Raw genomic sequence first — 137,683 nt, 5'->3', positions numbered from 1 at the left:
TTGTCCTGACTGTGGGCCAGGCAGGAAAACTCTAACTACAATGACTACTACAAGATGTCCTCCAATTTCCAGCTGTGTGCCAGCATATACGCCTCCCTCCCAAACACACATATATATAAATAAATAAATAAAAACATAATTAAAAATGAAGAAATCGAGTGGAGAGGAATGGAGAAGGTACCCAATATTGACCTCTAACATCCAGTGTGCTCTTGTGTGCACACACATGCATACACCACCTAGAAACGCATCTGTGCATACATGGAGGAAAAGAAAGACATCCTCAGATAAAGTAGGGCTGAAGGAATCTATTACCATTGTAGGCCAGCCCTGAAAGAAATATTAAAAGAAGTTCTACCAGATGAAAGGAAAAGACACCAGGTGGTCACCTGAAGTCATACAAGTTAAAAGAATATAAACAACAGTATGGTAAATACACAGGCAATTATAAAGAGCAGAACAACAATATTTGATGATTCCTTTGCTGATGTTTTCCACATGGTTTGAGATTAGTACATTAAAAAATTATTAGTCTAAGTTCTATTTAAACTTACGTTTTTATTTTCTTTCTAATTTGAGGAATATATTTTTCAAGTATTAGCTTTAGATTTGTAGTACAGTATGCAAATAAACAATTTTATCAGAGTAACAAGTGTTAGCTTAAGATTTGTAATACAGCATGCAAATATATAATTTTATCATGGTAACAACTGAAAGATGTGGGCACTAAGACACAAAGAAGCAGAATTTTTTTATAATGTTGGTGTCACGCTGGAATAAGTTCAAATTTGACAGCTATACTCTTAGGATGTTAAGTTCCAATTATAGTTTTTGCCAAAATAATAAAAACAATCTTAAAATTGGTTTGGACCCAAAACAGACCCTGAGTATCCTAGGCAACTTGAATAAAAGTTAATAACCAGATGAGGCTGCCACTCAGGGCAGAACACTTGTCTGGCATTCAGGAGGCCAATCCCCAACACAAAAGACAGACAGACAGACAGACAGACAGACAGACAGACAAAGAAATGAGGGAAGGAGAGAGAGAAAAAAAACCCTAGAAATTTACTATCTAATTTCAAAATATACTACAAGCTAGTAATTAAAACAGCATGGTGTTAGCTAAACAAACCAACCCCAGACATGCACAAGAATAGAGAACACAAAAATAAATCTGTGCATTTATAGTCAGAGAATCATTGATCAAAGTGCCAAGAATAAACAATTAGAAAAAGGACAGTTTATTAGTCAGGGTTCTCTAGAGGAACAGAATAGATAGAATGAAATATATATATAACATTATATATTATACATACCATATATTATACATCTTTTATATATTATACATACAACACACACACACACACACACACACACACACACACACACACACACACACTATTTACTATACCAGCTTACTACTAAAATAGTCACAAGTTGATTCACACCTAAGAGGCTGAGAACCTGGTAGTTGCTGGTCCCACAGTGGCTGTCTCACACTATGAGACTGACAATCAGGTAGTTTCTGGGTCCACAAGGCTAAGTACGTCAGCAGTTCCAGTCTGGCCCCAGAAACCTGGAAAGTTCCTGGAAAGCCACTGATCCTGGGTCAGTAGTGGAAGCCTGGAAATGCTGGTCTGATGTCAGTGGAGGGCTCAGCAGTAACTACAGGAGAAATCAACTCAAGAGGCCAAAACAAGCCTGGACAAGCAAGAGGGAAGGTCAACAGAGTGAATGGTCTTCCTTCTACTGTGCCCTTTTTAAAAGACTGTTCTTTTTCTGTGCATGGGTGCTTTGCCTACATGTATTTCTATGCACTAAGTATGTGCATGGCCCACAGAGGCCAGATCCCCTGGAACTGGAGTTACAGACAATTGTGAGAAGCCATATGGGTGCTGGAAACTGAACCTGGGTTCTCTGGGTGAATATTCAATGTTTTTTAACTGCTGAACCATCTCTCCAACCCCACCAGTCCTTTTCCATCTGGGCTGCTACAAGAAAGCGCCACTCACATTTGGAGTGGGTCTCAGGTGAGGCTTCCTACTCCAGTGACATATTTGTGGTAAGTTGGCACTGAAACCAACCATCCCAGACAGGATCTTCAACAGTGATACGAGGGAAAAAAACAGGGTATCTGTGTGCAGAATGAAATGATCTTACACCAGGTACGAAAATCAGTTGAAAATGCATTAAAGCCTCAAATGTAAAATGTGAAACAGAAAAGCTATTTGAAAAAAAAAAATGTGAAATTGCTTATGCTTTTCAAATAGGAGCTTTCTATTAGCATATATTAATTATACAAAACAGCAGATTTCATCATATTTCCATACGTGTATATAATATACTTTTATCAAGTTTATGGGGCCATTATTCCCCCTCTCTTGGCCCCCACTCCTCTCTATCCTTAGTCTTAACAATCTTCCCAAATAGCCCTCTCCTTTCATACCTTTTCTTTCTAGAGGCCACGTATGAAAGCATGGCATTTTTCTTCCTGAATGGGCTTATTTCATTTAATACAATGATCTCCAGCTGCACCTATTTTCCTGAAAATAACATAATTTCATTCTTCTGTGTGGCCTAATAAAACTCCATTGTGTATATGCACCACATTTCTTTATTCAGCCCTTAATGGGCACCTAGGCAGAATCCATCGTTCTTCAACTAAGAACAGTACCACCGTAAGTGTGTATGCAGGTGTCCTCACTTCCGTTCTGACGCTGTGGTAAAACACGGACCAGAAGCAACTTAGAGGAGGGAAAGGATTTATTTGGCTCCCATTTCCAAGTCACAGTCGTCACTGAGGGGAGTCACCGAGGGAACTTAAGTAAGAACTCAAAGCAGAAACCTTGGAGGAATGTTACTTGCTGACTCACTCCCAGGCCCCTGCCTAACTTGCTTCCTTATACTGTTCTGGACCACCTGCTGAGGATGGGCCAGCTCACAGTGGGCTGGGCCCTCCTGCATCAATTAATGATCAAGACAACCCACCCAGTCACACCCACCGGCCCATGGAACCTCGGGGATGCCTCAGTGGAGGCTTTTATCTCAGATGACTCCAGGCTGTGACAAGTTGACAAGGAAAGCTAAGTAGGTCAGCAGGGCCCTACCTTACATCCTGACTTGAGTTCTCCAGGTATACACCCAAGAGTAGTGTAATAGCTTAACCATATATATGGTAACTCTATTTTTAATTCCTTAAGAAACTGCCATCCTGATTTCCACAGTTGCTGGGCTAGTTTACATTCCTACCAACATCATGTAAGGGTTCCTGGGGAAGGATTTCTGATCTTGGTCTACACAATGATTTTGTTTAGGTATGACCCTAGAATGACATGCAACAAAATTAAAAAAAAAAAAAAAAAGACAAATACAATTACATTTTCATTTAAAAGCTCCTGCATAGTACATGATACAATCAATGAAATATAGAGACAACATATAGAATGTGAGAAAAATCTTTACAAACCATGTACCTGATAAGGTAGGTATTAATATCCAAAATATGCAAGGAATTCAACTCCACACCAAGAAAACAAATACCCCTATTTGAAAATGGGCAAGAGACATATCAAAAGAAGACACACAAATTGCCAGCAGGTATATGAAAAATAGTATTCAGCACCATAAATCATTGGGGAAACTGTATTAAACCACAGATATCATCTCGTACCTGTGAAAGTGGCTGTTATAAAAATGACAACATAAATAGTGGTGATGAGGATGTGGAGAGAATAGAACCCTTGTCTGCAGTTGATAAAAAGGTAAATTAGTACAGGCTTATGGAAAACAGTATGATGACTCCACGGAAAAATGCAATACAAGTAGCATGCGCTCTAGCAATCCCGTTCCTGGGTATCAATCCAAAGGAAATGAAAGCCACACCTCAGAAGTTATCTGCACTGCTATGTTCAAGGCAGTATTCATCATTCACAATAACCAAGATATGGAAACAGCTCCGGTGTCGCTTGACAGATAAACGGATAAAGAAAATGCGCTTGTGTGTGTGTGAATATCCTGCTGCACACCGTAAGTATATACAATCTTCATTTGTTGATCACAACATAATAAAGTCGAGGCGGTGACAGGATGGAAGGGGGAGATAGCTGGACAGTGTCAGTGGGAGACCGCAGGAGTCTACGCTCAGTAATGAACAGACTAGCCAGACAGAAGATAAGTGAGGAAACAGAGGAGGAGATGAACAACACATTCATTAACTAGATCTAACAGACATCTGGAGCTAAAACAGAATCATAATATGAGGTATTACCCAAGGTAGTCCATATATGAGGACACAAATTCTCAACAGATTTTAAAAGACAAAAATCATACTTAGTATCATCTCCTACCACATTGAGATAAAGTTAGCAATCAGGAACCCAAAGAAATGGAAAATTCATCAATTTGTAGAAATGAAAAGAAAACTTATCTTATGCATCCAAGGAGAAATAACAAGAGGATTTAAAAAAAAATACTTAGAAGTGAGTAAAAATATATAATATACCAAAACTTACTAGACACAATAAAAAAAATATGTAAAGGGGGAAATTTGTAACAGGACCACTACACTGGAAGCCTGATGTGGACTCTAACTCCATAAAAAGAATCACTTGACTCCAAGGATGATGATCAGGCAGGATGGTGTAGATTCAAGCTACTGCCCGCCCTCCCAGGCCCCAGCACTTTGTAGTAGAGGACCATCTTTCTGGCTGAGTTTGGGGGAGGTACATGTGAGAAACAGGGAGTATGTCTGTCTCCTCTCAAAAAGCCATTCAGTACCATCATGCAAAGCAGCAGTTATAAATGATCTAAGCTCAATCACCACCCGAGGGTCCTACCTCCAAATACCATACACGTGAACTTAGAGACCAAGTTCCCAACACATGAAATTTCTGGAAACATCTTTCACCCACAGCACATTGACTTCTTGTCCGCTGATCTCTTTAACACATGCCTTCTGTTAGTCTAGAAGCTGCAAGAGCTGGGGAGCTTCTGCCTATTCACCATTATGCCACCCTCTAGCCAAGGTCTCAGTGGGAGATTCTCAACATACAGTCACTGAATGGGTGAAGAAGCTACAAGAGTTTGATGGATAAATCAAGGGTCTCTGTGATCAAAAGGCTTTTGTTACTCTGTGTTGAGCATCTGAGATGCCATCTTTCCCTGGTGGGCAGCCCAGCAACCTCTAGAGACAAAGTCCACTGAAAGCCAACAAAGCCATGAGCATGCTTTGAGACAAGTGGCCCAGAGAAGAGTCCATTAGAATTGAAAGCCTAATGGAGATTCAAAGAGAAAGTACTGGTCAAGGGCCCAGATACTTCAGGGGTACACTTCTTAGATCAGAGCCAAGTGGGAAGTGAATCTTTCATCAAGAAGTTTCCACAGGATTGGGCTCGAGCTCAATCACACAAGAAAAGTCCCAGGTCTGACTAAGCCAGAGAAAAGGAACACACATCACAGCAGGCAGGAGCCTTGAAGGCCTTCAGGCCTAACATAAATCAGGTGATCACTGAGATCTCTAAGGATCCAGAAGACACTGTGAGCTCAAGGATGCTGATTCTCTCAGAGCTGTAAGGGTCTACAGATAAACGCCTTGAGATCTCATCTTGAAATTGAACAAGAAGAGGCATGAGATCCAAAACACCAAAGATCAGGCCAGGTAGTGGTGGCACACGCCTTTAATCCCAGCACTCCAGAGACAGAGGCAGGTGATTCTCTGTGAGTTTGAGGCCAGCCTGGGCTACAGAGTGAGTTTCAGGAGAACCAATGCTATTTAGTAAGGCCATGTCTCAAAAACAAATAAACAAATAAATAAACCAAAGACCAAAACAACTATATTTAAAAATCACTGAATTGTGCTAAACTAGTTTTTTTCTTTCTTCTGCTTTATAGAACTAAGACTACTTCAGCTCTAGAGAAAGAATAAATTTCCATTTTCTGAACAGGTTCAAGTGGCAGTATAATACCAGCAAAAGATTTCACAGCAAGTGAATGAAAGAGCCCTGCTGGATGATGGTTTGGGAAATCAAACCACAAACCAAGGCCCTATAGGGCTCATTCAAATATTATGTATCACATCCTTACTCTCCAGCCTTACGTAATTGATGCAAAGACAACTTGAGAGCAGAGATGGCTCAGCTGGGAAACGGCTTATCACAAAAGTACAAGAACCTCAAGTTCAAACCCCAGAACCCATATTTAAAAAACCAAATGTGGTGCTTTGTGCCTATAATGCCAGCCTTGGAGTAGTAGAGACAAGGAGGGTTCCTGGGGCCTAATGGCCAGCAAGCCTACCCAACTTGGTCAAGCACAGATTAATAAGAAACCCTACATCAAAACAAGGTGGATGGAGTCCCTGAGGAATAACACCAGAGGTTGTTGACCTCTGTCCTCTACACAGATGCACAGAATGTGCATTTGGACACACATGAACACACAAACACACAATTTTTTTAAGACATCTAGAACTTGGCAATACTTGAGCAATGAGGCACCACGTCCTTCCTTCCTTTACAAATGAGGTTGTGGGTAGTACAGATGTTCATTCATCACAGCTGGTTCCCTTTAAGAAGCTCTCCAGACCTCATCAAGACAATGCCACACAAGAATTCATGTAAAGGGCTCCTCTACCGGGTCACATCATCCCCACCTGGACCTACCCTGTACCTCATCATGGCTCCAGGCTCTGGGACTCTCGATTCCTCATGCAGACCCTCAATTCTTTACATGGACTCTCCATCTGATGCCTATCCATGCGCTGTTGTCCTTGACGGTGTTCTGACACAGAGCCTGCTCCATGTCTGACCATCTGCTCTTGTTTGGACTCTCTGGTGATGCGTAAGAGCATCGTTCTAAGTAATCTCCCTCCAGCTTCCACCTAGCCCTCGGAGCCTCACATAAGATGCTGACAGGTAGGCAATATTCTCAGGTCTATCCTGATGGCAGCAAATGAGACTATCTTTTCATTTATCATGCCTTAATTTCTTCAATTCCATTATAGATTCCTTGAAACAAAGATTATGAATCTTCATAGTCTTTCCCACTCTGCCTAATATAGTTCCTGGTGACAAAATTATTAGTTAATTGATTTAAATTACTCCCTTATCACCAATACAACTCCCACATCATACCCTGAGCAAGCGGGGTGGACAGCTGCTGCCTTGGTGTAAATTTAGTGTTTAGGAAATCTCTCCCTGCCCAAGGCCTATCTCTCTCTCTGCCAGGAAGCCTAAAATAGCCACCATTACTCACTCCTTTGAGTCAAGGCCTTGAGAACTCTTGTTAAAATTCGAATGTCATCTTGGAGGGATAACGTGAGGCTATCAATGCCTATTAATAACACCAAATATAATTAGCTTAGCAGCGAATCAGAAGGATCCAGAATATGGAACGACAGACTTAAGTCAGCCCAACAATGTAGGGCCAAACCATAAACAACATTTTAGCAATAGGTGGAGGTCTACTGAAAAGACAAGGGTCCCGAAAAATTCAGGTGAGATAAAAATTTTATTTTATTTTATTTTATTTTTATTTTTTGGTTTTTTGAGACAGGGTTTCTCTGTGTAGCTTTGCGCCTTTCCTGGAACTCACTTGGTAGCCCAGGCTGGCCTCGAACTCACAGAGATCCGCCTGACTCTGCCTCCCGAGTGCTGGGATTAAAGGCGTGCGCCACAAAAGCAAAGATTAAAACTGTGTTTCAGCCAGTCTTTGCTAGTAACATTCTATGTCCTTTCTGTGGACTGGCTCTTCTCTGGAACTAAGGGTTATCTCCTGCTTTTTTTAATAAGTAAGCATGACTGTCTGGTCTCTGGTGTCTATTGAAGCTCTATGCCCCGCGGTCACCGTGTTGGATTATTGCTTTCATTACTGCGGCCCTGGGTTGACAAAAAGACACTGTATCGCAGGAAACTCAAGGAGCTGTCTGCCCTAGTTATTTTTCTTGTTGCCATGAAAAACACCCTGCAAAAACAACTTGATGGAGAAAGGGCTTCTTTGGGTTCACAATTTGAGGGTACAGTCCATTAGGGTAGAGATCACGGCAGCAGGAGCTTCAAGGGGCTGCTGCCATTGCATCTGAAGTCAGGAAACAGAGAGAGATAGAACTGTTGGGGATCAGCTCTGTGGCTCCTTTTTATACAGTCCAGGGCCTCTGCCCATTGAATGGTATTGTTCACAATTAAGGTAGATCCTCTTACTTCAATTAACCTTATCTAGACAACTCATCCTAGGCAGGCCTACAAGCCTGTCTCCTAGGTGATCTAGATAATATCACATTGACAATGCTAACCACCATACTGCCCCTCTTCCTCCAAATCATTTGTAAAGATTACTCCTGGGTTTGGAGCTCACAAAGACTGATTCCAGAACCCTTATACTTCCCAAGAGACTCAACCACCCAGCTTTCTTAAAAAGCTTCTTAACTTTTCTAGCTCTTTCCCTGCATTGCCCCCCACTTTACCACCAGCTGAGCCCACTGTCTTCTATCTCCAAATCTCTCATGCAAGACTGACTGATGTCACATACACTCTGCACTGTTGCAAGCATCTGTACCTGAAGAAAAGCCGCCAATATATCTGAGTAATTACAAAAAGAAAACGTTAAGCATTTTTATAAAAGATTATAAGACACAGAAATACAACAAGTAAACAGTAACCTGGGGAAAATACTCACAGCATGTATGAGCAAAGGCTGATTTTCCTAATTTATATGAAGTTCTTAGAGATATTCCCACCCACCCCCCCAAATAGAATTTGACATATGAAATGTGTGTGCATGTGTGCGTGTGTGCATGTGTGCGCGTGTGTGCAGGAAAATCAGAAGTCCAAATCCATTTAACTATGACTTAATCATAATTAAAGAAATACTGTTAGAAATTTCAGTATGATATTATTTCACACTTATTAGATTGGACAAACTTTTTAAGATTGATGCCTCATCTTAGAGAGACTAGGAAATGGATCTATAATGAACTATCATTTAGAAGGTAAGTACAAGTTAGAAAAGATATTCTCAAAATTACACCTTTGTCAGGGATGTAGCAGACTGAATTCTGGGTCTTTTTACACACACACACACACACACACAGACAGAGAGAGAGAGAGAGAGAGAGAGAGAGAGAGAGAGAGAGAGAGACTTATATTCTGTATTTGGAGAGACTTGTATTCTGTATTTGGAAAGATGCATCTGTCTTCTATCCAGGTCTAGCTAGATGGGGGTCACGGTGGTCCAAGTGCCAACTAGGTCCTGCTGAAAACTGGAGGCGGATGCTGGCTGGCCACCCAACCACCAGGAAAGAAGCAATGCCAATAAGGGCCTTTAAAATCACAGTGAACAAATGGCAAAGCCAAAGGGAATCTTTTAGGACTGTCCCTCCACATCTTAATTAAAAGGCAACACACAACTTGCACTATGTTTGCCTGGGGGTTGCTATAGCAACGGAGGGCCCAAGAAGCCGATTTTCTGCTTATTTCTTGCTGCACAATGCAGAAGTATCAGACACATGGATGTTCATGTAAGAGGAAATCTTGGAATGCCCAGAAGATTTTTATATCTCAGCTTTCATTCTGTAAAGTAAAACATTTCCCTTACTTCATTTCCGATCGCAAAAACAGGCCAGACTTGCTTTTCTACGGCTAATTGTCATGCTGATTTGCCTGCATTCTGGAGAGCTCTGATGCCTTTTCGATAGTTCGTATAGCTTTAGAATAAATTTCCCTCAAGACCATTTTCCAGCCTAAAAATAGTAGCTGCTGCACTAGAACTCCCTCTCATTTGAGTTAAGAAAGGTAATTTCTAGACATCGTTTTTAAATTGTTCGTTCATTACTAACTAGAACGTGAATATCTACTTTAAAGTCATTAAGGACTGCCTTTGAAATCCAAATACACAAAGTATATTGACTTAAATGCTGATGGTTGGCTATATTAACTCTAATTATCTGCCCTAGCAACAATTTACTCAGCCAAGGAGGGTACTAATCATAGAGGAGGAGGAAACTGAGGAGAAGAGGCAGTTTATTTCATGTAGTTTTGCCTAATTTGGCTTACCCTTCATATTTGTGGAAACTTGCCAAGAGCTACAAATATTGAGGCTGTTGGGGGGGGAGGCAGCAATGAGAACACATTGGGATAAATAGTAGCACACAACCCGTGTACCTCACTTGTCTGTCGGAACTGGTTTCCTCGGGTGAGGCTCTCGGGAATCTTGGAAATGGTTATTTTCACAACTAGCTCCCTTATCTTTACTTTGCTTTGGCTGCTACAGAATCTGCCCTGCATGTCTAAGACTCTCGGTCTCATGTAGAGCTACCAAGTGTGGAACACCTTCCACAATAATTTCACCAGCGGGGCAGTGGTGGCACACACCTTTAATCCCAGCACTCAGGAGGCAGAGCCAGGTGGATCTCTGTGAGTTCGAGGCCAGCCTGGTTCACAGAGTGAGATTCAGGACAGGCACCAAAACTACATGGAGAAACCCTGTCTTGAAAAAACCAATACAATAATAATAATAATAATAATAATAATAATAATAATAATAATAATTTCACCACCTGAATTCTCTAACCTATGGCCATCCTTCTTCAGTTTTCGCTGCTTCGAAGCTTGGTTTCCTTGCTTGCCCGCTGGCTTGTTTTTTGAGAGGTAGATGTGAAACCTAGAGCCTTGGATATACTAGGCGAGTAATTTACCCCTGAGCTACATTACCAGCCTTGGGTAATACGTAGTTCAGGCTAGCCTTGAACTCAAGATGCTCCTGCCCCAGCCGTGGGAGTGCTAGAAGTAAGGGGTCTTGCCCATCCTTTCTCTGTGCTGAGTTCCAGGGAGGTCTCTTGCTGCTGGCAGGGGTCTGTTATCCCTGTTTCCGACTTCTTCTGTCACCCTTTGTCCTGCAACCATGGAGCTTTCTCAGCGTCTGCATTCAGGCACAAGGGGATTCAAGGATTCACATTAAAAGACCAAAACCTCCTGTCCTTACACTCACAAGGAAGTAAGAAACTGCTTAAGCCGGGCGGCGGTGGTGGCGCACACCTTTAATCCTGGCACTCAGGAGGCAGAGCCAGGCGGATCTCTGTGAGTTCGAGGCCAGTCTGGTCTACAGAGCGAGATCTAGGACAGGCACCAAAGCTACACAGAGAAACCCTGTCTTGAAAAAAGAAAGAAAGAAAGAAAGGAAGGAAGGAAGGAAGAAAGAAAGAAAGAAAGAAATTGCTTAAGAAGTATATACTACCAACACCATATGCCTGGGTTCTTCCAAACCAGGCATCCCAGGAGCACACTGCAGCAGTGAAGCCAGGCTTAGGAACTGACTTCCCTAGTGTTGTGCCTGGGGGGACAGATCTGAACCCAGGGGAGGTCAGTGATCCCCAGAGAGGGAGGTGCCTGCTTCTTGGGAGCCACTCAGCCAGTCTACTGCTCACAATGAAGGCTGAGGAGGACAAGCATATGAAACACCTTAGCAATGTGGGACTTCACTGGGTTTGGGATATACATACCCTCTAATAATGCATTTGGTAGTCTAAGACCTTGTAGCTGGAAGTTTTCCTGTGTCCCACTTGGCCCTGAGGTCCTGCAGCCACTTATAAAATAATCACTCAGAGGCCTATGACAGGCTTATTGCTAGCTAGCTCTTTCACCTAAAATTAACCCATTCCTATTAATCTATGTTTCACCATGTGGCTATGGCATTACCAGTCTGCTGGCACTTTGTTGCTCCTTGGGTGGCAGGCTGGCATCTCCTTGACTCCACCCTTCTTCTCTCATTATCTCTTTTGGATTTTCCCACCTGGCTCCATCCTGCCCTGCCATAGGCCAATGCAGCATCATTGATTATCCAATGGGAACCACACATATTCACAGCATACAGAAAGACATCCCACAGTACTTCCCCTTTTCTATCTAATCAAAAGGGAAGGTTTTAACTTTAACATAGTAAAATTACATATAATAAAATAGTTATCAAGCAAGAATTACACTTACAATATCTAGTCTATTTGTATTTGGCAAAATTAAAGAAAATATTCTATCATCTATTCTATTTTTGTGAGTCTAAAGTTTCATATCTAATTTAACTGTTATCATGACTAAGGAAATCTATAATTATAATATCTAGTCTTCAGCTCCACCAAAGACCTGAGAAGGAACATAATAATACCTGAGAAAAGGGAAAATGCAAGCGAGCAATTTCTGAAAATCGTGAGAGAATAGCAGAGGCAGCTGGCAGCCTAGAGAGTCACCTAAAGTTTCTCAACATCATTAGGGCATCCAAATTGGCTACAGGCCTAGAATATCTAACAGAAGATTTTTAAAGAGCTGGGCATTGGTGGTACACGCCTTTAATCCCAGCACTCGGGAGGCAGAGGCAGGCAGATCTCTGTGAGTTCAAGACCAGCCTGGTCTACAAGGCTAGTTCCAGGAAAGGAGCAAAGCTACACAGAGAAACCCTGTCTCCAAAAACAAAAAAAAAAAAAAAAAAAAAAAAAAAAAAATTTTAAAAGAACATCTTACCTTGTCTTGGCAAGGTTCAGTAGTCACTTTTCCTTTTCCTTGTGTCCTGCTTGTCTGGAAAGGACAGTGTTCATACTGTCAGCAGTGGAGGCAAGGGCAGTTCTTTTTCTAGCAGGCTATTTTGTGTCAAGAAGACAAACTTCCACATGGAAATGTCTTAGAAGCCCAACATTCTCTCCAGATCATATCAGTGCTACTAGGAGCAATCATGTCTCATGCCAACAGAATTCTAAGTTATCAAAACATTTAAATACTATATTCTCTAGGACTATGAAGTGTTTGAAGATTACCTGTCCATCTGACATATGTTTCTGTAAATCTGGAGAACCTAACATAACTATAGAAATGACAAGCATGGGTGACTATAATTCTGTAAGTCTTATCTACCTAGATAACCTAAGGATTAAGGCTTCACAATAACAAGATAAACAGTGTATAAGAAGATGTACTGTATAAGGACAATGACCTAAAAATTGTGACAATACATAAAATATCTTAAACAGAGGTAGAAATGTATAATTCAATATAACAACAATATCCTTAACATGTATCACTATGCAAAATATCCTAAACAGAGGTAGAACATACATACAGTATGATAAATATAATATTACATTTGTATCCATATACAAAATATTTCAAACAGGAATAGGAATATATGTTTAATACAACAAATATGGTTTTGTATTTGTATCAATATACAAATTATCTTAAATAGTTTACATTTGTATCAATATACAAGAATCCATATCAGTGTAAATTATCCAAGACTGATAGTTTGCTAAATCAGTTTACTAGTAGGTAAAATAGTCTACCTTAATATACTATACCTATCCATTCCCCTTTTTCCTTTCTGAAGGAGAATACTGAATCTAAATTTTATTGTTTTACTCTCAACCCTATAATTATCCATCCATAGCCCTGAGAAAAGTAAAACCTTTGGGAGAGGGGGCATTGTTTTCTTAGAATTGCTTCCTGCTATTTAAGGGGCAATGGTATCCTGTGGGGTCCTATAAGAAAGCTTAGTTAGGTCTCAATAGGACTAGCTGTAGAGTCTGCAGCCAGTCTCAGAGTAGTGGATAAGATTTCTGAGATTCTGGCTAGAGGTGTAGTATGGTGAACCATCTAAGAACTGTCCTGAAGAATTTTCAGTCAAAAGCTTATCATTGAGTAATGTTCTTAGGTACAATGTATCTTTCTGCATCAAATGGAGTCATTGTTGTGGGCGCCCCATCTTCCTTCTAGAGACTCCAGAGATTGCTATTGGAAAGACTTATTTTTCACTGTGGAAAAGTTGAACATTATTAATATCAAAATGGAAAGTTTGGATTTACACTGGATCAAGAAGAGAGTCTCAGAAAGCAAGGACAAGTATGGAAAAAATTGATTTTCTTCTGTCTCACACCAATTGGCTCTTCTAATAATGAGACAGAATCTCCTAATTTTTCTTTTAGCAATATGCTTGGGTTTAGAGAAGGAGAGAGCCATATTCCAACTCCAAAGACAGCTTCATTTATAATTGAATCAGGACCACAACTTTACCAGGGTTAAAGAGATATTGATATTAGGCAGTGAGATATTATCCTGTGGAGTATATTGGTACCAATAGGTTCTTCCCTTTTGCTGTAGATGTCTAGATGATTTCTTGAAGATGGGTACTACTATGATCCTGTAAAGACAAAAAACAGAACCCTTCCCTAACCTTTGTTTCTTGAGTTTTTCTTACAACTTGTAGAGTTGTCACATTGGTGGATGAGCTACCACTTTTCCTCATCAAGAGGTTTCTCCTGTTCAAAGTGAGTTTTTATTAATTTTGTTGGTATCCATACTTTTTCCTCTCCTGTAGAAACAAAAGCAAAACCCTTTCCCCAATGTAAGATGTTTCTGGTTTCCATTCTGAGGTCAACACATCTTGGAAGTAAACCGGTTGGTTTAGCTCAGGAGTTTTTTCTCTTGTCCAGTGTCTCTTGTTCTTCTCTCATCAGCATTAAGAAAAATTCAAGGTTAATAAAGCATTATGTAATCTATTTCTAGGAGTCACTGTTACCTGTTTCTGTTTATTTATCAAATCCTTTAAAGTTTGATTGGATCTTTCTGTGACTGCATGGCCTGTGGGATTGTGTGGTATACCTGTAACATGGTTTATATTGTAATAAGCAAAAGAACTGTTTCATTTTATTTGAGAGATATGCTGGAGCATTGTCAGTCTTAATTTATACAAGTATTATCATGATGGCCATAACTTCTAATAGGTGTGTAATCACAGAGTCAGCCTTTCCAGAACTCATAGCAGTTGCCCATTGAAATCCTGAGTAAGTGTCAATGGTATGGTGTATATTTTTTTTCTTTTTCTTTTTCTTTCTTAGGTGTACATATTTTAATCTTCCAAATTTTGCAAAATGAAACACATCCATCTGTCAAATTTCATTTCTTTGTATACCTTTAGGATCACTTCCTGCAGGAAATGGGGTTTGGTTATAGAAGGAGCAAGTAGGATTTTTTTTTTTTACAATTTCCTTGGCAACAACAAGTGATGAAAAAGTCCTTTTTCAAATTTTTGCTACTTACATGGTGTTTCTTATGAAATTCTGAGGCTTCTAGCATATTACCTGTTAGTAACTGGTCAGTTTTATCATTACCTTGTGCTAGAGGACCTGGCAGACCTATATGGGATCTGATGTATGTTTTATATATAGGATGCTCCCTATTTCTGATGATTTCCTGTAATTGTATAAATAGTGAAATTAATTCTGTATTATCAGGAATAAATTCAGCAGTTTCAATATGTAAAACAATTCTCTGCATATCGAGAGTCAGTAACTATATTAAGAGGACCCTTCTCCCTCTTTTTTTAAGAGATCATATACAATGGCAAGAAGCACCGCCTCGGGTCCTATATCCCAAGGTTATAGGCAGAGCAAATACCACTACAAGAGCTTAACCTGCACATATTATGCACACACACATACCCCTCTCTGAACAATGCACTTAGCAGCCTGTTAGTAACCTAGAATCCCTACCTGCATCTAGCTGCATCCCTCTCTGGACAATGGAATAAGTTTCTCCTCCCATTAATGACCATCAAACTTGGACGCTTTCCATTTAAACATATTCCTAATACATTTTAATACGTCATAAAACTACGACAATGATCTTGTCTAGCCTACACTAGTTTTGTGTGCACTTGCAGTTAGGCAAACTGTGTCTTCAACATGAACTTTTAGAGGGAATCCCCTATTTACCATCTTATGCCTATGCATAGAATTAAAATGAGTTACATTATGGAAAGGAACATGAGCAGAACAGAAATCATTAGATAACTTAATCTGCCAATCAAAATAGGGAACCACCAATACTACACCCCTTGGTAACCAAATCCCTCCTTCTCTTAAGCTGCATAAAAGGAAGCCCCAGACAGTTATGTGGACCCTTAAGCATCTTCCTATAGCCTGCTTTCATTCTTGACAATGTATTTCTGACCTGTACTATCACTTTCTTTTGGATAAAGTTACCTTACTACTTGCATAAATTTGTGAGAACCTTATTGCAATCTTTTAAGAGGCTAAGAACCTAGAGGCTCCCAGACCAGACTCTTCACCATTAATCACAAGGCCTCTGGGATCCAATAGGAACTTGTTAGATAACATCTAAAGAGATGAAAATCAAATTTAAGCCATCTTGTAATGTGGGGATTTAACAAGGTGACTCCACATACTTAAAAGGAGGTTTATTTTAGGGTAACTTATAGCCAGTAAAGGGGTTAGTTACAGGATCTGGGAGAGGTGAGGTGCAGTTCAGTGGGGTTCTCTGGAGAACTCTGACTGGGTCCACCATCCAGTATCCAGGATCATGAGAAACCAAGAGGTCTGGAATGTCCAAATCTCGGGTCTTAAGGGCTCCTCTCCCAGCCACACCCCATGGGCAGGTCCTAGGTAAGGTATGAGAGTTATCGACTGCCTTATTGGGGCAGTGCTTCAAGGTCAATAATCTTGAAATGCAAACCATTTTAAAACAGCTTTCTTTAAAAAAGAAAAATCTGTAGGGCAAGAGGGGCCTAGGGGTTCCCATGTTCAGGACCCCAGGGAGAAGCTGTGATAAGAACGCACTCCACTTCCCCTGTGAGATGTTGCTTTCCTCTTTGGGACCAGATACAGAAATTAAGACCCAAAGCTTCAGGTGGCTATATGCCTAAAACAAGAAAGAACAAAAGGGTATAACAACAGTGGGCTTCGGAACTTCGGATTTCAAATACAGAACAAACACCTGGCTTCGTCCACAGTGCTACCTCATCATTCCTGGGCATCTATATCAATGTTGCTGCTATATTATTAATGAATAATGAATGAATGAATGAATCTTATTAATGAATGGAGTCCCATTGTTTGGGGAGAAATTACTCTCACTGCATAATTCTTGAAGAGAGCTCTAAATGTCTCAATGGGGAGTTGAAAGCGAAAAATTGCTCAGCATGACACTCAAAGAAGTCAGTTTACAATTACAAGCTTTCGGTGAGAACAATTCTATCCCAAGAATGTGTGTGTGTGTGTGTGTGTGTGTGTGTGTGTGTGTGTGTGTGTGTGCATATAGAGGTCAAAGGACAACTCGGGTGTCGGTCCGCAACATCTGCCTTGTTAGAGACAAAGTCTTTTGTTGTTTGCAGCAGCATATGACAGGCTAGCTTTCCCACAAACTTCCCAGGATTCTCCTTTCTCTACCTCCCATCTCCCAGAGATGAACTGGTATTGTAGATGTACACTACCGTGTCTGCTCTAACATAAGCTCCGGGGATACAAACTCAGGCCTTCACGCTTGCATCGTGAGTGTTGTACCCTCTGAGGCATCTCTCCAGCATCTCCCTCAGATTTTTATCTACTGTTAATGCACAGAGATGTTCCCATAGTCCTAAGACTTAAGTATAATGTTTCTGTTTTACTCTTTTGCATTTTATCTGATAAATCCGATTTCCTGAGAAATGTCCCCCTGGGCTTCCCCCAGTCTCCAGTGTGTTGTCATCTGTCACAATGCATCACTTCCTTCCTATTCAAATTCAATAGAACTGTTAGATTCCATTCCCCATCATCTTTCCCACTTCAATTGTAAGCAAGCTATAAATGTAGCCAGGGTATTCCCAAGGATAAAGTAGAGAAGTCTAATTCACACAATGATGGAAGAAATAGCATCCCATAAAATGCTCCTGGCACTTTTCTGTTTCCAGGAAGAGTCATGTGTTTGGGTATTGATAGTGAGTGTGGCCTCTCTTGCTCTCTCTCTCTCTCTCTCTCTCTCTCTCTCTCTCTCTCTCTCTCTTTCACACACACACACACACACACACACACACACACACACACACACACCTCACATTTCTAGTTCTTTGAGAATAAAAGTTATAAAAGTTATATAGACCACTGGGAGATGTAGCTCAATGGTAGAGCACTTGACCAGAATGCATGAGGTGTTACATACAAACAAACACACAGAAATCCCAAATCTATTCAGAAACGCAGGCAGAAAGATTGTAAGAGCCAGAGGTTATGCCTGACTCCAGGGCAAAAGCGTCTTCCAGATGCAACAGGACTGATGCCCATCTGAACTCACAGAGACTGTGGCAGGTGCTTAAGACCTGTGCAGGCTCAACCCAAACGAAATCCGAGCACAAAGACGGGCAAGTGGACACAAAGGCCCACCTCTAACCAAGAAGCTGTTTGCAACTGGTACCTATGGAGAAAAACATCAGGGTTTTTATCCCAATGGAATGTCACTGGGTATACCAACCACACTCCAGGGTAGGCCCAGGGCCAAGGAGTAAATGGCCAACACAAAGCAGGCTCCGTGGTTTTGTGTGAATGCTTCTTGTTTTGTTACTTCTTTTTTTTCTTACTGATTGTTTGTTTTGACCTTTGTTTTTAATGGTTTTTTTTCTGAGAGAGAGAGAGAGAGAGAGAGAGAGAGAGAACATGAAGGTGGGTAGAGAGGTGGGGAAGATCTGGGAGGAGTTGGGAAAGGGGAAAGAATATGATCAAAATATATTGTATGCAGATTTTCTTTTTAAAAAAATCTATTTTTAAATCTTGTAACCATCCAGTTGAGGATACATTGAAAATAGAAAGTGTAAAAGAACTCCAGTCGACCATGTGGAAGGCTCAGGATGCTGGTGATGAGTCACGCTTTGCCATCTCAACAGAAATGGCAAACAAGGACGATTCTCAGATCAGTGCATTCCAGTGACAGCCATGGCAGAGGCTGCACTGTGGACTCACTGTGGCAGAGCTGATTGCAAGGGATTCTGGTGCTGGAGAAGCGGCAAGAGAGCAGCAGAGGTCTCTCGTGCAAACACACAGCCGCCTGACACTTTGCCTTGCCACCGGGCAGCATCAGGGACACCTAGGGGCCCTGTGCATCTACTTGACACAAATGACAATTTGAGGTCTCTTCCTTTGGCATTTCCTGAATGTTTCCAATTGCTGAGAAGGAACAAGATTTATCAATTAGAAGACCAATAGTAATAGTCCTGTTATTGAAAGTAGCTAATACACTATGGTATGTGCCAGGCTCTGCTAAGGACTTACCTCACATATTTAGATATAGACAGATATAGATATGATACTTACACACACACTCACACACATACACATACATGTAGTGATATTTTATTTGTACGCTAACAAATAAAGCTTGACTGGGGATCAGAGGACAAAGCCAGCCACTATATTAAACATAGAGGTCAGGTATGGTGGCAAACGCCTTTAATATCAGCACTAGGAAGGAAGGACAATGGCAGGGCACAGAAAGGTATATAAGACATGAGGAAACAGGAAGTCTCTCTCTTGAGGCTGAGGATTTCATAGAGGTAAGAACTTATGGCTGGCTTGCTCTGCTTCTCTGATCTTTCAGCTTTCATGCCAATATCTGGCTCTGGGTTGTTGTTGTTGTTTTTTAATTAATAAGACCTTTTAAGATATGTGTTGCACATACATATATACATACATACATACATACATACATACATAGACACAGAGAGATTTATCCTTATGACCCTGCTCCCCTGGGGTCTCCCAAAACTGACATTAGTCATTGTCAGCCTCAGAAAGCAATAAAGAGTAGGGGTCAGCAGAGACCAACCACAGAAAGCAGTGACAGATTCGGTCTCTTCCCTTGAATCTTGCCCTTCTGCTGAATTTCAAAAATTGGTATGAAAACTGTTTTTCTTCAGTTCCCTATTTTAAAGAGTCAAGTTCCCTTTGGGGATGGCATTAATGAGTCCCAGTGAGGAACAAAGTGAGTGCTAGGCAGTCCCAGCTTCTGGGGCACACACTTTATGGATCTGTGGCTTTCCAGAAGATGAGGTCTACAAAAGGACTCAGGAAAATTATGCTTTTAAGATGGTAGCTAGACTTTTCCATGGCTGACTGACCACTTCTGCATTTAGTTGTTGATTGAAAGCTGATGGAGAGTCTGGAGATGGCTGCGCTCCATACGGGAGCCGATACTATGAGTACCTCCCATTGCTTATCTACATAGAGTACCTGTGCAGAGATCCGCTAAATCCTGCTTCTAGGCTTGTCAATAATGCCTACAGAGCCAGCCACCTCGTGTTATGTGTAAGGAAGCATGGATGGTGAGATGACAGTAGCTTTGAGAGTAAACCATTGATTGGGCAGATAAACACAGTGGGTACCTGGACGAAGCACTAATTAAATGTCCTTGTCCTTTCTAGAGAAGGACGTTCTGGGGTAGTTGTCATGATGACAATTTCAGCTCCTGTGCCAACCTGGAACAGCAAAAGCTGAGTGACAGATGGACCTTGCTGGATCTCTTGAGTCATGCTGTATACACCAATGGTTGATATATAAAGGATATTGATAAGAAAAACTCTTTCACATCAGTTCTATATTTATTTGATTTTTTTAATTTATTTTTATTTTATGTGTATGGGATGGGCATTTTGCCTTACATGCATGTCTGTGCACTACATTTAAGTAACATCCAAGGAGGTCAGAAGAGGGTGTCAGATCCTCACAGTTGTGAGCTGCCATGTAGGTGATAGGAATTGAACCCGGCTCCTCTGGAAGAGCAGCCAGTGCTCTTAACCACTGAGCCATCTCTCCAGGCCCCAGTTCTATATTCAATAAAGACTTGCTAGGTATTTGAAGTTGAACAAGACTGGGGAGATGGCTCAGTGGGCAAAGAGCCTACAGCTCAAGCCTGAGGACCTGAGTTCAAATCCCCAGAACCCACACAAGGCTGGATGCTATAGCATGCATCTATAACCCTGGTGTTCCTACAGTAAGAAGAAAGGGAGATACAGGAGAACCCATGGAAGCTTGCAGTCCAGGTAGCCTTGCCCACCCAAGGATATTCTTCCTCTAAACAATATGGAAGGAAAAAACACCCAATGTTGTCCTCTCACCTCCACACATGAACCCACATGTATACACACACACACACACACACACACACACACACACACACACACACACACACACACACACAAATGATTAAAAATACAAATACTACTGAGCACATCACTGTTGTAGAATATTACTTTAAGATGTGTTACATTTGTTTATGCTGTGGAACATTTGTTTAATGATGCAAAGATGTGTTGCATCCTTTTATGTTGCATTTGTTTAACTCTGTGAAGCTGTGATACTTTGCCTGTCTAAAACACCTGATGGTCTAATAAAGAGCTGAATGGCCAGTAGCAAGGCAGGAGAAAGAAGGTAGAAAGGAGGTAGGGCTGGTAGCCAGAGAGAAGAAACAGCAGAAGAAAAAGAGGGATCAGGAAGCAAGAGAGATCAAGGAGCAAGAAAAGAAGGGGCCAGCCACACAGCCACACAGCCAACCACAGAGTAAGAGTGAAAGTAAGATACACAGAAGAAAAGGAAAAGCCCAGAGTTAAAGATAGATGGGATAATTTAAATTAAAAAAAAAAAAAAGCTGGCTAGATACAAGCCAAGCTAAGTCCAGGCATTTATAAGTAGTAATAAGCTTCTACGTGACTTATTTGGGAGCTGGGTGGTGGGCTCCCCAAAGAGAAAAGAGTTAAAAAATATATATCATATTATATTTCTAGGATGTTACCAAAGGACTGTGCTCTGAGACAGTTCAATGCCTAGGCTGTTATCACACGTGGCTCCTCTGAGAACCTATGGGCCAGTCATGATCTGAACAGCACGTGAGTCTACATGATGATTATAATTGCCTCATTTACTGTAAAACAGGCCCATCCTGCCAAAGCTTACTCTAATTCTGAATCCTATCTCACCATTCTATATCTCTTCAAAAACAGAGGAAACAGTCCAACTCCATTCAGCTCAGCAAAGAAGATCGTGAATTAAACCAGAATTGTGAACAATCTCAAAAAGACAGCTTCAAGGAGCTCTCATTTAAAATGTAAATGAGATGTTAAGCTGAGAGGGAGGAGAAGTACTTCAAAAAGACACATTTTCGTTATGATAGCTTCAACCTGGTGCCATAATGACAGATTCTAACCCACGATTAATTCAACCAGTCACATGAGTCTGTTATGTCAAAATGACTTGGCCCGAACAATGAATTCTGAAAATAGTTCCAACAGATGTGGAAGGAAGTGGATAAAAAGAGGATGAAGAAAAGGGTGGAAGTGGGGAAAGCTGAGAGGCGAGAAAGGGAGACCTGAATGTGATGCGCTCCATTCCAATGCCAATTGGTTGGCTGACCTCAGCGTCATAAACTACAACACAAGCAACCCACTAGATGAGTTCTGTAAAGCAAGAAGAACTCCTGACTCCCACTGAGACAATGCTTGGTCATGTTTGGAACCAGTTGTTCAGAAATGCAAATTTAATAGTCATCTCTCTATATGGTGTGATTTAAAAGACACCAGATGATCCATTCGGTGCCTCCTCCCCCAATTTTTGCACTTTCAACAGGTCATACATTTGAAATCCTCACTATTGCAGTCCTTTCATTAGACTGTATTACTACTATTTGGAAAATGTGTAGGTTCTGATGCTTCTGCCTGGTATGCACTGTCTGGTCACTTTGCTGTCTGTCTACTTAGACATCCTTCTCCTGGGCACAGCTGTGACTGAACTTATAACACTTAGTTTCTGCCTGCTCTGTAAATCTCCAGACTATGTTGATATGCATGGTGCTAAATATGTATATCTTTAAAAATAGAAAGATTTAAAGTGCCAGGTACAATGGTGGGTGCCTGAAATCCAACTTACTTGTGAGGCTGAGGCAGGAGAACCAAAGTTTGATGTCAGTCACAGATATATAAGGAGGCTCTGTATCTAAAATAAATAAATAATAGATAAATAAATGAATAGAGATTGGGGCCAGGGATAGAGAAAGAAACAGAATAATGGGAAAGAGAGAAGAGAGAGAGAGAGGAAGAAAAAAGAGAAAGGAAGGGAGGGAAGAAAGAGAGAAGGAAGGGAGAGAGGGAGGGAGGGACGAAGGGAGGGAGAAAAAGAGAGACTGATTTATCAAAAAATTATTTCAAAGTGAGGCTGGGCATGGTGGTGCACACTTTTAATCCCAGCACTTGGGATTCAGAAGCAGGTGGATCTCTGTGAGTTCAAGGCCAGCCTGGTCTACATGGCAAGTTCCAGGACTCTGAAGACTACATAGAGAGACCTTGTCTCAAAAAAATATATAGATAGATGAATAAATGATAGATAGATAGGTTGATAGATAAATGAATAAATGATAGATAGGTAGACAGATGATGGATAGATAGATAGATAGATAGATAGATAGATAGATAGATAGATGATAGATAGGTTGATAGATGAATAAATGATAGATGATAGATAGATAGATAGATAGATAGATAGATAGATAGATAGGTAGATGATTTCAAAGTAAATGACAGACCTAAATGTAAGAGTTGAAACAGTAGAAATCTTAGAAGTAAGATTCTGATTCAAATTCTGAAGTCACTTCTTGGGTATGACTTGAAAAATGTAAGCAACAAAAGAGGAATATTGAGATGAACTTAAAACATTTGCATCTCATAGGACAATACTAATAGAGTGGAAAGGCAACTAATGGCATGGTGTGGGGGAGACAGAAATTATACCTCTGAAAAGAGATTGCTATTCAGCACATAGAGAATTCCTATGGCTCCAAAAAGGAAACAAACAACAGAATTTCTTAAATGGTGTGGTACTTTGAATGAAAATGGCCCCCTATAGGCTCAAATATTTGAATACTTGGTCCCAGGTGGGTGGAACTGTTTGGGAAGGATTAGGAGGTGTGTCCTTGTTGGAAGAGGTGTGTCACTGGAGATAGGTTTTGAAGTTTCAAAAGCCCATGCTATTCCCAGTGTCTCCCTCTCTGCCTCATGCTTGTGGTTCAAGATGTGAGCTCTCAGCTGTTCCTTTGCTCTGCTGTCATGGACTCTACCCCTCTAAAACTATAAGCCCAAATAAACCCTTTCTTCTGTAAGTTACCTTGGTCATGGTGTCTTCTCATAGTAACAGTAACAAAGGTAATGGACAAAGTGCTTAAACATATAAACTCACACAGATAAACAAATGGTCAAAAGCATACACAAAGGTGCTCAGTGTCTCTAGTCATTTGGAAAATGCCAACCAGAACATTCTGGTTTACCATTTCATGCATATTAGGATGAGTATAAAAAGAAAATGCCAGGTCAGCATGCAAGAAGCTGAGACAATAGGTTCACAAGTTTGAGTCCAGCCTGAGCCATACAGTGAGTTTATGTCAAAATAGATATGGGAAGAAGGAAGAAGAGGGAGGGAGAGAGGGGAAGCACTGGTGAGGATACGGAGAAGTCAAAGCCCTCTGCATGGCCAGCAGGTAGAATAATGCAGCTGCTGTGGAAAAAAAATACTTGGTTTCTCAAAACATCAAAAATTGATACTGTATGAGAAATCGGCTCTGCTTCTGGAAGCAGGGACTGAGGTGTGTATGTCCATTCTCATGAAAGGAAAAATGAGTCAACTGTCCATTTACAACCTGCCACAGGCATGCAATAGAACAGTCTCAAAGGGGCAAGACAATTCTGACGTGTGCCACTGCACAGCTGAACTTTGAGGACATTAGACTAAGCTGCATGAGCCAATCACAGAAGAACACATACTGGGTGACTCCACCTACACAAGGAACCTAGAATAGCCCATTTAGACAGATGACAGAAAGGTGGGTATTGGGTCTGAGAGGAGGGAGGGACTGTGGAGTTGTTTAATAGAGAGAGAAGTCCATTGAGGAAGATGAAAAAGTCCCAAAGAGGGATGGCGGCACCAATTCAAATTGCCTAATGCCACAGAGTCATGCACTTACATTGGTTAATGTGTTCACTTTTGTGGGTTAGTATATATTTTACCACAATAAAAATTTTAAAGCCAACTACAACAAAGTGTGGGCCCATAACTGAAGCTGTTCTCTATGCCAGTGAAGGAGGACACTAAGCCCAGGCTTGGCTAGCTGCACAGACTATTTTGGGAGTTTGGCTAAAATACAAACTCTAGGCCCCTCATCAAGATTCTAACTTAAGAATGTCCTTATGTTCCTCGGGCCTGTCTAGTGTGCAGCCTGGTTTGAAGGCTGCCACCCTGTAATTTCACCACTCAAATTTACAAGCCAAAAAGCAGTTATTCATCTTTTGTTTGCAATGACTCAGTCCTAAAAAGACTAATTTTATATAATGAAATTTAGATGTGAGGCTATTGCTTAAACTATGTTATTGAATATAACTCAACTCTTAAGAACATTGTGTTAAAAAATCTTGGAAATCTGTGAAGTTCTTACTCAACTAGCAAAGAAGTTTTTTTCTTGTGTTGTCTTGGCCAACACTAGCCTTCTAGGAATGCTTGATTCCATGCTTGTGGACACATCACAGTTTACATTTTGAAAATCAACTTCCACCTGAGATAATCAATGTCCTTTCAATGAAAGTACTACCCAGTGATTACACACCATCTGCATCCACAGACTCATTCATTATTAACAGCTCTGGGAATTTATATTATTGATCAGCATCTTTCTGGAGCCAGGAAAAAAATTTCAATTACATGCTAAATTAAAAGCTTGCAGATGTCTACAGGCAATACTCGATGAGTACTAACACATGCTATAATGGAAAACATTGAGTTGAAACCTGGTGGCCTAGTGTGCTCCACTGTGTGCTATCCAGAACCACACCCCACCCAGGGACTAAATACAGCTGGCCCTTCATATCCATATTACACATCCATGGGTTCAATCAATCATGAATTAAAAGTATTTGAGGGGAAAACATAGGTCCATACCGAATATGTAAATACTACTGTCCTTGCCTAAACAAGCACAATATATAAACTATTGGCATAGAATTTACATTATATTAAGTATTATAAGCAATCTGGAGATTAAATACACAGGAGATCCAGGCATGGAGGCACACATTCCTGATTCCATCAACACCTGGTAGGTGAAAGACCAGGAATCCAACACGACCCTCAACAATATAGCAAGTTCAAGTCCAGTTCAGGCTACATGAGTCATTGCTGAAAATAAAAAAAGAAAAGAAAAGAAAATACGCAGGAGGCTTTATATAGCTTTATATGTAAATTTATATAGATTTATATGTAAATTTATAAGGGACGTGAGCATCACAGAATTTGGTATCCTTGGAGCAGCCTAGAATCAATCCTCCATGGATACCAAGGGCAAAGGTACTCATTGTCTCAGCTTCGTGAAAATGTCCACAGCTAAAGGTTATGCCTCTTTCCTCTTGGGTAACCTGGATGCAGTGACTAATGGACCCAGCTCGCTGTGTATCCATGGCTGCAGGTTCATCTGAGTTTTCGTCTCCAGGATGGGGGTACATCACCATTCTACTCCTCTCCACTAATTCTGCTTTCCTCGCTCCTAAAAGCAAGTCCTAATAAATCATCTGCCACAGAATCTCTCTCTCAGAGTCTGTTGCCAAGGAAACCAGACCTGCATCATCGCTACTTTCAAGCTAGAGATGCGAATAGAAGAGTCACTTAACCATAGCTCCTGCTGTAATTGAAAAAAAAAAAAAACTTACAAGGTTTGGGGCCATCAGAAATTTGCAGTATTGTTACAGAAACCTGTCCTTGTGCCTCACCTGCTAAAGCCAAATGCATAGATTTTGCAACCAGTCCCTTTAGATATCAAGGAGGAGACATTCTGTATCACTACAGGTTCAAGTCCATAGGAATATAGATCTTCTCATTGAATAGGTAATTTCCTTCGATGGAGCTACCAGGTAAACTCACATAGCTTAGCCAGGACCTCCCAACTATTAATTTTAGACATCCCAGTTTCCATCTAGGGAGGAAGAGGAGAATCTGTGAGGAGTTGGGGAGTCATGGGTGTTGAATAAGATCAAAATACATCACATGAAACTCTCAAAGAATTGATAAATATATTTTATTTAAAAGAAAGAAATCCTAGGTCCCAGGAGGCCCTCAGTCCCAGATAAAGCTGAATGGCTAACCACCCTTGTGTGGCCTTCTATGCCCCCAGGTCCCTTGGGCTTCCACAACTCATTAGCCTGAGAACCTGGGCTGTCTGCCTTGAAAACATGTCAACATCTAGATTCCCCACCCCCAAGACAAGAGCAAATCAGGTAGCTACTTCCATTCTGCACTCCCCCTTTTTAAGACTTACCATGACTTGTAACTGTTGGTTTGCAAATGTTTGTTAAATTGCTCTCTCCTGAGCTAGGTTAGGGCAAGTGTCATTGGAGCCATGTGCCTTGTTTGTGGTTGGGTCCTTAGTGCTTAGCAGAAGGCTGACATATGAGCAATGCCCAGAAAACCTTTGTGGAATAAGTAAGAGGAAAGGAACATAATGCCTGGGAGGAATGCAAAGGGTAAAAAACAGGAGGAAAGGGGCAAATTAGTGTAGGAGATGGAGGTAAGTATACAGTGATGAGCCTTGTGGATGCACACACCACTCCATGCTACATTTCCGTTCTCTTGTGTGTATGACTGGGATTCTTAATTCCCGCTCAGCTTTTGGTTCATTCTGCCGTCACAGTAGGATACACACTTGTGATTTTTACTTTTTCCTGCAATAAAATTTGGTCCTCAATTTTCAAATTTTGGGGAGACACTTGAAAAGATGCAGTAGGTCACTCTTGATAATGAGGTTTTATATCTTTGTCTGACAGAGATTTGATCAGATAGTCCATTCATTCTGCATATTGAGGCATAGCTTGGTTCTCTTGAAAAAACAGTATCTACAATTTCTGGTGTGGTTTTTTTCCCCCTCACTGCCTACTAGTGAATAAAGCAAGTCCTTTTGTTTCCAGAAAGGTACAGTGGAAGTCTCTTCTTACACATTTCCATGGCCAGTCTGGCAACTTTTTTAGTATAACTCCCCACCTATTAAGCAGCTTCTTCATCATGTTGCTTAGACTGTAAGTGGCTGAAAGTGAAATGTGTGTTTAAAAAATAGAGAGTCTCTTGTGTTCTGTGAATTTGCTTGTCGATGAGTGCCACCCAATTTCAACAGTAACTTGTGAAAAGAGTGTTCATATTGATGGCACTCTCCTGTTAGCTTCCAGCATAACGATAATTAAATTTGGGATGTGAAAATGTACTCTCTCAGTGTGAGACATTAGAATTGATTTCTGACTGGCTTCTATTCTCGTAAGTGACATTTGTCCTGGACTAGCTCTCTTGAACCTAAACAGTTTTGTTTGTCAGGCTGAAGGATGGCCTTTTATCCCACTAATCTTACAGCAACTACAAAATATGTTTAAATTTCCATTGGTGTGCTCAGCGCTGTAACTCATCAAGCATATGAACCAAATGATATAAAGAAGTAAACAGTCTGATGATACATGGATAGCTTGTCATTAAACAATTCAAAGCTTTTTGGTCCATGGCTAGCTTCAGTGACAAACTGTGATGTCTGCAGCCACCTACTTTGGCTCTCTGAGCCCACCCCTGGGGTCCCAGGCCATGAAGAATGTTGCGTGTAGGGACAAAGATGCCCTAAAAGCATTAAATCATAAGCCATGGACCACCGGGAATCTGAGAGATGCTTCCAGGAGACCCATGGGATAAGAAATTAATTTCCCTGGATTAGTATGATATCCGGTGGAGGGATTCATTTCTGCTGATGGTACAAAGTGGTAATGAGTAAAACTGCTTGTGGCCAAGCACATACTGTGAAAGTGGCACCAAACTGTACCAGTAGTCATTGTGTTCTTCACTACAGTGTACCTGGGAAGAGTTCACTAAATGCCCTCAATGAAGCAGCAAAAAATTCACTTTGTTTTTCTTTGCTTTTTTAAGACAGGGTCTTACTCCGTAACACAGGCTGGCCTTGAACTTACAATGTTCCTGCTGCTACCATCTCCCTGATGCTGGGCTTACAGGAATGAGCCACCATGCTTGGCTTAAGAATATTTAATCTTGCTGTTGGGCATGGTGGTGTGTGACTTTAATTCCAGCACTTGGGAGGAAGAGGCAAGTAGATCTCTGAGTTCGAGGCCAGACTAGTTTACAAAGCCAGCTCCAGGACAGCCAGGGCTACACAGAGAAACTCTGTCTCAAAGGTTCAATGTTCAGAACCCAAGTAAAAGACAAAACAAAACAACAACAAACAGGCCTGGTGTCTCTCTCTCTCTCTCTCTCTCTCTCTCTCTCTCTCTCTCTCACACACACACACACACACACACACACACACACACACACACAATTCCAGAACTGAGGAAGCAGGGACTTTCTTCTGATCGTATCTCCCCCAGGTACACACGTGAGTGGGAGCATGCCCACACTCACATGCACAGGCACATACACTAAGAGATAGATAAATCTTCTTTTTAAATGATTCTGAGAAGTGACAGCCCTATTGTGATAAATAGACCACGTGGTTCTTTGGCCTTTGGGATGGCTCTGTGGCTGGAATGGAGGAGAGTCTGTAACTTTGGGCTAGAAAAGCCCTACCATGCTGGAAACAGAGCTTACTAGACCATTCTGGTGGGGACTTAGAGGGCAAGGCTGTCGAGAGAAATACAAGCCGAAGAGGCCCAGCTCATGAAGGTTCAAAGGAGAACACAGACTCCATCAGGAACTGGGCTATGGGTCCTCCGTATGATTCTTCAGCAAAGAATCTGACTTCCTCCCATCCATGTCCTGAGAATTTCAGTGGCGTAGAATCTAAAGATAAACTAATTTATTAAGCAGGGGAAAGCTAGCTTTGGTCAGAATATTTTGTCACCAACAGCAAAAGAAGCTAAGACACAAAGACTAGAAAGATCAATTGTTTAGTGTTAGAATGCGTGCTATAATTGCATTTAAGGACCTACCATACCACCTGCTGAGTGTTTCTGTGTCATTTGAAAGAATGAAATCCACAATGACTGGAAAGGGCTATTAAAACACATCTTGTTCGTTTGAATTTGTGTCCCTGTGAAGCCAAATTTTCCTCATAATTCAACCAAATCCACATACTACGAAAGGTTCAATGCAAGAGAATGGAAATTCGAATCTAGCTGAAAAACAATGTCAGTCTCCTCACTGATGTTTAGTTTGTCTTCTTAAGCACAGCAATACTTCACCAAAATGTGTCTTTTAGTTTAACATATAATGGGATTGTTGCTGCCACATTTAATTGAACTAATAAACAAAAACTAATTTTAATTTTTAGTATAATTATTGTAGATACATATTACCCATACAAACAAAGGGGTTTTTTGGTATGAATTTTCAATAATTTTTAAGGAAATAAAGCTGAGCCTGGTATAATGGTAGATGCTTGTGATCTCAGTGCCTCGGGAGACTGAGGCAGAAGGATCACAAGTTCAAGCCTAGCCTAGGTTAGGTAGTGAGTGACATAGCTACATAGTGAGATTCTGTCTCAAAAAGAAAAAGGAAAGAGTTCTTAACACCCAAAACATGAGGACCACTTCTTGGGATGATGAAATATCTATTTTATATAACCCAGTTTGAATTCATGTTTTATCATATAAATAAAGTTAGAAATTATGCAGGGAAAAAAGAAATGAGTTGAACTGCAAGACTGGGACCATGTGACTATAGGGACAATGAATGAGTAGCAGTTTTCAGAACAAGGACTACCTTCAGCCATACAGGATCTAGGAATACAGTGACTGGCAATGGAGGTCTTCTTCATGCTCCCACTTAACCATCTGTAGAAATCGATGGGCATTCTAAAGTTTCCACCAGATTCAAAATGGAACTTATTCAACATATTGAAAAGAGATTATTCAAATTAAGTTCTGGGTAACACAAGACTAAAATAGAAATGTTGTCCTGTGCAGTTTGATTTCAAGCTATTATGTCCTTGGATACACAACTGCCCGTAAATATATTTAAAATGCTCAATAGCATGAATTTTCAGGGAAATGAAAGCAAAAACCACAGCGAGGTGCCATTTTGAAAGAGCAGCTACTATCAAAAGCACTAGAAACAGCAAACATGGGTAAAATGTGGACAAAGGAGGATTCTTGCACTCTGTTTATTTTACATTAGTAAAAAACCCATTCCAGCAAACAGAATGGGCAGCTGCTTCTAAAAGAGTTAAAAATCCAACTACTATCTGATACAGTACCCTAAGTGCTGGGTAAATACCCAAAGAAAGTAAAATCAATATGTCAAAAAACACATCGAAGTCATCTGCACTCCCGTTTAGCGTAGCACTATGCACAGAAGCCCGAAGAGTGGAAATGATTTAAGTTTTCATCATCTGATAGATGGGTAAAGAAAATATGCTATCACAGAAAACCATCCAGTCATTGAAAAGTCTGCCACTGTGACAGCGTAAGTGGAACTGAAGATCGTTAAGTTGAGCAAAAGGAGCAAGTCGTCAAACTATAATTGAGAAAAGCTTGGATTCTGCTGCCACTTGAGAAGATTGATGGCTCAAGAGATGGTAGGTGGATGAAAGCTTTCCATAGCGGCCAAGGAAAGAAGGAGCCTCTGCTCACAAATCAGTCTCTCCGCTCCAAGAAACAGAAGAGAAGCAGACAGAGAATAGGATGTACAGGAGGGAGTTGCGCAAAGGATGGAGAATAGACAGATAGTCCTGGAGCTTAGGTGAGACCTGTTTTCCTTTCATCTCTCCCTTCTGGTGTCTCGGTCATACTCATATGACTGCTAAGAGTCTTTAGCCCAAAGGTTTAGGCCCCGGAGGGGACAGTCACAAAATCAAAACACACATACCTCCTAGCCATTCCAGTCATCCTATCAGACATCAGTTGGGCCCAAGGGAAAAGTCACTGCTTTCTGTAAAAAGAGTCATCAGGTCCCTGAAGGTAACCCAGGCAACTGTATGTGTTATCATAACCCACGGAGTAGAGGTTACCTACAGTAAAGCTAGTGGGGAGTTAGTAATATGCTGCTTAGCTATGCGATCTCCAAAATTAGTGAACTTTAAATCGCCCAGAGCCAATAAAGCTACCGGGTTTGTTTAGGCGTTTTCTTGGTAACAGAAAGACAAATATGACGCAAGTTGACAGTGGAAGAGAGGTCATCAGAGGCTAAGGAGAGAAAGAAGGGAGGAAGCAAGGATGGGAACGAACTGTTCAAAGAGTACTAAGTCATAGACGGGAACCAGAAGTTCTGGAATGCTGTGCCCAGTAGAACAACTAGGGATGGCACCTATGTACCCAATATCCTGAGTAGCTGGAAGGGGTTCCTCCCTACTCCTTGACCCATCAAACAGCCTTGATTGCAACCACCTCAAACTGTTACCAGAGCCAAAGAGAGAAAGCTCAGGTTGCTGAAAAGCAAGCAGAGGCTGGACTGGGTGTGCATGGAGTGCGGTCAACAGCAGGGTAAGCATGGGCATGAGTAACAAGAGGGTAGCCAGGAAGCCTGGCGCTGAGACAGAAGGAGAGAAAACGAATCCCGACCCCCCCGCCAGCACAGGGACAAGTGAGGTGGGTTCTAGCGGAAACTATATGTCAATAACAGAAATCTTTGTCATCTGCAAGAGCACACTGGCTTAACTTGGGTTACTGAGACCAGAGGTCCCATCTGTTGAGACTGATATAGTGACAGTCTAAGGACAGGGAGCAGCCATGTTACCTCAGCTGAGGAAAAAAACACTCATGGGGGAGCATAATACCATCTACTTCATGTCATTGTTCAACTTTTTTGTTGTTTAATGCTTTTGATTCTTATTTTAACTTTGTTAAAATACTATGTTTTAACTTGTATCTAGCTCACTGAAAAATATTATTTTGACTGTCTATTCTTTTTTGTTCACTTACAACAATTTTCTTCTTTTCTTTCTTTCTTTTTTTTTTTTTTTTTGTTGCTTTTTGAGACAGGGTTTCTCTGTGTAGCTTTACGCCATTCCTGGAACTCACCCTGTAGCCCAGGCTAGCCTAGAACTCAGAACTCACAGAGCTCCACCTGGCTCTGCCTCCCGAGTGCTGGGATTAAAGGCGTGCGCCACCACTGTCCGGCCAGTTCTCTCCTTTTCTACACTTTTCTCTCTACAAAAATCTTTTTGGCCAGGGATGGTAGTAAACCTTCCCTCTAATGTCAGTGCTCAGGAGGCAGAGGCAAGTAGATGTCTGAGTTGAAGGCCATCCTAGAACTCATAGTGAGTTCCAGGCCACAGCCAAGGCTACATGGTGAGTCCTTATCTCAAAAAAAGAAGTCTCTCGACCGGGTGGTGGTGGTGGTGCACGCCTTTAATCCCAGCACTTGGGAGGCAGAGCTAGGAAGAACTCTGTGAGTTCAAGGCCAGCCTGGTCTACAGAGTGAGTTCCAGGACAGGCTCCAAAGCTACAGGGAAACCCTGTCTCGGGAAAAAAAAAAAAAAAAAAAAAAAAAAAAAAAAAAAAAAAAAAAAAACCACACACACACACATATACTACACACACACACACACATATACTACACACACACACACACACTCAAAGTGGAAAGCATGATCAACAATTAAGACCAGGCAGAAGAACAAATGTCAAGGATGGAGGACAAGGATGAGACAATAACACATTCAGAATATAGAATGAACAAACTTAACTCTGGGATACACTCAAGAGCCCAAACCTGAGAATCCCTGGCCTAGAAGAAGGATATGGGACAAAGTCTGAAGGCATAGACAATTTATTTGGTGAAATTATAGCAGAAAATCCCCAAGCCTGGAAAAAGAAACAGACATCCAAACACAGAGGCATTTTAGAACCCATGAGACATGACCAGAGAACCACTCCATAATACAGCACCAAATATCAAAAACAAACAAACAAACAATGATTCAGAATGGCATCAGGTCTTCACCAGCAGCCCCTAAGAGCTAGGGAAGCACCAGGCAGTGGTGGCACACGACTTTAATCCCAGCACTTGGGAGGCAGAGCCAGGCGGATCTCTGTGAGTTCAAGGCCAGCCTGGTCTACAGAGTGAGATCCAGGACATGCATCAAAACTACACAGAGTAACCCTGTCTCAAAGCAAGAGAGAGACAGAGACAGAGACAGAGAGAGAGAGAGAGAGAGAGAGAGAGAGAGAGAGAGAGCGCTAGGGAAGCATGACTGAGATATTTCAACCAACTTTCAACTAGATTTCTGTATCTAGAAAAGCTCTCTCAAAATGAATTGAGAAATAAGAGTGTTCCTGGTAGGCGTGGTAGGGCCGTGCCTTTTTCCCAGCACTTTGGAGGCAGAAACAGATCTCTGTGAGTTTGACTTCAGCCTGGTCTGCAGAGCAAGCTCTAGGTCAGACAAGGATACACAGTGAGAGCCTGTATCAAACAAGAAAAAAGTTTAGGAGAAATAATACCATTTCAAGACAAGTACCAATTAAGGTGATACTATACACAGTGGAACAAGAAAGTTTCATTCCTGAGAACACAGGGAAAAAAAAAAATACTTTTCGTGAGGGAAACAGAAGAGAGTCAGGAAGGAATTAATCATGTCTAACACAGTGAATCATCAACTAATAAGAGCAGAGGAGGAAAAATGAAACCAACCCCAGGAAACCATAGGAAACAGTGTATGTAATCTTGGGCGAAAGCAGCCTCAACTCTCCAATTAAAAGACCCATTAATTGGGTTTAAAAACAAGATCCAACTCTCTGGGTTTTTTCCCAAGAAATAGACCTCACTGTCAAACACATCCCCAAACTGAGAGGGTAGGGTGGAAACCAGTCTAGCAAGAGAAGGTGTAAACAAGCTGATACAATGATTCTCATAGTTGATAAGGGAGGCTTCAAAGCAAATCTAGAATACACAAAGAGGGACATTACATTTTAATGACGGGAACAACTCATCACGATGAAATAATGGCACTCCATATGCTGGCCACCAGTCAGGCCTCTAAAGGCCACCCTGTCTGGTGGTACAGATGAGTAGAGGGTGTCTTTGGGTGGCAAGGGGGCTGCTCAGCCCCTACATCCTCTCCAGCAACATGGCCATCACCTGAGGAAGGAAGACGCTGTGGGGTTCTGAAGCATGGAGGGGGTTCTGTATAAGCAGATCAATTACCTCATACGTTGACAGCCTCCCTGGTTTATTTTAGAAAACGGGATCCTTTCCTAATATGATTCATAAAATTAAGCTTGTTTGCAAAAACAAAAAAAGAAAAAGTATGAAAATGAATGTTTGTGAAATCTGAGTCCAAGTAACGGAGCACAAGAGCAGGCTGACTCATGCCAGTGGGGAAGCATTTCTACATGAAGATGGTAAATGCAACAGAAAGAGGTGGCGGGTTCTCTGGGGCTCTCCAAAGCATGTTTGCATTATGGGGAGGGGGGGCCGATCAATGGATCTCTAAAAACCAATATGTCAAATTTTGCCTGTACTGTGTGCTCTTCTAATACACAAGGTTCGTATTGTCCAGGAATTTGGTCTCCGTGGTGAGAACCGTGCATCTCCCAGTGTGAAACACAAGAGTGAAGCTGACTCAGGACCACCTGTAATGTATTCACCGCAACACTTGAGCGATGTTTAAAGACAGCAAATGCCAAGCTGCAACCCGAGAGGCTTCAACTGCTTCGTCACCTCCACTGCCTTTTCCTGTTCAGTCCGCCATGGTGCCTGCAGTTCAGGCAAGAGCAGCTGCTCTCTTACAGAGTCAGTGTGGATACTTCACTTCCTCCGAAAAAGCTGGGGGACGTATTTAGACATGGACATTGATAATGATGTTCCTCTCGAAGATGCAAATAGACCTCTTCATTGTTCAAGAAATCGACTTAGCAGGGCAGTGGTGGTACACGCCTTTAATCCCAGCACTTGGGAAGCAGAGGCAGGTGGATCTCTGTGAGTTCGAGAACAGCCTGGTCTACAGAGCTAGTCCAGGACAGGCTCCAAAGCTACAGAGAAACCCTGTCTCAGAAAAAAAAAAAGAAAGAAAGAAAGAAAGAAAGAAAGAAAGAAAGAAAGAAAGAAAGAAAGAAAAAGAAAAAAAGAAAAGAAATCGACTTAAGGGAGATTTGACATCAACAACCTTCCTAAATAAAGCAGACACATGTGGGTGAAACATGAACTGGAAGATCTTCCCTTCCTAAGGATGCTGAAGTATTCAGCATCCTCTAAGTGAGTGTTGCTATGCAAAAGCTGTGGTAATTAAACATGTGATAGGAAGTAGTTTTTCCTTTTACCTAGGGTGTCTCTGTCTTTTCAAAGACTATTGGGAAACCAACAACCCACATTTTTTTTTTTATTTCTTATTTTTGGGGAAGGGCACACATGCCACAGAGCACATATGGAGGTCAGGGGACAACTTTGTAGGGTCTGTAATCTGCTTCCAGCTTACGTGCTTGCCTCCCAAACTCTTTCCCTTCTTAGCCACTTCACTGGCCTGAATCACATCATTGTTGGGTTTTATTCTATCTTTTTGTAGTTTATTTAGAAGAATGTTTTCCTGATAACGAACGTCACAGTATGAATGTGTGTGCCTTTTTTAAAGTGGGATGGCGTCACAGTATGAATGTGTGTGCCTTTTTTAAAGTGGGATGGCGTCACAGTATGAATGTGTGTGCCTTTTTTAAAATGGGATGGCCTAATATTTGGACATCCATAAGACAAGGGTAGATATTTGTCTAAATAACTGTGGGGGGCTGCTAGCTCAGCAGTGTGCACCAGAGGCTGAAAAGGCGCACTTTCACCAGGTTCGTTTGACAAACATTCTCTGTGTGTGCGTGCGTGTGCTGCGCCATAGACCCAAAGGTCTCTCCACTCCAGTTTAAAACGAGTCATGATAACAGCTTGTTGATGATTGTATCATATTCCTTTAAGCAAAAAGGAAACAATATTCTAAATAGCTTTAACCTAAATATCACTGACATGTTGAGCATTTTTTTTTTTAAAAATACCACATTCTGCTATCCTTCACATAGGAGCTTTATATTACTGATCTGTCAATACCAAACATCAAGTAAAAATATTTAATTTTTATTTACTCATTTCTTATTCATCACAAGATAATTGCTTTCTCACTCTTATGACCTGCCATCTGCCAAATCTAAAATATGTATGCCTTGTTATTTAAATTGTTCTACAAGAGGAAAATGTTGTGGGGAGCTTGTGCATTCATCAGAGAAATAAAAAATTTTCTATGAAAAAAAGAAGATATAAGAACTGTAAATATTTATGCATCAAATCATTGGGGGGGGGGGGGGATTTAGCTCAGTGGTAGAGCACTTGCCTAGCAAGCACAAGGCCCTGAGTTTGATCCTCAGCTCAAAAAAAAAAAAAAAAAATCCATAGCATTAGCCGGGCGGTGGTGGCGCACGCCTTTAATCCCAGCACTGGGGAGGCAGAGGCAGGCGGAACTCTGTGAGTTCAAGGCCAGCCTGGTCTACAGAGCAAGATCCAGGACAGGCGCAAAGCTACACAGAGAAACCCTGTCTTGAAAAACTAAAAAAAAAAAAAAAGTCATTGGGGTTCCTAATTTCATAAAACAAACACAAAGAGGAACAGTCACAAAGATCTTGATAAAATAGTGATTAGATACTTTAGTACCCTGTGCATATAATCTACATACGACTTCCAAACTAAAAATTACCAAAGAAACTTTCTACCTAAATTATACCATAGATCAACTGGAATTAACAGGTATCTACAGAATATTCCATCCAAAAGATAAGAAATACACATTCTTCTCAGCGTAGAAAGAGCCTTAAAACCCATCGTGTTATAGACCACAAAGTAAAACTTAGGGAACACAAAATATTTTGAATTAATATTTTGCATCTCATCAGACTACAATGGAATAAAACTATAAATCCACCATAAGAGAAACCTTAAAAACCGCATCTGTTGTGGGATATTTTGATCATTCTCTGACACTCCAGAGACTAACAATAAAGTTTTCTTTGAATCAGAGGGTGGAGCTAGCTACTAGCTGATCAAAACTAGCCATAGAGGTTTTGGAGGACTGAGGAGAGATAGAGAGACACAGGAAATAGTAGGGAAAGACTTAGAAAGATCCTCGGCCTTTTTGGAAGAAAGAGAGGGAGAGGAGAAGGTTACTGGTCGCTTCTCTGCTGCTTTCTCTAATCAATCAGATTTTTACCCCAATACTCCTGAATTTTATTGATAAGAGAATAATTAGATAAATGCTTCCCACATCAACATTTGGAGACCAAACAGTGTATTTCTAAATGAATAATGAGAAACTAAAGAGGGAAAATTTAAACTTCTAGAATCAAATAAAAATGGTACACAACCTGCAAAGATCTCAGGGATAAAGACAAGGCAGGTTTTGTTTTGTTTTGTTTTGTTGTTTGTTTGTTTGTTTGTTTCGAGACAGGGTCTCTCTATGTAGTCCTGGGATCCTGGAACTCACTATATAGATCTGTCTGGCCTGGAACTCACAGAAATTCACCTTCCTCTGCCTCTCAAGTGCAGGGATTAAAGGCATATGCCACCACATCCACCTTCTAAGAGGGAAATTTTGTAGCAGTGAATACTCAAAGAGTCAGAATGACTTAACCGCAGCACTCAGGAGGCAGAGTCAAGTGCATCTCTGAGATCCAAGACTGCCTGGTTTACATAGCAAGTTTCAGGCCAGCCAGGGCTCTGCAGGGAGACTCTAAGTATTATTTTTATTTTTTAATTTTTAGTTTATATTTACGTGTATGGGTATTTTGCCTGCATACAGATAGATAGATAGATGATAGATAGATAGATAGATAGATAGATAGATAGATATAGATAGATATAGATAGATAGATAGATAGATAGATAGATAGATATAGATATAGATAGATATAGATATAGATATAGATATAGATATAGATATAGATATCTGTATACTACATGTGTGCCTGGTGCCTGCAAGGCAAGCAGAGAGTGTCAGATCCCCTTGAAGTGGAGTTACAGGTGGCTGTGAGCCACCATGTGGGTGCTGGGAACTGAACCTAGGTCCTCTAGAAAAGTAGAAAGAGCTCTTAACTGCTGAGACTTCTCTCCAGACCCAAGACCCCGTCTTAAGAAAAGAGAAGTCAGAGGGCTCTCAAGGAAATAGCTAAATGCAGCAGATACAAGAAATAATAAAACTAGAAAGAAATTAATGAAATAGAAAATAAAAGAACAATACATAGAATCAGTCAGTCAAGGAGTGGTTTCTTTGAGTGGATTAACAAGATTGATGAACTCCTGTCCAGAGTAACCCAAACAAAGATAAGCCAACAGATTGAATATGAAAAGAGAGTTGTTATGTTGGAGTCTAATGAAATCTAGAGAATTATGGAATACTATGAAAATTTATGTTCCAAGACATTGAAAATCTAGAAAAATGGGTAACTGTCTAAACTCACAAAATCCACCAAAATTAAATGCAGAAGATACAAACCACTGAAACAGACCCCTAACAAGCAATGCTACTAAAACAGTAATTAAAAGTTTCTCCATAAAGAAAAATCTAGGACTGGACAGATCTATTCTATGCTGAATTCTATTAAGTATTTAAATAAAACTTACCATTAATCCCTCACAAACTGTTCCCCAAAACATAGAGGGAAGGTACACTACCAAACATATTTTCTGAAACCAGCATGACCCTAATACCAAAACTGTACAAAACACAACAAAAAAAGGTAAATTTCCCTAATGAATATTGATACAAAAATCCTCTACAAAATCAGTTCAAGAACAGATTAAAAATATCATCCATCACAACCACGTTGGTGTCACCCAGGAATGCCAGGTTGTTTGAACACACACAAATCAATAAATGTAAACTCACAATGCAAATAGAATTGAAGACACAGAGTCCATGACCATGCTGGTATACGCACAAAAGACACTTGCAAATCCAACATCCCTTCAGAATAAAAGCCCCGAAGAAGTTAGCAGCAGAAGACATATGTATCAATGTCATAGAGCTGTACACTGCTGTCAGTTTGAGAGCATCAATAAGGAATTCGATCTCTGATTGCATTGGTGTCAAACTGAGAAAATAAATCAAAGCGCTTCCCTCTGGTCTTATGTGACAAAGAATAAGCCCAGATTTAAATCCTCTACTTGGCTCTCCCTGTGTCCTCTGTCATCCCTGCCTGTCTGTGGTGTGAGTCTGTACCCATGCCTACTGGAAGGCTGTCTCGTGAATCTGTCCCTGTGTCTGTCTTTCCATGTATATCTGTCCCAAAAGGATTTTGCTCCTTCTTTGATCGATCGACACTGAAAGCATCACATGGGGAAGGGATGAGGGATACTTTACAGAAATCTTTAACGGAGTTTAACAAGAGATTAAGTCACTGGCTCCCAGTGACCCTAAGTGACCCAAATAACAAGCAAATAAATACTATCAAGCAATATCTGAATGCTACTTTCATCATGTGGGGTAGGGAGTCATTTTATAAGATTGTTCTTTAGCTAATGTTTTCTTTTCAGCAAAAGATTATCATAATACACATACAAACAGCCATACCTTACTCTGGGTCAGGGACAGGGGAGAATTAATAAGAAGATTACAGCTGTGCATTAACTTGGTTTGCAAAAGCTGAACACTTGGAAAGTCTAAAGCAGGTAAGGTTGTTTGTTACGTTGTTCTCTAAAGAGCACGTTAAACAAACAGGCTGAGTACACAGCAGGATCGCAGTCTTAAGTCTTAAGTGACCCCGGAGAGTGTTATTAACTCCAGCTGTGGAATCCTGCAAAAGTTTCAGTCTTTAAGAGAAAAAGTTCAAAGTTTCAGAATTTAAGAGATATTTTCTTCTTCTCTTATTTTTTAATGAAAACAAAGGGGTTTTTTTTCCATACAATATATTCTGATCACTGTTTCCCCTCCCTCATCTCCTCCAAGATCCTCCACACCTCACCACCTTTCCAACTCCACGCTTTCTTTCCCTCTTAAGAAAACAAACAGGCAAAGAAAAAGACAAACAAGGATTTAAAAATGAACAAACAAATAAGTGAGAAGAGAAAAAAATCTAAGAAAGAGCCCAAGAAACACATAGACGTGCGGACACACACAGAAAACCTACAAAAACTCAAAACTGGAAAGCAGAATATACAAGCAAAAGACCAGTAAGGAAACAAACAAACAAACAAACAAATCAGAAAAAAAAAATTCTCCCGAAATACCTTTGAGTTTGTTTTGTGTTGGCCATTTATTGTTTGTTGGTCATGGGGCCTGCTGTTCTGTGGTTTGTATGACCAGTGAGACTTCTTGGAGAAAATCATTTTTCCTTTGCTAGTGGTTGTCAATTGGAAATAGGTTCTTGGATAGAGGTGGGAGCTCACGTCCACTTCCCCATCTCAGCACTGGGAACACATGGTTTAGATCTCTGCACTGTGAATGCTGTCACAGCCTCTGTGAGTTGATATGAGATTCAGTCATGCTGTGTCTGGAAGACACTGATTCCTTGGTATCATCCATCCCCTGTGGTTTTTATAATCTTTACATCTCCACTTCTGCATAATCCCACGAGCCCTGAGAAGAGGGACTTGATGGAGACATCCTGTTTAGGACTCAGTGTTCCAAGATCTCTCACATAAAATATTTTCCATAATATTGCATTGCTACAGTACATGACAAATCTATAACAAATATTACAATGAGTGGAGGAAACCTGGGAGCTAAATGTCTCTAAAATCTGGAACTGTCCAAGGGTGCTCACTTCCCTGGACTTATTTAGTAGAATTCTTGCAGTCTTGACTCTGATGGTAAGATGGGGGGGGGGGGGGGGGGGGGGGGACAGGAGACACAAATAATAAAGGAAGAAGCAAATTATCCCTACTTATGGATGGTAAAATTTTATAGTTATAGATTCTATCAGAAAACTTTTTGATCTCATAAACACTTTCAGTAAAAGTGCAGGTTACAAAATCTGCATGTAAAAACCAGTAGTTTCCTGCATATGAATAATGAACTTGCTGAGAAAGAAATTAGGAAAAATATCTCATTTGCAAGAACTCCAAAAATACTTGAGAATAATCTCAAACAAGGTGGTAAAGACCTTTCTATGCAGAAAATTTAAAGAAAAACCAAAGAAAGAACTAGACAATGGAAACACTTTCTACTCTCTTAATATTAATTAATTAATATTGTGAAAATGGCTACATTACCAAAAATAATCTATAGATTCAGTAAGTCATCATCAAAATTCCAGTAACCTTCTTCACAGAATAATGCTAAAATTCATATGGAAACACAGAAAACCACAGACAGTCATGGCGACTCTCAGCAGAAAGAAGATTGATGGAGGTATCACACTTAGCCTTAAATCATACTACAGAGCCATACTGACAAAGACAATATAGTTGACAGGAAAACAGACAAGCAGATCAATGAAACAGAAAAGAGGACCCAGAGATAAACCCGCACAGCCAAGGTCATCCAATTTTTTTTACAAAAGTTTCAAAAAATGCTGTAAAAACTAAATATCCATATACAGAAGAATGAAATTGGATCCATATCTGTCATTGTAATACTGAAACTACCAGAGGAAAACATTTCTAGCTGTAGACATAGGTAAGAACTTTTGGGAAAGAACTCTAACAGCACAGAAAGAAACTTCCAGAAGTGACAAGTAGGATTACATTAAATCAAAAGGCAGAGTAAATAGACAACTTACTAATTGAGAGAAAATTTTTTCCAACTCTATTTCAGAGATATCCAGACTATATAAAGAACTGCAAAAATTGAATACTAAAAAGGCTTCTCTAAGCAACAATGAGTGTTTTGCCTGTGTGTAATGTATGTGTGTGTGCCATATGCATGCCTGCTGCCCACAGAGGCCTGAGGAGTCAAGCTCAGGTACTCTACAAGGACAGCAAGTGCTCTTAACCACTGAGCCATCCCTCTCGATAATTCTTTACAGAAGAGCCCTTGTCAAGAAAACAAAATGATAATAGATGACAATGTGGAGAAAGAGGAACCCCTACTCATTGCTAGTACGAGTGTGAACTGGGGTAGTCATTATGGAAGTCAACATGGAAGATCCTCAAAAAGCTGAAAGTGGAACCATATGACCCAGTTATGTAACTAATTCCTGTCATTTACCCAAAGGATTCCAAATCCTACAACAGAGAGTCTTATTTATTGGTACTCTGTTCACAATAGCAAGGAACAGACTCAGCCTAGATATCCATCAATAGATTAATGGATAATGAAAATGTGGTGCATACAAACAGGAAAATTTCATACATCTATATAGAAGAGTAAAGTCATGAAATTTGCAGAAAAATGGGTGGGTCTGGAAAAAAATCATACTAAGTGAGGTAAACAAGACCTCAAGGGACAAATGCTGTGTGTTCTATCTCATTTGCTGATTCTAGATTTTAATTTTTATATGACATGTGCCTTACTTAATTTTCTATTGCACTCTGCCATTGAACTGTATCTCCAGTCCTATTCAAATTGACTTAAGTATTACACAGGGTGTGTTCCTAATAAAACATCCCTGGGACTCCATTAACATGTATCATCTTCATGTTTTTATGCTTCTACTTTCAAAAGATTTCATTTATTTTTGTGTGTATATGGTGGAGAGTGCATTTGTACAAGTACACACGTGTGTGCAGGGTAATGTGCACAAGTGTGTGTATACATATGGAGGCCATACATCAATCTTGGAGTCACTCCTCTAGAGCTGTCCACCTTTTTTTTTTAAGATAGGGTCTCTCATTAATCTCAGGCTCGCCAGTTAGTCTAGGCTGGCTGACTGGCCGGCCCCAGAGATTTGCATGTCTCTGGGGTTCTAAGTGCACCAGCATGCCTAACTTTTTTAAATGCGTTGCAGGAATCAAATTCAGACACTTGTGTTTGTGTGGCAAACAGTGTACTACCCGAGCCATCTCCCCAGCTCTAACAATTATTATTGTTTTGTCTTTTTTTTTTTCAGAGCTGAGGACCGAACCCAGGGCCTTATGCTTGCTAGGCAAGCGCTCTACCACTGAGCTAAATCCCCAACCCCACAAATATTTTAAAAAAGAAATTATACTCAAATGCCAATCTCTGGTGTATAAACAAGATATTATGGTTTGTCCATAATTGGAATACTACTGGACTATTTAAAGTGTTTCATTAGTGGCACACACCTTTAATCCCAGCACTCTGAAGGCTGAAACTGGCAGATTTCTGTGAATTGAAGGTTAATCTGGTCTACATAGTTAGTTCCAGGATAGCCAAGGCTATGTAGAAAAATTCGGTCTCAAAAAGAGTAATGAGAGAGCTAGAGAGACGGCTCAGAGGTTTAAAGCACTGGCTGCTCATCCAAAGGACCGGAGTTCAATTCCCAGCACCCACATGGCAGCTGACAACTCTCTCAAACTCCAGTCCCAGGGGATCTGATACTTTCACACCAATGCACTTAAAGAAATTATTTTTTTAAAAAGGAATGAAACAATGATTCACATTACAGCATGGATGAATCTTGAAAACATTACTCTAAATTAAAGTTTAACTAGATGGAAATACCATACACTATATAATTCCATATATAGAAAAAGTTCAGCCAGGCGGTGGTGGTGCACGCCTTTAATCCCAGCACTCGGGAGGCAGAGCCAGGCTGATATTTGTGAGTTCGAGGCCAGCCTGGTCTACAAAGCGAGTTCCAGGAAAGGCACAAAGCTATACAGAGGAAACCCTGTCTTGAAAACCCATTAAAAAAAAAAAAAGACACATAACGAAAAAGTTCAGAACATGTGAAGCCACAGAGATGATATACAGCAGATTAATCAAAGCTTAGGAGCAGGGTATGAAAAAATGAGAATGACTACTGACAGGTATGTGAATTCTTTTGGAGTAATAAATATATTCCAGAATTAGATAGTAGAGACATCTGTACAATGTGACCATGCTAAATAACCTTAATTACAGACATTTAAAAATGTAAATTTTGACATATTAATTATACTTTGATATAAATAAGTTACATAAATCAAAGAAACTATAAATGTGTTGCCTTCGCTTCCATGTCTGTTACAACACTCAACTATGAACTTGAGGCTTAAGACACTGGGCATTTCCTCTTCATATCTGCAATGGACTTCAAACCAAAACTAACCAGAAGAGGTAGGAAAGCAGACTACATACTCAAAGGAGAACTCCACCAGGAGTGCATTGCAGTTCCTAACATCTGCGCATCAAACCCAAGGGCACCCAAGTTCATAAAAGAAACACTGTAGACTAATAGACATTTACAGAACATTTCATCTAAGCACAGAAAACTATCCCTTCCCCTCAGCACCTATGGAAATTTCTCCAGAATTGACCACATACTTGGACACAATGCAAGTCTCAAGAATTATAAGAAATTAAAACAACACCCTGTGTGCTATCTGACCACCACAGATTAAAGCTGGATTTCAACAGCAGAAACAACAGAACGTTTACAGACTCCTGAAAACTGAGCAACTCACTACTGAATGAAAAATGGATCAAGAACAAAACTAAGAAAGAAATGAAAGACTTTCTAGAATTGAATGGGAATGAACACACAACATACCCAAATTTCTGTGACACAATGAAGGCAATTCTAAGAGGCAAGTTCACAGCACTAAGCACCTAAATAAAAAAAAATTAAAAACAATTGGAGAGCTCTCATACTAGTAACTTAACAGCACACCTGAAAGCTCTAGAATAAAAAGAAGTAATCACACCCAAAAGGGGTAAATGGTAAGAAATAATCAAACTCAGAGCTGAAATCAATAAAATAGAAACAAACAAACAAAAAACAATACAGTGAATCAATGAAATAAAAAGTTGTTTCTTTGAGAAAATCAATGGATTGACAAACCCTGATCTAAATTCACTAAGGGCAGAGAGAGAATATGAAAATTAACAAATTAGACATGAAAGAGGGAAACATAGTAACAGACACTGAGGAAATCTAAACAATCATAAGCACATACTTTAAAAAAACTGTACTCCACCAAATCAGAAAATATAAAAGAAATGGATACTTTTCTCAGTAGGTACCACTTACCAAAGTTAAATCAAGATTAGATAAGCAATTTAAACAGACTTATAATCCCTAGAGAAATTGAAGAAGTAATTAGAATTCTCCCAACCAAAAATTTAAAAAAAGAAAAGTTCAGAGCCAGATGGTTTTATGGCAGAATTTTACCAGACTTTCAAAGAAGAGTTAATGCAACACTTCTCAAATTATTCCACAAAATAGAAACAGAAGGAACATTGCCCAATTTGTCTTCTAATACCCAAGTTATACTAATTCCCAAGCCATATAAAGGACCAACAAAGAGAGAGAATTACAGACCAATTTCCCTTATGAACATAGAGGCAAAAATTCTCAATAAAATACTTGCAAACTAAATCCAAGAACTCACCAGAGATCACCCACCATAATCAAGTAGGCTTCATCCCACTGATGCAGGGATGGTTCAACATATGTAAATCAATAAATGTAATCCATCACATAAACAAACTGAATGACAAAAACCACAGGCTCGTCTCATTAGATGCAGAAAAGACACTTGACAAAATCCAACACCCTTCATGATAAAAGTCCTGAGGAGATTAGAGATAGAAAGGGTCATACCTAAACATAATAAAGGCAGTTCACAGCAAGCCCACAGCCAACATCAACTTAAAGGGAGAGAAATTCAAAGCAATTCCACTAAAATCAGGCACAAGGTAAGGCTGTCCATTCTCTCCATGCCTATTCAATATAGTACTTGGTGTCTTAGCTAGAGCAGTAAGACACTGAAGGAGATCAAGAGGATCTCCTGAAAGGCAAGAAATCAAAGTATTTTTATTTTCATATGATTTGGTAGTATACATAAGTAACCAAAAAAATTCCACCAAGAAACTCCTACAGTTGATAAACACTTGCAGCAAAGTAGCTGGATACAAAATTAACTTAAAAAAAAAATTCAGTAGCCCTCCTATATACAGATGACAAATGGACTGAGAAAGAAATCAGGGAAACAACACCTTTCACAACAGCCTCAAATAATGTAAACTATCTTGGAGTAACTCTAACCAAGCATGTAAAAGATTTATATGATAAAAACTTTAAGGCATTGAAGCTGGGCGGAGGCAGCATATGTTAAGGTATGTGTGGTGGCTTGAAAGAATGGACGTCATAGGGAATGGCGCTATTAGGAGGCGTGGCTTTGTTGGAGTGGGTGTGGTCTTGTTGGAGGAAGCGTGTCACTGTGGAGGCGGGCTTTGACGTCTCACAGATGCTCAAGCCACACACAGTGAGACAGTCTACTTCCTGTTGCCTGCATATCAGCATGTAGCAATTCCTTTTCCAGCACCATGTCTGCCTGCACGCTACCTTGCTTCCTGCCATGACAATAATGGACTAAACCTCTGAAGTGTAAGCCAGCCACCACAATTAAATGTTTTCCTTTATAAGAGTAGCAGTAAAAACTGTAACTAAGGCAGATTTGAAGCAAGAAACTAAAGAAGAACTGAACAACCTGAAGTTGGAGAGATCTCCCATGCTCACAGATAGGTAGGACTGACATAGTAAAATTGGTCATCCTACCAAAAACACTCTACAGATTTAATGCAATCCTCATCAACCTTCCAACACAATTCTTCACAGATCTTAAAGGACAATTTTCAGCTTCCTATGAAAACACACACACACACATACAAAACAGGATAGCTAAAACAATCCTGAGTAATAAGAACTGCTGGAAGTATCACCATCCCAATTTAAAGTTATAGTATAGTGCTATAGTAATAAAAACAATATAGTATTGGCACAAAAACAATCAATGGTTGATCAATGGAATGGAATGCAATTGAAGACCCAGACATAAATCTAAACAGCTGTGGACACCTCATTTTTATAAAGAAGCCAGAAATGTACAATAGAAAAAAAGACAACATCCTCAATAAAACAGTGCTGGCCAAACTAGATATCTGCATGTAGACAACTCCAAATAGATCCATACTCATAACCCTGCACAAAACTCAACTCCAAATGGATCAGAGACGCCAACACAAAACCAGATACACCATTAGCACAGGTACTGAGATCAACAATTAATAAATGAGCCCTCATGAAATTGAACAGCTTCTGTAAGGCAAAGGACACCGTCATTTGGACAAAGCAGCAGTGGACAGACTGGGAAAGGATTTTTTACCAACTACACACCATTGCCCAGCCCCTCCCCAATCTATTTTCAATAAAAGGAAAAAAAATTTAAAGAAATACATTAACCCCTATGTCCCACCCCCCAAGAACAAAACACACTAGGTATTTATTTTCTTGCAGTTGTGTGGACTAGAAGTCTGAAGTCATTGCATCAGGACTTTGCTCCTCCTGGGGACGTGCTACCAGTCTCTGCCTGTGTCTTCACTGGTTCTCCTCTAGGCCTGAAACGAAAACCCAGATGGCCTGACAAGAGGTTAGAAGCACAAGTTCCCCTTCTGGTTAATGTATTTGCCTCCTCCCAGCATAGATGCCTGGAGGAATTCCCGTTTCTTTGGGGTGCGTGGTTTCAACAGTCTGGTGGTCAGGTTGAGAGACACAGGTGCCTCTTTAGAACATGTTCGTTTCTGCCAGCCCTGATACTACCCGCTCTCCTCCTCTCCCCCCCCCCCCGCACCTCTCTCTCTGCCTCTTTCTAAGAAGGGTATCTAAGTTGACACACAGAGAGCTCACCAGATCTTCTCAGTGTCCGTAATTATATCTGAAAAGACCCATTTTTACAGATAAGGTAGCATTCACAGGCTATGGAGAGGAGGAACCAACCATATTTTGGAGAATCATCAACCTAGCACAGCCACATTCACACCTTACTGGCAGCCTTCATTTTTTGTTATCCATTTGCTGGGCATCAATACCATTCAATAAAATCCAGCCAATGCCATTGCCCTTGCATGCACTGTTCTCTCACATAACTAACTTGTCACACTGCCAGAGAAGTGGCCCCCACCAGGTCCTCTCCTGACTCATCACTGGCAAGCTTATCAACAAGTAACTAATGTACTGTCCTAGCCATGGACGTGTGTACCTGGACTTCCATCAGGAAAGAGCTGTGGTTCAGCATTAAGATATATTGTAAGTGGAGGCTTTTCTCTGTCCCATCCCATCCCACAGCCGTTTCCAAATAATTGCTCAGAGGCTTACATGAATTATGCTCCACCTCTGGTTACAATATATGGTTGGTTGACAGCCCCTAACACAGAACTTTTAAGTTATGCTCCACTATTTAAACTGAAGCCACGTGTTTCCTAGGCAGCTTCAAGGCAATAACAGAATGCAGAAGGTACATAAGGGATTTGACATTTGCTCAACCTGGGACCACTCTACCGGTAGCCTTTACACCACCGCTCCCTCAGAAGGAGCTGAGTGTTAGCACCTCCCACTCAGTTCAGTTGCAATCTCTGCTATTATTCTCCCTCCTCATGTCACGGGTTTACTCCTAGGAGGCTCTTGCTTTGCCAACTTCAGCTTGGCATGATCCTCCCAGGGGACTGTGATTCTGCCTGCTAATACAGTGAGTGATCCCCTCAGGATGGACTAGGATTAGGTCCCTCACTCACCAGCAGGAAATGGTGACCCCCCCCCAACTTCCCCCAATGACACGAATAAACTCCAAGCAACCAGGCACGTGGTGGAGACCTGGATGCTAAACTTGCTTGTTGAGTCCAGAAAGGACTCCTCTGGTTAGTGTAAAGATTCAGGTGAGAGTGAACAACGCATACAAAGGCAATGGAATTGGCTGGATTCTGCTGAATGATATTGATGCCAGACAAGGGATAATGGGAAAATGAAAGCAGTTAGCAAACATTTAAAACCTAAATGTGAGAGCCAAAGGGCCTCCCTGGCAGCTTCCAGAGAAGCTTTATCTCTTACATGGAGAGAACAAACACAGCTGTGGTATGAATACGGGATTGCCAAGCTTCCCAGATGATGGAGTCCTCATCTAATAGTCTGTTATGTGAAGACCCATGTTCTGGATTAAAAACTACAGGACCCTGAAATGTGAGACAGGGATGGATCCACCAAGGCTTAGGCTCTCAGAGGCAAATAACCTACATCCCCACCCCCAACCCCTGTGCGTGCTCATGCCCCAAATGAACAGTTTGACTTAGCACTTCCCCTAAGCAGTAAGATGTTACCAAGACTGCTCGCTCCCTTGCAAGGCAACTGTATCTGCTCTCCGAAGCTTACCCGTACTTCTCACCTGCCAAATCAATTACTGGTCTCTAAAGCCCCACCCGACACAACTGTGTGTGCATGCTGAAAATGATAAGGGGAGATTAGATAGGATGTTCTAGCAGAAGGCACAGAAGATTGGATTTCAAGTGTGTGTGCTTGATCAAGTCCTGTCCAAGCAATGAGCTTATGATGTAGAGACACTCTCACAACACAGGATTTAACACCTGGCAAGGACACAAACAGACAGAGTAAACTCATTGGTAAAGTGTCTTTAAAACCTTAAAGCAAACAATAGTCTTCACTGGATGAGCTTGACATGTAAGAGCCATCTTGGGAGGCAGTGAAGAAAATAATTAGAAGATTTGGGGAATGGGGCATTCTGAGATTGACATATTGTTTGATCCAGCAGATTAATCAGAGGATTATATTATACAAGTGACATTCTAGTCATGAAGAACATAGGCAGGGCAGTAAAAAGTGGACCAACATTGCTAAGGAATTCAAGGTGGCCCTCCTCTGCAAGACATTAGTGAGGTTGAATGCAAAAGTAATGAACTGATTTGTTTGGCAGGGGAAATTTCCAGACAGCATAACTTCCAGGCTGTGGCACCATAATTGCTTACTGCTTTTGGTAAGATCTATGGTGGGAGAGAGCAGAAATACATGAAAGAATGTGCAGTCTGGCAAGGAGAAGAGTGTGAGGGAGTTTAAAATTACAGACAAAGCAAGCACAGAGAAAGCAACTTACTTGTTGTTACTGAGACCCCAGCATTTGTGTTACCTTTTTCACTGACGTCTCCAAATATCTAAATGCAAACATCTTTTTCTTTTTTTTTTTTTTTGGTTTTTCAAGACAGGGTTTCTCCATGTAGTTTTGGCGCCTGTTCTGGAACTCACTCTGTAGCCCAGGCTGGCCTCGCAATCACAGAGATCCACCTGCCTCTGCCTCCCAAGTGTTGGGATTAAAGGCGTGCGCCACCACCGCACAAATGTAAACATCTTAAAAGAAGGAGAGTCTGCTTTGATGTAGAATTTAAGAAAGGATACAGCCTATCAAGCCAGGAAATGCATGGCAGTAGGAGTGTGGCACTGGTCCGCATTGCATCTGGAAATGCAACAGAAACAGAAATGCAAAAGGAAACAGGACAGAACATGGGAGACTATCAAACTTCCAAGCCCACCCCTGGTGGTTGACTTTCTCCAGCCAGTCCCCGTCTCCTAAAGGATCTACAACGTTCTGAATCATTGTCACCAGGTGCTGGGCCTATGAGCCTATGAGAGACATTTCCCATTCAAACCGCAACAGCACTTGGGCTCTTCACTGGGACAATAGGAAAGTTTCCCTAAGAGTGAGACCCCACTCATCAAAGTCTGACACTCATAAAAATGCAGTCATTTGAACAGAGAGACACCGAACAGGAATGCGGCTGAAAAGGTTCCCTGCTCAAAAACAACTGCCCAGGGAAGTTTTCCTACGTTCAGCTTTGAAGGCACACAAGGGCCACTACAACCGTGGTAGAAGGAGTCAAGACTCTATCTCGGGCTGACAGCAGAACTGGACAGTGTTGTCCACATGACATTGGTTTTAGAAAAGGTGAAAGAGAAACAGGGTCACGGAGGTACCCACCAAGGGTCCAGAAAGCCTCTGAGGCTAGATAGATGTGTCAGGGTTGGTTTCCCCAATAAGGAGGTCTCAAGAGACCAATATGTAGAGTTGCGAAGGTGAGGCTACGTTGTGACGGAGACCCCAAAATGTTGGAGATGCCAGATCATGGGATATCTGCCAAGGAAAGCTTAAGGCAAATGGAGCTGGCCCAAGAGAGAGGTCACAGTTGCTGCAGGTGACAGAGGTGTAGGGTATGATGACTGTCTTAGTTAGGATTTCTGTTGACAAAGCACCATGGCCAAAAAGCAAGTTAGGGAGGAAAGCGTTTCTTTGGCTTACACTTCAGCATGACTGTTCATCGCTGAAGGAAGTAAGGACAGGAACTGGAGGCAGGAGCTGATGCAGAGGCCATGGAAGGGTGGTGCTTACTGGCTGGCTTCCCATGGCTTGCTCAGCCTGCTTTCTTATGGAACCCAGGACCAGCAGCTCAGGAATGGCACCACCCACCATGGGCTGGGGCCCTCCCCCATTGGTCACTAAATGAGAAAATGCCTTACAGCTGGATCTCATGGAGGCATTTCCTCAACTGAGGCTCCCTCCTCTGATGATTCTAGCTTGTGTTAAGTTGGCACACAAAACCAGCCAGTACAGTAGCCCAACCCTGTTGGAGCCTAGATGGTGGTTTCACAAGCCCCAGATACTGGACATGGATCTACAGGGTTCCGTGTTTGCTATGTCAGGTGTAGATTTATTTTGATCCAGTCTTTCTTTGCTATTCCTCATCCCCCTCTCTTAGAATGAGGATGTTTATTCTGTACCGTTATATAGCACAAGTGAAGGGTTCTAGCAGGCCTGAGCATGGCAAACATGGCTCTGGCAGGCCCTGCTGTTCCCCCATTCCTTCTGCCTTGCTAAACTGTTAGATTACATTCCGAAAGTGAGCTACCAAAGTCTATTCCCTTATTTGGCCACTTCCTCCTCCCGAGGCTGACCACCAAGGTCCAGCTGTAGAAGTATTGAAGTCCAGCAATCAAAAGCCCCCTTTTAGCTGCCCTAAATAACATGCCCAATGAAAACAAACCAACTCATCCTAACATGGGGTTTCCCTTTTTACCTTTATAAACTGCCATTTGCCTATGGGCCACTTCTGTCTCCTCTCTATCCAGAGTCAGTCCTTTGTCCCTTTAGGGCAAATATCCCTTCCCCTTCTCCCTTGTGCCTTTTCTCATCTCCCCTGTCCTTCATCTCCTGTTTTTGTCTCTTATTCCCTGATCTTTGTCCCTCTTGGGCAGATAAATGTCCTTTGTGCTGATGTGCTTAGGATGTTCTGTGTCAACAACAGTCCTTTCAAGAAGTATGTAACTTTTGAAAAAAAAAATTTTTTTGTTTTGTTTTTCGAGACAGGGTTTCTCTGTGTAGCTTTGCGCCTTTCCTGGAACTCACTTGGTGGCCCAGGCTGGCCTGAAACTCACAGAGATCCACCTGGCTCTGCCTCCCAAGTGCTGGTATTAAAGGCATGTGCCACCACCGCCCAGCGAAAATTTTTACAAGGGCTCACAGTTAAGAATGTGCCCAGATGGGGGCTGGAGAGTGGCTCTTCAGTTAAGAGCAGTTGTTCTTCTTGCTGAGGACCTGAGTTCAGTTTCCATCACCCAAATAGCAGCTCACAACCATCTGTTCACCCCAATTCCAGATGTTCCGGCTCCCTCTTTCAGCCTCTCTGGGCACCAAGCAAGCACACTGTATACATACATACAGGCAAATATTCATATATATTTAAATTTTTAAATTTTTTTAAAAATAATTTTTCTTGAGTCTCAGAGGAGACATTAGACGTTCAAACAGTATTGGGAATATTAAAGACTACAGGACCCTCAAAATTGAACAGAATGCATTATACATTGTGAGAAATGTGAGACTTTGAGGGTCAAGGGTGGAAGATTATGACTTAAAAATGATGTGCTTAGGTGTCAAATTGATAAGGATGAAGTTGTGGTGTTAGATCATCATTGTCAACTTCTCTGGATGAATAATCACCTAGCAGGCACACATCTTGGCATGTTTGCATTTCCAGAGAGGTTGAATGTGGGCATCGCCGTCTTAAGAACTAGGACCCTGGACTGGATAAAAGGTAAAAAGCAAACTGGACACCAACATTTCTCTCTCTGCTTTTTGACTGCACACACAGTGCAACCAGCACTTTATACTCCTGTCCATCAAGTGAGAGTCTACCACATCTTCCTCACTGTGATGAACTATACCCATTAACTGGACACCAAACTAAACCTTCCCTTCCTTAGGTTGCTGTTATCAGATACCTTGTGGCAGCAGTGAGAAAAGTAAGCAATAAAGGAAAGACATGTATCTTGTAGAATCCTGGCCAGCAATGAATGGGCTGGTTGAGAGCTTGGAAGGAAATTCTGGAAGACTGTGAGGTAGTTTGAATGAAAATGGTCCCCCACAGGGAAGTGGCACTATGAGGAGGCGTGGCCTTGTTGGAGGAAATGTATCACTGGAGATGGGCTTTGAGGTTTCAGAAGCTCAACCTAGGCCCAGTGGCTCACTCTTCCTTCCTGCTGCCTGTGGATCCAGATGTTGAACTCTCAGCTACCCCTCCAGCACCATGTCTGCCTGCATGCCGCCATGCTTCCCTCCCTGAGGACAATGGACTGAACCTCTGAACTGTAAGCCAGCCCCAGTGAAACGTTTTCCTTTCTGAGAGTTGTTGTGGTCATAGCGTCTCTTCTCAGCAATAGACTCCCTAACCAAGACAACTACCATAAGAAGTTGTAGAGTAGAGGCAGATAGATGAACAACGGGAACGAGCAGGAAGCATATGGTTTTTTGTATCACGCATTCATGTCCACCAGAAGAAGAGATAAACAGCTAAGCAATTGAGAGGGCTCAGTTAGTAAACGCCAGTAATCCTTCGTGTGAAGATGAGAAAAATGGACACACAAATGGAGGACTCACTATGGTGGAGATGGAGGCGGCATATGGGTTTAACAGCATGGGCTTTTACTAGAGCCTGCCAACCATAGAGACCAAAGTTGGTCACGTAGTTGACTACAGTGGACACTTTGTGTCATGGAGTGAGTGGCCAATGATGTGTTCTCTCAGGGACAGACACTTATTTCCAGTTTGGCCTTATCTTGCCTTCCATCCTTCCCGTTACTGCCATGGTTTTAGATCTTACAGTGGCTGATCTGCAGGCATAAATAAAGCCACACGCAAGAGCCGGGCAGTGGTGGTGCCCACCTTTAATCCCAGCACTCAGGAGGCAGACACAGGTGGTTCCCTGAGTTCGAGGCCAGCCTGGTCTACAGAGTCAGTTCTGGGACAACAACAGCAACATAGAGAAGTCCTGTCTCAAAAAAACAAAACAAAACAAAACAAAACAAGAAAGAAAGAAAGAAAGAAAGAAAGAAAGAAAGAAAGAAAGAAAGAAAGAAAGAAAGAAGGAAGGAAGGAAGGAAGGAAGGAAGGAAGGAAGGAAGGAAGAAAGAAAGGAAGAAGATGAACAACAACAAAAAAAGAAGAAAAAAAATCTCACACCGAATTGCCACCTGAAAAGCAACCAGCATGCTCTAACTGTCTGTCTGGGGAAAGAGCCTGTCAAAGCAATACTCTATGATGAACCTTGGATCCGCACGGCACTCAGAGAAGACTACTGTAGCCTTAGGGTGAATCCCTTAGATCTGCTTTGTGAACAACTTGCTGACAATCTCCATCCATAGCATCTTCAGGAGCCACTAAACATTTAAATAACCGGTGATCTTCCTGGCCTATCCGGTTTACTAAGCCATCACGTACAATTTGGAACTCATTCTTGGACAGTTATTATACCTGGAACTCCTGGGGGGCTAGTTGAGGTTTTCTCCAACTGGTACCACAGTCTGTGACTCTCTCTTTACCCTCTCCTTTCACAGGTAACAATCCACACTGATCTGAAGACATTCTCTGTGGTTTGAATAAGCATAGTCCCCCCTCAGGCTCATATATTTAAATGTTTGTTTCCCGGCTGATGGAACTGTTTGGAAAGGATTAAGAAGTGTAGTCTTGTTGAAGGAAGTGCATGACTCAGGGTGGGCTTTGAGGTTTCAAAAGCCAGTGCCTGGCCCAGTCTCACTCTTTCTGTGCCTCCTACCTGGAGATGAGGATGTAAAGCTCTTAGCAACTGCTCCAGGACCATGTCTGCCTGCCTGCTACCATGATCTTAACCATGATCGTCATAAACTAACTCCCTGAAATTCAATGAAAAAAAAAAAAAGAAAAAAGAAAATACCTCCTATGCATTGTAGTTGGAATTTTTCTTTGGGCTACCAACCAGCTCCCAAATAAAGACACTGAGACTTATTATTAATTATGAAAGCTCGACTTTAGCTTAGGCTTGTCCCACTAGCCCTTATAACTTAATTTAACTTGTATTTATTGCCTGGGAGCTTTCTTCCTTTCTTTCATTCTGTAATGTCCTACTTTCCTGCTTCCTCTACATCTGGCTCACTGGCCCCTGGCAACTGTCTTTCTTTCTTCTCTCAGCCTAAATTCCCCCTCCTACTTACTCTCACTGACCAGAAGTCCCACCTATACCTCCTCCCTTGTTATTGGCCATTCAGCTTTTTATTAGACCAATCAGGTGCCTTAAGCAGGCAAGGTGAAACCGCAACACAACAGCAAACAAAACCAAACAAAAGCAATACATCTTTATATAATTAAACAAATGCAACACACCTTTACATAGTTAAACAAATATTCTACAACATAAACAAATGCAATACATCTTTACATAGTTAAACAAACACAACACATATTTGCATAGTTAAACAAATATTTTGCAACTATGCATATTAAGAAGGCAAAAGCTATGTGGGAATTAACAAGACATTAACCTTTACAGAATCCCAGTGTATGATGTTTGAATTTCAGTGTATACAAATTGAATATTAAAGTTCTATATAAACTGCTTTCAAAGCAAATCATTAAGGAAAAAGAAATAAGATCTGGACTTCAAATTCTGTGGGCTTTAAGGGGAGCCAGATGTAAGAGTTATCCAATCAGTATGGATTGACAAGACTCCCATTCTGGCATCAGAATCGTGTACAATACACAGTAACAAACAAAGCATGACTAAGGCCCAGTTGACAGGTTTGGTCAGGAGAAATACACAGGCCTTTGGAAACATAGACATTTTATTCCTTGCATAAATGAAAGGTAGCATAAGCTCCAGTTCCATGGGCTCTTTTTCCCATATTAAAAAAAAAAAAACAAACTTAAAACCAAAAGGGTCAGCTGATTACATGAGCCCTGGGACATCTCATTCTAGGGAAGCTAATTCTAGACTGTCACAGGGTGCTTTTAACGTTTGTATATTACAAATACATGAGTTAGAAAACTTCCCATCTCATCAGTATCTAGGGGACAACAAAATACTTATAGATCTCTAGGGCAGGCTCCATGCTCAGAAGTAGTTGGCCAACACAAATTGGACTCCGTGGTTTGTTCTTGTTTTTTAAGACAAAGAATATGAAGTTGGATGTGCAGAAAGGTGAGGGAGGCTCTGGGGTTTGGGGAGGGAAGAATACAACCAACATTTATTGCATGAAATTCTCAAAGAATAAGTAGAAACACTTTATTATGTAAAGAAGAAGAGAGAAACTCATGGATGATAACCAGAAAAGCTGGTATCATCCTCTTATATTCTGACAGAATGAGAAACTCTGCCATTGCTATGATTCCCTGTGGTCCATGCCTTTGCCTGAATGGCCAAAGTAGCTCTGTGAAATCTGCCAGTGTGACATAGTGCAGCTGCTGCTCCTCAACAGGCCCCTTGTGGTTGCTGGCCTCGTGAATCCGACATAAAGTCAAGTAAAGCCTTTTCTCTCTTTCTTGCTGAGGCACCCCAGCCTTGCCCTTGCCTCTGTCTGTCACACTTGCCTTGGTGGACAACTGCTACTGCACAGTTTTGCTGTAGCAAAGGACATGTCTTCTAGTTCCTCACTTTAATTTTAATAAGAGTTTTTAACTTCTTGATGGTTATAAATGGAAACTTCTGTATGTACAAAAACTAATTAAGTCAATAGGAACAAAATAAGAAAGAAGACCCAAACTTTAAGATTTCTGTGTGCTCCAATGGAAACAAGAAAGCATCTTCAACAAATGGTGCTGGTCTAACTGGATGTCAGCATGTAGAAGAATGCAGATTGATCCATATCTATCACTTTGCATGAAACTCAAGTCCAAGTGGATCAAAGACCCAGTGGATCAAAAACAATATGCACAGCTTAAGGCCAACCTGGTCTACAGAGTGAGTTCCAGGACAGCCAGTGCTACACAGTGAAACCCTGTCTTGGGGGTGGGGGAATGGATACACTAAACCTAATAGAAGAGAAAGTGGACAATAGCCTTGAATGCATTGGTACAGGAGACAACTTCCTAAACAGAACACTGATAGCGCAGGTACTAAAAAAAAAAAAAAGAAAAAACAATCAATAAATGGGACCTCATGGAACTGAAAAGCTTCTATAAGGCAAAGGACACCATCAATAGGACAAAATGGCAGCCTACAGAACAGGGAAAGATTTTTCACCAATTCCACACCCAACAGAGAGCTAATATCCAAAATATATAAAGAATTCAAGAAACCAGACATCAAGAAAACAAATAACCCAATTTAAAAATGGGGTACAAATCTATACAGAGAAGTCTCAACAGAGGAGTCTCAAATGGCCAAGAAACACTTAAAGAAATGTTTGAGATTCCACCTTATACCTGTCAGAATGGCTAAGATCAAAAACACAAGTGACAGCTCATGCTGGCAAGGATATTGAGTAAGGGGAACACTCCTCCATTGCTGCCGGGAGTGCAAACTTGTACAGCCACTTTGGAAATCAATATGGTGGTTCCTCCAAAAATTGGGAATTGATCTACCTCAAGACCCAGCCACTTTCATTAGGTCTCTGTTTTTGTTTTGTTTTTGTTTTTGTTTTTTTGTTTGTTTGTTTTTGCTATGAAGAGACACCATGACCATGGCAACTCTTATAAATGAAAACATTTAATTGAGGGGGCTCACTTACAATTTCAGAGGTTCAGTCCATTATCATCATGGCAGGGAGCATGGTGGCATGCAAGCAGGCATGGTGCTGGAGCTGAGTCCTACATCTTGTCTCAAAGGTAACAGAAAGTTGACTGACACAGTAAGTGATATCCTAAGCATAGGAAACCTCAAAAGTCTGTCCCACAGTGACACACTTCCTCCAATAAGGCCATACCTACTCCAAAAAAGTCACACCTCCTAATAGTGCCACTCCCTGTGAGATTAAGGGGGCCAATTACATTCAAACTACCACACCAGATATACCATTCTTGGGCACACACCCAAAGGACACTCCATCCTACCACAAGGATACTTGCTCAACCATGTTCATTGCAGCTTTATTCATAATAGTCAGAAAATAGAAACAATCTAAATGCCCCTCAACTGAAAAATGAATAAAGAAAATGTGATACACTTACACAATGGAGTATTGTTCAGCTGTTAAAAACAATAACATCATGAAATTTGCAGGCAAATCGATGGAACTAGAAAAAATCATTCTGAGTGAAGTAACCCAGATCCAGAAAGACAAACATGGTATATACTCACTGGTAAGTGGACATTAGCTGTTAAGTAAAGGATAATAATGCTACAATCCACAGATCCAGAGAGGCTAAGTAACAAGAAGGACTCAAGGGGAGACACATGGCTCTCCCAGGGAAAAGGGGAATAAGAATAAATTTCAAGGGTGGACTGGGGGCTGCTGGGGATGGGAACAGGAGTGATCCGGGAGCGGGTGAAAGGAATGAAGGGAGAGAGTACTGGAAGAGACAACTGGAAATTATTAACCATAAAGTTAATTTATGTGCTGTGGAAACTTCCTGTAATCTATAAGAGCAATCCTATCAAAATCTAGTAACAAGGATATGGAGTCCAAACTGGCCACCTTCCATAACCAGGCAAGGCTTCTAGAATTGGGACTGGGACATGAACCCAGGCACAAAACCTTCAACTTACTATTAGACCTGCCTAAAAGACGTGCTAGGGTAATGGTGGTGCAGAATTTGTGGGGAGTGGCCAACCAATGACTGGTCCAACTTGAGGGCTACACCATGAGAGGAAGCCCATACCTGACACTGCCTGGATGGCCAGGAACCAGAGGCAGGTTAACCCAGAAACCCAGGATAGAATCAAACACAACTGGCCAAAAAAAAAAAAATCAATGAAAAGATTCCTAATGATATTTTGCTTTAATCCCAGCACTAAGAAGAAAGTGATGGCTTGGCAGAGAAGGGTATATAAGGCATGAGGAGACAGGAACTGAAGCTTTTTCAGGCTGAGGAGTCCAAGAGGTAAGATGTGGTGGTGGCTTGTTCCTTTGTCTCTCTGATCTTTCAACATTTACCCCAATATCTGGCTCCGGGTTTTATATTATAAGACCATTTAAAATTCATGTTACAGCGGAGCTCTGGAAACCTCAGAGAAGAGGGGATAAAGGATTGTAGGAGCCAGAGGGGTCAAGGACACCTTGGAACACAGCCTACAGAATCAACTAATCAAGGCTCTTAGAGGCTCATAGAGACTGAAACAACCAGTACAGACACTGCGTGGGTCTGAGCTAGGTTCTCTGCATATATCTCATGGTTGTGTAGCTTGGTGTTCTCGTGGGACTCCCAATATTAGAAGTGAGGGGTGTCTCTGACTCTTTAGCCTACTCTTGGGACCCTTTCTTCCTACTGGGTCACTTCATCCAGCCTTGATATGAAGTTCTGTGTCTAGTGTTATTGTAACTTGTTAAGCTATATTTAGTTGATATCCCTGGGAGGCCTATTCTTTTCTTATTTTTTTTAAAGGAAAATGGAGGAGCAGGGTGGGGTGGGGGACTGTCATTGGGATGTAACACATGAGAGAAAAATAAAATAATAAAATAAAATAAAATGTATTAATCTACTTGGAAAAAAAAAACAATTTCTGTGTGTTCACTGAAAAGAATTAGAGAAGGTGCTCAATCACCCAATCACACTCAGCAGGGGCAAGCAGACAGGCCAAGAATTCCAGACCCATATAGAGATCACCACTGTCTACCTGGAAATAGTACCTTGGCCAAGTCAAAACAACTAGTGGCTTTTCCAACCTCCAAAACAAGGATATTAATGTGTGGAGCACTGATAACTAGTAACATTATCTAAAAGTGACTGTGAGGTGCTACTTCCTTTCATTCATTTTTCATAATTTATTTATTCAACACATTTTTTGCAAACCTATTGACAGGCAGATATTGTTAAAGGCCAGACAGGACAAATATTGGTGAATAAAGTAGATGAGGCCCAATTTTGATGAAGTCTATGTGCCAGTGAGGAAAACAGACACACAGAAAATGCATATGCACAAATTACACCAAGTGTTAAGAAGGAAAAGTATTTGGCTGAATGCAGTTTTTTTTGTTTGTTTGTTTGTTTTTGTTGTTGTTGTTTTTGGTTTTTTGAGACAGGGTTTCTCCATTTAGTTTTGGTGCCTTTCCTAGAACTCATTCTATAGACCAGGCTGGCCTCTAACTCACAGAGATCCGCCTGCTTCTGTCTCCCAAGTGCTGGGATTAAAGGCATATGCCACCACCGCCCAGCCTGAATGCAGTATCTTACACTTTTGTAGAGCCATATAACCTAGCAAGGAAACCAAAATATACAAGTTTTTAAAATTTATTTTATTATGTGCATTGGTGTTTTGCCCTCATGCTTGTCTGTGTGAGGGCATCAGATCCTTAGAACTGGAATTGCAGACAGTTGTGAGCTGCTATGTGGGTGCTGGGAATTGAACCCGGGTCCTCTGGAAGAGCAGCCAGTGCTCTTAACCACTGAGCCATCTCTCCATCCCTGAACATACACATTATATATATATATATATATATATGGCTTTTCAATTTCAGAATTTCTAGTTCTTTTTTTCCCCTACTTTCTCTTTATTGGTACCCTTTGGGAAAATATTTTCCTACCTTCTGTAATGACTGTTCTTGGTTGTCAACTTGACTAGATCTGGAATTAACTAAAACCCAAAAATGGAGGACACACCTATGAGGGATTTTTTTTGCTTAATTTGAAGAAAGTAAACCCACTTCTAAGCCAGATCTTTGAGGTGGGAAGAGACACACCTTTAATCCCGATCCTGAGGCAGGAAGACATACCTTTAATCTGGACCACACCTTCTGCTGGAAGTCTTATATAAGGACTTGAAGAAGGAAGCTTTTGCTCTTTGCCTGCTTGCCCTCACCTTGCTGGCAAATCCATTCCTTTCCTAGCATTAGGGCCTACTTTCAGCATATACTGAAAACCAGCTGAGACATCCAGCTTTGAGGACTGAGAAACCATTGGATTCTTGGGCTTTCTGTTTACAGCCAGCCATTGTTGGATTAGCTGGACCACAGCCTGTAAGTTATTCTAATAAACTTCCTTTATATAGAGAGAGAGAGATTCATTCTGTAAGTTCTGTAACTCTAGAGAACCCTGACTAATAAAATTTCTCACATGATTTTAGTTTTGCTTTTAAATTGATATTTATAAATCATATACATTACACATATATAGTAGCTGGGTTAATGTCTTTATTGCAAGTCCACCCTTCAAGGACATTTTCTATTAAGTGTATCTGGTTCTTCTTCTGTGTATGGTTGTAGTTTCCTGTTTCTTTTTTTTTTTCTATTTTTTAAATAAAAAAAAATAGGTGTTTTAGGATTGAGGAGATAAATCTGTAGGTAAAGTTCTTGCTACACAATCATTAGGACCTGATTTCAAATTCCCAGTACTCCAGGAAAAAATTGGGCATGATGATGCTGAGAAGTGGAGACAGGAGTATCCTGGAGGCTTTCTGGCCAGATAGTCTTGCCTCTTGCTTCTACACATGCACTTCTACACATGGGAACATGTACATGCCCCACTCCACCCCACCTCACACCACACACACACACACACACACACACACACACACACACACACACACACGCAGCCTAGGTATTTAAGGCTGAACTGCTGGGGATCAAATCCTGGGCTTTTTTGTGCATGTCAGGGAGCGCTGTTTCACTAAACCTCATTCCCAGCCCCTAAACCAGTATCTTGTATATGACATCTCTGGAAGTTGGTTATTAAATGTTGCTATTTGATAGTTTGGTGATTTTCACGAGCTATTTCTGTGAATCCCAACTCCCTGTACTGTGAATCCACTGACTTACCTGTTCATTGAGCTTACTGGTCAGCTAATGGTGGGTCAGAATTAATACCCCATGAAAATGCTTTATGTGTATGTGTTATCAGTATTTGCATTCAGATCTCTGGCAGTTTACAACTCTGCCTTAGCCCTAACTTCCTACTTAAATAGGATCTCTAGTCAGTCAGACATGAATGAGGTCTTCTCTGGATTTTCTAGGGCATGAGTCAGATCACCAGGAGTTATCAGAGCTTTTCCCATTGACACTTTGCTTCTCACCCTGTCCAGATTGGATCAAGTTCTTGCTTCCCTCATGTGGTAATATTGTCCTAGGTAGACATGATTTTAGACAGTTTTCAGTGAGTCTTCAAGAAAAATGCCCTGAGAATAGTTTTCAGCAGAATTAACTCCATGTCAGGACAAACTAATACAACTCCCTTCAAATGGGGTTTTCCCAGGAAGCTGTGAAGGCATGTCGAAATGTCAGTTCTGGGGATAGGGTTTTTGGAGGAGCACCACAATAATACCTCCTCTGGAGCTACAAGGCTACTGGTTTTCATAGCAACTACATGCCAAGATTGTTCTGGTTTAAGGCTACAGTGGAGCTGGTGAGTATATAGTGAGAGCAATTCAAAATGCTGTCAGGCACACAATCCTGAGACTTGGAAGGTTTTCCTTAATATTCATTATAGAATTAAAAGCCTTCAATTTCTAGAAACCAGAAAGCTGTTCACCTTTCTGTTTTCTCATTATTCTTAAGGAGGGGATAGATTTAAAGAGGTCTTCATTTTAACACTCCAGAAGCTCCAGACTCTTTGGAGTTAAATAAAAATGTCTGAGATGATGTTCTCAACTAATTTTGTGACCATAGGAGTGGAGACAAGCATTATGGAAGAATTATTTGTAGACCTCATTGAGGTGTAGGTTATATACAAACTTTAATCAAGTATAGCTTGATGGGTTAGTGTTTTTAACAATTTTTGATGTAAAAAAAAATGGTAGTTTTTGTATCTCTGTAGTAGAAAGATCAGAGCAACAATACCTATGACCTCAAATATCCTTTGTAGCAAAAACATTAGACAAATCATTGTTTTGAAGTATACACTAATTGTGACCTTGTATTACTCCAGATTGTGCCCTTGTACCCATAGAACAATGTCAGAACATGGTCCAGGAGTGGAGTCCTGTGAAAATTCTGAGAGCTTGTGAGGAAACTCCAAGAGTCTTGTGACCTTGGGTTATGCAGAACATGGAATTGCTCTTGGAATGTTTCTGTGACCTTTCTAGGTGTAGTGGATAGGAGTGAGTTTCCTTCAGACTAGTCATTATAACTGTCTATTAATGAGACTCATTTCATCAGCTCCATTCTCCCAGATCCCATGGCCTACAGAGTGGTGACAGACCAGGGATCTCTCCTTTTCCCTGTCCTCTCAACCAGGCTTTCCTCTCCACTTCTGAGTTTGACATTTTTAGATTCCACACATAAATGAGATTCTTCAGTTTATGTGCATTAGCCTATTTCATTTAGAATGTTCCCCCGAGTTGACCCAATTGTCTTAAGTGAATTTTTTTTTTCTTTTTCTTTTTTTGTGGCTGGATAGTATTTCATTGTAAACATAAGACTGATTTTATATCCATTCACATGTTGATTGACTGTGGGAAAACTTGGAGGTAAGTGAAATGATGGAAACTGGGTGAACTTAGTGTGTCATTCTCCTAATCACACATGTTAAAAACTGAGGTGATTCACTAGCAGAACGGGCCGAGCTTAAGGACTAGAATCTCGATGCTTCCAAATACCATTATCGGTGTGTACTGGTATCTCCAGCAAGTACTGACTTAATTCCCATATAACTATTGTTTCTCAGAAGGCCTGGGAATGCTAAACTCTAAATAATATACAATACAAATCCACAGAAGGCTTACATATCGAATATTTGGCATAAATACTGGACAGGGGTTAAGAAAAGAAATTGGATCCCATGACTATTCCATAGAGTATGGAATAATTCATGGAATCTGTACTACAAAGTGCTTATGCTTTCCTATAAAATGTTTCTCTAACCCTAGTAATTAAAAGGAATTTTTGCAGATGATTTCACCTCTGGTGAGTGAAGTTTCAACCTAAAAGGATGTAAGAAAAGAATGTACCTATCTCAGCACAGAAGTATAGCTCAGTAGACTGCTTGCCACTTATGTTTGGATTCTTGGAACCCACTGTTGGTCCAGGCATGTAGGGATATTGGGGGAGGATAGAATATTAATTATAAGCTTGCCATCTGTCTTATATGATTATGCATTTTCTTTGTGAAGTTTTGTTTTTTGAAACAGGGTCTTGCTGTATAGCCCAGACTGGTCTTGAACTCTCAGTAATCCTGCTTTGGTCTCCTGAATGTCACCATCACCACACTTTACAGGATGTCTCACTATACCCTTGAACTCCAACTCTCCTGCCTCAGTCTCCCCAAAAGGGCTAGAATTACAGGTGTGTAGCATCAATTTTTCTGTAATAATTACCACCAAAGTTAGTTGTAAAAAAGTCTGTGAGATGTGTGCAAGTGCAGTTACCTTCCAAGCCTAATGATCAGTCTGATCACGGGACCCACAGAGTAGGAGGAAAGCTGACTCCTGTAAATTGTCCCCCACCCCACCCCCACACAAGCATTGTGAGCAAACACACACACAATAAACAGATCTAAGAAAACTTTAAGTGTCAACTACTTTGTGAAGAACTCTATAAGATGCAAATCCCACCCCATTTCTGTGACTTTTTAAAGGCTTTTTTCATAAAATAAAGACAAACACAGGATATATTCTATCACCACATTTATTCAAACTGACATCACATGGCTTCAGTTAATACACACTGAGAAGAACACAGAATTCCAAAAATGCAGGTTACAAGGAAACATCAGACAAGCTCAAACTCAAGGATATCCCACAAATAAAGCAGTACCTTTAAAATGCCATGCTATCAAGTACAGACAGGCGAGAAACTGCTCCACACCGAAGAAACCAACAAAGTCCATCAAGTCCAGAAATGTGGATCAAATCCAGAACCTACAAGGACATTTTGGGATAATTTGTGAAATTTTAATAAGGTCTGCAGAGTAGATAGATGAGATCAATGTTGACTTCCTGGTTTTGACAGTATCTAAATATGCTGAACAACTTAACCAAGAGGTTGTCACCAACACAGTTCCTGGCTCTGTGGCACATCTGGATTAAACCAGCAATTTAGTGGTTACCATTCTCAGATTTCAGTTCCTTGCAAGCAATCCCTCATGAAAGGATTGAGAGCATGAGGTGATGTGTGTGTGTGTGCTGAAACTGAGGACTGACTGAGCACAGGGAAAAGAATGCCACACTGGGCAGGAAAAGGAGAGTCAAAGATCCAAAGAGCATTCGACACTCAAGTGCACCACAAGAACACCCCAAAAGGCAACTCTGCTGTCCAGTCTTGGATCTGGGGAGTAATCAGATAATAAAGAAGAGCCATGAAGGGAACAACGCTGGCCTCACCTGCTGGCTTTCTCACTTGCTGTCAGGAGACAAAGACTCTGGTAGGAGTGTCACTAAAAACTGAGAACTGGAGTACAACACAGCAGCAGGGCACCTAATCCACACACACAACGCCCTGGGTTCAATTCTCAGAGGCAGAACGACAACAAAATAAAAACTGAAGTCAATTTAAAACTACTTGCTAAAAAGTAACTAAAAACCCAAAATAATCAGCATGCTATATCTAACACAGGAGACTCTCACCCAAACAACGAAAAACAACAAAACAAAACAACAACAACCCTAATCCTGATAAACAAATTTTTTTAAAAAGTGAAACAAAACAACAAAAAACTACATAAAGACTAACATAAAGGTACCGTTTTTTATAAACTAAGCAGGGAAGCTAAGGAGACAGAACCTAGAAGAGAGACACCCTATAACTGGGGGTTAACTACGCTATGCCTCAGTTTTCTCCCTAGTAATCATTCTAGGATCCAAGGCTCCCAAAGATCAAGGGACACAACAGTTAAAGCTTAGGGAAATATGCTGTACTCAAGAAGGGCTCAATATGTACAAACCCTAAATTTGGGAGGAGTAAACCTGGTAACTAAATTGCTTCCCAGGTTTAAAGGTTATTAAAACCAATAAACAAACCTAGAAATAATGTAAAGCCCCAGCAACAAACTACTGCAGCCTCAACCTAATTCTTATTCAAAGCAGGTAAGTTTGAAAAACAAAGCCCATGGCTTAAAATACTTGGAACTTTACACACATAAAGTATAAGGACAAAGGGAAATGTTTTAAATTATCCTTCCTCCCCCCGCTAATATCTGAGTTCATTTGAACAAGAGATGAGGAAATGCTAAGTCTCTTTCCCTTCCATTTCCCCAATTTGGCATTTTGGTGTATAATTCTGTAATTCCATGATTCTAAACATAAAAGTCCTTTACTAAAAAGTAATTTCTCATTGGAAAGAGTAAGATATTCTCATTCTAGAAACAAACCCTGTAAGTCAACAATTCTAGGGTCACAACGCCTGTCTCACTCTTCCCTGACATACTCTTCCATATCATCCTGCCATCACGGTCTTACTATGGTACTAGAAGACAGGGAGGTAGATGGAAGGTTTGGGGTTCTCCTTTCCCAAAAGGGATCAGATGGTGGGATGGATCCTGCTCCTGAACTCAATCCTTTCAGTCAGGTGCGCAAGTAAAACACGGCTGCCCCATCACTCCACCACGCAAATAAGTGGTCGTTTAATCTTTTGAAATAACTACTGACTTGAGTACAACCGTGCATCTTTGGTTAAACTATTTTCTCGCCAGCATCAACATTTGCGCTCTCTTATTTATCATCTTTCAGGCCTTTTACAGAGTTACTTCAGACTTGGTTACTCTCTGATTCTTTTTAAGTATTTCCAGGAAGAGGTTCTAATATGAGGAGAGAGTACACACAAATTTCAATATTTAATAAATTTATCTTGATAACATCAAAACAAGCTTACACTTTAAATTGCATTATAAAAAATACATCGGTCTTCACATTAGTTTTACATGGAAATATATAATTATTTGAATATTTAAATATAGCTTTCTTTAAGCAAAAAAAAAAAGTGTTACTCAAAGCCCTAGTTACATAAATAATTTAAATGCACAAATGCAAAAAACACTCTTTACACACACTGTATACACCAGGACAATTACAATAAAAATCTATTCAAGATACTGAAAAAGACAAGATTAACAAAATATTCACTATGGTTGTAATTTGATGTAATACTATTAAAAGACTATAATGCACTCTTGACTACACAAAATAAGCAATTGTTTCAAGCTAGCCTGAAAATTAAGCCAACATTCATGTAGAGAAAGGGGCACATCTTGTATCCTATCAAATTCTGAAAAATTCTCTTCCAATTTAACTTACGTTTTATAATGTCAAATTTCCAAGCTTGCCTAAAATAATGTTCCTTAGAAGAACTTAGTAAACACTTGCAAAATGCTAAACAAAAACATCATATCTGAGGCAGACATTTTATATTTGGGTGATGTGAATTTTACATAGGAATCTTTTCCTTAAAATGGTACTTAGAAGAAGAAAGAAAACTGTAACATTTTTGAACTTGAAATTTTTATCATTTGAATTATAAGAGTAATCCTCATTGCAGATTATAATCATAACAGACATAATCTGGAATAATTCCATAGTAGGTTATTTGGGTATGAACTCTCTCTTTTAACTTACATTGCAGGAGTGTTTATTTTAGTGGGTGTCTGGGAACTACAAAAGACATTAACACCTGCAAACAGAGTGCTTTTACAGTTTACTTCATAATCAGTGAAACAGAGTTTTCTTCCTTAATTTAAAAAAAAAAAAAACAAAAACAAAAACAAAAACCTAGTGGCTTACTGAGATATTTTTTAAGAAAGGGAATTAAAATGTTTATATAATCAGGAGGCAAGGTTGAAGAAATAAAACACGTTACTTGCCAACTTAAACACACACACACACACACACACACACACACACACACACACACATTTGTCCACTCTGCAATATAATTACTGTATATTTAGAAGTAATGACAATATTATCACCATTAATGACTCACAGGTTAAGTAATGGCACCTGAAACAAAACCACATTGATATTTCATCAATTCTAAGGTAGCACAGTTTTATCTCTGAAATCAACACACAGCTTAACACGGACTCTAGTTTCACTAAGATATAGCAGTTACACAATAAAGGGAAACTTTGTTTCCTTGTAACAAGATGACAGAAAGAGATAGAGGTCCTGACTGAACAAGAAATAGGATGCATCTGCACCAGCTCAGTCAACGTCCCTTACAGGAATATACTCAAGTACCAGAGGCTCACACTGTGTATCCAAGCATCTTTTATCTGAACTGTTAAAATCAAATAGGTAGTTTAAGAAAAGGTGTCAAATTAGTTTCACCTTGAACTATCTAACTAGTTTAAGATAATTAGACAGTTGAAGATAAACTGATGTATAAATCATTTCTCACTTGTAAAGTGAGTCTCTAGTTAAGTTACTCGTTTACATGTTCTGAAATGTTCAAGTTTTTCACTCATTGACAATGGCCAGCCCACACACTATTATCAAACCAATAACTTTACTTCAGTATTTTTAATGGTGGCTGAAATATTAATAAGTAAGATAATAAAAATTACCTGGATTTTCATTTTAGACTACTAGTAAAGGAGAAAAGGTAGTTAAAAGCCTAATCACGTTCACAAAGTCTTTTTCCAAATAAGGTTAATAATGCCAATGAACAGACTGTGGGTATGTGTCCAAACGAGGAAAGCTACAGACTTGCAGGTCCAATCTAAATGAAGGAGAAAGAATTTCTGTTATCTATAAAAATCACCAGGCACTTAAAAAAAAAAAAAAAACTCAAAAATTATTTCGTGGAATGCCTTTAAAAGAAAAACAAATTATATTTTTGTGAACATTCAAGTCAATCATAGTTGAAAACTGAGATAGCACAATGTCGCTCTTTTTATTTATCCAATTAGAATACTTATTGACGATTCAACTTGTAAGCATGGTAATTCAGTAAAGACGTCTGTCCAATTGTTTAAAAGATGACATTAATAAGTTTGCTATGTTCATTCTCCCAGTGTTCTAACTTTTTGGCACAAAAGATTTCCAGAGGAAATGAATGTGAACATGATTTAAGGGACAAAATTCTATGCTAAATTATAAGACAAATTAAGATGAAGCTCTTCTACAGAAACGGGACAAAGTTTGCTTTTAAATCTTTAAAAGAAAAAACAAAAAGGACCCTAAACACTAATCTTAAATGAATATAAAATCTCTGAAAAATAATTATCTGTAGCAAAATAGTGTAAGGATAGTGTAAGGTCCGTTTCCCCACCAAAGCTGGGAAAAGTATGTTCGCTCAAGTCCGAGTGTGTCCCATCCAAGTGAGGACCGCTCTCCATCAGCTGTGATAGGCGCTTTTATTTTGCCTCATTACTTCTCGATTTGCTTGCAAGACGAGTCACCATCCTGTCGGTGTTTGATGCGGAACTTGAGCTTCTCAGGTCATATTCTCTCACAGGAAGTAGCTTCTTCCTCCTTCGGTATTTAGTTTTCCGGTAGCGCCTTACTCCTGCCGCATTAGAGACAGCAGGCATCTCTGCAGGCCCTGCAGCAGCGCTGGATGGCTCTTCAGCAACAGCTGGGACGACTGACAGGCTCAAACGCGCACGCGCTTCAACCGCTGGGACGACTGACAGGCTCGCACGCGCACGCGCTTCAACCGCTGGGACGACTGACAGGCTCAAACGCGCACGCGCGCGCTCACGCGCACGCTCACGCGCACGCGCTTCGGCTGCTGCTTTCTTGGCCTTCTTTATCTTCCTGGCGACTATCTTCTTCTTCCTCAGTTGCATTCGAATGAGAACAGTCTTTGACTGACGCCTCCGGCGTGTAGAACTACGGCATCCACAAAAATACTTCCTGAAGATATCGGCTGCTTTCAGCTGAACCCAAATAGCCATTTTTTCTGAAAATTTTCTTGTTTTTTTCTGGAGAACCACTGTTTTGTAAGCATTTTTTAGTAAGCTTGATTCATGTGTAGCGGCCATCTTCTTTTTCCAAAATTTCTTTTGATTTTTGCTGTCTACAACCTCCTTTAAAATTAATTTGGGAATAGTTCTGGCACTGTCATTATTTAAAACAGTTTGCTGGAAATTGTTATCCTTTGGAACTGCAGGAGCACCCACACCTGAATTTTCTGGATGTGAAGACTGGCTGGCCCCAAGGATCCTGAACACAATTCTCTTCTTCGGCATTGCCAGAATAGATCTTGAAGCCACGTTTGGTCTGTTGGCACCACTCTCCCCTGCACCCGGCTTTGGGTCAGTCTTACTAAGATCACTGCCAGCTACCTCTTGTTTGTCATGGTCTGGTACCGCTGGGGTCTGTGGAGGATTAATTACAGTTTTCTTAGGTGATGGGCTAGGAGCGCTGTGCTCTTTACAACTGTATATGAACCGTAAATCCCTCTCCCTGCCAGGCTTCGTTTTAGGTGGGTTCAAAGACTGATCTTCCTTCACACTTAGAGAAGAAAAAATAGAGACTAAGGAATCGGGCTGTACAGGCTCCGAAGCTGTAGTTTGTGGTTTGGGTAACTCTGTTTTCTCAGTTTTCTTTGTTGGTTTTTTTTTCTGGCTGTCACGTTGGAAATGCTTCTTTTTTGGTAATCGTTCTTGTCTTGCCACTTTTCTTTTCTTCCCAGAACTTGCTTGAGTTCCACATCTGACTCCTTCTACCTGGTTCTCAGAAGCCACATGCCCATGTTGCTGATGGAGCCCCTCTGCTAGGGAACAAGATGGTTTATCTACAGCCACTGAGAAGTCATTGGTGTCTCCAACTTTACCTTCAGTATATTCAAGATTTGGCAATTCGTGAACTGATGTGGTGTTCTGGTTATTGTCAGAGCAGGCAGTCTTTTCTTTTGCAACCAGAAGAACTTTCTTGATCTCAGAGCAACTGGAGCGATGACCCTGAGATTCCTGTGCATTGCTTTGCACCTCATCTTCGCTCGTTAGAGACCGAGTTTTTCCAGCAAGCGATGGAGCTTCTTGGCTCATCTGAGACTGAGTTTCAGCAACCGATGGAGCTTCTTCGCTCATCTGACACCTAGTATCAGCAACCAATGGAGCTTCTTCACTCATCTGAGACCAAGTTCCAACAACCGATGGAGCTTCTTCACCCATCTGAGACCAAGTTCCAACAACCGATGGAGCTTCTTCACTTGTCTGAGACCAAGTTCCAACAACCGATGGAGCTTCTTCACTTGTCTGAGACCAAGTTCCAACAACCAATGGAGCTTCTTCGCTTGTCTGAGACCAAGTTCCAACAACCGATGGAGCTTCTTCGCTCATCTGAGACCAAGTTCCAGCAACTGATGGAGCTTCTTCACTTGTCTGAGACCAAGTTCCAGCAACCGATGGAGTTTCTTCGCTCATCTGAGACCAAGTTCCAGCAACCGATGGAGCTTCTTCACTCGTCTGAGACCAAGTTCCAACAACCGATGGAGCTTCTTCACTTGTCTGAGACCAAGTTCCAACAACCGATGGAGCTTCTTCACTTGTCTGAGACCAAGTTCCAGCAACCGATGGAGCTTCTTCACTTGTCTGAGACCAAGTTCCAACAACCGATGGAGCTTCTTCACTCGTCTGAGACCAAGTTCCAACAACCGATGGAGCTTCTTCACTTGTCTGAGACCAAGTTCCAGCAACTGATGGAGCTTCTTCGCTTGTCTGAGACCAAGTTCCAGCAACAGATGGAGCTTCTTCGCTCATCTGAGACCAAGTTCTAACCGATGGAGCTTCTTCACTTGTCTGAGACCAAGTTCCAGCAAACGATGGAGCTTCTTCACTTGTCTGAGACCAAGTTCTAACCGATGGAGCTTCTTCACTTGTCTGAGACCAAGTTCTAACCGATGGAGCTTCTTCACTTGTCTGAGACCAAGTTCTAACCGATGGAGCTTCTTCACTTGTCTGAGACCAAGTTCCAGCAACCGATGGAGCTTCTTCACTCATCTGAGACCAAGTTCTAACCGATGGAGCTTCTTCACTTGTCTGAGACCAAGTTCTAACCGATGGAGCTTCTTCACTTGTCTGAGACCAAGTTCTAACCGATGGAGCTTCTTCACTTGTCTGAGACCAAGTTCCAACAACCGATGGAGCTTCTTCACTTGTCTGAGACCAAGTTCCAACAACCGATGGAGCTTCTTCACTCGCCTGAGACCAAGTTCTAACCGATGGAGCTTCTTCACTCGCCTGAGACCAAGTTCTAACCGATGGAGCTTCTTCACTTGTCTGAGACCAAGTTCTAACCGATGGAGCTTCTTCACTTGTCTGAGACCAAGTTCCAGCAACTGATGGAGCTTCTTCACTTGTCTGAGACCAAGTTCCAGCAACAGATGGAGTTTCTTCACTCATCTGAGACCAAGTTCCAGCAACCGATGGAGCTTCTTCGCTCATCTGAGACCAAGTTTCAGAAACCGATGGAGCTTCTTCACTTGTCTGAGACCAAGTTCCAGCAACCGATGGAGCTTCTTCACCCATCTGAGACCAAGTTCCAGCAACCGATGGAGCTTCTTCGCTCATCTGAGACCAAGTTCCAACAACCGATGGAGCTTCTTCACTCGACTGAGACCAAGTTTCAGAAACCGATGGAGCTTCTTCACTCATCTGAGACCAAGTTTCAGAAACCGATGGAGCTTCTTCACTCATCTGAGACCAAGTTCCAACAACCGATGGAGCTTCTTCACTCATCTGAGACCAAGTTTCAGAAACCGATGGAGCTTCTTCGCTTGTCTGAGACCAAGTTCCAACAACCAATGGAGCTTCTTCACTTGTCTGAAACCAAGTTCCAACAACTGATGGAGCTTCTTCGCTCATTAGAGACCGAGTTTCAGCCACCGATGGAGCTTCTTCGCTCATCTGAGACTGAGTTTCAGCAACTGATGGAGGGACCTGAGGTGGCACTTCAAGAACCAGTTCTGCCAACTCTTCTGCTTCTTCCGTCTCATCGAGGTCTTGATATTCATACTTAGTTACTTTCATGTCGAAAGTTATCCTCTTAGTGGGGCGTGATTTCTTGGCAGGTTGAGGTTCATCGGTGTCATAATCATTGTGAAAACGCAGGTCAGATGGAGAAGTTTCTAAATCCTCGTCCGGTATCTTCAAAGGGATGTGTACCACAGTTGTGCGGCTCATCAATGACATAGGACGGGTACTACTAGTACTGCTTGGTGCAAAACTACCAGATTCCCAGTTCCTGTCTCGACAGGCAACACTTCTTGGCTCTTGCCAAAGACTGACATTTCTAACAGTATCTTCCGAAGTGAAACGTCTTTTATGACGATTAGAGACATACTTCTTAACTTCTGGACCAACAGAACTACGATCAGTCCCTTGTAACTGGCTGGTAGTGGGCTGTTCAGAGGCATCATGGCCATTAGAGTCATAGTTCTTAACTTCTGGGACAATACAACTACCATTAGTCTCTTGTAACTGGCAGGTAGTGGGCTGTTCAGAGGCATCAACATTGAAATTGAGTTCATGACCACAAGATGAACAAGTGGAATCTCCCAGAATAATGTAGTCATTCTTCCGATTTATTATTTTGAAACTTTCCTTGGATTGATTTGTCACTGACTGAGAGGCTTCATAATCACAACCACAGAATTTGCAATAGTACTTTTCAATTGCTGCAGAACCAACAGAATCTGTGTTTATCTCACTGGTTTCTTTGACAGTCAACTGAGGTGGCTCAGTTTCTAGCTGAAGAGGGATATTGGACTCAGAAATTACTTCCCGGTCACAATCATCACTGGACACAACATCCACAAACACCACCTGTGGTGCATCTGTCTCTCCATCATCTGGTGTTTGAAGCTGGTTAACTACTATTTGAAAGGAGACGTCAGAGTCATACAGCACTTGAGGCTCACAGGATTCGTTGCATTTTTCTTCCATGTCAAGCTCTTTCTTCTCAAGATACGCTACTTTGCAAGCCACGTGAGGTGGGTCAACTCCTGCCGGTAGGTGAACACCAGAACTGTATGTTACTTCAGAACAACATGGCTGGAAGGTCTCATTTTCTAGGTCATCATGAGTCTCTCTTTGCAGGTTTACTTCTGTGATAGACGCATCCTCCACAGATGGATCTGTCACCAACTGAACAGGATCATCAGCATAGCAAGTTGGTTCAAAATCAACTAGCTTGTAGCTCTTATCTTCCAGATAAATATGGTCTTCCTTCAGATTCATTTCCTTGACAGTTTTTTGAAGATGGCCTGCTACTGACTGACAAGGATCACTGGAATCCAAACTCATTTCAGGACCATCATGGGAATCAACACTCACTTCAGGACCACAAGGACTGCTGCTCTTCAAACTGGTACACTCTTTTTGCAAATGCTGTGGTTTCCGAGTCACTGAACAAAAAATGACATTTGAAATAGCCACTATTTCAGAGCCACAGGGCTCACAGTCACTATCATGTGGACTAACATGTCCCCTCAGTAAATTTATCTCTTCAGCAGGCAATTGGGCTGTATTAGTCACAGACTGAAGCGGTTCATCAGAATGCAAGTTTATTTGTGAGTCACTAGATTCAACGATCTTATCTTCCAAATCCCCCTGCTCCTTCCAACAGCTGACCTCCTGAACTACTACACCTTCCGTTTGGCCAGCCAGAGGCTGAGGGATGCTGGAAACATATGTATTTCCCAAACCCTGCACCTCATCCTTCTTACCCTCCACGTCATCTTTATCCTTCTGGCTTTGGTTTTCCTCACTGTCACTACGCTTATCAGCCTCTGATCGGACATCATTAGAATCACAAGACTTGTTATTCCTACCTTCAAGTTCAATGTGTTCAGGCTCCAAAACAGTTATTTCAGGTGCTTCAACTACTGACTGGACTAACAAATCAGAATCCAAATTTGTTTCAGAACTGGCATCCTGGGTGTTATCTTCTGAGGGCAATTGATCATTACTATCAAGATTTATTTGTTTAAGAGCTACTTCAAGGTGATCCATTGCAGAATGAAAAGAAACACTGGAATCATGCATTAGTTTTGAATAAATAAGTTCACTGATCTTCTTTTCAAGGTCCTTTGCCTCATTTTTCCACTGGCTCATTTTTGTGATCACGTCATCTTTAGGTGGTGCCTGACAGTGGCCAGGAGAATCAACATTTGCTTTAGAATCACTGGGTTGGTCGTTTGTGTCTTCCATTTCAACATGGTCTTCCTTCTCGACTGGCTGAGGTTGGCTAATGACTGAATCAAGACAACCAGCAGTATTCAGACTGACTTCAGTGCTCTCATCTTTTGGGTCAGCATAGCCCTCTTTCAAAGCAGCTGGTTGAGGTTTTTCAGTCATTAACTGAGGCAAACCATCAGAATGGAAAGTAGGTGGAGAGTCATATTCATCATCGCTCTTGACTTCCTCAAGATGCTTTGTCTTTCTCTTGGCTTTCTTACCTACATAAAGTTCTGTCACTGCTTGAGGAGCAGACGAAGAAGCCGCATTGATTTCAGAATGAGATTCTGTGCTTTGACTTGGCAACTGAGCATGCTTTTCTTTTTGAGGGCACACATTTTTGACAATTACTTCACATTCGCAAATAACTGACTGAAAGGGGATACGAGAATCCAATCTTGTTTCAGAAGCACGTACTATAATGGGATCTTCAGAATGTCCAGGATTTGAGTTAAGAGTGTCTAGTTCAGAATCAGTAGGTTCATTTTCCTTTTGTTCTATGTGTACCTGCTCTTCGTTAGGGGAATGTATCTTTTCAACAGCTACATCAGAATTAGTCACTGAATGAAGAGGGGCATTAGAATCCAAACATATTTCAGAACCACTGGGATTGTCATTCTTCCCTTCTAAATGAACGCTCTCTTCTTCCTGCATGATTACTTCTTTAACAGCTACTTCAGGGTGATCATTTCCTGAATGAAGAGGAATATCAGAATCATATGTTATTTCGGAAACACAAGATGCATTACTCTTATTTTCCAGATCAACAGGTTCCTCCTCATAAACAGCTACTTGAGGTTGGTCAGCTACTGAGTCATCGGGAATATCAGAATCAAAAGTTATGTAAGAACTACTTGACACACAGCTTTCATCTTCCAGGTTAAAGTCATCTTCGTTTATTCCTTCAACATCCAGCAGAGACCGCTCAGTAACTGACAGAAGAGGGGAATCGGAATCAAATGTCAACTCAGAACTGGAGCACCCATTGCTCTTAACTTCCATGTCGACATTTAACTCATCAAGATTTACTTCACCCCAAGCCCCTTGAGGTTGATCATTAGCTGACTGATAAGAAGCACGGGAATCAGAACTTAGATTAGAAATGCCAGAGTGAACACTCTGATTTTCTATGTCAACATCTACTTCCTCGGGATTTAGTGGAGATTGATCAGCCTCTAATTGAGCATCAGCATGAAAACCCATTTCAGGACCATGAGACTCACAGTTCATATCCCCACGGCTGGTACTCTGGTTCGGAACATTTATTTCTGCTTCTCTCTGGGGTTCATCAGCCACTGTCTCAAGAGAACCATCATGTTCAGGATGTGCTTCAGCACTCCTGGGTTGGTGTTCATTTTCCTGATGGACAGCTCTGTCCCTGGGGCTTCTTTCTCGAACAGGCATTTGGGGTGCCGCATCACTGTCAGAACTGAAACTACCTGACCCGTAGTTCTCATCAACCAGGTGCGCATGGGCATTCTTCGGAGGTTGCTGCTGTTCTGGGGCTTCTGGTGTCTCATCAGCTGAGGACCCAGAATCTTCACATGCTTCAGAGCTGCCGCTTCCGTAGTTGTCAACCAAGCGGATGGCCATCTGTGTGCGAAGACTTGCTGCTCTCACAGGCTGTGGGGGATGGCGACTAGTGGACGGAAGTGAGTCTTCACCGTCAAAATTCCCTTCAGAGCCACTAGACTCATAGCTCTCATCAACCAGACTGATGAGCTGCATGTTCCGTGTGATTACTGGAGAACGGCTGGGAGGCCCCTGATGAGAAGCGCTGCCATTATCTGAGGTTGCCCCAGAAACAGTAGGCGTTTCATCCCGAGGCTGGACATTGTCAGCATGTGCTTCTTCTGATCCATGTATTTCTCTAGCAGTCAGTTCAGATAGGGCACTTGGTGACCGACAAGAGGAGTCAGAATCAAAACTCGTGTCAGAACCTCTAGATTCATAGCTCTCATCTTCTTGGTCAGCTCCCTCTTCTTCCTCTTCTTCCTCCTCTTCCTCCTCCAGATGACGAAAGTCGTGTCCTGCAGCTTGGGAATGACCAGGTACCAGCTGAAGAGAGCCACGCTCGAAAGTCACTTCAGAACTCACTGGGTGCTCCTGTCTGTTAAGGACCAAACATGTCTCTTCTTGGGGACGGACCACGTTCGAACGAGAGGCCCCACGATGACGATGACGACGACGACGCTTTGGAATGGCACCTTCTCCAAGTGCTCCTGCTAGTGTGTCCCTCTCACAGGGGTCTCCTGATGTGCCTTCCCCTGCCTCAGAAGACAGCCCAGCTCTTACAGAACAAAGCTCATCACCTGTTAACTCACGGACTCGTACAACAGGGGAAAAAGACGCACCCTGAGCTCTGAGATTTTTCTGTGCAAGCAATTTGTCTAAATTTATGTTTAAAGGTTTCTTTTTCGGGTCTTTAGTGCCGGGTTGAGATGACGGATTGCTAGTGCCCTGATCTGGGGAGTCAAAGTATGTTTCAAGGTTTTCTGTGTCACAAGCTGGAAAGGAATCTGAAGCAACTGCCAGTACTAACCGAGGAGCACTGGTAGCCGCAACTGGTCTCTCAGAGCCTCTAGGCAAAGATCTGGCGGGAGCATTACAAATCACTGGGGGACGTACTAACTCTTTTCCACTAGTTGAAGCCTGAACAACACCGACTGAATTAACTCTTTCCACACCACTCTCAACTTCCTGAGCCAACTCCAAGGGCTGCTGCTGCCCCCGCTCCAGCTTTTGAATAACCGATGGTCGAACCGCAACCTCTGCACACTCCTGGGAAGTACCAGGTCTACAATCTATCTCTTCAACAGATTCTGAATCCTCCTCGGAGTTCCGCTCTCCACTGCTCTCTGCAGTATCATCCTCCTTTTCATCGGAGTCATCCAAAACAACCACTTCAGGTGACTCAGGATTTGCTGCTGCTGCTGCTGCTGCTGCTGCTGCTGCTGCTGCTGCAGCCGCCTCATCTGGTGCAGGTCTAAGAATAATGAGGGAAAAAAAACAACATTAAAATACCCTAGTTTTTGCTTAGAATTCATGGTATTGTTTTCTATTATGGACTATTCTTAGTGGAAAAAGAACACAAGTTATCACACCAGATTGTACACTCTAAATACTTTAGAAGTTAACTGGTAGAGAAGATACAGTAAGTCCACCAGCTGCTATTTTATAAACAAATGGCTCCTGAACATACAAAAATGTAAATGAATCCCTGTCTCCATTTTTCAGTTATCACAAAAGACAGAAAAGTCTGATCCAGAGGCTCAGGACGTCAGTCAGTAAAGCACTTGCCGAGTATGTGTAAGGCCCTGGGTTTGATCCTCAGAAACCTCAGTTTTTAAGAACTATGTCAAAAAAGACAAACTACAGAATTAATTATACCTATAGAAGCATATGGAAGAAGCTAGCCCTATCTGTTACCTTTAGGAAAGTGAACAGAAAAGTCTGGGGCCTCAACAGGAACACAGAGAATATGTATTTGTCTCCTTTTTTTTTAAAGGTGGTGATCTGGCTATGCTGCCCAGGTTGACCTTTCTCTAGAATGAGCAATGCTACCCCCTAAGTTTCCCAAGCAGCTGGAATTATAGGCACAATAACATCACACCCAGCTTACAACTGAATCAGTTCTGAATGTTCTTTCTGAATTATGCCTACATACACTATATTTTCCATTCAAAAGTTCAAATTACTTTTTGGTTTTTGTTAGTGCTTTTTTGTTGTTGTTTTGTTTTTTCGAGACAGGGTTTTTCTGTGTAACAGCCCTGGCTGTCCTTGAACTCACTTTGTAGACCAGGCTGGCCTCAAACACAGAGATCTACCTGCCTCTGCCTCTAGAGTGCTAGAATTAAAGACATGCGCTACCATGGCTGGCTGATTAAGTCACTTTTCTGAAGATCTGAAATTCCCTATCTAAGAATCTGTCCGCCATCTCTTCTACTGCCATCAGCACAACAAGCTTGATCCAAAACATTTTAGAAAACCTTCTTTCATATATACAAACAGCTGTCCTCAAGACAGTTACAGTCTCAATTCAAGTCATAGCAATCACCTACCAAAGGTTCTCTACTCAGTGGTACTCTCTATGGTAGACAGTGAACAAGTTCAAAGAAAGATAACCCGGCTCTCCAGAAGCGTTCAGTTGGCAGCAACATCCAGTGCAAAATGTCAATATCATCTTAATTAGCCCCCCAAAAAGGTATCACAACTAAGAGAAGCCTAAGGTATTATGAGCTAATTTAAGGTGGATATCCTAAAACAGAAAGAAATCAAACTTGAAAATCTTAGTTTAAAACTCCAATTTAAAAATTACTAAAAAGGTTGGGTAGTGGTAGCGCACACCTTTGATCCAAGCACTCAGAAGGCAGAGGAAGGTGGATCTCTGTAAGTTCAAGGCCAGCCTAGTCTACAAAGTGAGTTTCAGGACAGCCAGGGGTACACAGAAAAAAACTTGTCTCAGAAAAAAAAATATTAGGGAAATTTGAAGTTATAGACTTTAATGTATTATCAGTTCATTAGTTATAACAAATGTACCAGACTACTGTTGAGGCATTAATATTAGGTAAATTCAGTGAGGGAGAGGAGGGTGACAGGGCCTTACTATGTAGCCAGATGTGATGGGACTATGTAGGCCAAGCTGGCCTCAAACAGAGATCCTCCTGCCTCTACCTCCTGAGTGCTGGGATTAAAGGCATGTGCTACTATGCCCAACTTTATTTTAAAAAAAAATTCTTATTAGCACTTTTAATTTTTCTGCTAAAATTTTCTTTAAAAGATTACAGCTCCCCCCCAAAAAAGAGAGAGACCAGGGACTTCATCAAAGCAGTCCTCCGCACCCCTCCCCTCCGCATCCCCCTCCACCCTTGTGGAACAGAAAGCCATGTTTTTACACAAAGCTAGGAAACCCAAGCACCTCCCTCCCCTGGTATTTCAGACTTATAAAGGAGGTGAAGGAAAAAAAAAAAAAGATTACAGCCTAAGGCTGGAGGAGATGGCTGCAATGGTAGAGTACCTGTTGTATGAGGACCTGAGTTTGGATCCCCAGCACCCACAGGAGAACCAGAATCAGGCAAAGCAGTGCATATCTACAACACCAGCATAGTGCAAGCTGGAAGGATCCCAGGAGCCCACTGGTCAGCCAGTCTAGTCAAAACAGGTAGTTCCAGGTTGAGTGTGAGACTGTCTCAAAAACTAAGGTGGGGGCCAAAGACACTCACAGCATCAAGCTACAGCCTCTTACACACACATATAATACTACAGTTTAGCAATAGCAAGGTGGTAAAGACCTGTCATCTCAGAACTCAAGAGACTATGGAGAAGTGGATCAAAGCCATGCTGGGACACATTCTGAGACACTGTCTGAAATACACACACCAGGGGCTCACTTAGGCAGCACACACACTAACACTGGGCCGACACAGAGATAGCACTGGCCCCTGCACAAGGTTGACATGCAAATCTGTGAAGCATTCATATTTTTGCATTTGTGCTTTGGGGATTTTTAAAATACGTAATGAAATAGTGTGTTACCATAAAAAAGTGACAAACAAATGTCTATAAAAATTAGAAAATACAGCTGGGTGTGGTGGTGCATGCTTTCAATACCAACACATGGGAGGCAGTGGTAGGTGGAGCTCTGTAAGTTTGAGGCCAGCCTTGTCTAAACAGTGAGTTCTGGGCCAGCCAGGTCTACATTGTAAGACCCTATCTCAAAAGGAAAAAAAAAAAAGGGTAAAAATTTAAAAACAAGTATTTTTTTTTTAAACTTGAGAAACGCCACATTTGTCTAAAAGCATGTGAGCATGTGCTAGTAACTGGCAACTGCTTCTTTTTTTCTAAAGACTTATTTTATGTGTGGTGTAGCGCCCGCGCTACAACCTGTTCACCATGTCCAAGCGAGGAGCTGGGGATTAAAACAGAGACAAGACAGCAGGTCATTCGTCTCAGTAGAATGCTGTTTGTTTTGTTTTGTTTTGTTTTTAAGAGGTTTATGAGTATATGAGTGCTCTGTCTGCATGTATGACCACATGCCAGAAGAGGGCACCAGCTCTCATTACAGATGGTTGTGAGCCACCAAGTAGTTGCTGGGAATTGAACTCAGGACCTCTGGAAGAGCAGCCAGTGTTCTTAACCACTGAGCCATCTCTCCAGCCACAGGATACCATTTATTGAAGGGAAGCAGGGGCCTTAAATACAGACTAACAACACCGTGGAAGAACCAGAAGTTTCACTATTTCACACCCTAGCTGTTTACCCCACTCTGCAGGGTACATGAAACAAGGAACCTGGTTTCCAGGAAGGAAGGAAGCAAGCTGCCAGGAAGTCAACATAGGGAGGACATCTGGTGAAGGTCAGCAAGCAAGGCAGTAGCTACCCAAGGAGTGGGGCCAGGGCCACCAGTGTGGGTTTTGCCTGCATGTATATATGTGCACCACATGTACGCCTTGCATCTGTAGGGGCCAGAAGAGGCAACAGAGCCCTTTGTAGTAGAGTTACAGGTAGCTGTTAGTCACCTGATATGGGTGCTAGGAATTGAATGTGGGTCTTCTGTAAGCACAGCAAGTGCTTTTAATCTCCAAGCCCGTGAGCTGCTCTTTTATTAACCTATCAGAGGTAATACTGCTTTCACTCCATAAGTCCCTGTGGTAGTTGAATAGGTACACCCCACAGACTCAGGTGTTGGATGCCTGGCCTAATGGGAGTGGCACTATTAGGAGGTGTGGCCTTGGTGGCATAAGTGTGGCCTTGTGGTGGAAGTATGTCACTGTGCTGGCAGGCTTTTAGGTTTTTGATAATCAAACCACACCCAGGCTCCTGCAGCCTACAGATCAAGGTGCAGAAGTCTCAGTCCTTCTCCAGCACCATGCCTGCCTGCATGCCACCATGTTCCATCCTGATGACAACGGACTCAACCTCTGAACTGTAAGCCACCCTCAATTAAGTGCTTTCCTTTGTAAGAGTTGCTGTAGTAACGCTGTCTCCTCACAGCAATAGAAACCCTAACTAAAACAGTCTTCTTTTTAAAAAAGGTTTTTATATTTATTTTATGTGTATGTGTATCTAAGTGCACAATGTGAGTGCCTTGTGCCTGCTGAGGTCAGAAGAGGGTGTTGGGAACTGAATCTGGATCCTCTGCAAGAGCAGTAAGTTCTCTTAATTGCTGAGCTATCACTCCATCCCCTTGATAATTCATTTTATTTAATACTAATTTGGAATATGGGTAATAAAAAAGATAACTGTCATCAAAATAGCATTACACAATGGTTAAAAAACAATTTTGACTTCTAATCAATGAAATGATAATACAAGAACCGCTTTCACCTCTTTTTCAAAACTCTAGATTACCTTCATTTGGTTTGTTTTTTGTTTTTCGAGACAGGGTTTCTCTGTGTAGCCCTGGCTGTCCTGGAACTCACTCTGTAGACCAGGCTGGCCTCGAACTCAAGAGATGTGCCTGCCTCTGCCTCCTGAGTGCTGGGATTGAAGGTGTGAGCCACCACCTCCTGGCTACCTTCATGTGTTTTAAAGTCTATTACAACATACTTGTAACTACTTCTTTAACAAGACAGCACAGAAAGTGGAAGGAACCAAAAAATCAGAGGAGAAAAGATAGAACGATACGGCAACTACCACCTAGATGCTTCCATGTGCATCTATATCTGATTTAATAGTAACAAACTATAATTCAACTTCCAGTCATTTGTCACTTTACCACACACACAAAAAAAAAAAACCCTTCAAATATACAACGTTTAAAAGTCTAAAAACCTCAAAAAAACAAAAAACTAAACAAAAAAAAACACTCTTGTACAACACTCTTGTGCTAAAGGGGTACTTTAAGGACTACTGGCTCAGTGGGTAAGTTGGCAGGCACAGCTTTAATCAAGCATGTCAATCAAGTTAACACCACCCACGTTTGAAGAATGGACGAGCAGGAGTGAGAACATCAAGGGCAGTAGGGGTGAATGCAAGCAAAGTACAACAGCACACACAACAAAATGTCACAATGAAATCCATTCTTTTGTATCCTAACTAAATGAGATTAGTCATTTTTTTTTTAAATCACCAGCAATTAAATATGTCAACAGTTTGTGCCTCAAAGGATACAATCTCAGCTCTAAGGAACTATTGCCCAAAATGTATACTCTTAGTTTAGTCATGGGAAAACATCAGACAAGCCCAAATTGGGGTGTTGTCCATAAAATAAATGCCCAGTGCTCTTAAAAGTGTCATAGTCTTAATAAGTATCTAAGTAATAATGAAATGATAGTGATGAAGGGAGACTAAGGAGGAAGGCCATTCACTGCAGTGTGTGAGCATGGGTGGTGGTCCCAAGCACAGGTCAATGGCATGACAAAGGGTACATCTACAGACAAGCTAGCAGCACCCAGCAAAGTGGTTCCTAGTTTAGAGAATTACACTGTGCTTACTTTAGATTGCACACTCAGGGCTCAAGTTCCTTCTGTCAGTTTTACAAATGTTTTTGGTAAACCTAAGATGTTACCCAAAATGAAAAGTTAAAAAATAAAGACTATAACAGTGGTTCTCAAACTTCCTGATGCTGTGACCCTTTGATGCAGTTCCTCATGTTGTGGTGACCCCCAAGCATTAAATTATTTCTGTTGCTACTTCATCACTGTAGTTTTTGTACTGTTATGAATTCTTGTTTTGTTTTAATTATTTTTTATGTATGAGTACTCTGTCTGCATGTACACCTGCAGACCAGAAAAGAGCATGAGATCCCATTACAGATGGTTGTGAGCCACCATGTGATTGCTGGGAGCCAAACTCAGGATCACTGGAAGAACAGCCAGTGCCTCTTAGCCTTCTCACCAGCCCTTACTGCTATGAATCTTATTGTAAACATCTGTGTTTTCTGTTGGACTTAGGTGACCCCTATGAAAGGGCCCTTTGACCCCCAAAGAGGTTATGACCTACAGGTTGAAAACTGCTGTTTTATAATGATCTATACACTTTAGCCTAGAAATTCAAATCCTATGAAATTAAACTACAGAAATAGTTGCTGTGATGATCTGAATGAGAATGGCCTCCATAGGCTCAGATGTTTGAATACTTGGTCCCCAGTTGGTGGAAGTGTTTGGGAAGGATTATGAGGTGTGGCCTTGTTGGTGGAAGTATGTCACTGGGGATGGGCTTTGAGGCTTCAAAGGCCCACACTGTTCCCAGTTAGCACGAGTGAGCGCTCTCTCCTCTCTCTCTCCCTCCTCCCCTCCCCTTCTCTCCCCCTCCCTCCCCCTCTCTCCCTCCCTCCCTCCCTCTCTCTCTCCCCCTCCCCTCCCCTTCTCTCTCTCTCTCCCTCTCCTCCTCCCCTCCCCTTCTTTCTCTCTCCTCTCCTCTCCTCTCCTCTTCTCTTCTCTCCTCTTCCCTCTCTCTCTCTCCCCCTCCCCTCCCCTCCCCTTCTTTCTCTCTCCTCCTCTCCTCTTCTCTTCTCTCCTCTTCTCTCTCTCCCTCTCCTCCTCCCCTCCCCTCCCCTTCTTTCTCTCTCCTCTCTCTCTCTCTCTCTCTCTCTCTCTCTCTCTCTCCCCCCCTTGTGGATCAGGTTTAAGCTCTCAGCTACTGCTCCAGCACCATGCCTGCTTGTTGTCATGTTCCCTGCCATGATGCTATGACAGTCAGTACTCTAACCCTCAGGAACCAAGAGTCCCAACTTAAATGCTTTCTTTTTTAAGTTGCCTTGGCCAAGGAGTCTTACTGCAGAAGACAAAAAGTATCTTGGCAATTGTACAAACATATTTGTTGAAGAAATGCTTATAAGGTTTATAAGTCAGAAAGTCTTATGTGCGATCCCATGGTTAGTCTAACCTCACCCTTCTACCAGCTCTTATAAGAAACAACATTTCCCTATTAAAACATTTTCATCATTTCATCATCAGTTCTAGGTTAGTATCTTGCAAAACCTAAGTTTCTTTTTCTACTATTGATATGCACCTCAACTAATTCTGCATAGATAGATATGTTCCCATTTTGCTTTGCTTATACTTTTTATAATCTGATTGCTAGGCTTTTTTAGCCCGGAAAATTAACCATTAACTTTTAAGTGTTATCAAATGTTTCTTTTTATTAAAAACAACCAAAACAAGCTGATTGGTGGGGGGAGCTATCAAAGGCCAGAAAGACAGCTTCAAGGGTAAAGATGTTTGTCACCAAGCCTATGTGTGATTCCCAAGACATACACGGTACTTAAAAGAGAACACTAGCTCCTGCAAGTTGTCCTCTAACTTCCACATATACACAAATGAACAAATAAACATCAAAAAACTTTTGAAAAACATCAAGATCCTGATATATTAAGAGACCATTCCCTGAGTGGTGGTGATGCATGCCTTTAATCCCAGCACTTGGGAGGCAGGGTCAGACAGATCTCTGTGAGTTTGAGGCCAGCCTGGTCTAGAGATCAAGACAGGCTCCAAAAACTACACAGAGAAACCTTATATTGAAAACAAAAAACAAACAAACAAACAAAAAAGAGACCTTTCAACCCAACACATCCTCCACTCAATCAGCATACAGTTCCATTATATAGAACTGACTTGGATTTTCACTTTGACTATCTTACCCTATTATGACCTCACTTTTATGTTACTAATCTTTCAAAGCATTTTGCTCCACCCCCACCCAACATTTAATCTTATGACACACCTAAAAAGCACCTTAATAACTCATAATTACTTATCAGCCTAAGACATTTAATTAGGAAAAAGCCTATTTTCTGCAGTGGATTGGTTTCATTACCAGGGCTGAGGACCAAAGCCAGGGTTCACTATCACCAGGCAAGCACTCTACAACTCTGCTAACATCCTCAGACCTATAGTGAAATGTCATACAAATAGCTGAGGTGGAGAAAGGGGTCAGAAGGCAAGAGGACTTGCTGCATAGTCATAACGACCAAAGTTTGGACCCCAACAGCCATACAACAAGCTAGGCTTCTGTATAGGGCTGTAAAAGTAACTCAGAGGTGGGTAGAAATGGGGATTGCTGAGACTTGATGGCTTTCAGCTTAGCCCAGAAAACACTAACCTCAGCATGCAGATGCACATGCATACACATATGCTCTCACGCACATGCTAGTGCATGTAAGCACACACACAAGTTGATGTTTAAAAATAAATTTTAAAATACTTATTCTTATAATATGTCTATGAATGTTTTGCCTACATGTATATATACCACATACATGCCTGCAGAGGTCCAAAGAAGGTGTCAGATCCCCTGGAACTAGAGTTACAGGTGGTTGTGAGCCAATGTGTGGGTGCTAGGGACTGAACCCAGGTCCTCTGCAAGAGCAAGTTCTCTTAACCACTAAGCCATCACTCCAGACCCCCTACAAATAAACCTTTAAAGACATAAGTAAAGTAAACAATTGGAAATGGAAGTTACTAGATAAAACTTCATTTTAGGGCTAGGTAAGTGCTAACTCTTCTCCTAGCCCTAAATCAAAATTATATCCAATAAACCAGACTACAACCCACAACTCCAGAGAAGCTAGCTAACAAGGAAGACCCAAAGAGGGACACATGGATGACCCTGGGAAGGGGAAATAGATGAGATCTCCATGAGTAAACTGGGGGGGGGGAGTAATGGAGGGCAAGGGATGGGGGATGAGAACATAAGGGAACAGGATGGTCAAGTTGGAACAGAAATGGAGTGGGAGAGCAATGAAAGAGATATCTTGCTAGAGGGAGACATCATGGGGATAGGTTGAAACCTGGTGCTAGGGAAGTTCCCAGGAATCCACACGGATGACCCCAGCTTAGTCTACTAGCAATGGTGGTGAGAGTGCCTGAGTTGGCCTACCCCGGGAATCAGACTGGTGAATACCCTAACTGTCATCATAGAGCCTTCACCCAATAACTGATGAAAGCAGATGCAGAGATCCACAGCCAAGTACCAGGCCGAGCTCCAAGAGTCCAGTTGAAGAGAGGGAAGAGGGATTCTATGAGCAAGGGGCATCAAGATCATGATGGGGACACCTAGAGACAACTGAACCAACCTAGTGGGAACTCATGAACTCTAGATTAACAGCTATGGAGGCTCCATAGCTGTGAGACAGTTGTGTAGCTGGGTCTGTTTGAGAGGCTCCCAGCAGTGTGTTCAGGATCTATCCCTGGTGCCTGAGCTAGCTTTCTGGAGCCCACTACCTATGGTGGGACACCTTGCACAGCCTTGATGCAGGGGGAGGGGCTTGGACCTGCCTCAACTGAATGTACCAGGTTTTGCTGACTCCCCATGGGGGGGGGGGGGGGGTCTTACTTTTTCAGAGGAGGGGATGGAGGTAGGCTGGGGGGAAGGGGGAAAAGGGGTGAGAGGGGGACAGGTGGTTGGGATGTAAAAATGAATAAAAAATTTTTTAATAAAGACAACAAAATTTAAAAATTTCTTAATAAAGAAAACAAAATTGTATTCAATAACTTTCATTTCCAATTATTTGTGTTTACTGGTTAAATAAGACAGTTCACTACAGAGCTGGGAATACATCTATAGTAAAGTGTTTGCCTAGCATGTTTGAGCCCTTAGGTTCAATCCCTAAATTTTGCACTTTTTTTTTTTTTTTTTTTTTTTTTAAATCTTTCAAGACAGGGTTTCTCTATGTACCCTGGGCTGTCCTGGAAATTGCTTTGTAGACCAGACTGTCCTCAACTGACAAAAATCCACCTGCTTCTTCTTCCTGAGGGCTGGGATTAAAGATCTGTACCACCACTGCCTGGCTGTACTTCCTATTTTTTTAATTCAATTATAGACTTTAAAAGCTAGGTATGGTGGCATTCATATAATCTCATCTCCTGAGAAGAGTGTGAAGCTAGCCTGGGCTACAAAGCAAGATGGTAGGGTGGGTGGATGGTACGCAGGCACAAACATGACTATTCCACTGAGCTGCCTTACCCGTTGTTGTCTTGGTAATTGTATGGATGGTGTCGAAGAACATCCTGCAGAAAGCGTTCCATCAAAGTGCTGCTGGCGGCTGTCCGCCGACGGCTCTGTCTGGTCAGGCTTCTGTGCTGAGCACTGAACAAGTGCTGCAGAGAGAGAAACGGGGCATAAATGAGTAACTGCTGTCCGCGGGGCACAACATGGACTCATGCATGCATTCCTTGCAGAAGCTGATATTCTTTCCACACAGCACTTCTAAGATGTGTATCTAATATCATGACAGTGTATCTCCCTGAATATAGTTGTCACGTTCCTCTAAATCCATCCTAAGGATGGCATCAAAAAAGAACCTTAGCACACCATAGAGCATTCAGCAGGAAACTGTGTAAGAATATCCTTAAATGACAGTGTACATGAAGATGTAATACCATGCAGCTACCTAAAATAATAAAGAAACCATAACAGCATAAAGAAATACTAAGTATTAAAAGAAAAATCATATGTGTGGCTCTATCTCAAACTAGTTTAAAAATATACAGACAAGCAAATGGGTGAAAATGTACTAAAATCTTAAAAGTATATTTTTAAGTGATAGAGTTTTGGATAATTTTTAATTTTTCTTGCAATTTTTTGTATTTTCCAATGAGTATTTTTACAATTAAAAAAAATTGTGAAAAGAGAGAACAGGGTTGGATTATAGTATTAAAAAAGAACAAAGATAAACTCAAAACCCTTCATTTCTTTTTCCTTCAGTGATTAAGACTCCTGCCTTGGCAGAATATTAGTGTAAGCACATTAAAGTCTTCAGCTTTACACAGATTCTAGTATTAGTGGATTAGCAACACAGTAAGAAGGACTCTAACACAGGCTGAACGGACCCAACGCCACACATGGGGCTATTCGATTCATCTACAAAGCTCACTGCATTTCACTCCGCAAGAACAGTGCCCTCTTTTGACACAAAGACAGCGGGGCACAAAGAATAAAAATAAATAAATAAAAGCAAACTGCCTTAGGTTCTGTACCCAGTGAACAGCAAAGCCAGGATTTGAATGTGAGTCAAACTGTAGTTTATGTGCTTTTCATTGTCACATAGCCAGTATAAAAGGCATATTAATCACATATGTTCTTTATAATACAATAACATGTTTTAACAATCCTTAAGAAAAATCATGTTTTCATATATCATAGTTAAGGTACTATTTAAAAAAAAAACAAAAACAGGTTGCTAGTTCCTGACCACTGTTACAACTCTTGGAATTATTTCCCATCATGCTGATGTGAGACTCTTCCTGCAATGTGACTTTAGCCCCAGGAGCAATCAAGTATGCCAGTCTCAAAATCCTCTCGCTACAAACTCCTCCACTGTCCAGTACCCATCACCAGAGCTAGACTGCTGGTAATAAAGAGGACAAGTGTACCAGGGAACAAAGATTCCACTAAAATCCAACCTTGTCCTCTCTGCTAAGGCCAAAAGAGAAGAGCAATGTGAAGAAGTGCACCTGTGTGAGCTGCAGGAGCCACATTATACATGCCCCACAAGGGGTTACTGAGAATTCTTCAACAGGGATCATATAAAACACACAAAATACTTGTTATGTAGCGCACTACACCATCACAGAACAAACACATCCATAACCATCTATCCACAAATATAACACCTAGAAATCCCTCTACTGCCCCATACCAACCTAACACCCCTTCTCTCTTAGCCAAGGGTCACTATAACCCTGATCTCTGATACTGCAGTTTGGAAGGTTCTGAACTTATATAAACGACACCATTCAAAATGTATTCTTCTCCACTGAGCCCCTCATTCATCACTGCAGTTACAGTACTATTCAGCATTCGTTGTGTTCTTCAGCTTCATGTACACACCTGAACTCTGTTGTACGAATGTATCCTATTTTGTGCATTCTGCTCTTGATAGATTTTGGACATTATAAAGAATTCTGCAATGAACCTTGTTATTTGTCTTGTGTGACAAGGCATGTGTATTTTGGGGGATAGATTACTAGGAGTAGAATTTCTGTGCCATACAGTGCATGTATGTTTAGCTCCAGTATCTAGTTTTCCAAAGTAGTTGGAACAACTTATGCCTCAACCAACAGTCTATCTTTATCTTTGCATTGCTCTCCTTCATCATCAACACTTGGTATTCTCTTTTTACATTTTAGCTATTGTGGAAGGTGTTCAATGCCATATATCATGGTCTTAATCCATAATCTGATGACAGCTTTCCATTTTTGCTGGCAGTCCAGATTGTGTCTCATTATGTCTCCATTCAAATTTCTTTCTGATGTTCTTTTTTTTTTTTTTCAAGATGGGGGTCTTCATTATGTAGCCCAGGCTAGCCTTTAATTCAGTATCCTTGTCTCCAGAATGTTGGGTTACAAGCAAATGCCTCCATGCCAGCTCCTCTTCCTGTTTTTCAAATAGATAACTTCTTTATTAACTTGTAGAATTTATTTATTCTGGACACAATCTCTTCTTTCAAGTATCATCTTCCTTTCTGTAGCTGGTCTGGTCTTCTCACTTCCTTCCTGTAGCTGGTCTGGTCTTCTCACTTCCTTTCTGTAGCTGGTCTTGTCTTCTCACTTCCTTTCTGTAGCTGGTCTGGACTTCTCACTTCCTTCCTGTAGCTGGTCTGGTCTTCTCACTTCCTTCCTGTAGCTGGTCTTGTCTTCTCATTTCCTCTAGGTCTGTCTCTCACTTCTTTTTCTGTAGCGGTCTGGACTTCTTCTTAGCTGGTCTCTTTTCTGTAGCTGGTTCTGGGTCTTCTCACTTCCTTCCTGTAGCTGGTCTGGTCCTTCTCCAGCTTCCTTTCTGTAGCTGGTCTGGTCTTCTCACTTCCTTCCTGAAGCTGGTCTGGTCTTCTCACTTCCTTTCTGTAGCTGGTCTTCTCACTTCCTTCCTGTAGCTGGTCTTCTCACTTCCTTCCTGTAGCTGGTCTTGTCTTCTCACTTCCTTCCTGTAGCTGGTCTGGTCTTCTCACTTCCTTTCTGTAGCTGGTCCTCTCACTTCCTTTCTGTAGCTGGTCTGGTCTTCTCACTTCCTTTCTGTAGCTGGTCTGGTCTTCTCACTTCCTTTCTGTAGCTGGTCTGGTCTTCTCACTTCCTTTCTGTAGCTGGTCTGGTCTTCTCACTTCCTTCCTGTAGCTGGTCTGGTCTTCTCACTTTTTTAACCATCTACTACCTTCTTCATTTTATTGCTGCTACTTTCTGAATTTTCTTTCAATGTATTTTGTTAACAGAAAGCTCTTCCTCACAAGTTATGAAGTGTTTCTCCAGTCTGTTATTAGTTCCTTTATTATGTTGCCTCCAACATTCACATCTATAATTCATTTGGAATGATCTTTGCACACAAGATGATTCAACAACACTTTCATTTTTTTCCTACTTGGTTACTCAACTGGCACATCAGCATCTACTAGCAGCAAGTCTTGTCCCTGGCTGCTCTGCAGCGTCGCCTTTGCCCCAGATCCAGTCTGTACCTTCTTCCATCTCTGGACTTGGTTTCTATGCTCTTTCTACCTTTGCCTTGTCTTTTAATTCTAGTACTCATCTTTTTCATTTCCATATTTATACTGGCTTAATTTTCATTAATTTATGTGTTTTTCACTGTAATTTAATTACACTGTACAATAATTTGGGGAAAATGGACATTTTTAATATTAATTCTTTCAATCCATGAAAATATTATGTCCCTCTCCTGCCCAGTGCTGGGGATTAAACCTAGGGCCTAAAGTATGCTAAAGCAGGCATGCTGTCACTGAGCTAAATCCTCAGCCTTCAGTGTTTAGAGATGTATGTAAAGATTTTATACATATTTTATTATAATTATTCCTCATAATTTTATTTTCATGAATATTACTGTAAATATCTTTAGATCTCATTTTCTACAGAGTATCTGCATATATGAATATGACATTTTTTGTTGTTAACAACCACCTTGGTTTTTTTGGTTTGTTTTTTAGCCAAAGGCTCCCCCATGGTGCCCAGGCTGATACCAAATGCACAGAAAGACTCAAATGACCCTCCTACTTCAGCTCTCCAGAAGTTAGAACCACAGGCACGCACTACCACATCCAGCTCCAACAAGCTTTGAAACTCATTAATTCTAAATTTATCTATTTTTTTTGTTTTCTAGTCCATCATCATGTTATGACAACTAACTGTTTTATCTTCTTACCCAATTATCTTTATCATTTTAGTCATTTTTATCTTTTTCTTTCTTATTTCTGTGATTGAGACCTCCCATAAAGAATTATAGCTCTATTTTTTCCTTTGAGTTGCTGTCATGTAGAGCAGGCAAGTGCTCTACCATGGAAGTAAACACGCACACACAAGTGTAGTCACTGAACACATTTTTAATTCAAGCATTAAGTCTATTTTCACTTAGGTAAATTTGGCAGTCTGTTATTTATTGTTCTTATGGGTATTTTCTCTCTTCTTTCTTCTTCTTTATTATTCTAATTTCCCCATTTTGTTAGCTCGGTAGTTACAGCCTCTCTTCATAGTCTGCTAGTAGGAACAAATGACAAGTCTAAACTATCAAAGTCTAAAATTACTATCTTATTCTCTCCTTAAACAATGGAAGATCCTTAGAAATTAACTCCACTTACTACCCTCCCAACCTACATTGCTCTTAATCGCACAAACATGATTTATTGATTGCCTATATATTTACCTGTCCATTGTTCTTCATTACTTCCTGATAGCTCTGAGCTTCCATCTGGAATCATTTTCCTTCTGCCTGAAGAACTCCTTTTAGTTTTTCCTTTAGTGAGGGTCTGCTGGTGACAAATTCCCTTAATTTTTGTTTCCTGAAAATATTTTTATTTTACCTTATGTTTAAAAGTTATACTTATTAAGTAGAGAATTCTAGGTTGGCGGTTGTTTTCTCTCTTTTGGCTCCCATTGTTTTCTACTGACTACTCCACTAGGTCTTGGCCCCATATTTCTTCTCTGCCTTAGTAGTTTTCCAAAGCCTTGAAATATACATATATGTATATGAATGTATGTATGTGTGTGTGTGTGTATATATATATATATACACACACACACATACATACATACACACGCACACACACATATATTTTTTCCAAGCTTTCAAAGTTAATATAAATTATCCTGGCTGTCATCAACAGAATGTTTTTAAATTCCAATTTAGTGCAAGAGTGTCCAAATGAATTTAAAAAAAATGTTTTAAATGTTAGGCAAAAAAAATTTTTTTCATCAAATCTTTATTGACTAGAACCTGTAGTTAAAGAAGTAATGTTTGAAAGCTGCCAAAGGTTCAACAAGTCCAGTCAGGTAATGAAACAATTTATCAATCATAAGAGAAAGAGAAAGAGACTTCATTTATTTTCTGCCTCATGTTTATGACCAGCATTAAAAAAAAAAAATTTTAAAGAGTAGAGGGGTTAAAAAAAACACAACAAAAAACTTTTTACTATGAAATTAACTGATTTCTATGAGATAAACAAGACAAATGCCACCACATATTATACAGTTATCTTAGATATCATATCTAAGATAAAAACAAGTCAGCATTTATAAAAGCAGAACATCATTATAAACTGTTTCACATATACAAAGTTACAGCTTAGATCTGGAAGAAAAACTTGAGATACTTCTAAATGAACAACCCTGGTCAGAAAACAGCAGCTACTACTATCATGAATATATACAATGGTCCATAAAACTCTTTCAACAAAAATGGAAGGGAACACTATTCAATTCAGTCTTTGAAACTGCTATACCCTAATACCAAAATGACACAAAAGACACCATAAGTCACAGACCAACACTCCTTACAAATATATATGTAAAAATCCTCAAAAAAATTATTAACAAACAAAATCCAGCAACATCAAGAGAACTAACTGCATGCCATAACCAAGTAAGGTCTATCCCAGGAATGTTAAGAGTAGGGTAACATCCAAAAAAATCAGTCTATACTACACACTGACCCACAGCTAACCCAAATCTCTAATATGACTAAATTTAGAAACAATTTAAGGAAGTAATTAGGATCACACGACACCAAAGGGATGAAGTTCTAGAGCAGCATTGACTGCTGGCCTTGAAAGAGGAAGACAGATTACCCTCCCTGCACAAGGGAGGTCACTTTGAGAAGGCAACCATGTACAAACTAGGAAAGTAGATAAATAAGGCAGCTAGTATCTTGCTCTTGGACTTCCTAGCCTTTCGAACAGTAAGAAAAAAATTCAAGTTGCTTAAGCCATCTGGTACTACCATGTTTTATTATGGCAGCCTGAGCTACTACTACACTTACATAACAAATATGCATGTGACAAATCCTGCACTCTTTCATAAGGAAACACTCGATAAACTAGGAAATAAACTAGGAACAGAAGATCATTTCCTAAATCTAACAAGGTCTTCTATATAAAACCACACTATGTATCATATTTAATATTGACAGGATGAAAGCTTTCTCCCTAAGATCAAGAGAGACAAGAGATTCCTATTCTCACCACTTCTACTCGATACTTACTAAATTAGAGAAGGCCAAAGAAAGAAAAAGGGTACTCAGACTAGAAAACTAGTGTGATGACTTTGTACAAGGAAAAGTATTTTACATACAAAAAGTCTTAAGGACTCACAAAAAAATAGAACTAATAAGTTCTACATAGTTGCATGATGTAAGAGCAGTATTTTAAAAAGTAATTATAGTTCTATACACTAGAGATATATATACAAAAGTATATTTAATAAAATAGCATCAACAATATTAATAAATTTAACTGTACCCTGAAAAGCTCAAGACGAGGCTGAAAGGTTTTTAAGAAGCTGTATACAACAGAAATACATACTCCCTGCTCACAAATTGGAAGACTCAATGCTAAGATGGATACTCCACAAATTCCTCTGCAGATTCAACACAAGCCCTATCAGAATCTGCCTGCCTTTCTGAAGAACCCAATCTTAGAAAAAAACTGAATAGAGAAAGTCTATGGTGTTTAGTGGGGAAGATGAAATGGGGACATGGTGGTATATCTGTGTTCTAAAAAAGACAGAATACCTATTCAACCTAACAAACTAAAACTGTCAAAGGACCTGATTATCACAGGTAAACTGTTTATATATTGCAGACCAAAGGGCCAGGCAGACATTTATAGAACAGTTCATCCAATACCTACAGAATAAGCATTATTCTCATCAGCATGTGGGACAGTCTCAATAAATTAAAAAATAAAATAAAATCAGCACATGTACTTTTGATCAGAATTGAATAAAACTAGCAATAAAGAGTATCTTCAGAAACTACACAAGGACATGGAAATTAAAGATGTTCATAAATGAATAGTGGGTCAAAGAAGAAATCAAAAGAAAATTTTAAGTGTCTTAAAACAAACTGCAATTGGAATAGCACACTACAGCCTATGGAATGAAGCAAACGCAATACAGATGAAAGTTTATAATTACAGCTTACATTTTAAAAAATGTTCAAAATAAATACCACCACAAATCAACAACCTAAAAGAATCAAGAACACACCAAACACATCGCAGTAAGAGGAAATAAATAGCAAACAGCAGAAATAGACTAAAAGTTACCTACATGCACATGTGTTAAAAAAGGGGGGCATGGGGGAGCTAGAAATGTAGCTCAGTGGTACACCATGTGTGCAGGAAAAAGACAGGGGAAGACAGATGATGCTAATAAAATCAGGGATCAAAAAGGAAACATTCCAACTAATTAATACAAATGTTCATTAGGACCATGATGAACAATGATAAGCTAATAGATTAGAAAATCTATAAGGAATGTGTTTCTATATAAACATAACCAACCAAAATTGAACCATGACAACATACAAAATCAGCAAACTGATAACAAGTAGCCAGACTAAATCAATAAAATATGTCACAAGAAATCAAAGCCCAGGACCTGATAAATTTTACCAAATCTTTACAGATGGATATTACTGATAAACACAAGTACAAAAATTCTCAAGAAAATGCTAATGAACCAAACTCAACACACACAAAGGTTACACACCATAATTGAGTGGGCTTTACATCAGGAAGGTAAGAATGGTTCAATATATATAAATCAACAAACATATTTCACCAATATAATAAAGGATAAGTCAGCATGATCATCTTATGTATATCTAATTATACTTTTTATTAATTTAATGAAATTAAACATTCCTTCATGATAAAAAATTTTAATTAGGTGTAAAAGTAACACAGTTCGGGCTGGAGAGATGGCTTAGAGGTTAAGAGCACCATCTGCTCTTCCAGAGGTCCTGAGTTCAATTCCCAGCAACCACATGGTGGCTCACAACCATCTGTAATGAGATCTGGCGCCCTCTTCTATATAAATAATAAATAAATAAATCTTAAAAAAAAAAAGTAACACAGTTCAGCATAATAGGGACTGTACATGACTATCCACAATTTACACCACACTTAACAGAGGAAAACTAAAATCTATCTTCTCTGAAAGCAGTAATAAGACGCATCACAATAAGAGAAATAAAGGGTATCAAATTATTCATTGTAGATGGCAATCTTTAAAAAAATAAAGATTTATTTATAGGTGTATAGGTGTTTTGCCTGCATGTATGTGTGTGCACCACATGCATGCCTGGTATACATGTAGACCAGAAAAGAGTGTCAGACCCCCTGAAACTGAAGTTACAGCCATGTAGGAACTGAGAACCAAACCCAGGTCTCCACAAGAGCAGCAATCACTCAACTGCTGAGCCATCTCTCCAGCCCCAAATGACATAATTTTACTGACTATGAAAGAAAAAAAAAAAAAAACTAGACTCCATTAAATATGTTAAACTGAAAAGCAAATTCAATAAAGGTACAGGATACAAAAACATGCAAAAAGCAGCTGTTCTACAAATTGTTAAAAGTTTACCAAGAAAGCTGCCAATAGTAGTAGTAATAATAATAATAATAATACCACCTAAGGATGAAGTAACCAAAGACATAAGTGATCTCTACAACGAAAGTTACAAAATACGAAAAGAGTGAAATTGAGGGGAATTCACATAACAAACAAACCAAAAGCAAAAAAGATAGCTCATGTTCACAGACTGGAAGAATATAAAGTATCCATAATAATCTACAGATTCAATTGCAATTCATATCAGAATACCAATGACCTTCACAGAAGCAAAACAAAACAAAAAACAAAAACAACCACATAAATATAGATTCTAAGTCCATGTAGAACCTAAAATACTCAACAGGCATAGCAATCTTGAGCAAAATGAATAAAGGTGGAACCATTATAATAGCAACTTCAAAACATAATACAAAACTATAGCAATGAAAACAGTTGATGTTACAGAGGTGTAACAAAAAACAAAGGAATAATTCACCCATCTAGAGCTAACTGTAAGGGCAGTTTGACCAGTCAGGGCATAAAAGGCACCAACTGAAGTCTCTTCAGTAAATGATGCTGGAAAACTTCAACATCTATAGAAAGAAAAGTAAGTCTGGTGTGGTGGCACATGTCTTTAATCCCAGCACTTGGGAGGCAGAAGCAGGTAGATCTCTGTGAGTGCAAGGTCAGCCTGGTCTACATAGTGAGTTGGAAGACAGCTAGAGCTACATAATGAGACCATGTCTCGTAATGATGATGATGATGAATTAAATAAATATTGGAGAATAAAACCAGACTTCAATTTCTTACTACATACAAAAATCAATGCAAATATATCATACTATCTGGTAATTTGAATGAGAACAGCTTCCATACACTCCTATGTTTGTATGCTTGGTCCCCAGTTAGTGGAACTGTTTGGGAAGGATTAAAAGGATTAGCAAAAAAAAAAAAAAAAAAAAAAGGCCAGGCCATGGTTGTGCAGAACTTTAATCCCAGCACTTGGAGGCAGAGGCAGGTGGATCTCTGTGAGTTCAAGGCCAGCCTGGTTACAGAGTGAGATCCAGGACAAGCACCGAAAGTACACAGAGAAACCCTGTCTCAAAAAACAAAAACAAACAAACAAATAAAAAACAAAGGATTAGAAACAGTTGGCCTTGTTGGTGGAGGGTTGGCTTTGTTTGAAGAAGTATGTCACTGGGAGGGAGGAGGAGGATGCAAGGATACTTTGAGGTTCAAAAGCCCATGCTAGGCTGTCTCTCTGTTGCCTACAGATCAGGATATAAAGTTCTCAGCTACTTCTCCAGCACTATGGCTGCCTGCTGCCACACTCCTCACCATGATGATAGTGGACTAACTCTCTAAAACTGTAAGCAAGCCCCTAATTAAATGCTTTCTTTTATAAGATTTGCTTTAAGGGGGCTGGAGAGATAGCTCAGAGGTTTTAAGAGCACTGTCTGTTCTTCCAGAGGTCCTGAGTTCAATTCCCAGCAACCACATGGTAGCTCACAACCATCTGTAATGAGATCTGGCGCCCTCTTCTGGCCTGCAGGCATACACGCAGGCAGGACATTGTATACATAATAAATAAATAAATCATTTAAAAAAAAAAAAAGAGTTTTGCTTTGAGGCTGGGTGGTGGTGGCGGCAGTGCTCACCTTTAATCCCAGCACTTGGGAGGCAGGGCCAGGCGGATCTCTGTGAGTTAAAGGCCAGCCTGGTCTACAAAGTGAGATCCAGGACAGGCACCAAAATTACACAGAGAAACCCTATCTCAAAAAAACCAAAAAATGAATGAATGAATGAATAAAATAAAATGAAGAGTTGCTTTGGTTATGGTGTCTTCTCAGCAATGGAAGAATAACTAAGACACACTCCTCGTAAGTGTTAAGACCCAAAACTATGAAACTACTAGAAGAAAACCTAAGAGTCATGAACATGCCATAGTGCACATATGGAAGTCAGAGGACAACCTCAGGTACCAGCTCTCTCCTTCTACCCTGTTTTAAGACGGGGTGTCTCCCTAGTACTTGTTCACTGCCACACTTCATTCTTTGCCCTGCCTCCTATCTTGGCACAGAAGCGCTCAGAGTACAGAAGCACACTACCACGACTTGCTCTACAGTGTTCTAGAGATTCAAACTTACATTTGTGAGGCATGTGTTCCATCACGCTACTTCACCAGCCAACAATTCTTACTTTATTATTGGTTTTTGGTGGTGGCAGTGGTTTTTTGAGACATGATCTCATGTATCTCTGCCTTGTCTCGAACTCATTATGTAGCTAAGGCTAGCCTTCATCTCCTGATACTCTTGCTTCTACACTTCCTAACTGTTGAGAAGGCATGAGCCACCATATCCAGCCACCCAAAGGATTCATTCTAGAATATATAAGGGACTCAAACAACTCAACAGCAAAATATACTTTGTTTTGAAAATGGGCAAATATCCTGTGTATAGACATATTTAAAAGATAATATACAATATACAAACAGCAAACCAACATATGAAAAAGTTTGATATCATTAATGATCAAGTAAATATAAATCAAGACAATAAGCTATCTTCTCAATCCTGTAAGAAGGGTTACTAAGAAAAAGATTTTTAAAATGTCAAGTTCTAATGGGAGGTGGCAAAGGGAGAACACTACTGTAAGACTAATGTGAAACGTAGAACCATTACAGAAAACAGGACAGAGGTTCCTTGGAAAACTAAACACAGAACCTCTTATAACAGAAAATCCCTCTACTGATGCATATCTAGCATCTAAAGGAAATAAAATCTGTATGCCAAGGCAACATCTGCATTCTTCTGTTTACTATAGAATATTCACAATGGCCAAAACAGGAATCACTGCAGGTGTCCACAGACGGATGAGTGGAGTGGTCACCCAAGCCTGACAAGGACAGAAGGATGGGAAGAGGAGAGTTCATGGGGATGAAGGACAGGTATAAATAAGTGGAATAACTTCTAATGTTCTACAGAACAGGAATAGTAACTATGATTTACTTTATCATATAATGATATACATTGTCTATTTCAAAAGAGCAGAGAGAATGTTCCTAGTACAAAGAAATAATAAATGTCTGAGGTGACAGGCCAATTATCATGATCTGATCATCACATATTGTATACATGTGCTGAAATATCACACAATTATCTGACAAATACATACAATTACTATATGCCAGTTTAAAATGTTTTTTTAAAAAAGATTATGGTACTACAATTATGATGCATATGTAGACCAATAGAACAGAACTGAGAACAAGGAAATAAACTCTTACAATTTTAAGTAGTTGATTTTTCAACAGATGTGACAACCGAATAGGAAAGACTACTCTTTCCAACAGAGAGTGTAGTGATTACTGGATAGCACAAGCCAAAGAATGAAACTGGATTCCATCTCTCATCTATACAAAAATTAATTCAAATTGAACAGAAGACCTAATTATAAGAGCAACTATGAAACTCTTAGAGGAATGCAGGCATAAATCTTCATGAGGTTGGGCTGGGCAATCTTTCATCACAGACAACACAAAGAAAGGCTCCGTGGTACACAGCTGCAGTCTTAGCCCTGGGAAGGTGAAAGAGGAAGACTCCTCAAGCCTGAGACCAGCCTGGACTCCACAGAACAACTGTCTTTAATGTTGAAAGAGAACATAAACAGATTGGAATTGTTTGGGGGAGGAGGGAGGGAGAGAAACAGGTATCACTGTGTAGTCCAAACCAGCCTGGGACTCACAATGTTCCTGCTTTCACCTCCTAAATTGTGGGGTTACAGGCGAGCATCACTACTCCTAGCAAAATTGAAAATGTTGATGCATCAAAGCATACTATCAACAACATAGAAAGACAAGCCACAGAACAGGACAAAGTATTACAGTCACATTGTTTCATAAAAGTCTGTTAGCCAGAAGAAAGGCTTAAAACTCATCAATAAAAAAGACAAACGGACTAAAACATGGACATAAGATCTGAATAGGCATTTGTCCAAAGCATGTACACAAACAGCCAATAAGCACATGAAAACATGCTCAATGACACTGGTGAATGCAAATCCAAATCAAAGTCACAATGAAATATCATTTCACATCTACAAAATGACTATAATTTAAAAAAAGGGGAGATAGGTGCTGGCAAGGATGAGGAGAAACTGGAACCCTCATGCATTGCTGGAGGTAACATAAAATACTAGAGCCACTTTGGAAAACAATGAGGCAGTTCCTCAAAAAAAAAAAAAAAAAAAAAAAGTTATCATGTGACCCAACAATCCCACTCCTACTTATATATACCCAAGAGAACTGAAAATGTATGTTCACACACAAAAAATTATATACAAATATCCATAGCAACAATATTCATGGTAGCCAAAAAAAGTAAAAACAACCTAAGCATCCATCAATTGTTGAATGAATAAATAAAATGTGGTATTACTTTTATAATGGAATATTATTCAGCCATAATGAGGTAGTAATACATGCTATGATATGAATGAACCTTGAATATATTAGGCTAAATGGAAAATCAGACACCAAAGTCACAAGTATACACTTCCATTTTGAGGAAATATCCAGGATAGTCCAATATTTTGAAACAGAAAGTAGATTAGTGATTGCTAGAGGTTAGAGATCCAAGAGTACAGTTCGGTGGGTATGTGATTTCCTTTTAAAGATGAAATTAGACAATATATTATTTTGTGTATACACTAAAGGTTGCTGAATTTCACTTTAAAGGGGGGAAGTTTATAATGCAAGAATTGCATTGCAACAAAATAAATAGGAAAGACTCCCCATACCAACCGTTCTCATCAGCATCCAGAATGATCCTTCTAAAATATGAGTCTGGTAATAGTCACCCTTCTCATAGTGGTATGACGGCCACCAACCTTAGTGGCCTAAAAGTCAATGTTCTCACCTTAACCTACAAGGATGGTTTCCTGAGACAGGGTCTCACTGCACACCTGCCTGTCTCTCTGTGCTGGGATTAGAGGAGGGCACCCCCATGCCCACGAGCCTACTAAGTTTTCTGAGACAGGGTCTCACTGCACACCTGCCTCTGTCTCTCTGTGCTGGGATTAGAGGAGGGCACCCCCATGCCCACGAGCCTACTAAGTTTTCTGAGACAGGGTCTCACTGCACACCTGTCTGTCTCTCTGTGCTGGGATTATAGCGGGCACCCCATGCCCAGGAGCCTACTAAGTTTCCTGAGACAGGGTCTCACTGCACACCTGCCTCTGTCTCTCTGTGCTGGGATTAGAGGCGGGCACCCCATGCCCACCAGCCTACTAAGTTTCCTGAGACAGGGTCTCACTGCACACCTGCCTGTCTCTCTGTGCTGGATTAGCACGGGCACCCCATGCCCACCAGCCTACTCAGTTTTACAGAATTACTGCCCTTCCTTCTTCAGCTGGCACTTTGCACCTATCGCCCAGCCTCCACTGGAGTCACACTGGCCTCTTGACTCTGGTCAGCATAATACTCTTCTCCTTCGGGGTATTTCCTCTGCCTAGGACTCTTCCTCCATATATATGCAAACCTGGCACTGAACTTCTTTCAAATGCCAATTCAAATGCCACTTTTTAAAAAAAAGAAAAAAAACTTATCTGGCCATCCTACTTAAGCAACACTCTCTCGTTTCCTTTCCTTTCCTCATAAAACTAATCATAATTTGACATATTATGTATTACAATTATATGATTACTTATTTTCTGTCTTACTAGACTATACTGTAAACTCTATGAAAAAACTGGTTTTGTTCATGATTGTATTCTCATACTCTTAAGCAGTATCTGCAAACCAGCAGATTCTCAACAAAATCCATTCAGGGAATGAATAAGCCAATCTAATCCAATGTAAAAGAAAAACTCCCATCTAAGGTGCTAAGTGTTATGGCAGGGGACCTCTCACCTGTTCCAGGTTAGGATACTGCACACGGCAATAGCTGCAGTACCCTTGTCTTTTCTGCATCTTAACTAGTCAGTCAGGAGGCTACTGGCTGAGCTCAAATGGTCAAACTACAAAGGAAGAAAAAAGAAGCAATAAAAATAATAATAATAGTAATAATAATAAACAATAATTCCTTATTACTATTAGGAAAATAGCTCAAAATCATTCCTGTCCGTTTTTTGAGGCAGGATGTCACTATATACCTTAAGCTGACCTAGAATTCACTATGTAATCCAAAACTAGCCTGGAAATCGCGATCCTTCTGCCTCAACTTCCTGAGCTCGGGACTAATAAGCATGCACCATCATGCCTAACTTCCACCTATCCTGTTTCTGTCCATGAGGAGAGTAACACAAAGCAGGCATGAGCTACTGAGTCAGTACGCATCACTGGAAAGAGCAGTTTGCTGCAGTTATCTGAAGATAATGAAGATTCTTACCAATTTTCTATAGCTCTGAGTTACTAGAAAATTATTCCAGATGAAATAATACAGCACTAGATTTCTAAAGACCATATTACTATAATATACTTACTAAACCCTTCTGAAACACTATTTTCCCGAGTTCTTATAACAAAAACTCCAAGTTATCTGAACTTGTGGTATCATAGAGAGCATCTAATTATCTATCATAAGAGTAAAGATGTCATGTGGCAGTTTATGCTCAGCTCAAAGCTTCTATTATAATTTATCAGAGTTGCTAAAAATATAAAGAGCAACTAAAGTGGCCTCTGAAATCACTTTCCTAATTGTGTAAACCACAAACAACAGAGAATTTTTATTAGTACTACTTTTGAGATTTCTTGACCAATAAATGGTTTACTAGTTTTTATGCACCTAAAACTGTAAGTCTTCCATAATATATCAAAGTTCAAAATCAAGCTGAATGCTAAAATCATTCCCCAAATTCTGAATCAGTAAAATTGAGTTAGCGCCTAGGATTCAGAATTTTTAAAGATTTGCCATGCTATTTAAAAGGGGGACTTCCGAGTAAGTCTTACACTGCTCCCTTACAGTGTATCTCTTCTGTACTTCTATTTTGCTTCTAAATGAAATCCCTTGCTGCTCAGCAAAAAGGACAGAAAAAGGTACTCCTCTCTTGAAGTCCTTTCCACTCTCAGGAGCTCTTCTTACTTTCCTAAATAAATACACATTTACTCTGCTAAAAGCGAGATTGACTCCCTAGATATCTCCATACAGAGCCAATTAATTTGTTGGCGACACACACGCACACGCACATGCACAGTTGCAGCTATTTTAATAAATTCAATGCAGTGTATTTGCTGTTTTGTTAAAACTGAAAAGTTTCATTCTAATTATTTAAATATTCTTATCTGTTGGAATATATACAACAGAATCATTCAATGTGCTGTATTTAGAGGGAGAAGGTGTAAACAGTCTTGATGGATTGCCCGGGCTGCCTTTTAACTCCTAATCCTTAGCTTCTCAAGCACTGAGATTACAGGCTTGTGCCACCAAGCCTGGCTCTGTGACTTTAGTATTTCTGAGTAAGATTACTCCACTATTAAAGCCAATGGTTGAAAAATTAAATTACAACCTCAAAACTAATAAAATGAGCAAAAGCTTTATCAAGTCAACACCTCATCGTAATATTCACTTACCTATCACTCTGTACTGAGAACCTTTGCTTTTCTGACTTCCCACACTTATAGTGAAAATAAATCAATTAAACCAGCATCTGAAATAACATATGTGAAAATTTAAAACTGGATCTTCCCACACACACACTAATTTACCTCATTTATTAATTGAAAACTGAAGAACAGGACAAAGCTCACAGTTATATTTGTAGGTAAGACAATTTTTAGCCTAAGTGAATCCTAGAACATAAAACTAAACTTTGAAAATTATAAAATAACAAATGTTTTAAGCACTTAACTACCTAATTAAAACATTCCCTAAGTAAAGGCAAAGTGAGTGTAACATCACATACACAAATATGAAAGCTTACAGCCTTGAACCCTAGCTCCGGCAGCTGCCATTTCTATCACCTTTCACGGCACAGTGAGTTAAACAGATCAGAAGCACATGCTAACATTTTTCAAATTTAACATTCCAGGACCTCACCTACAACTTACCAGATCCAACCCCTTTGGAGTAGGAAGATAACACACATATAGTACACAATTAAAATATTCAAGCTGGGTCTAAAGTGACCCAAGAACATCAGTACATTTTTCTATAACTAATAAAATTTTAATTATTAAAAGGATCATTTATCCAGGGTCTAGAATTATACTGCTTTGCACGGGTCAATAGGTCTTTTTATATAGATTTGAATTCTACCAGAACGTGGTTGATTGGTTGCTTTTTTTTTTTTTTTTTTTTTTTTAAATTAACAAGTGGATTACCTTGAGTAGAGAAAATCAGGTAGGTCTTCAGCTGCACCAATCTGGACAAGCGTCTGTAAATTAAAATAAAACAACTCTTTAGACAGTAAGTCTCATATCTATAGCTGACCAAAGAAGCACTCCCTAGTCAGACTGGCATTTGAAAAATAACACAATTATTTCCAGTAACAGGAGAAAATACTAAATTTTGAACACAAAGCACTTTACATACTACCATACACCTCCCCAAAAGGCGGAGCAGAGACTGTGGGCCCACCAAGCCCCCATGCACTTGGCTCTCTGGGCTCCAGGCTGTAAAAGAAGGTAAGACCCACCTGTGCCTTTAGCAAGTTAAGGGAAACAAAAATTGCCCAAAATCAAAGTAAGTTTCTAGTGAAATTTTGAAAGGAAAACACACGCGTGAAATGTAAGTTTGGTCCTGGTACCTAATTCTCAGTTACCATACTAGTTTTAATAAAAAATAATTGTCACTTCTTATCATCCATCTGTTGTATCAGTAGACAATTATGCAGAATGATCGAGGTTTTTAAATTCCTTGTAATTATGGGTCAAGTGTTAACGGGTACCCAGGACCACTTGTGAAGAAAAATTCCAACATTTAGTTTCAAAAGGACCGATACGACCATTTCTTACTCAAGTATACGTTGTCAGGCGCCTGCCTGGTACAGAACTTTGTCCTAGGAGCCTGAGGGGCTAAGCTCAAGCTCTCCTGCCACCAAGGAGTGTAAACTGGAACTAGAAAGTCAAGGCAGAAGTGTGAAGGGGTATCTGAGAACTGACGAAGTAAAAACAGTGAGTGTGAGGCAGGGTAGGGCTGCATGCTAGAGCTCTTGCCTGGATCCACAACCGCCAATCCTGAGAATGTGATAATGGGTCAAATTAGCAAGATCAACTGAGAAATCTAGTGGTGAAGGATATAAAGGGAGGTATCGGTTTTAACCAAATTTTGGAAATAAGTGAAATTTACTTACGGTAAGGTTAGGAAAAACAGTCCAAGAAGCAAATGAACGACATAGGTAAAAAAACAAAGAGGTGACAAGTGCATCTGGAGACAGGAAATTAGTAAATTCTGCGAATCAAAGTTTGATCTGAGAATTTACGGAGCAGCAAAAGAGAAAAAGTAGGGGGAGTTTGGACATGGCAATATTCAAAAGCCAACCAAAAAAGAGTTCAGAGTAGGATTTTTTTTTTTTAACAAGAGGTGTATTAATGTTTTAAAGAAATTGTTTAACAGGAAAATACACGCTATTTTTCACTTTAAAATATCCTTTTTAATACAAGACATTTCTGTTGCATAATGGTAAAAACAAGTAAATAATATAAATATAAGCTGCGACCCTATCTTACCATTTGTCATTTTTACTGAAAGGGACTGATACGGGGCACTCCAATTCTGTCACCCTCTGCTTTCCTCTAAACACGTAAGGATAAGCACCAAAATACAATGCTGAATTGTTGCTTAGGTCCTCATTTTATTTGTGCAAGACAAAAACCTCTCATCCAACAAGATAAGAACCAGCAATTGGTGAGCCAATAATTTTTAAAACACGTACATACATAATCTTAGTATTTTAACCTAAAACGTATAATATATGTATTTGTTTAAAACTGGGTTAGATGTTTTTTTTTTTCTTTTTTGCTTCGATGTGTAGAGAGTTTTTGTCTTTTTGAAGGGAGACAAATTAACCTGTACTTCAAGCCATAGTTCTTTCACAGACCATGTGACTCACTCCCAGTAAGCCTCCCTTTTACCACTGTAACACAAGAGCCTAAATACATTTTCAAATCCAAGATTTGATTGTTTTCCACTTTTCTCAACCTCTTACACACGTCACACCCAGTTATAATTTTGAAAGAAACGCCTTTTTTAGTCCAAGGCAGACTATTTTTCATAAAAAATCTAATAGTATTTTTAAAGACAATGTTTTACACTCTTCATTCATTGGTTTTTGTGACATCTAAAATTGTATAAACCAGTCTAGGGCACTGAACAGATATCTGAATTGCCTGGGATAATGATGCTGCTGCTTCTTTTTTATTAAAAAACAAAACAAAACAAAACAAAACCCTCTCTTGCACATCTCAGATGCGTACTGGGCAACGAGATAACCCAGTAACACTGCTGTCGTGGTCTGGAGCTGTATTATATTGTCTTTCAGCTGTGTCACGGTGATGAGAACTAGCAAAATTCAGAATCCTCATAGGAAATACTTCCCAACGGCCTGACAAAGGGCATCAACGCAATAAAAAAATAAATAAATAAGAAAAGACAATAGAAGGGTATCTGATTTTAAATAAAACAATCTGAGCTGTTTATGGTGGTGCACACCTATAACCCTGCATTTAGGAGACTGACACGGGAGGATTGTGAATTCAAGGGCCTCCAGGGCTACAGAGGGAGACCCCAGTCTCAAAAATAAAAAATAAATTAAAAAGTTAAATTTCAAACAAACAAACCCCACAGTCTAAATTAGCTGTCTAGCAGAAGGAAATATGTGAAACAATCACAATCATAACAATGGCCAAGCCATATATTTAGAAAGACCATATTTTAATTTAGTGTCACTTCCTTCATATCACACTATCAACTAATTTTCACCTTTGCTTTTTTTTCCTTTTGGATTATCCATGCTATGCTGGCTTCCCGATGGCGACAAGCATCCTGGACACTTCCATTGGGTCCTAATAAAATAATAATAGCTAACCGTGAGCACTTAATCTGAGCCAGGCATGCTGTCAACAGCTTCATATGCATTATCTTATCAAAAGATAGGATGCAAACCGGCGACGTTTAGAAAGAGGAGAGATATTGTTCCAGGTCTCACACCAAAACAGGGGTGGCTGGTGAATCTGAGCAAATGGGGGCTTCGGTTCTATAAAACGTTTCTTGATATTTTTTAAGAAATAATTTAGAATAATTTAGAAATCATTGTTTTAATATTAGATGAAAACAAATAATAAACAACCAAATTTGGTGCAATACACAATGCTACTACTCCAAAAAGAAGAAAGGATAAAATTAACATTTAGTTTAATTCCATCGTTTATCTCATTCTGAGTGTTTAAAGTGTACTTTAATGACTTTAAGTTTATTTAGCATGAGACCATAAGAAGCAATACCATTTTTTATCACAACCCAGTGCTTGAGAGCGCGCGCGAGCACACACACACACACACACACACACACACACATGCACGCACACACACGCATACGCAGGTTTTTTTTTTTTAAAGGTTTCACAAAACAATACCCTAGTAATGTACATTCTGGAACTTTCTGTGTTATCTTAATTCATTTTTTTAATGTTAGTCATGAATAATTCAATCAATTTGACAATTGACTAACCTGTAGAAATCTGCAGTGTGAAGAACCGTGCCCCGAACAGAGTAAACAATATTTTATAGAAACTGGTTGCTACCCTGATTTCAGCTTTCTTCCAGCCAATAGGCTGGCTACTGCAGTGATACGTAATCAAATTTTCAACGAGTTTCTTGCTAGCCTTTTACGCTTTGGTTTCAGAGCATACAGAAAAGTCCTCGATGTATTTAAGTGAAAAGAACAGAAAATGAACACCCCCGCTAGCGTAAAACACGCATGTAAATCAAGTACATGAATTTATACATTCTCAAAAAGAAGGGACCGATCATCTGAAATTGTTAATGGACTCTCTCCAGTGGGTGAGATTTGCCACGGGCTTTCTACATGCCCCTCGCCGCCCCTGGGAGCGCAGAACTGCAGTAAAAACAAATACACATAAAAATACTATCATTTGGGGACAGAAACCATTTTAGTGCCTGGAGACCCCGCATCTTTTGCATTTCTTTCACGAGCTACCCCGAACTGTCTTCAGAAACCGCAGGACCTGAAAAGGGCCTTCTTGGGAGTTAGTAAAGGCGATGGCGTCTTTGACCAGCTCCACACAACTGTTGCACGACGGCAGCAAAGCGATCGTTATTAACACGCACACACTCACACGCCCCAGCATCGACGGTCTCCTGCAAAACTCCGCGCCCGGGAAGGCCGGGGACCGAGCGCGCGGGCAACGCGGGGAAGGGGGTGTGTGGACAGGTGGCGCCGACCGCCTCGCGGCCCGGCCCTCCCGCAGCCGGCCGCCCGCGCCCCTGCTGCCCCCGAGGCCCACCTCCTCCCTCCGCTGTGCCCCGAAGCTGCGTGCCGAAGGGCCGCTCCGGTCCGTCGCGCCGAGCGCGGGAGCCCGGGCAAGCGGTCCACGCTGCTCCCGGGCAGAAAGCGGGTCTCCCCGGCCCCGCGCGCTGCCACGGCCCGCCCAGCCACGGCACTCACCTCCGTGGAAGCCGCCTGCACTCCTTCCGGGCCGCAGCCGGCCGCTGCCGGCCTGAGCGCGCTGCCCGCCGCTTGGGTTCCGCCGCGCCGCGAGGGTCCCGAAGCCGCCAGTCCCCCCCAGCCACGCCCGCCAGGAGCAGAAGAGAAGAGCTCAGCGGAGCGCGTGTCGCTCGACGCGGGCTCCGAGATGCGACTGGGCTGAGGACTGTCAAGGGGCTGGTCAAGGCACCGCAGCCCCACTGCAGCTCTGACGTCAACCAAGGTGCGAACGCTGGGCCCCTTCTGACGCACGGCCCCGGCGCCGCCCCCGGCCCCCGCGCCAGCCCCCGCCGCTGCTGCAAGCCCCTTCCTCCCGCTCTTAAAGCGCACACTTCCTGCAGGCGCCGCCCCACGCGGCCCCCACCGGAATCTGAGCTTGGAGCAGGGACTCGGAGCCAAGCTTCAGCTTTTGGAGAAACGAGAGCCAAGTGACCAGTTGAAAAATGTCTCGCAAAGCAACATGTGAATGCAGGCGAGGAGACCGGCGTTCAAGGGGTTAATCGAGCGCGCTCGGTTGCCCGGAGTCTGCAGTGAGGTGCCTCAACCAAAAGCTGCTTTTCAAAGATCCGTTTACTCAGGGCTAGACACTGTTTTAAGGTTGCTATCTCGTCCTGCGTTTCACTGCTAACGAGCAAGCATAAAATGAATCCTGAGCCCCCCCTAACAAAGCGAGGACCTAGGCTCCTTTAAAGAGGCAAGGTATTCAAAGCCTTATATTGCACAAGAAAGGATTACGAATATTAACAAGTATCTATTTATCCTCAATTACATTCACTGCCCTGTCTCCTACATACAAATGCGGTGGTGTGCAAAAACAATTAAGTGTCGTGAGGGACACAAAACTAAATCGGACACACTACTGAATATATATGATATCACACTAATGATATGTGATAAAGAAAATAATCATTACCTAAAATAGGGACAGCCTCTGAAAGCAATCTTTTTTTCTCTCTCTCTCTTTTCTTCTGCAGACCGGGTGTCCACTAAGTAGCCAAGGCTGGTCTCAAACTTTCAATTCTCTTGCACTGGCCTCCTCACAAGCACTGCTCATGGCTAGGTGGCCATGCTTTGTGTAATAATCTTGATGGCTTTAGAAGGGGCTGTTGGTATTGCCTTTCTGGAAACTCATCCCAGCCACTCTACACAACACACACCAGGCAAAACCTTCCCGGTCCACCAAAAACACAATTTCTTTCGGAGAAACTGTTTTACACAAATCAGCCTTGGAATTATGGAAGAAACCTGATCATACGTTAACCCAGCCCTCCAGACATAACTGTACTTCAGCTAAGGCACACTTTTCTCTTTTTAAAATCTTCCCACTTCAACATCTCTGAAATCAGAATGCATCTTGAAACTCAGGGCCTCTTGATTTTGTTGGCCAGGTGGCAGTATTGCTTCCACATACAAAAGATGTATGCAGCTGTTCAAATTGTCCCCGTTTCAAATAAGTAAAATGCATTGTTTAATGAAACCCACAAGGAAGGGAATTATCAGACATCGGGTGTCGTTTTAACTTGAAAACAACGCGCAAACAACGCGCAAGCTTGTGCGCGCTCACACACAGCCGTGCGCATACATATGTACATACATACATACATACATACATACACACACACACACACACACACACTACACACACACACACACACACAATAAACTTGAAGAGATTTTTCTAAGGAAAGGGGTGATTTTTCTTGAGGATTTTTCTAAAACCAAAAACAGTTTCCCCAGTTCTTTGAAATGAGGGTGATAGGATGGGCTATCAATTACCTTGGTGGCAGTCCCCAGTTACTCACCGAGAATATTAGTTCTCAGTGCTTTCGGGGGATCTGTAGCTGAAACAAGCCAGCTGGGCAATGTGCCACAGCCAGGACTACATAGCTAACCATGACTTTAAAAAAAAGAAAAGAAAAAAAAAAACTTGAATATCTGTCCTTTTTATTACTGATTGTCAGGCTGATCACATATAATCCCTTTTAAACTTTTAATAGAAAACATTGAAGAGCAATAGCATGTCTTGGGTGTCCATGTACTTAGATGAAGAAAATGCTGGTATCAAAATTTGAGGGAGGGGTACAGTCAGCTGCTTGAATGACTAAGATCTTGTACATTACCAGCAGTTTAAAGCATTTAGAATTCATTTTCACTGTATTATATGGAGGGTCAGCGGGCATGTGTAGGTGTGTGAGGCACAGAGCTCGTGCGTCACGGAGCCCGAGTAGAGGTCAGAGAGCTGAAAGAATCGCATCTCTTCCTCCATCGCGGGTTCCAGGGCTTGAACTCCTGCCGTCCAGTTTGCACGGCAAGCTGAGTCATCTCGCCCATCACCGGCATTTCTGTATCACAGCAATCAACAACTGACTCAACATGTGAGTCACCAAAATTAAAGTCTGAATGCCAGAAAGTTTTAAGGGGAACATTTTAGCCAGTTTTACCTCTACTTCTCCTTATGCGCATTGATGTAGGAAAAATAACAGCTATCCTTGTGTTGTGTGTTGACACACAGAATTTTTCTTCCTATATGATACTATCCAGCAATATTAAGAGGAAAGGAAGCTGTCGTTCTGCATCAGATCTGCAACCCATTCAGATCAAATTTCTATCTGCAGGTAACAAGTAATGGGAGGGTTCATTATCAATCAGAATAAGATCAAAAGCTGTAATATCCTTTTCAATCCATTATAGAGCTGTACACAGCAGGAATTCACCCAGAATTCCTTAGTCAACAGGTCTGCTCGCACCCCATCTCCTCCCCAGTATACCTGGTCTTAGGAGAACAGGATCCTAGGTTTGTATTCTCTCAGATTTTCTTCCCTTAGATAAAAAGAATGCTCATCTATGTACAGAAACCATTTCCACACGGTCTACTTTCCGATTGTCATTTCAGCTAACATTAGGTTGATGTCTTATGGGAAAAACTGTACAGGAAATCTAGAACTCACTGCTGAGTCACAAAACAAATTTAGACTATCATCGACTTGGGGGTTTTGTTATCCCTTCCCCAAATCTAATATTGTGTCCTTTATTGTACCCATTCAGAGTCCACTGGGGTCATTGAGAAGCTTTCAAACGATGGCTTGGCATTTTTACCATTTTAAAGAGTGTGGATCAGGTATAGGGACACATGCCTGTAATCCTAACACACAAGAGGATGACGGTTCAGTGAGTGAAGACACTTGCCACCTTGTCTGACAACCTGAGTCTATAGAGAGAGCTACTGCCAAAATGTTCTCCAATCTTCACACACACAAGAAAAGGTTTTTAAAGCAATTGAGATGCCATTCATGGTTATAAACGCCTTTAATTCCAGTGCAGAAGAGGCAGAGGCAGGTGGATTAGTGTGAGTCTGAGACCAGCCCGGTCTACTCAGTTGATGGGGGCCCCATTTCAACAAGGCTGGCATAGTGAGGAGCCTATGTCAAAAAGAAAATTAAAAAGAGGCTGGAGGATTGTCAGTATGAGGCCAGCCTAGGCTATGCAGCAGAAAGTCATTCTCCAAAAAGCAAAATAAAACAATAGTGTATGTTGCAGTGGGGAACTGGCGGAGCACGCCTTTAATCAGAGCACGTGGGAGACAGAGGCAGGTGGATCTCTGTGAGTTCGAGGCCAGCCTGGTCTACAGAGTGAAATCCAGGACAGCCAAGCTACACAGAGAAACCCTGTCTTGAAAAACAAAACAACAAAAACAAAAGAGTATGTGTTGGAGTTGGAAACACATGTAGCTTAGTGTAAAGCACTTACTCAATTACTCAACGTGTGTGCGCAAGATCCTGTGTTTGATCATGAGCATCGCAAAAAAGCGTACATCATTTTTAGGGGTCAACTATTCGCTCGTATTACACACCCAAATCGGTTTTTTTTTTTATCATAATTTTAAAACTAATGAGATTGGTCACAACATATTTGCATTTTTGTCCTGTTGTCTCCTCTCTGAGAAACGTACAAGAATCCCGTTTGAATGGCAGAGAGCACAATAATGCAGTCAGAGAAGCTGCCTGTTACAGCTGGCAGCCGCTCTTGCACAAACCCGTAACAGGCTGAAGTGTCGAGGGTAAGTGATGGTCCTAAAAGGGACAGCTGTACCGCCTGCTCTGAGGCTCAGAGACCATTTAGGGGATGGGAACAGAAAGAATTAAAGAGCCACGGGGTGGGAGATGTACAGCAAAAAGCGTCTTCTGTGCTTGGCATAGCTGTTACGACCGCTGTAACAATGCACACAAAACCTGCACAAGATTGGGCCTGTCTACGTTTAATCATGGATGGGAGAGGGGTCTGGGAGGCCAGACCCTTCCCTGAGGGACTATCCACAGCTGATGGTTGATGGGGGAGGAGGGTGTCATTTTCTCCAGTGATGTACTCACTGAGGAGTGGTCAATGCACCAGCAAATTACCTCCTACCCACGCTCCAGCAAGAAACTCTAATTAAACTCAGTGGGTCACACAGAAAAGAAGACATGGAAATAGGAGAGGGCTTGTTGGTAAGGGTTTAACTGTGGAGAGGGGACTGAGAGCAAAAAAGACCAAAATTCTTTATACAAACGTAGGAAACTGTCAAAGGATTTTTGAAAATGTAAAGACGATAATGTCCTTGCTTTACCGCCTGTTCAAACAAAAAAAGTTGGTGGAAAGCATGCATCTTAAAGGTAGATGGGTGAGTCTGTTGCAGAGCTCTAAGATGGGCATATGATGGGCTGGCAGACTAATTCCCTGTGAGAACCAGAGTGCATCGGGGAAAACCTGCAAAAGAGTAAAAACCTGTATCATGGAAACAAACACAATAGCTCGTGCCTACAAAATTAGTAAATCGTCAAATAGTGCTACAAACAAACTAATTCTTCCTGCACGTCAGGTGTGCACAAAGGCATAGGAAGCAAGATCCTGGACAGAGCTCCCCCCTCCTTTTTATAATTTTTTTTTTTTTTTTATCTTGAGAGACAGGATCTCTTGTAGCCCAAACTGACTTAAAAATTGCTCAAACTTGTTACGTAGTATAGAAGACTTCTTTCATGACTGCCTTCCATGGTGCTGGGGCTCAAACCCAGGGTGCTTACCAAATGCTCCAGCAAACACTTAACAACTGAGTTTCACTGCGTCGGCTCCGCATAAAGTCTAGTTTTCAGGCTCCCCCACTGTTGAAGTCCCCTCGCTGGCTTACTTAAGACAATAAAAATGATTCCTTCTCCCCTGTTTTTGGAGAACTGATCTCAGCCAACAACTCAGCACGTCCACAGCCTTTTCCTTGCCTGTGTTTTTCAAGTGTAATGGTGATGGTAGCGGTGATACCGGTCTGTGTGCCGCAGGTGCAGGCATGCTGCGGGGCGCTCAGGTCTCTGAGAGCAGGCTTGTAATAAGCTGTTCCGTCCGATGAGCCATCTCTCAGGTCCCCTTATCTGTCTTCGAATGTGTGGTTTCTTCGAGCCAGAGCCAGGGTTCCTATTGCATAACAATGAGGAAACAAGATGCTCAGTCTCCAGTGCTTCTGGTCCTGGGTTTGATTTTTTTGTGTTTTGTTTTGTTTTGTTTTGATTTGGCAAAGATTTCTCTGTTTCTGTTTCCAGTCTTTTAAAGTAGGCACAGATTTGCTTACAATAAAACTGATTTCAAGAACCCATAAAAATTAAACCCAAACAATGAGATTAAATCTAGCAATCAAGAATGATGAAAAACACAAGACACAAGAAAATTGACTGACTGGGGTGATGACCTGACAGCGAGATCGGACTCCCCCTTCTGCACACCATAGAAACCGTCCAGTGAGCTTCGGGATGGATCTTGATACTCATTACTTAATAACAATCCACATAGAGTTAAGTGGTCTTTACACACAGACAGCAGCCATTTAAACTAGATACATTTTATTTTCTACAAGGTAAGGCAATTAGAAAGCCACAATGTTCCCTTTAGACAAATCCCTGAAAGTAGTGATTTAATATCAGTGTTACTCATTCTTTTCAAATATAAATTATTTTAACCTAATTAAGGTTACAGACAATTTTAAATACTACAAACATCATGACTTACGGTATATTAAAATTATTTATAATATTTATAACTAATATCCATAGGAAATTTACTGCCAAATGCCTAGCTGCCATCCATCTGACATGCTTACTGATTGATCCCAAAGATATAATTATAGGTCATGATAGTGTCTGTTCTTTCTTCTCACTAAATCAGAAACGCTGTATTTACGGACCGGGTAAACACAAGCAGTGCGGACGGACACCCAAGGATCATGATGCTCGCTCTTCAGTTAGCTGTCGGACAGAACTCAGCTATAAATCCTTGCTATGTGAGAGCAAGTTAGATCAATTCTTCATCAAAGGTTCTGTGCTGATAGCGGCTGTCATATGCCTTCCAGTCCAACAGCCAAAGGAAAGGAGATCGACGACGGAGACAGAAGAAAAACAGTCAGAAATGCTGTGGAGAAAATGCCCCCTTTCTGCCTAACGCTTGTCTCTCAAGCTAAATGGAGCACTGCGAACTGTTTAAAATTGAGCTCCTGGGGCCCATGAGATAGGCAAAATCACCTGCTGGGAGAGCCCGACAACCTGGGTTTGATCCTCAAAGCCCACCATGGAAGTAGCGCACTCACAATAATAAATTATATAAAAATAATAAAATTAATTCTTTTTTTAAAAAGGAACTCCAGTGGGTAATATTTTCTGGCCTACTTAAAACAATCCTAACGGCATTGTGAGACTTTTCTTTGAGATACTTTCAATGGCTTTCCTTCTCCAGACGGAGAGTTTTGTTCTCTTTCCTGTTGTGCAGATCTACTTCAGAAACACTGTGAGGGTCTTGCATCTGAGCGAGTTAGGCAAGCTGGCACATTAAGCACACTTGGAGCTACTCCGTCCAGGCTCGTGCTGGGAGCCCAGCACTATTTTTTTTTCTTCCTTCCACACCACCATTATGCACAGAACCTGAGACCGAATGCTGTTGCAGTTTCCATGCTAACACACGGCATGCTACACACAAGAGCTAGCAGGTTCTCCGGCAGCTGAGGCCATTGGCTGCACCAGCTCAGGTTAGAGCCTCCTGAAGGCTTGCGGTTCTTGGGGGCTCCCCCTCAGATCTCTCACCTTTAAGGTTTTTCTTAGAACATACTGAAGACATTCTCTTTTTCACAGGCAGAGAAGTTTACGGATTCTACAATCTCTGAGCTCCAGGCTAGTAAGACGCTACGATAGAGTTTCTTTTTGATCAATTCACAAATTATCTTTCCTTTGTCATTTTTCCCTCCATTTCTTTTATAATCACCAAGAACACCTTTGAGGGGCAGAGGCGGGTGGATCTCTATGAGTTCAAGGCCAGCCTGACCTACGTGGTGAGTTCCAGGACAGCCAGGACTACACAGTGAGACCCTGTCCCAAACAAAACAAAACGAACAAATATTCAGATTAGTAAAAAAAAAACTCAACCTCAAATAGATATGCACCTTCTACAGTGCTGCCAGTGTCTCTAACAGGAATTACCCTTACTCAGCAGCTGGCAGAGATGGAAACCTTGTTTGCTACCCCTACCACTGAATCTAAACCCACAACCCTTCCAGCCTTCACTCAGAGCCGCAGCAGAAATGTTTGTGGCCAAACACTACTCCAAGTACGAAGCTTGCTGTCACACTCGGCGACAACACGTTTCTGGCAGCAGGTGGCTGGGAAGAAGCTACTGGAAGCAGCTGACTGCCGCCCAGGCACCGAAAAAGAGAGCTAATTGTCCCGGGTAGACATAAGCTGCTATAAGGAAAACCCTGAGGCTAATTTTGTTTTCCTCAGACAGTACTCCTAAAGTTTTTATCACTGGCATGGCATTTGTGTATCGTGATACCCAAAGAGGATTAGAAAATTCCATAATGTCAGAACACCAGGAGTGCTGTACTGTTGATTTTCTTTAGTTCAGTGCCACCTGGAGAAGGCTGCACCCCACACTTTCTCATTGAGCTGGACCTCAGTTCCTAGTTTCTAGTCATTTTATTTTTTTTTTTTACTCTATTTATGTGTGTATGTGTGCGGAGTTGCACTAGCCATGGCACGTGTGTACCATGGCACACTTGTGCCATGACATGCATATACCGCAGTATAAATGTGCCCCTGGGTATGCGCACATAGCACACTGGTGTTCAACAACTAGCATGCGCCACAGCATGAGTGCTCCATGGAGACAGTGCGCCATGATACAAACGTGCCAGTGTGTGTCAACAGTGTGTGTGTTCGGCAGCATGTGTGTGCTACAACATGTATGTGCGCCAACATGTGCGTACCATGGTGTGTGCATGCCACAATGGGAATGCGCCATGGCACAAGCGTGGAGCTCAGAGGACTACGTTCTGAGGCCCTAACTCCAGACTCCACACACTTTGACCCACTGGCCCCAAGCTCCCATGTTCCTGATGAAGCTGAGGCAGTAATCTGAGTACTCCCAGGGTTAACTCTGCCCACAAATTTCACTCCAGCACGCCTGCCTTCGCTACGCAAAATAACCATTCCCTATTCACAGCTCCCAATCTCCTCTTTCAATTAGATATCTCCTCTATCCGAAGAACAATGGAGGTCCAGGTACCACCGCTGGGGATCTACTCTACAGGATGGTTCTATAATTGCTATTGAAATTGTTCAAACGAGCCAGTCCTTTGTCTTCGTATGCCTGTGGACCTGGCATGCCTATTCCTTTCCAGGAAGCCCGTTGCCTGCAGTTCACCTCCTTCTGCAACCTTAACGTGCTTAGACATTTCCATTCATGTCCCTGAGAGGCTATGTGCCTCTTGAGTCTGGGAAACTGTGAAAATGATGCCAAGTGGTGGTGGTGCATGCCTTTAATCCCAGCACTCTGACGGCAGAAGCAGGCAGATCTATGAGTTCTAGGACAGCCAAGGCCACATAGAGAAACCCTGGCTAAAACAGTCAAAGGAAAAAAAAGACAATGAAAATGATGTTGAAGTGATGTAGCCTAGTTTTGGACCCGTATATATGAGTGCTTGTCCAATGAGTCTCCAGATGGGACAGTCTACTTGGCAAGGACCAGTGGACTTGAGGACAACACAGAATACTGCTAGGACCATGCAGCCTGCACACTCTCTTCTCTCCCATAATATTGATGATTCTCTTGGCAGTTTTAGTGTCATTTTGTCAATCATGCATTGGACAGGTGTGATCATTCCTGGAAACCCCATTTTTTTCTCAATACCTTCCCCTAAAATTCTTAGGGAGCTGATGCTTCTCGGGTTTCTTGTCTGGGGATGCCAGCTGTCTCTTCAGACCCCGGGAGCTGTTCTGATTCAGTGCTGACAGGATCAAAGGCAAATCACCCCAATTTCTGTAACTATGTTTTGAATGAAAGAGACTGTTGTTCTTGAAAACGGTTAACAGTACGAGTCTACCTCAAGTCCGGGACACGAAACTGGAAATTCCAAAAGGCGATTTCCTACCCCTTTAATCCCAGAGCTTGAAACAATTTTACTTATGCATCTCTCTAGCTGTGAATCTGGATAGGGTTGGTCTCAGAAAAAATAAGTATTTACATATGATATAAAATTTAGAGCCAGGTAGCTGTGGCACACGCCTTTAATCCCAGCACTCCAGAGACAGAGCCCAGCGGGTCTCTGTGAGTTCAACGCCAATCTGGTTGGAGGTGGTGGCACATACCTCTAACTCATTTCTCCAGCTGATTTTTCCTCTTCTTATTCAAGCACTTGTCTCTCCCCTCCTGTTGGGTATGGCGCTCCCTTAAAACCATCTAGGTATGCCTGGAAGCTTCCTTCGCCCTACCGGCCCCCATCACAGGGGAAGGAACGCCTTTCCTCCGTGATTTGACACGTTTCTTCCTGATCAGTCTTTCAGTCCGACTGGAGAGTGTCCAGGACTGAAATTCTTGTTTCCATGACACTTACCCACTCTGCTGACTCACAGCTCCTCTGAGCTCCCTCCTGTAACTTTCTCAGCTCCCCACGTCTCCCTTGTAACATTTTGCTAAATCTCATGCCTTTATTTCTCCCTTGACTTGCAAGGTCAAATCTCTACACCTCACCCCTGCATGGCTTGGTTTACCTATGGGTCCTCTAACGAAATAGCAGTCTATGTTATAAACGGGGGTGACGGGTGGGGGGTTGGAAGTAGCATTTCAGGCAGGGGAATCACTGGCTCAAAGGGTAGAATCTAAAGTAGTATTGCCAGTTTTAAAACTATTGCGTGAACAATCCTTGAAACGTTACACAGGTTGCTGTCATCTACCTCGCTTCTTTCCGCATACTGAAACTGTTCCTTTACTCCCCAGCTCATACCACCATTTTCCTATCGTTACAAGGTTTACGGAATGTTATTAGAAAAAAAAAAAAAAGTGCCCTTCCTGTGTGGGTCATATCCGAGCCCACGTTTAACTTTCCAGAAGCGGGCATGCTTGCGTTTCTCCCCAGGACGTTGACATATCCTTCTGGTTCTGGATCATCTGGGTGAGACACTATGACATCTCTTCCGCTTCCAGAGACCAGCCCACAGACACACGGATCCAGAACCATGTGCTCCTCATCGGTGCCACAGGAGTCTGTGGACGATCGGTCTCAGGATCCTCTTCTACCTTCATTTACGTCTCCTGCTTCGATTCATTCAGAATGCCGCCGCCGTGCACATCAACCTCCCAGCTGTGGTCAGACACGAGCACTGACTTCCCCAGCGGAACGATCTGATACCTGGTCAATGTGGTCAGGTCACTCCTTCCTATTTGGGGCTGCAGTAGCTTTGCTCTCATGCAGACCTCCACTAAGCACGGTCCTGTGATTTCTCCTCAAGGCCATCCTTCGGGACACTGGCACGGGGCCAAACCCGGGTCCCTCACCTATTCGGCAATGGTTCTTCCCCTGGTTCAGTCTCCCGTCTCTGCCGGGCCACCCCAGGAGTGCCAGACTGGACCTTCCAGCCCAACCACAGCAGGGCTGACTTGTGACTCTCCTGTTACATGCCTCCCTATGGGGACTTTGACCCCTTACCATCAGGAACTATGTATGGGTTTGATTATAGGAAAGAGCGATATTATACAGGACACTCAAATTCACAGTAGAAGGTTACACTTACTGTCTCTTGTCACAGTAACTATAAACGGAGATACATTACCCTGTACTCTATAATGGCACTGATTTTACTTGGAAGCAGACCCAGTCACATATTAAAGGAATGTAGAGTAGCTCTGATTTAGAGATTAATATTCATGATTTACATCATAAGACATCTACTATCTCATGTGTGCATCAACAGAGGTTCTCACAGAGAGGGTTGCTGTCCCTTCTTTCTTCTATTCAGACTTAGGTTTCTGCTAAGGAGTGCTGGTCTTTTATTATTCACTTGGGTTTCACTGCGGGGTTATTTGTAATTCTTATTGTTCTTTTTCCAGTTGTCATCAGACAGTTCTGGTTTGTGTGCTGTGAACCATGATGTCCACCTCATGACTTTGAAAAAACAAACAAACAAAGGAGAGATGTGGAAGCCATGTGGCTTAGTTGAGGACCAGTATATGAGTGCTTGCCCATCGGGTCTCCAGATGGGACAATCTCACTTGACAAGGACCAGTGGACTTCAGGACAAGGCAGAATACCACTGGGCCCACGCGACCTGTGCGCTCTTTTTGCTCATGATATTGGTGACTCTCTTGGAGGTTTTAGTGTCATTTTGTCAATCACGCGTGGGATAGATGTGCTCATACCTGGAAACTCCATTTTTTATCAAGTATCTTCCCCTAAAATTCTTAGGGAGCTGATGCTTCTCGGGTTTCTTGTCTGGGGATGCCAGCTGTCTCTTCAGACCCCGGGAGCTGTTCTGATTCAGTGCTGACAGGATCAAAGGCAAATCACCCCAATTTCTGTAACTATGTTTTGAATGAGAGAGATGGTTGTTCTTGAAAACGGTTAACAGTACGAGTCTACCTCAAGTCCGGGACACGAAACTGGAAATTCCAAAAGGCGATTTCCTACCCCTTTAATCCCAGAGCTTGAAACAATTTTACTTATGCATCTCTCTAGCTGTGAATCTGGATAGGGTTGGTCTCAGAAAAAATAAGTATTTACGTATGATATAAAATTTAGAGCCAGGTAGCTGTGGCACACGCCTTTAATCCCAGCACTCCAGAGACAGAGCCCAGCGGGTCTCTGTGAGTTCAACGCCAATCTGGTTGGAGGTGGTGGCACATACCTCTAACTCATTTCTCCAGCTGATTTTTCCTCTTCTTATTCAAGCACTTGTCTCTCCCCTCCTGTTGGGTATGGCGCTCCCTTAAAACCATCTAGGTATGCCTGGAAGCTTCCTTCGCCCTACCGGCCCCCATCACAGGGGAAGTAACGCCTTTCCTCCGTGATTTGACATGTTTCTTCCTGATCAGTCTTTCAGTCCGACTGGAGAGTGTCCAGGACTGAAATTCTTGTTTCCATGACACTTACCCACTCTGCTGACTCACAGCTCCTCTTAGCCCCTCCTGTAACTTTCTCAGCTCCCCACTTCTCCCTTGTAACATTTTGCTAAATCTCATGCCTTTATTTCTCCCTTGACTTGCAAGGTCAAATCTCTACACCTCACCCCTGCATGGCTTGGTTTACCTATGGGTCCTCTAACGAAATAGCAGTCTATGTTATAAACGGGGGTGAGGGGTCGGGGGTTGGAAGTAGCATTTCAGGCAGGGGAATCACTGGCTCAAAGGGTAGAATCTAAAGTAGTATTGCCAGTTTTAAAACTATTGCGTGAACAATCCTTGAAACGTTACACAGGTTGCTGTCATCTACCTCGCTTCTTTCCGCATACTGAAACTGTTCCTTTACTCCCCAGCTCATACCACCATTTTCCTATCGTTACAAGGTTTACGGAATGTTATTAGAAAAAAAAAAAAAAGTGCCCTTCCTGTGTGGGTCATATCCGAGCCCACGTTTAACTTTCCAGAAGCGGGCATGCTTGCGTTTCTCCCCAGGACGTTGACATATCCTTCTGGTTCTGGATCATCTGGTGAGACACTATGACATCTCTTCCGCTTCCAGAGACCAGCCACAGACACACGGATCCAGAACCATGTGCTCCTCAATCGGTGCCACAGGAGTCTGTGGACGATCGGTCTCAGGATCCTCTTCTACCTTCATTTACGTCTCCTGCTTCGATTCATTCAGAATGCCGCCGCCGTGCACATCAACCTCCCAGCTGTGGTCAGACACGAGCACTGACTTCCCCAGCGGACGATCTGATACCTGGTCAATGTGGTCAGGTCACTCCTTCCTATTTGGGGCTGCAGTAGCTTTGCTCTCGTGCAGACCTCCACTAAGCACGGTCCTGTGATTTCTCCTCAAGGCCATCCTTCGGGACACTGGCACGGGGCCAAACCCGGGTCCCTCACCTATTCGGCAATGGTTCTTCCCCTGGTTCAGTCTCCCGTCTCTGCCGGGCCACCCCAGGAGTGCCAGACTGGACCTTCCAGCCCAACCACAGCAGGGCTGACTTGTGACTCTCCTGTTACATGCCTCCCTATGGGGACTTTGACCCCTTACCATCAGGAACTATGTATGGGTTTGATTATAGGAAAGAGCGATATTATACAGGACACTCAAATTCACAGTAGAAGGTTACACTTACTGTCTCTTGTCACAGTAACTATAAACGGAGATACATTACCCTGTACTCTATAATGGCACTGATTTTACTTGGAAGCAGACCCAGTCACATATTAAAGGAATGTAGAGTAGCTCTGATTTAGAGATTAATATCCATGATTTACATCATAAGACATCTACTATCTCATGTGTGCATCAACAGAGGTTCTCACAGAGAGGGTTGCTGTCCCTTCTTTCTTCTATTCAGACTTAGGTTTCTGCTAAGGAGTGCTGGTCTTTTATTATTCACTTGGGTTTCACTGCGGGGTTATTTGTAATTCTTATTGTTCTTTTTCCAGTTGTCATCAGACAGTTCTGGTTTGTGTGCTGTGAACCATGATGTCCACCTCATGACTTTGAAAAAACAAACAAACAAAGGAGAGATGTGGAAGCCATGTGGCTTAGTTGAGGACCAGTATATGAGTGCTTGCCCATCGGGTCTCCAGATGGGACAATCTCACTTGACAAGGACCAGTGGACTTCAGGACAAGGCAGAATACCACTGGGCCCACGCGACCTGTGCGCTCTTTTTGCTCATGATATTGGTGACTCTCTTGGAGGTTTTAGTGTCATTTTGTCAATCACTTGTGGGATAGATGTGCTCATACCTGGAAACTCCATTTTTTATCAAGTATCTTCCCCTAAAATTCTTAGGGAGCTGATGCTTCTCGGTTTCCTTGTCTGGGGATGCCAGCTGTCTCTTCAGACCCCGGGAGCTGTTCTGATTCAGTGCTGACAGGATCAAAGGCGAATCACCCCAATTTCTGTAACTATGTTTTGAATGAGAGAGATGGTTGTTCTTGACAACGGTTAACAGTACGAGTCTACCTCAAGTCCGGGACACGAAACTGGAAATTCCAAAAGGCGATTTCCTACCCCTTTAATCCCAGAGCTTGAAACAATTTTACTTATGCATCTCTCTAGCTGTGAATCTGGATAGGGTTGGTCTCAGAAAAAATAAGTATTTACGTATGATATAAAATTTAGAGCCAGGTAGCTGTGGCACACGCCTTTAATCCCAGCACTCCAGAGACAGAGCCCAGCGGGTCTCTGTGAGTTCAACGCCAATCTGGTTGGAGGTGGTGGCACATACCTCTAACTCATTTCTCCAGCTGATTTTTCCTCTTCTTATTCAAGCACTTGTCTCTCCCCTCCTGTTGGGTATGGCGCTCCCTCAAAACCATCTAGGTATGCCTGGAAGCTTCCTTCGCCCTACCGGCCCCCATCACAGGGGAAGGAACGCCTTTCCTCCGTGATTTGACATGTTTCTTCCTGATCAGTCTTTCAGTCCGACTGGAGAGTGTCCAGGACTGAAATTCTTGTTTCCATGACACTTACCCACTCTGCTGACTCACAGCTCCTCTGAGCTCCCTCCTGTAACTTTCTCAGCTCCCCACTTCTCCCTTGTAACATTTTGCTAAATCTCATGCCTTTATTTCTCCCTTGACTTGCAAGGTCAAATCTCTACACCTCACCCCTGCATGGCTTGGTTTACCTATGGGTCCTCTAACGAAATAGCAGTCTATGTTATAAACGGGGGTGACGGGTGGGGGGTTGGAAGTAGCATTTCAGGCAGGGGAATCACTGGCTCAAAGGGTAGAATCTAAAGTAGTATTGCCAGTTTTAAAACTATTGCGTGAACAATCCTTGAAACGTTACACAGGTTGCTGTCATCTACCTCGATTCTTTCCGCATACTGAAACTGTTCCTTTACCCCCAGTTCATACCACCATTTTCCTATCGTTACAAGGTTTACGGAATGTTATTAGAAAAAAAAAAAGTGCCCTTCCTGTGTGGGTCATATCCGAGCCCACGTTTAACTTTCCAGAAGCGGGCATGCTTGCGTTTCTCCCCAGGACGTTGACATCCTTCTGGTTCTGGATCATCTGGTGAGACGCTATGACATCTCTTCCGCTTCCAGAGACCAGCCACAGACACACGGATCCAGAACCATGTGCTCCTCAATCGGTGCCACAGGAGTCTGTGGACGATCGGTCTCAGGATCCTCTTCTACCTTCATTTACGTCTCCTGCTTCGATTCATTCAGAATGCCGCCGCCGTGCACATCGACCTCCCAGCTGTGGTCAGACACGAGCACTGACTTCCCCAGCGGACGATCTTGTGCTGAAGATACTCCTAGGGTTTCTCGTCTGGGGATGCCAGCTGTCTCTTCAGACCCCGGGAGCTGTTGTGATTCAGTGCTGACAGGTCAGAGGCGGATCATCCCTATTCCTGTAAATGTGTTTTGAATGATATTGTCGTTTTTGAAAAATATGTGCCCATGTCAATCACCTTTTTGTTTTGAAAAGACAGCGTGTACCTGGCTCAATATTTGGCCAAGCTAACAAAATGGTACGTGGTTTTTGTTTTTGTTTGTTTTGTTTTGGTTTGGTTTGGTTTTGGTTGGTTTAAAGATGTTTTGATGTAAAAGTTCGGGAAAAACATATTAGACATTATTTTGTTTTTGCCGGAGATTGACGTTGTAGGATGGGAAAATTTTGTTTGTTAATGTGGAAAGACATGCTTGTTTTTGTCGTTCAGATAACGATGGCTGGAGCTATTCACCGGCCAGCCACTCATGTGAAACTCCTCCGGGGGGCCGAGGATTCATTTCTTTGTGCCAATACCCTTCCTGGTTTCAGGACCCGAACACAGGCTGTGCCGGGACCGCGGCAGAGAAGGATAAAAAAAAATCTGCCTTCACAGCAATCATTTTCCTAACTATTTACTTTGTGTTTGTCTGCGTGTGCATGTGTGTGTGTGTCTGTGTGTCTGTTTGTGTGCGCGTGCGCACGCGTGTACACTGCACAGGAGTGCCATAGTGTTTGTGTGTAGATGAGGATAAGGCTTGGAGTAGTTGGTCCACTACATGGCTTCCAGGGATGACACTCAGGTCATCAGGCTTCATTATAGTAGTGGCTTTACTTGCAGAGTCACCTTGTCAGCCCACTATAGACACTCTTTTTTATTATTATTATTATCATCATCATCATCATCATCATCATCATTACTGTCTTATTTGTTCAGCATGTGCGTGTGTGCATACGCACATGTCCCCAATTTGGGGGCCAGAGAACCATTTGTGGAATTCGATTCTCTCCTTCCACCTTGAGCAATAGCGACTGGAACTCGGATCCTTTGGCTTGTCAGAAAGTGCCTTCACCCCGTGCTATATCATGTCTACAGCCCAACTGAACACTTTCTGAATAAAAGTATGAAAGATTTAGACAGGGCTCACTACTGGGTAGCTGCCGAACGGACATAGGCCCAGCCAGGGTCATGTTGTTGGATGCCCGGCACCACACAGGAAAAGAAAGGGTGCAGGGTCAGGGTGTATTGGTTAGAGCAATTAGGGTGCCAAGCTGTGTAGCTGCAGATAGAGTCAACAAGTCCACAGTAGTAAGCTGTGTTTCAGCTCTAGCCCCACAGACAACAACCACCACTACCTGAGGGGACACTGAGAACAAGGGGGACACTTTCCCAGCCTCAGCTGGGTATCAGCGGGCAGCCCAGAGCTCCCAGCGCTGCAGCACTGACAGCGCAGCCCAATGCACCTGCAAGTTCCACTGAAATCTCCAGAAAGGACTGGGAAGTGTAATCGCAGAAGACTGCCCAGCAGGCTGGGCAAAGCACACTGCAAAGGGTTCCGGAGGAGAACCCTGGGGCCAGGAGGCTGTGCTGGAGAAGACAAGATTGTCGCTAGGATGTCCCCCACACATCCCTTAAAGTGCCGACATGAGAAAGCAGCTTGCCACCAGGGAAGTTTCCTATTTGTTCTAGCCAATACACCTGAAGATAGCCACCCCCACCCTTGCCTCCTTGTGCGACATTTACTAAAACAGGCTCGAAACGATAAACGTGTAGCTCTTGCAAGAACAGAAGGTCACTGACGTCATCGGTGTGAAGACCGAAGAGCTGCCTCCCCACCTCTGAGCGTCCACTTAGAGGACAGCTCACAGGTGGCAGACCTCCTTGCCCCACATGTTGACCTTAAGTCTGGGGGTTTTTCTCCTCTGCCCCCTCTTCTGAGCGAAAGTCATTTGATCTAGAAACATAATACATATACATATGTGTGTGTGTGTGTGTGTGTGTGTGTGTGTGTGTGTGTATAAATTACAAATAGTATGTTTGTTCATATTTGGTTCCTATCTAATACACAAAAGCACCAAACATTATATGATTTAACAAGAGCTAAATGAAAAGAAGCATTATGCTCAATATCCTTAAAATTAAAATGAATTGTAACACAATACAAAAGAGTCACAATTGTATTACCGTGTTTAATAATGCCAACTTTCTATCTTAATTTGTCAGCCTCATTTTGGCACTGACTAATAAAATGCATTATTTACATAGCATTTCACTCAGAATCAGATTTTCAGATGATTTTCACACACACCAGGGACATTCCTTAGCTTTGTTTCTTTGCAGCCCTGAGTTGGTGCAAGTGTTTTTTAAGTCCTGAGAAACACTCACGTTTGTCTCTCACTAGCCATGCAAGCAGCTGATGGTCTGTCTGAGTTCTCCTAAAAGGCTTTAGTGTTTTGTCTACAGCAGTGTTTAAATTCACTCAGTGGCCTGAAAGACAGTTTCCTTTCCTGCAAAATTGTGTATGGCTTCCAAATAATTCACAGCACTATAGAAAAGCACTTATGCAGGCCTGATGTACCCATTCAAGGACAACTTTCATGCTTCCTATTTGCAACATGTTCTGATAACAAAAAGGCTTTTAAAACGGATTGCCCTTGAACTTTTATAAGTATGTCTCGCGATTCGGTGTCCCAGTTCTGCACACATATCAAATAGAAATTCTATGTAGTTCAGCTGTCTTGCCTAGCTTGTACGGAAACTGGTCTCAATTCCCAGTACTAAAAAAACAAACAAATTAAAAAAAGCATACTGGGCTCAGTAAATAAGCTTCCTTGCTGAGTTCAATCGCTGAAACCCACACAGCAGGAGAGAACCAAGTCCCCCAGGTTGTCCTATGACTTCCACACAAATACTGTACCATACACATGCACACACGCACAAACACACAGGGGAAAAAATAAAATAAAATAAACGTTAATTACAGCAACTTGAGAAAATCTTCCACACCAAACTGGGCATTTGTAAATCTGGTTTTCAAGTGTCTCAAGCAGGTGTGTATCTTTTCTCTGACAAACGAAACAGACCCACTGTGAAAAACATAACCAAGAAATCACACAATTCCTTGCTAGGTGAATCCAATCAGATCTAGGTGTAACAAACACAATGCCAGCACAGGCACCCCCACACCAGCACTAAGTCACTGGGTTTCTAATAGGTCCAGGTTTCTTACAATAATCCTACAGCCCTCCAATTCTGCCTTTGTGAGGCAGAGAACGTCTAACATACATGTAGAAATAAAATGGTTGCGAATGCTCCTGAGAAAGCCCATAAAGGATATTTGTTTCACATACTCCTCCAAAATCTGTGCACCTGAAAACAAGTTCCGGGCTTACAAGCCTACAAAATGTACTGATTTATTTTACATGAAAATCATGAGCACCTTTTCTCGCTAGAAAACATTTAAACCGTCATTATGAAAAGTCAAATGTGGATTCCATAAGGCTGTTGCAAATTTATGTTTCTCAGGTTTTTCGTTCGGGTTGGTTGGTTGGTTGGTTGGTTTAGAATTTATCAATTGGTTTTGTTTGTTTGTTTGGGTGGGTGGGTTTTATGAGAGCAAAGGAAGAAGAAGCCGCTAGTCTTTCCAGATTATTATGAAGAAATCGCTGAAAACCAAAGAGCAGATGCAGGCAGTGTGCAGGGCAGGGACTGTCAAATGATTATGGTGGCTGCCATCTAGACACCTCCACACCCAACCGTCCTGGAGCCCCTTAAGGGTCCCTGCGTTCACACTTCTGACATCCTCTCCGAAGTTACTCTCTGCATTCCCTTTAGCATGACCAAATCATAACAGAACTCAGCTCTTTCCTCTCCTACCAATAGGTATTGAACAAAATCAGTTTCCACCACTTTTTTTTTACGTTTGTGTATGTGTTTGCGTGTGTGTGTTTGCGTGTGTGTGTGTGTGTGTGTGTGTGTGTGTGTGTTGTGCAGGTATACTCACTCACGTTATGGTTATGGTGCACTACAGGGGTCAGAGAGAGTCCATTCTCTCCTTCCGTGGTGAATTCTGGGGATAAACTCAGGTTGCTAAGCTTAGCCACAAATGCCGATGTTGCTGCGTCCTTTCACAGGCCAGGTTCCGAGCACTTTAAACTGCTATAACACAGGTCTGCCTCGGAAACGCAGCCCTACCAGCAGCCACTGGGAGGAAGGGGATCGCCCTTAGGCTGCTCAGTGTCCAATCACTGGGGGAGCACACTTTGACTCGTTAGTCTGGGTGTCTCTGGAAAGGCACCTCATAAACTAAAGTTCTTCCTTGGGGCTCCATGTGCTGAGTGGGGTTCGTCCCTAACCCTGAGATGGTTTTTCCTGATTCCCTATGAGGGATGTGAGACCTAGTTGCTCTCATGGGAATTCACGTCAATTCAAAGTCTTTTGGGTCAAATCTTTGCTTCCGTAACCTTCACCACTCTATGTTAACGTCATTCCTTTCTTTCTCACTGGCAAAACATTGAGTTACAGAGACCTTTCTTGGGCTCCTAAGTTATCCTCCAGAATCCACCTATGAAGAGAGAGGGCAGCAAGCAAAACCTCTTATACAAGATGGCCTGCTTGTCTCATCTGGTAGAAGGAAGTGGGGAAAGTGGCTAAATACGTCAGTTTTCGTTTAAACTATTAACGCTTTACAGCTCCGGTTTCAAAAACCATTTTCCTCCCGGTAAACCCTGCAGCAACTCCACAGCCCAGCAAACATCCACTAAACATACACACACACAACCGCTACTGTCCAACTACCACTTGAACCTGCTGCTAAGATTTTCACACCGCCACCAAGGGCTCCTCCAACCACCCCCCCACCCCCCCACCCCCCCCCGCCCGCCCAGGGCAAATGAAAATTTACTAAACCATTTAATGAAGTTGTTTCGTGGACAAGCTTTGACCCATAGCAAATGTATCCAGCTACAGAAGGGACCTTGAAATCTTCACTTGGATCAAAAACACCATATGCATCACCATTTTTGAGGACCTTCGGGGATCAAGAACTCTTCCTGGCTCCTGTGGTAGACTAGAGAAATAAAAAAATCTAGTCCAACAAAAGTGATTGTATATGTAGTTAAAGTTATGGGCAGAAAAGATAGTCCTTCGAAAAATCACCTATCGTCATCAACTAATGAAAAGTTGCACAGCTCAGAACTGATTTCTCAAACAGCTTCAGCGATGACTAGAAGCACTGGAAATGTCAAGCCAGAGCATGAGCCTGTGAGCACGCACGTGCTTTCTCTCAACCACTGCGGGCGATCTCAAACCAGCGAGCTCCGGGCAGCCAAGCACCCGGGTGCACATTAATGTCAACTAACCAAATGTCGGAATGTCAGGTGTTACCTACCCCATACAGTGTTGGTAGTACTTTAAATACAAAAGGTAGGCTTTATGGCACAGCAATTCAAATGATTAGAAAAAACTCAGCAAGCTCCAAAATTGAGCACTCACCAAATCATTCCTGATACTGGAAAGGAAATTAGCACAGGATCCTGAGTCTTTGGCTTTCAAGAACTCTGAATCCATTCTTCTAATAATCTCCCACTTCTCCTCATCAAGCAAAAGTCCAACCTCCTCAACCAATACTAAGCTCTAAAGGGAATAATCCTGCAGCCTGAAGCCCAGGAGATCTGGGAAGACAGCTGAACCTCCTTCCTTTCCCACTCCGGCCCTTCCAGGGTTACCAATGGAAAGGGCTTTCATTGTCTGCTCCTTCATTCGCCACTCTCCAGACCTCCTGACATTTCAGAGGCCACGGAAAGCTCCATATAACCTCCCTTTCAGTTCAAGCATTACAGAGAATATTAAAAAGAGACCTTCTCAGGAATCGCTGTATCGAAATTCATTTTACCCTAATGGGTTATGCCTTGATTCACTTCAGGCAGTTTTTGTTTTCCAATGCCTTTTTATCTGGATTCCCTGAGTTCCTCTTTGCCCTTAAACTCTTACTTTTGCAGGGAAGTGATGGCACACTCCTTTAATTCCAGCACTCAGGAGGCCTAGGCAGGTGGATTCTGAGTTGAAGGCCAGCTTGGTCTACAGAGTGAGTCCCAAAACATCCACAGCTGCACAGGGAAACCGTGTCAAAAAAAAAAAAATCCACCAAAAAAATCTCTATCATTACTGCACTAAAGATTTAAGTCAAATTGGCTGCAAAACCTGATCTGAATTCCATCCTCATGACCCATAGTGGAAGGAGAGACTGGAGCTCCCCCTCACAATCTCCACACTCCTGCACTACTTTGTGCACGCACCTGTTTCTGTGTGTGTCCAGATGCACACAACAAACAAACAAATGTATTTTTAAAAAAATTTTTTTAAAGACAAGAGCTAAGTATTCCGTCCTGGGAATCTACCCAGAGAATCGAAATCGTACAATAAAGGCACACACGCACCCTCATTTATCAAAGTATCACACACAATAGCCAAGTTACGGAGCGGGTAAAGAAAACAGAATATAAAAATATGATAGAGCATTCATTACTTACACACAAAGAAACAAATCATGCCATCTACAGGAAAGTGCTCGGAGATTCAGAGATCGTCATGTGAAGAAAAATGCAGCGGATTCAGAAGGACAACGATGGCTTTTGCTCACACACAGAGTCTATATTTCTTTCTAAAAGACAGGAAAGAAGAAGTAGTATTTGGAAAAAGAGAAAGAAGGGAGGAAGAAATAGGAGGTGTAAATATGACTGAAGTGCCGTTATATGCTTGGATAAAAATGTCGCAACAAAATCCATAATTTTGTACAACGAACAAAGACAAAATGAAAAAGGAAAAACTGTCAATGCAGCTCCCTGGTAAGGCATCTGTGGAGCACACACACAACCGTGGGCTCAAATTCGGGCAGCAGGGGAAAAACCATGAACAGTCTTGGTGCTCTGGAGCCTACAAGCACCCAGTATGCAAGATCCCTAGCACCAGGTGCCCAGGCGTAGTAAACTGAGTTTAGGTAACAGAGCAGTGAAGGGCAGCCAACTCTGTCCTAAGAAAGCCTAAGTGAAGCTGAAAAGTAGTGTCGGCAAAGGACAAAGCAGGCTAGTGAGACAGCTCAGAAGGTAAAGGCACTTGCTGCCAAACCTTGGCAGCCGTCGAAGGAGAGAACCGACATCTGCGGGCTGTCCTTGGACTCCAAATATGTACTCTAAATACACACACACACACACACACACACACACACACACACACACTAAAACATTTTAATTAATTAATTAATGGGAAGGGGCAAATCTCATAAACAAAAAAAAAATGCAAGAAAAGAAATTATGAGGAACAGAGGGAAAACAACTAAGCTAAATCACCCAAGAACAAGATCTACCTGCAGAAGAGAGGGATAAAAAAACTGACGGCCAAGCAGCAATGAAGCAGGTTTTGAGTTCCATAACTCAGGAGGCAGAGGCAGCCAAAGTGATGCAGTGAGACCCTGTCTAAGAAAATACAGCTTTAAAATACGCAACGCCAATATCTGGGAAGCTGCAGAGGCCAAGGCCAAGTGATGCCGCGCATCCTGTCTTCCCACAGAGCTCCCCCACCTCCTGTGCAATCCCGACGGTCTTTTCTTCAGGGCCCAGAACTGAACCCTGGCTCTTCTGCGTAAGCCAGCTAAGAATTCTATCGCTGACCTGTATCTCCCTGGCCTCTAAATGAATATTTTTACCAACTGTTTAGTAAATGCTTTGAAAATATTTTGTAGGTGGAGGAAGTCTTACTTCACTCTATTTTTCAAGCCTGTGGGGTTTTTGCATTGTTTCTTTTTCCCTTAAAACAAAATCATTTGCTGTTTTGGAACAATCAGAAAGTTTTTTAAAAAAAAATCAGAACGTAACGGTGTTAACTGATGGAAGGCGGTGTCTTGTGTCTGCTTACCATTCATTCCCTGTGCTGGGTGAGCAGAGCTGGTGGAAGGTTTTCCATCCCATACAGCAAAGCTGTACGGACTGCTCCCCTGCCTCAGCACCCACTCCCGGTCTCAGCTGGACCTTCACACAGTTGCCAGTTATCACAGCCCCTCAAGGCTGACAGATACAGCCCTGCCTTACACAACCTCCTCCTGGCGCCACCTCCCCAGGGCACAGCTGGAGACAATCTACTTGGTTTACCCAACTGACCCCCAAGTCCCTTAGAGAGAGTTCAGACGCCCCACTCTGGCCGCCGCTGTCAAAGAACCTCAGTGGAACTCAGGCTGCCTGCTCTAAGCCCCCACCTAGGACCCCCACGGGAATCCTGCTGGGGTAGCACCCCAGCATCCCAACCCTGTCCTCCTTCTCTCCTTCTGGCTCCTCCACACTGTCTGAGCCTCTGCTCTGGGCAGCTTCTCCTTCCCACTGGCTCTGGAGGCCCTGTTCTCTGGAATTTTTAATTATCACAGTGATTCTGTTGGCCCCAGGGCTTTGCTCTCCCGCGGCCGCCTCCTTTCCCACCTGACCCTCACTTGGACCTGGCTCTCTCACTACTAGGGCTCTCCTAGACAGTATCTCTCTAGAAATACACTGAATAAAAACCAGACAAGGACCACGGACTGTCTGGTAGTACAGACACACACAGATGTAGGTGATAAGCTTCAGAATTGGGGTTTTAGGTTGGAAGAAAAAGTAATATGTATTCATCAGAAACTGCTTCATATTTTAAATTTTCATCTTTTCCTGGATTAGCGATATAACAAACACTTCAGACATCGGGCAGAGCATCAAGCCACAGCTCTCAGTCAGCCACGTAATCACCAAGAGGAAAAAAAAAAAAATGGTACTCTGCTGCGCAGTGTGTTGCTAAGCAACAATGTGCAGTAGCTTAGGCGTATTCAATCTGTTTTCAATTTAAGATGTGTTCATCTTACAATGTGTTTATCAAGGTGTCACCTCATTATAAATCAAGGCTCATCTACAAAAGTAAGTTCCCCCTGTGAAGAACACCTGATCACCAGCCTGACACTTGACCATTATTAGGCCAAGCCACAGCAGTGTCCAGAGAAAGGCTCCCTGGAATCTCGTCAGCCCAAAAGCTAAGTCTCTCTTCCTGCCAAAACGAAATTAGAGGAAAATAGGGTGACACAGTCAGATGAGTGTGTGCTTGTGAACACCAGGGTCGGAGCACCCGAGGCCTGCCCCTGGCCTCCAGGTAGTTCTTCTACACCCATTACCAGCTGCCACACTAGGAAACACACAGCTCTGTCACTGCAAGTCTGTAACTGTCCCATGTGCGGCACAGCATACCGCCCCAGCCACCTCCCCATCTCCCCCGAAGAAGTGTACCATCATAGATCCTCCCAAAGGAGGTAAACGGCATCTCCAGTCTGATGGGGACAGACAGACCACAGAGAGAAAGGACTGATGGCAAAGGCCGCCTCCCCTCTTCCCAAGAGAGAGCCGGCCAGGTGGGAGCTGATTGCCAGGCCAAGAGCTGAGGTATACAGGAAATTAATTCCCGTGGAGTTCCCATAGCAAGACAACGTGGAGCTTTAGTGCGGGGCACCATCCCTAGCCAATGCTCTCTGTGGGGAATAAGCTCACAACCGGAAACCAATGGCATCACCACAGGACAGTAAGTATGAAGATGGCGGTATCTATTTGGGACCTTCCTTCTCTTTGTCCTCTTGACCCTAATGAAGAGACCTTAGAGCAGGAGGCAGCTGGTTAGGAACAAGGACAGTCAGAAAGTGAAATGGGGCTGCAGCTCACAGCAGGGACTCCTTGATAGTATCAGGAGTTTGGCAAATGTCCAATGTGAGGGGGAATATACTTTAGCTGTTTAGCTGCCTAGAAAGAAGCCATTCCAAAGGTTTTTCTTGAGGGGGGGAAAAAAAGTGGTTCCAGGATAGCCAGGGTTACACAGAGAAACCGTCTCTCAAAAAAACAAAACAAAAAGTGTGCTGGATGAGTTTAGGGGTCGCCGCTGGCTAATTATTCACAAGGCCTGTTACTGATCTCCAGCACCACACCTACAAAGGGGAAGAAAGCAGCCCAATTGTCTTATAGCTTAGGGCTGTTTAAAAAAAAAAAAAAAACAGCCTCCAAGTCCGACTCCAGGTCTGTCCGCACTCCTTATTCCCTCCTCCTGACTGAAGAAGACAATACCTAAGATTGAGAGCTCTGGTGAATAAAAGTCTAAAATAAAGTAAAACAAAACAAAACAGAAACAAAAAAGATATTGTCTGGTGACCTCAAAATCCAATGTGTAAAAACATATATTTATGAAACAAAACCATACTAAATGTCAATTTGGAATCAAAATCCTGCAATTGAAATATAATGAACACTTTAAATTAACTGTACCCTTATCTCACTTTGGTGAGTTGTTTTCTGGAGAAACCGCCCTTGCTCAGTCTCCCCTCTTAACTGCGTGTGTTCCAGCATGTCTTTGGCTGTGGGTGTCCAGTTTCCTAACAAGCCTGTGTTAACGTGTTATGTACTGAAAATCTAAGCATGTCGTCGGTATGTGACAGTAATACTGGATGGTGAATTAAAGGCTTATTGACATTTGAAGATCCTAATTTTGCCTCCAACTTTTAGACTAAAATGTTGCTGGAATATTCATTTAGAAATGAATATGGGGACTGCAGAGATGGCAATGGGACTAAGCATACTGGCTGCTCTTGGAGAGGATCCAGGTTAGGTTCCCAGTACTCACATGGTGGCTCACAATCATCCTTAACTCCAATTCCAGAGAATCCGACACCCTCTTCTAATGTCCATGGGCACCAGGCAGGGAGGTGATGCACATACTTACATACATACATACAGGAAAAGCATTCCTACACAAAAATAAAATTAAAATAAAAAAGAATAATGACGCTAAGCTGTTAAATTTTCAGTGCAGGGCTTGGGTAAAATGGCTAAGTAGATAACAGCACCTAATAGAAGCCTGACAGTCTAAATTTGATTCCCAGAACTCATGTCAAGGTGGGAAAGAGTGCATGTGCCTCCCCAAGACAGACAGACAGACAGACAGAGAGGGAGAGAGAGAGAGAGAGAGAGAGAGAGAGAGAGAGAGAGAGAGAGAGAGAGAGACCTTTAGTGCAGTGTGTAAAGAACAAGAACTGTGGACAAACTGAAACCCGGCATGGTTTCACGTGGCTGTAATCCGAGCAGCCAAGGCTAAAGCAATAGAAGACAGGGTTCAGAAAATCATGAGCTGTTGTGAGACTAAGATGTAGCAAAACAAAACAAAACAAAAAGGAAAAAACAACAACAAGCTACAGCAAGCTCCCACAAAGGGTGTGTGGGTGGTGTGTGTGTGGGTGTGTGTATGCACAAATAATAACATATGTGTATGGATCCTTAACAACGAAAAAAAATCTCAATTGTGCAAGAAAATAGGAACCAACAGTAGTGTGGCAGAGTGAGTGAGGACATGAAGGGAG

The 137,683-nt window shown here is 41.7% G+C and overlaps 1 protein-coding gene and 1 non-coding gene across 5 annotated transcripts; one reads left to right on the top strand and one right to left on the bottom strand.

Annotated features, from left to right (window-relative positions):
• Positions 1-69,763: 69,763 nt before the first annotated feature.
• Positions 69,764-110,754, bottom strand: Zdbf2 (zinc finger DBF-type containing 2). Of its 4 annotated transcripts, none has more exons than XM_036173151.1 (7): positions 110,535-110,754; positions 106,232-106,284; positions 105,482-105,558; positions 103,823-103,929; positions 89,051-89,184; positions 72,915-79,130; positions 69,764-72,872 (listed from the first exon to the last, which is right to left on the bottom strand). In XM_036173151.1, exons 4-7 carry the CDS (start codon positions 103,880-103,882, stop codon positions 70,316-70,318), a joined length of 8,967 nt encoding a protein of 2,988 aa, XP_036029044.1. In that variant the 5' UTR covers positions 103,883-103,929; positions 105,482-105,558; positions 106,232-106,284; positions 110,535-110,754; the 3' UTR covers positions 69,764-70,315. The 4 variants fall into 4 exon arrangements, with proteins under 4 accessions (XP_036029044.1, XP_036029045.1, XP_036029042.1 ...); XM_036173152.1 differs by having other exon boundaries at positions 69,764-72,865; positions 73,148-79,130; XM_036173149.1 differs by having other exon boundaries at positions 69,764-79,130.
• Positions 81,527-81,630, top strand: LOC118573556. Its single transcript, XR_004943659.1, has one exon. It is a non-coding gene; the product is annotated as a U6 spliceosomal RNA (small nuclear RNA).
• Positions 110,755-137,683: the final 26,929 nt, after the last annotated feature.

This window comes from Onychomys torridus, chromosome 23, assembly GCF_903995425.1.
Source record: "Onychomys torridus chromosome 23, mOncTor1.1, whole genome shotgun sequence".
Classification (NCBI taxonomy): domain Eukaryota; kingdom Metazoa; phylum Chordata; class Mammalia; order Rodentia; family Cricetidae; genus Onychomys; species Onychomys torridus.
Note: the sequence above shows the minus strand (reverse complement) of the source record. Positions and strands in the feature narration are given on the sequence as shown.

Coding starts and splice junctions, on each gene's coding strand:
- Zdbf2 (XM_036173149.1), bottom strand. CDS start 103,882: ATGCAGAAAAGACAAGGGTACTGCAGCTATTGCCGTGTGCAGTATCCT. Junction 89,185..103,822: donor AGTATCCTAACCTGGAACAG/GTGAGAGGTCCC, acceptor CTCTCTCTGCAG/CACTTGTTCAGTGCTCAGCA. Junction 79,131..89,050: donor AATTACCAAGACAACAACGG/GTAAGGCAGCTC, acceptor CATTATTCTTAG/ACCTGCACCAGATGAGGCGG.